The sequence below is a fragment of the Dendrobates tinctorius genome, unplaced genomic scaffold (assembly GCF_039654945.1).
Source record: "Dendrobates tinctorius isolate UK_male_01 unplaced genomic scaffold, ASM3965494v1 ptg000037l, whole genome shotgun sequence".
NCBI lineage: Eukaryota > Metazoa > Chordata > Amphibia > Anura > Dendrobatidae > Dendrobates > Dendrobates tinctorius.
The window spans coordinates 30,624,240-30,768,418 of record NW_027361705.1 but is presented as its reverse complement, the minus strand read 5'-3'; the positions used below and the strand labels follow the sequence as shown (position 1 = coordinate 30,768,418).

General features: G+C 46.5%; 4 protein-coding genes and 1 long non-coding RNA gene across 6 annotated transcripts in view; 4 read left to right on the top strand and 1 right to left on the bottom strand.

Annotated features, from left to right (window-relative positions):
• The window catches only part of LOC141088098 (cathepsin D-like), a 17,552-nt gene extending 12,650 nt beyond the window's left edge, over nucleotides 1-4,902 (top strand). The window contains exons 8-9 of the mRNA XM_073574031.1: nucleotides 723-821; nucleotides 2,895-4,902. Coding sequence (XP_073430132.1) covers nucleotides 723-821; nucleotides 2,895-3,056 — 261 coding nt within the window. The 3' untranslated portion in view covers nucleotides 3,057-4,902. The remainder of the gene's footprint in view (nucleotides 1-722; nucleotides 822-2,894) is intronic.
• Nucleotides 4,903-16,482: 11,580 nt separating this feature from the next.
• On the top strand, nucleotides 16,483-40,971 carry LOC141088096 (cathepsin D-like). The gene is made up of 9 exons (XM_073574030.1): nucleotides 16,483-16,641; nucleotides 19,405-19,555; nucleotides 22,988-23,111; nucleotides 24,823-24,941; nucleotides 25,144-25,343; nucleotides 26,311-26,433; nucleotides 37,353-37,497; nucleotides 37,605-37,703; nucleotides 37,775-40,971. The coding sequence occupies exons 1-9, from the start codon at nucleotides 16,571-16,573 to the stop codon at nucleotides 37,934-37,936; spliced, it is 1,194 nt and encodes a 397-aa protein (XP_073430131.1). The 5' UTR covers nucleotides 16,483-16,570; the 3' UTR covers nucleotides 37,937-40,971.
• An 18,263-nt stretch (nucleotides 40,972-59,234) lies between these two features.
• Nucleotides 59,235-65,066, top strand: IFITM10 (interferon induced transmembrane protein 10). Its single transcript, XM_073574029.1, has 3 exons — nucleotides 59,235-59,398; nucleotides 61,410-61,757; nucleotides 64,509-65,066. The coding sequence occupies exons 2-3, from the start codon at nucleotides 61,497-61,499 to the stop codon at nucleotides 64,656-64,658; spliced, it is 411 nt and encodes a 136-aa protein (XP_073430130.1). The 5' UTR covers nucleotides 59,235-59,398; nucleotides 61,410-61,496; the 3' UTR covers nucleotides 64,659-65,066.
• A 19,231-nt stretch (nucleotides 65,067-84,297) lies between these two features.
• Nucleotides 84,298-143,948, top strand: MOB2 (MOB kinase activator 2). 2 transcript variants are annotated; one of them, XM_073574028.1, is made up of 5 exons: nucleotides 84,298-84,462; nucleotides 132,977-133,137; nucleotides 134,180-134,273; nucleotides 141,838-141,962; nucleotides 142,935-143,948. In XM_073574028.1, the coding sequence occupies exons 1-5, from the start codon at nucleotides 84,446-84,448 to the stop codon at nucleotides 143,225-143,227; spliced, it is 690 nt and encodes a 229-aa protein (XP_073430129.1). In that variant the 5' UTR covers nucleotides 84,298-84,445; the 3' UTR covers nucleotides 143,228-143,948. The 2 variants fall into 2 exon arrangements, with proteins under 2 accessions (XP_073430129.1, XP_073430128.1); XM_073574027.1 differs by lacking the exon at nucleotides 84,298-84,462 and adding an exon at nucleotides 115,528-115,684.
• On the bottom strand, nucleotides 124,337-130,935 carry LOC141088094 (uncharacterized). Its single transcript, XR_012231839.1, has 2 exons — nucleotides 130,755-130,935; nucleotides 124,337-124,915 (listed from the first exon to the last, which is right to left on the bottom strand). It is a non-coding gene; the product is annotated as an uncharacterized lncRNA (long non-coding RNA).
• Nucleotides 143,949-144,179: the final 231 nt, after the last annotated feature.

The following is a 144,179-nucleotide window of genomic DNA, read 5'->3' as shown; positions in this document are numbered from 1 at the left end:
CTCGCGGTCATTCGTGCAAAGGATCACTGGGACCGGAGCGTGGAGAGAGCCAGGATGGCTGAACGGGACGTCGGAAGGTGAGAATAACTATATTTTTTATTTTTTTTATTATTTTTTACACCTGATCGCTGGTCTCCCGCCTGTCACACGCAGCGATGCGTGCTGGCCAGCGGGAGACCAGCAACCAAAAAATGTCCAGAGGTTTCTTCCAGCGATCAGCGATACCGGCAGGGGGGCCGCTCGCTGATCGCTGTCACACAGAGCGATCTCGCTGGTGAGATCGCTGTTGTGTCACAAAAGTTATGACTCAGCAGCGATCTCACTACTGAGATCGCTTAGTGAGACGGGGCCTTTAAAGTAACACACAATAAAGATATCACAAAGCAGAAAGTTAACACTTGACATTTAACACAACAAAAGCCATTGAACTTGTATGGTTAGGTGTCAGGTTACACTTTTCTACATCGAGATATTTTATTGCATTGTGGTATGTTTGTCATTTTAATGAATTATACATCTATTATACATCTATATTTCAGAATGGATGACAAGTTCAGGAAGCATAGGGGAGGGGAATAAGTGGCTCATAAGTGGAGATGAGATATATTACAAAGTTTCTTACATGCATTTGTACTATTGATTTATGCCAATTTTGTTGAAACCACCAGTGACTATTCAAGAATATATTGCAAGATCATGAAAAAAAAAGCTTTATTTTACAGTACATGGTGCAGTGTGAAAAGGTCTCTTCATTACCTGTCATCTCTTTGAGGCTTGGAGGGCAAGAGTACACCCTAACAGGAGAACAGTACACTCTGAAGGTAAGTGAATGCAGCTGCTGGAAACTACTAGAATAGCTCCTATATAGGGGGAAGAGGTCACAGTTGCACTTGGATCCTGGTACCTCAAAAGGTCCCTCTGCTCCATAAGCGATATTAGGGTGGGGTGATGTCACATATTTTGCACTGAGACTCAGACTTGTCAAGTGACCCATTAAAGGGGTATTCTCAAATTGCCTCTTGAGCAGCTTGGACCAGTGCAATTTGCTTGCTTCCTGGTATCTAGCAGGGCGGGCTTTCCTTCTTGAGTGACAGATATCGTGAAGAGTAAAACTATAGTGTCATGGTCACTGTGTGTCTGGGCGCAGGTGTTACCGCAAGGCGAACCCATAACACACGTGACCCTGGATACAGCGCCTCCAGTGGGGCGAATTTAAATAATAAAACGTGCAGATGGATACACCGCCTCCACCTGGCGAATTTAGGTATTACACGTTAATAAACATTCTGGAAACCCCGCCTCCAGTACGGAGAATTTAAATAATAAGGGGGACCTGGGAAACATTAACAGTGGTGGGCCCTGCGATAGGGAATGGGGAGATGGAGACCACCTAAGCTCCCCTGAGCCAGTGTCCCTGCACTCCTAACATTCCCTATACAGGCTCCGCGCCTGTCGCTGCACGCGAACCTAAACCCCTTGCTCGCCCTGACCCTAAACCCTCACTAGGGAATGGGTCGGTGCGGAGACTAATCCCACCACTGCACTAATAACACACATGAGGAAAGAGACAATACAGGGGGAACACCACTTAGCTTTGCTCTGTTGCGTGCGCTCCTAGCAACAGAGCCCACCACCTGCGTGCATCTTCTCCTACACCTGGATCCATCACCATAACAGGATCCTTTACCTTAGTGCAGCCTTGGAGCAGAGTCCACCACCAGTTGCTGCTGCTTAGAACCAGAGTCCCAAAGATGAGCTCAGCTTCTGCCACGAAGGCAAGCATGCTTGAGTCCAGCTCAGCAGCCAAGTCCCACATGGTGAGTGCCACTCTCCATAGTCGCCACTCCACCAGTCCATGCAGACACTTCCCGCCGACACCATCACTGCGACCCCACCACGCCATGCCAGCCCTTCGTCCAGACACCATAGCTGAAACACGTCCCCCCTGGCTAAGCAGCGCAGGACTCCTCTCCAGCTCCATCCTTCCACCAGGCTCTCAAACTCAGAATGAAACCAATCTCACAATATCACAGGCAGTGATTGCACACCCCTAGCACACCTTTATAGGGTGTCAAACCTGATACATAATTACGTGCACAAAACCTAAAGTGCGATACCACTAACCACCACCGGGGACAGTCAAGACACCTTGGAACTTTCCAAAGTAAAAAAAGTTCACCCAGTGCAATTTAAAACTGTCAGATCATGACATATAGAATTAGTAGAACTATACTGTAAAGCTCAGCAGAACTTCTGCTGTAACACATTCAGTTATCAGTGGTTTGTTCTAAGTCTACACAGTTATCACTATGTTTATACATAGGGCATCGAAACAAGCTCCCGGCTCCAAAAAGCGAGAGCAGAGAGACGAGATTAGACCTGCTCTGAAAGCTGCCGGGCTGGTGATGTTACAAAAGAGGGAGACAGAGGGGGAGGTAGGGAGGTGAGCAGAAACTGCTGTATAGAAATCAATGGGCAGGAAAAAGGTGGCTGGTATGTTAAGAGTTGACCTTGCTCCTCGAATGTAGCTACTGTGCGCGCTCGGCCAGGGTCTACAGGCCAAACTATGAAAACCAGTTGTTCGCTATAAAATACAAAAGCTTTAATTGCAGGAGAATGGCAACAGATAGAAAAAGAAAGTCATTTGCAAACTTATTTTCATGCTGTCCAATTAATGAAAGTCATTTAACAACTTGAGAAAACCCCTTTAAGCAAGATGCTATGTGTTCTGCAAAAAATAAGGACTAATGACTAGCCAGAATCCTACTATAACAACTATAACAGATACTATTTTTCACTCATTGATCCCTTAGAGTTGTATGTGCGTTGATCGTTATCTACTATCTGTTGAAGTTCTGGATATAGCTAGTCTGACACTTGTTATATTCCAACAGGTGACTCAGGGAAGCCATAAAATCTGTCTGAGTGGCTTCATGGGTCTTGATATCCCTCCTCCGGCTGGACCCCTCTGGATACTTGGAGACGTCTTCATTGGCCAATATTATACTGTATTTGATCGCGCTAATGACCGGGTTGGATTTGCTAAAGCTAAGTGATGGACATACCATACAGAGTCCCAGGAATTTCAGATCTTCCCATGAACTCAATGCAACGTCTACCCACTATCTGCCTAATAATAATGCACTTTGGGAATATTTTAGTGGATTCAATTGACTTGTTTTAGTTGCACCAAGTTAGTCTTTACCATTCATCCTCCACAAACAAATTGCCTCTATCTTAGTGACTAGTCACTCAATGCCTTTAGACTGCATATAGAAATGGTACAAGGAACACCTATCAATAAATGATAAACTCCAATCCGGGGTACCACGTAGTTATATTGTACTTGTTTTGTGGTTGTATCTCGTATCAACACTGCCAGTTGTGTACAAAGTAGCAAGGTTTCATACGTTTTCTATTATTTGTTTGCGTTTTTCATGCACAAAAGGTCCATAAAAAACGAATCAGATATCTTTGTTTTCCTGTATGGGACAATGTATAGCTAGAAAGTGGTTTGTACTCTGAACCCATAATTTATCAGCCAGATGTCCAATATGGCTCCACTAGAATGTAACTGAGCTGAATTGCATCAACTATGTGTCTTCTACCGCTTTTACCCATGACAATCACCACTGGTCAAAAACACTTCCAGCCCTTAATGCCATGGAAAAATGTAATTAATATTAGGCAGGCTGCTATTCACAAGGGCTAACAATAGGTCTACGTATATGTGGCCAGTCTCCAAGAAAAGACTTCTACAACAGGTCAATCAGAATTGTAATGTAAGTCAAATAAGTTGGTGGCCTGGCAGTGAGATCTCCTCCAACTTCTGGGATGAGGGGTGGTCCTATATATGATACATACTGTATATGGTACAGTTCGGTCGTGGAAAATTTGACAAGGACTTTTGCAGACATCTGTGGATCTTGGTCCCATTACAGACCGCAATGCATGGAATAGCCAACCCAAGCATGACAGCCTCATCGAAATATATGAAGCTGTCATGCTCCGGTTTGGAGACCTGCGGCCAGTCCGTGCATTGCGGTCCGATCTTGGTCCGTTTTATACAGCATTCTGTAACCTAAGTGTGGAATAGGTGACTTGCCATCTTTGCTCTTGGTACATTGTTGTAAAAATTCAATTTTGCCAGACAATTGCTTAATGTGTTTAAAGCTATACTTATATATAATGATATTATTGAGGTATAGGTGATGCCAAAAACTTTCGTCACCTTAATGACTACTAGTAAATGACAAAAATATGTAAAAGCAAAGGTCCAGCTTCTTTTGTATCTCAAGTTACATGTTTAATTCTGTAGAGTCATGGCCTACATAATTTATTTTCTGTTTTCTAATTAAGTTGATAATGTTTTGGAGCATGATAGCTTTTATGCCATTGAGGGATATTTGTGAAAATGCATGGTTATGTGCCCAGTCGGTATCTATAAGGATTCCCTAATTGCCCAAAGTAAAGTGTGCTGCTAGTGTATAAATCTAGTGATAAAGCGAATGTGATTGGATAAGGTGTTATCGGAGCATGCTCGGGTGCAAACTGAGTGACTTTGGTGTGCTCAAAATATGTTTGAGTCCCCGCGGCTGCATGTCTCATGGCTGTTCGACAGCCGCAACACATGCTGGGATTTCCTGTTAGTTAGGCAATCCTTACATGTGTTGTGTCTGTCGAACAGTCGCGAGACATGCAGCATCCAACAAACATATACTTGATGAAATGGTCACTGCCCTATTTGAAGCTTCGAATACCTTTTCCAGTGTAGCTAATTACTCTGTTAGAGGTGCCTTGAGGTTTTGATACGTGCTGATGGTATAAGACCACCTACATGAAGGTTCTAGCCTGCTATATGGAAAGTAATGCCGCAATAATAAAGAACAAATCTTCCCATTGTCTCAGTTGTCTGTACTTTTTTACTGGTGTAAAGCAGGGGTCCCCAACCGCCGGTCCGCGGCCCAGCACCGGGCCGTTGCAGTGCCCTTGCCGGTCCGCGGACACAAGGGGAGCCGGGGGGCGGTGCAGCAGCTGATACTCACCCTGCATCCCGCGGCGGCTTCATCCAGCGGCGGCTTCATCCAGCGCTGAGCGGTCACGTGCTACCGCTCATTTAAGGTCATGAATATGGACGCCACTCATCTCCCATAGGCGTGGCGTCCATATTCATGGCCCTTAATGAGCGGTATCACGTGACCGCTCCGCACAGGAAGAAGCTGAAGCGCCGCGAGATGCAGGGACGTGCAGCGACGGGAAGGAAGTTCAGCGACGTGAGGGTAAGTATGATGGGGAGGATGGGGGAGCCGAGCGGAGCCATAAGGGAGGGAGAATGGGAGCGGAGCCATATACACAGGGGAGGGAGAATGGGAGCAGAGCCATATATACAGGGGAGGGAGAATGGGAGCGGAGCCATATATACAGGGGAGGGAGAGTGTGAGTGGAGCCATATATACTAGGGAGGGAGAATGGGAGCGGAGCCATATATACAGGGGAGGGAGAGTGGGAGTGGAGCCATATATACTAGGGAGGGAGAATGGGAGCGGAGCCATATATACAGGGGAGGGAGAATGGGAGCGGAGCCATATATACAGGGGAGGGAGAATGGGAGCGGAGCCATATATACAGGGGAGGGAGAGTGGGAGCGGAGCCATATATACAGGGGAGGGAGAGTGGGAGCGGAGCCATATATACAGGGGAGGGAGAGTGGGAGCGGAGCCATATATACAGGGGAGGGAGAGTGGGAGCGGAGCCATATATACAGGGGAGGGAGAGTGGGAGCGGAGCCATAAATATAAGGGAGAGAGAGTGGGAGCGGAGCCATATATACTAGGGAGGGAGAATGGGAGCGGAGCCATATATACAGGGGAGGGAGAATGGGAGCGGAGCCATATATACAGGGGAGGGAGAGTGGGAGCGGAGCCATATATACAGGGGAGGGAGAGTGGGAGCGGAGCCATAAATATAAGGGAGAGAGAGTGGGAGCGGAGCCATATATACAGGGGAGGGAGAGTGGGAGCGGAGCCATATATACAGGGGAGGGAGAGTGGGAGCGGAGCCATATATACAGGGGAGGGAGAGTGGGAGCGGAGCCATATATACAAGGGAGGGAGAGTGGGAGCGGAGCCATATATACAGGATGGGACAGGGGAGCCATGTATACAGGATAGAAGAGTGGGAGCAGAGCCATGCATACAGGATGGGAGGATGCGAGCGGAGCCATGTATACAGGATGGGAGAGTGGGAGCAGAGCCATGTATACAGGATGGGACAGGGGAGCCATGCATACAACAGGGGGAGCCACACAGAGCTGGACGGGGGGGACCACACATACATTTTCTGATGATTAGAAAATAATCAGCATGTACAGTACTCCAGTACAATTGTTCTTAAGTGCTCAATGCTCCATTTCCTTGTAGGTTCCAATCATCATTAGCAGTGACGGTCATCAGTAGAAGTAGCCCAGTGCTCCCACTGAAACAGAGAAACAAGCCAGGTGCTCCCACTCATTCAAAACCTATGGTGAGTTGAGTCACATTAAAAATGTTATAATTAAATGATAAATATGCACTGCTAAACTACAACCGCGTCCATAGCCCCGCCCCCTTATGACCAAAGCCCCGCCCCTGTCACACCTCCATCCCCGCCCTGCCGGGCCATGGAAGAATGGTCTTGGTTCAAGCCGGTCCCTGGTGCAAAAAAGGTTGGGGACCACTGGTGTAAAGGGCACAACTGAAGAAGTAACTCTGAGGATACTAATGGGTGCTGTAAAGGTAGACACCAAAGTGTACAGTGCCTAGCAGATGTGTGGCGCCCCTGAGGATTCAGTTGCCACAGAGGTACTGCACCTCCTCCTGAGGTGTGGTGCCCCACCATCCAGGTAGGTTGGAGGCTCCTGACCACGCTCCAACACCTGCATCCCACACAACACAGTAGTTCAGCAAAGCCACATTGCGGCTCCCTGCTTGGAGTGTAGCAGAGCACCTTTGGTGGCTCCCTGCTTGGAACACGAAACATGCTGGGAGGCGGGTGGAGTTAGAATACATAAAAGAGCGGGAAGGTTTAGGATTTCAGGTAAGTCAGTCAGTCAGTGAGTGGAGAGTGAGGAGAGAAGATCCCTGGGAGAGGGATGGAGGAAGGAGGTGCTGCAGCAGACCTCAGTGACCTGGGTCTGCTGGCATGGGAAAGGAAAGAAGGAGAAAGACATTGAACAGAAACCTGATCTTCCATGAGAAGGAGAGACTAGTACGGAACGAAGGAGTAAAAGGGAACTGAGGACGTGGGTTAGGAGAGAACCCTGCCTAGAAGTTCTAAGCGCAAGGCCGGGGCCCGGTCCCCGAGGTTGTATGGATACTAATGGTCCTACAGCAGACACCGGTGGAGTAGTGAGCTGTAAATGCACTACTCCCATCTAAGACTTGGGGGCACAACAGCAACTTGGATAGTGAGCCGGGACTCAGGAGTAAGGAGTCCCCGAAGCAGGCTACAGCTGTCTGCCGTACAAGTATGGTTCTTGGGAACATCTGTCAGGAGGAACTCTAGTGTAACTCAGTACTAGGAGTACTTCACACCAAAGGCGCTATAAGAGGAGACGTTCAGAAAGGCACATGTTGGCAGAGTGTTGGAAGGGAGCATTCCATCTGACCTGGAGGTTGACTGAGTCCCTGACCCGGAGGACACAGCACAGAGGCAGGCATCTGTGTGTACTACAGACTGTGAGTAAAGCTTTGGAACTACATGCCCTGGTGTCCTCCAATTATTCCTGCGCTAACACACCCTGTACCACTACATCGGGGTACCAGCTTCTACACCACCTGTGCCTCTCCTCTACCCCTACATCTACACTGCCCTGGGACAACAGCTCCACCTGTGGGAAGCTTCACCATCTTGGCTGCACCACACCACCAGTCCCAGAGGATCTGCATGCAGCGTCGGCTTAACATCTCACTTGCCGAACACCACAGGTGGCGTCACAAACTTTTCATTTAATCAACTACATTCCACCATTCAAACTTCCCTTATTAATTGGGCGCCCAGGGCCACGGACCGGGTCACCGCTGCTGTGACACATCCCGCCAACACCGGCCCGGTACCGAGTACCCCACAGCCCTGGGAGGGTGACCCAGATACACCAAAACTTATCATAGAGTTTATACCTATGTGGTAAGTTTGGGAAATAATCAGACTGCCTGATCTGTTTACACTGCCTCAATATTAGACAGAATTAGAGATGAGAGGATCAATTCGCAGGACTCCGGTCCAGCGTCTAGTTCAATGGTATATGGCGGCTAGACGGGGGGACCGCAGCTTTTGATTAGCCAGGACTTGCACGGTCATTTGTGTGTCATAAGGAACATCGGACAGTATATTTAGTCGACAGAACTTCTTTAAAGTGGTTGTCTCATCACTGATATTACCTTTCCTATGATCATTGTGGGTCCAGGTTCCAGATGATTTTGCCAGGGGAAGTTGCGATCAGTGGACACTGCAGCGGATGACATATTAAATAAACAACCTCAATAAGCTTCATTTTCACTTAAAAAATGTAGAATATTTTCAAAATCTAGTGATCATCCCAAAATGGATTAATAGTGTGTCACGCTGGTGGATGGTGGACCCACTGTGCCACAGGCCGGGCTTACCTTGGAGGTTCATGGCCTCATGGTGTTCACTAGAGCCCCTGATGGTGGAGTTAGGGTTGAGCTGCAGGTAGCCACCAGGTACTACTCCAGGAAGTCCCCGATACTTTGGCCATTGACCCAAAGGGTCAAGATCACAGACACTGACTCGGATCCTAGACAAGAAGGACACTGGTGCTGGTTCAGACAATGTGGATTCTGGATTACCAGACAGGACGTACACTGCTGCTGGTTCAGACTGGGCGGATTCTGAATTACCAGATAGGAAAGACACTGGTGCTGGTTCAGACAAGGCAGGTTCAGGGAGGCAGAACTGGTTCAGGTTTGGGGTAACATGACAGATTCAGGGACCTGACATTGGACTTAGCAGCTTGCAGACTAGCTAAACACTAATGCGGCACAGGCATCTCCCTGCAGGGGAGGGTGCCTTAGATACTTGATGCTTCCCAGCTATTAACTGGGGGCATTTCCAGGAGGGCACACACTGCCCATTTAAAAAGCGGGGAGCATGTTCGCACCCTAAGCTCGCTGCTGAGAGACATGTGCAACGTGCCGAAGCCCTGGGAACAGGAAGCTGCAGCAAGAGAAAGAGACACCGCTAAATGGCAGTGGCGGTGAGTATGTTGCTGCCTCTGCAGGGAAGAGGGAGAGGAACCATGCTGGCATTACATAATGTAAGTTTGGAGAGAACTAAATATAGATATATATTGCACACACAAGCTGCCAAAACCACAGTCTGCACGAAAGCAGCAAGGTAAGTGATCTGGTGTTTCAGGAAAAATATACTTTGAGGCTCCTATTGCGGCTAGAAGTGATTGACAGGTCTCAACCTATGTACACGCAAGGCAGAGACATGTCACCTGCAGAGGCACTGGGAAGAGCCGGCCAAGGATGGAGCCGGACTAGTCTAATTCCTGGCTATAGTTCCCGGCCTTCCTGGTACAGAGAGTAATATATCTGGCTGCAATTGAGTAGCTGGGCTCTGACTCATTCTGCTAGTGCCTTGGGAAGAATGGATTGTCTGACAAGTTACCTTAAATAAAAGGGCAAAGCAGCATTACAATAAATCCTGTGAAGTGACAATCTAACATTTCTGTGTTTAAAATGAAGTTCTTTTATTCTGCAGGTTGATATATGTAACTGAGTCCAGCAAGGCATTGCTTCCCCCAAACTGCCCTGCTTTGCATCCTTTATTCATGCCCCTCTGGTCATAATTGACATGCTTTACACAATCCACTTGATGGTAGAACCTCTGGAATGTGCAGAAAAATCCCCACCTTTTAAAATTAAACATTTATTAATAACAATTAAAAAGGAACACAGCGGGGTAGAGCCAGGTCACAGTCATGTAGAAATAGATGGCAATGACAAAATAGCAGATGGTCCCCAAGTCCACCTCATTTATCCCTTATTGAACTGCCTCATAGACCGTTACCTTCTTTGGCATTGTCATCTTTTATAGATTAGAGGGCACCTATTCCCTGGGTAGGGAAAGGGTACAGACTGAGGGTGGACTCAGAAGCTAAAGCAAGTTACATGGCTGTATTGTAAGGGTTCCAATGGATTGTAATGAATAAGAAAATGCTCACACAAGAAATGAATTTACTAAATGGATTTACTTAATAAGTGATAAGATCAAATAATAAACAGTATAAAACTATAAATACATATGCATCAATCAGAAAACAAGCATTATTCATACGTTACATTATTCAGATAGACGTCGACCAGTCATCCTCCAGGAGCCAAAAGAGAGCGAGCACATGTCCTAGTTCTTTTAAATGTCCAGCTAAAAGGTGTGTCCAGCCCCACCATGTGGGGAATGATGTCACAAGTCTATTGTCCATTGGCTATAAACACATCCCCTCAATACCTGTTTTAACCAGTATATAATACAGGAAGCTAGAGGAGGGGGCCTCATGTGTGCCACATGGCAGAAATACAGCAAGCTGGAGGAGGGGCTTCAGAGCACAAGATAACATCCTTGGGAACGTTTACACAACCAATCTAATTAGGGTAGTTGCCTTGAAATATCAATGGTCCTTTGTTGATGGATAAATAAATGACCAGTAATTTACATTCCTTTATCTTAAGTAAGTTTTAGTGACCTTTTGCTTACCTCCCTGGAGGTAAGGATACAGTATATATTATATTAAACTGATTGAAACCATATAAAAATAACTCATTGTTTACAATGGCCTTGGCTTCTTCACCATCAGAAGTAATCCAGGGAACAGGGCAAGATAGGGTGCCCCTAGCATTAGGATCAGGGAAGGAGCCCATGGTCCTGGGACACCCGACAACTGAGTCGTGACACATATCATAAGAACGCTTCTTCAACGATTATCTTTCAGTGTAAATGCAGCTTGATTGGAGTAATACTTTTGTTTTCAAAAGAAACTCCCTTATTATCTAAAGCGCCATTCCTTAGTATATAGGGTCTTCCCTTGTTATGTTTAGTGCTGTATGTGGCGCCCCTGAGGCTTCAGTCGCCACAGAGGTACTGCACCTTCTCCTAAGGTGTAGTGCCCCACCATCCAGGTAGGCTGGAACTCCTTTCCGCATTCCAACACCTGCACACAGGATAGTTCAGCAGTGACCCATCCATGCTTTATGCTGGAAAGGTCATAGGGTGCCTTTTGTGGTCCCTGGCTTTGTAACACGAGAGGTGCTGGGGAGGTGGAGTTAGATATAAAAGAGAGGGAAGGTGTAGGATTGGTGGTTAGTTGGTTAGAGGGGAGAGAAGAGAGAAGATGGGTGTCTGAGGGACGTGCTGCAGCAGGTCCCAGTGATCTGGGCTGCTGGCACGAGAAAGACCAGAGAAAGAGATTGATAAGATTGATAACCTAACCTTCCATAAGAGAGATAGAACAGATCGAAACGAAGGAGAATAGAAGGACGGTGGGAAGCTGGTTGAAGAAAGATAGAGAACCCTTCCAGTCCAGAGAGCGCAAAGGCCGGGGCCCGGTCCCCGAGGTTGATTGGATCTTTATGTCCGGCAACAGACACCGGAGGAGTAGTGAGCCGCTAACGCCTTGCTCCCATCATAGACTTGGGACACAACAGCAACTGAATAGAGAGCCGGGACGCAGTGAGGAGTCCCCGAAGCAGGCTACAGCTGTCTGTCATACAAGTAAAGACTAGGAACACCTAGAGAGAGGCATTCCAGGGTAACTAAGTACTGGAGTGCTTCGCACCTAAAGGCGCATTGGAGAAGTCGTTCAGTAAGGTACATGTTGGCAGAGTGTGGAAGGGAGAATCCTATCCTGCCTGGAGGTTGGCTGGAGCCCTGATCTGGAGAACACGGTACGGAGGCAGGCAGTTGTATGAACTGCAAACAGTGAGTAAAGCTTTGGAACCGCACACCCTGGTGTCCTCCAGTTATTACAGCACCGCTACACCTGAGTAGCCACATCTATACCATTCTGTGCCTCTCCTCATCCATTGCACCTACACTGCCCTGGGACTACAGCTCCACCTGTGGGGAGCTATACCATCTCTGCTGCACCACACCATCAGACCCAGCGGATCTGCATGCAGCGTTGGCTCAACATCTTACTTGCCAAACACCACGGGTGGCGTCACGAACTACCTAATAAACTTTAACACCATTAACATCACCGCCATTGATATTGGGCGCCCAGGGCCACGGACCGGGTCACCGCTGCTGTGACACATTCTCGCCTTGACACCGGCCCGGTACCGAGTACCCCGCTGCCCTGGGTGTGCGAGGGGGGCCCACTGTACATAAGGGAAAAATAATTCCCTTTTTCCATAGCATCCCGTCTTGTAATGTATAGCCCCATCCCTTATTACACAGCAACCCCTCTTGTTATGTATAGCCCCATCCTTATTACATAGCATCCTCTCTTGTTATGTATAGCCCCATACTGTATTACATAGCATCTTCTCTTGTTATGTATAGCCCCATCCCGTATTACATAGCATCCCCTTTTGTTATGTATAGCCCTATCCCGTATTACATAGCAAGCCCTTCTAGTTAGGTATAGACCCATGCTTATTACATAGCATCCCCTCTTGTTATGTATATCCCTATCCCTTATTACATAGCATCCCCTCTTGTTATGTATAGTCCCATCCGTTATTACATAGTATCCCCTCTTGTTATGTATAGTCCCATCCCTTATTACATAGCATCCCCCATTTGTTATGTATAACCCCATCCATTAATACACAGTATCCTGTATTGTTATGTTTTGCCCCATCCCTTATTACATAGCATCCCCTCTTGTTTTATATATCCACATCCCTTATTACATAGCATCCTGTCTTGCTATGTATATGTGGCGCCCCTGAGGCTCGGTCGCCACAGAGGTACTGCACCTTCTCCTAAGGTGTAGTGCCCCACCATCCAGGTAAGGTGGGAACTCCTTTCCACGCTTCAACACTCGCACCCCACACAACAGGGTAGTTCTGCATAACCACATTGCGGCTCAGTGCTTAGAGAGTAGCAGAGCACCTCTGGTGGTTCCCTGCTTAGAACACTGGATGTGCTGGGAGGTGGGTGGAGTTAAGATACATAAAAGAGTGGGACAGTGTAGGATGTGAGGTTCAGTCTGGCAGAAGGTCAGGCGGGTAAGAAGTCACTCAGACAGGAGTGAGGATCCCTGGAAGAAGGGATGGAGGAAGGAGTGCTGCAGCTGCCTCCGTGATCTGAGCCAGCTGGCACGGGAAAGGGAAAGGAGAAAGACGTAGAACTGAAACCTAAGAGAGAAAGACCGGTACGGAACGAAGGAGAAAGGAGAACAGAGAGGACGTGGATTGGAAGAGGAACCCTGCCTAAAGGTTCTGAGCGCAAGGCCAGGGCCCGGTCCCCGAGGTTGTATGGACACTTATGGTTCTGCAGCAGACACCGGTGGAGTAGTTGGCTGTAAATGCACTACTCCCATCTAAGACTTGGGTCACAACAGCAACTGATTAGAGAGCCGGGACTCAGGAGAAGGGAGTCCCCGAAGCAGGCTACAGCTGTCTGCCATACGAGTAGAGTTCTTGGGAACATCTGACAAGAGGAACTCCAGAGTACCACGGTACTGGAGCTCTTCACACTTTAAGGCGCAATAGAGGAGTCGTTCAGGATAGGTACATGTTGGCGGAGTGTTGGAGCGGAGCTTTCCATCTTGCCTGGAGGTTGGCTGAGTCTCTGACCCGGAGGACACGGCCCAGAGGCAGGCACCCTTGTGTAATGCAGACTGTGAGTAAAGCTTTGGAACTGCAAGCCTTGGTGTCCTCCATTCATTCTTGCGCCAACCCGCTCTGGGTACCATCCTTTACACTGCCTGCGCCTTTCCACAACCATTACAACTACCCTGCCCTGGGACATCAGCCCTGCCTGTGGAGGGCTATACCATCACTGCTGTATCATACCATCTGTCCCAGAGGATCCGCATGCAGCGTTGGCCTAACATCTCACTTGCCGAACACCACAGGTGGCGTCACGAACTATTCCACTGAAACTACATTACAAACTGCCTTTGATTACTTGGGCGCCCAGGGACACGGACCGGGTCACCGCTGCTGTGACACATCCCCCTGACACCGGCCCGGTACCGAGTACCCCACAGCCCTGGGAGGGCGACCCATATAGCCCTGTCCTTTATTACATAGCATGCCCTCTTGTTATGTATAGCCCCGTCACTTATTACATGACAGGTCAGATTATGCAGATATTTATAAGGTGCAGGTGACATGAGAGTGTGAGTGATCGGATATAGGGAATGAAAGTTCTGTGTCAAATATGACAAGACAGCGAGCGTGCCACTTGGGAGTTATGGTTGAACCCTCCAAGGTAATTTCATTATCAGGTACAGTTAGGTTAGTAGAGGGAGGAAACACAAGAAGTTCAGTTTTGGATCTATGAAACGTTTGTAATTTATATGTCAGTCCTCACCAGCTAAGTCAACTTTTTGAAAAGTGAGTGCATGGAGTGTGGTCAAGTACACCCGAAAAATTAGTCACAAGTTACTCAACAAAAGTCTGGGCTGGCGCACATTTCTGGATCTGGTGAGTTGAATAATGTGCCAAATTTATTAAATGGCAAAACACCATTCTGAATGAATTGGGGCCATTAGATCAAGATAATCTCTGTCTCTAGATATCTATATACTGTACCTGTACAGACTACATGGATGACCTGTTTGTTGTAAATTGGTCATTAGGCAGTCGGCATTTCGCAAGATGGCCCTTATCTGATGTGAAGCTGTACTTAGTCATCCATGCACACATCAAATACTGCACACCCTTACATTTGCACAATGTAAAGGGAACCTGTCACCAGGTTTGTCCCATATCAGATAACACCACCACCTTTCAGCCCTCATACACAGCATTCTGATATTTCTCCACATCTGAGAAAAAACAGTCGGATTATGCTGATCAAAGTGTCATCAGTTTTTGTTTGAGGTGGAGGCTAAAAAAAAAAGTTTCTCCCGCTCCTTTATTCTATCAGTCTGTAAACATCGGACCGCGCTCCTATGTCATCTGCGTGCGGTCCCATTTTTTTTTCACGGACCCATAGACCTGGATCCAATACTCGGGTCAAAATTGGGCATGTCTCCATTTTTTTCCGCAGAGGAAAAGATCTGACACGTGCAGAGCCCCATAATGTCTGTGAAAACCAAGGATAGCTCAACCCGAGAAAATCAGTCGTGTGCACGAGCCCGTAGACTTCCACAGGCTTGCACCCATGTTTGTTTTCTTTTGCATTTTAGCAACGCCTTTATGGGTGCTCCCATAATAATGATAAGCTATAGTCATTGATCTGTGCCTTACAGCTTACTCACCCACCAGGATCAGGTGAGAATACCAGAAAGGTATTTCCCACGGTCAGTATTGGGTGCGTTTTCTCTACTGCGCCTCTTTTGTTTTGGCTACCGACCACAGTCTGGCAGCGGTGGCTGAATATGCCCCGTGCCTACGATGTCACACTTTCACGGTGAGCCTGTAAGAGCCGCTCTGGAGCTGGCGGATTGCTGGAGCGCTCTGTTAGGTTCTGATCCCCGCCTGCGTCAGGGCCCCTGCACTAATCAGATGCTGCACAGGCAATGCCCCCCATATATCAGCACCAGGGAGCACGTATGGACCGAAGAAGTCGCTGGGCCGAACCGTTAATAAATCAGGAGCGCACTACTCTCTGGCAAGCCAAGGGGGCAGCGTCCTGAAAACTGATGATGACGGAAGACCCCTTTAAGTGACGCTTCCAATGGCCGTTCCAGACAAGTCGTGATATCTGGACCGGCTGCAGGTCTCTACCTAAACTCATGGGCAGATACGAGGCAGTGCAGGCGGGAGACATTGTCCTCCGGGAGTAGTGGGCGCCTGTATCAGCCTGTGGGGGGCGCTCACAGGTGGGGATCTCTGTGGCTGAGGCATACAGGGCTTGTGCAGGTGGGACCCTCTTATAAGCCCTGTTCCCGGGGTTAGTCTAAGGCCATGTTCACATGCTCAGTATTTGGTCAGTATTTTACCTCAGCATTTGTAAAAAAAAAAAAAAAAAAAAACACGAGAGGAACAATCAGAGTAAAGTATAATGGAGACACGTCACCACAATATTTATCACCAGCTCCTGGTTTCGGCTTATAACCACTGATGTCAAATGCTGACAGTGTGAACCTGGCCTTTTCCCCCACGGGAAGTGACAAGTGAACCTGACCACAGAGCGCTCCTCCATCCCTGTCAGTCAGGAAGGGAACAACATGGCTGCGGGTGCGAGGAGTTTACTGCACTATCGAAAGAACATTGCGGGCGGCCACCAGAGGGCGCTGGTGAGAACGAGTCATGCAGTAAACAAAGAAGCCGGTCAGGTGATGGGCCGGTCAGGTGACAGGTCACGTGGTATAAGAGGGCCGGGCGTGATCTCCGGCAGCTGACATCCCCTGGTCGGTGCGCAGTAGTGGAGGGGAAGCTCTGCTGTCATGGAGTCGCTGCTCGTATGGACGCTGCTGCTGTGTGCTCTGGTGGTACAGCCCGGGTCTGCGCTCGTCAGGTGAGAGGGGTAATCAGTGTGTGCCGCCGCCGAGCGACTACGGCTCCTAGCAGGCGTCAGCTGGGTCTTGTGGTGGCCTGTAGCTGCTCATGCACGTGACGTGTGCCGTGCTCCCCTCTGCAGGTCACTCTCGTTTCTGAGGGCTCTGTGACTACCTTGTTCCCGTCCATGAGGCAGAGGGGGGTTTGGTGGTCACTGGTGGGTGTGTGAGCTGGAGGAGGTGCCCTGTAAGCCAGTGCCCTGTAGCGCCCCCTGCCTGTCACTGCAGGTCATCAACACGCTTGTTTCCCATGGTCCTTACAAGCCTGTGTAACTCTCCATCGCCGCGCAGAGACGAGGCTGTGAGCTCAGCCCTTCTCCTGATGGCGGAAGAACTCACCTATGGTGGCAAACTGCGTGTGGTGAATCCTGACTGTGCGCCATCCACACGGCACCCAGGACGTCTGACGGCGGGCAACGTGAGGGTGGCGCCGTCCACATGGCACCCAGGACGTCTGACGGCGGGCAACGTGAGGGTGGCGCCGTCCACACGGCACGCAGGACGTCTGACGGCGGGCAACGTGAGGGTGGCGCCGTCCACACGGCACCCAGGACGTCTGACGGCGGGCAGCGTGAGGGTGGCGCCGTCCACACGGCACCCAGGACGTCTGACGGCGGGCAGCGTGAGGGTGGCGCCGTCCACACGGCACCCAGGACGTCTGACGGCGGGCAGCGTGAGGGTGGCGCCGTCCACACGGCACCCAGGACGTCTGACGGCGGGCAGCGTGAGGGTGGCGCCGTCCACACGGCACCCAGGACGTCTGACGGCGGGCAGCGTGAGGGTGGCGCCGTCCACACGGCACCCAGGACGTCTGACGGCGGGCAGTGTGAGGGTGGTGCAGTCTGTGGGTGTGAACATTGAGAGAAGCGTCATGGCTGCGCCTGCTGGCACTAGGGAGGAATCCTGACAGTGTGTACAGTCACAGAGAACGACTGCAGAGATGGATCTCGCGCCTGGAAACCCCTCTATCTGAGCCTCTCCTGGCACACAAGGCATTAACGAGGGGTTTTTTTTTTTTTTTTTTTTTTTAATTCCGGAGAACCTTTTTAAAGGGATCTTGTCATCAGAGATTTGGACCCCTAAGTAAAAGCATGATTTTTAAAGCCCCCTTAATGCTTAGTAACTGTACTTAGTTTGGAGATTGCAGAACACAAGTGCAGGGGCGGCCAGTGCGCTTCCAGCTCTCGTGTCTGACTGACGAATCGCTCAGCCCCGCCTGTGATTCTGCTCAGGTACAGAGTCCTCTCACCGGATGGGGCAGTGCACACGCAGATTGCAACAAGACCTGGCCTGTGTCCCCCTCTGATAAGAGGACTGCAGGCAGTGATTCTGTGCCGATGCCAAATCATCAGATGGGGGGCCGTGCATGCGCAGATCGTTAGGTGGGCTCTCGCTAGAAATCTGTGCGCACTGCCCCTTCTGATGAGACGCCTTTGGGCAAGGAGTCCATGCCTCAGACAGAGGAAAATGATCTGTCAGTCAAAGATTGATGGCCAAAAGCAGGCGGTGAAATCAAGAAACGAGCATCGAGCTGGAAGCGCACTGTCCGCCCTCCACTTGATTAAAACTTAAGATATGGATTGTCTTCAGCAATTTACAAACTAAATATTGCAATAAAAATCTGCATTAAAGGGAATCTGTCACCAGGTTTTTGCTACCAGAGAGCAGCATAATGTAGAGGCAGAGATCCTGATTCCAGTGACATATCACTTACTGGGCTGCTTGCTGCATTTTTGATCTGTCCCTATTATATCTGCTGCAGTTCTCTGAATTCTGAGCCCTGTATAGCCCTACCGACACCACTGATTGGCAACTCTCTGCCTTCGCTTTTAGTTATGAAATTCTATTCTCTTACGGCTGGGAAAATGGGATAACATACAGAATGTCTGTGGCATAAGCGATGCAGAGCCCCATGATTCTCAGTGCGCGTCGGGGTTTTGTGTTAAGAGTTAGAATGGAAGGATAAGTTGTGCGTGCTGCGTTTCTTCCTTTCTAAGACCTGATCCAGAATAATCAGTGCAGACTCTCCCCTGTCTGCATCATGTATGTAGCGGACACCAACAGATAAGTGTGAACGCCGCCTTACCTGTGGAGGGCCATGTTCTCCTATAGGAGGAATGTCAAGTACAGGAACACCGCAGATAAGGAATGTCTGGTATGTCCTTACAGTACTGAACAAACATTACACTGTGCAGCTGTCAGTATGCTGAGACTTCTAGTTCTTCAGGACCTGGTGCTCTGCAGCCTGTCTGGGTGTTTTTTTTTTTTTTTTTTCCTCCACCCCCTCTTCTTTGATTTGACAGCTCTGGCTTCATAAGGCCATAGAAGGGTTAGGGCAGATGGAAACCAAGAAGGTGGGCAGGTGTCTATAGATTGGCCCTGCCGTGAAGCACAGAGCGCCTGGACTTGGTTTGAACAGTCATCTTGTGCCCACAGTCCCTTAAAGTGAAGTGCTGGGCTCGACTTTGTATTTTGGGCTCCCCTTGGTTGGTTTTTATGTACACATCTATTTTTTTTTTTTTTTTTGGTCTTTTTCTAATCTGCAATAAACAGTTAGACCATTTTTGTCTTTGCACATAATACATCGGCTGCGCCATTTAGAGGAATTTGTCAGAAAAAGGCAATTGACACCACAAGACAGTAGAAAAGTAATGTAATAGAAAATGCAAATGATGATTCCAAGATATTGTTCCTAATCCGTGTGTCTGAACCTTTCACTGCAGGATCCCTCTGAAGAAAATGCCGACAATCCGCCACACCATGGCGAGTGCTTACCCCGACCTGCAGCAATTGGTTGGAACAAACGGCAAATATTATAGCGGCTTTCCTGCTGCTAATGAGCCGACCCCAGAGAAACTGCTGAACTACTTAGATGTAAGTGTGGGGGTATCTGCGCCTTTTTGCAGCACTTGCTAAGCAGTCTACTACCTCTGATGTTACAAGGTCTAAGACCAGAGGTGGCGCTAAAAGCGGGACAGGAGTGCACTGGTGTTATTGGGAATGGATAAATCGCCACCTGTACATAATACATCTTGCCACTTAGGCCAGATATATATACAGTATAATCACCAACCAATCACAAAGCATCTTTCATTTCACCGGAGCTGGTTAAAAGAAGCTGAGCTGTGATTGGTTGCTATGAGCAACAGTTTTTTCACTCGACAACACCTCAGCAGACCCTGACATGGTGGGAGAAATCTAGCATCCCCGGGAACATGAGCTGCCAGCCATTGTCTGCCCCCCAGAAAGGAGCAGAGCACATGACAGAAATGAATTCCCCCCCCCCCCCCCCCCTCCTCTGCCCATATCCCCATCACACATCGTCCATCCTGTAGGCACATCTTCCCTCTTAAAGGGATCATTGGTATGGAAGTTAGGGCAAATACACTCTGTGCTTTGGTTCTGACCCCAGGCCCTTCTTAAAGGGATCCCCCGGTATGGAATTCAGGGCAATTGCCTTCAAATGCTCTGGTACTGACCCCAGGCTCTCTTAAAGGGATCTCCGGTATGGAAGTTAGGGCAAATCCCTCAGCGCTCTGCTCCTTACCCCAGGGTTCTATTAAAGGCATCTCCTGTACAGAAGTTAGGGTAAATCCCTCAGTGCTCTGATTCTGACCCCAGGGTTCTATTAAAGGGATCATTGGTATGCAAGTCAGGGCAAATCCACTCAGCGCTCTGGTTCTGACCCAAGGCCCCTCTTAAAGGGTTCTCCGGTATGGAAATTAAGACAAATCCACTCTGCGCTTTGGTACTGACCCCAGGCCTCTCTTAAAGGGATCTCTGGTATGGAAGTTAGGGTAAATCCCTCAGCGCTCTGATTCTCTCCCCAGGCTTCTATTAAAGGGATCATTGGTGGCTCTGGCTGACGGGATGATGTGGGATATTATAGTGAATGTGGCTATGTGGAATGGGTGGGGCGCTCTCTCTCTCTATATATATATATATATATATATATATATATATATATATATAGATATATTATTTTCATATGGACAAAATGATGTGAAAAGGCGTATGCCCAAAACAGAGCACATGTACATAAAAAAAAAAAAAAAAAAAACTTTAGACACATATTGGTATGTAGAATGCCAGCCATCAGTGAAAGGTAGGATTAAGAAAAAACAAAATTGGTGTTTTTCAGAAAAATGTGATTAAAAAAATATTATTTTTTTTTTTTTTTTTGCCTGTAGTATTGCTGCAATGTTCAGGTGTATACTACTTTTTTTTTTTTTTTTTTTCCCCCCTTGATGGCTGACGTTCCCTGCCCGCATTGTTGCTCACCTGACTCTTATGATCCAATGTGCTTTGTCCCTTTAGATTACATTAGGACCTATGACCAGATCTTCCCAGAAACACTCCTACCGAGGCGCGTTTATCGTATAGTTTTTATGGGAAAGCTCCTCATGCACAGTCCATGTAAAAAAAACAAACAAACACATGAACATCTGTATTTAAACATATCCAATTGTGGAAATGATTTTTCCCAAGATCTGTTGATTTTAAAAAGGACTTTGTTTAGGGGAAAACCACTTTAAGTCTCTAATGTGGAAAGGGAAGGAGAGATCTATAGAAGTTTCTTCTGACTCTGATAATTCCCCACATGTTTTTAGGCACAGGACAGCTGATCTGTGCCCCAGGTGGAATCCACCCGCCGCTGTTAATCTAACAGCGGCATTTATCTCGCACGTACTGGAAGCGCATCACTAACTCCGTGGCTGACGTTCATAGGATATGATCATTTCTGCTACTCATAAGGCTGAAGCCCTGCTATGTGTGGCATAAGCAATCAAACAATCACAGCTTCACGTCTAAGGACACTATTAAAGTGTAAAGTTTCCCCATTCAAAATAAAACTATAACATTTGCTATCGCCATGTTCAGAATCACCTGATCTATCAAAAAATATTAAAATAATTAATCCAATTGGCAAGCCGTGTAACCAGAAAAATCAGAATTACGTTTTTGTGTGTGTTTGTTTTCCTCAACATTGCAATAAAATGCACTAACGGGCAATCAAAAATTGAATCTACCCCAAAATGGTATCAATAAAAATTTTATCTCGGCACCCAGCCCCCAGATCCGGAAAAATTGAGCAGGTCGTGGAAAATGTGTTTTTTTTTTTTTTTTTTTTTTTTTTTTTTTTCTGCAGTTTTGTCAAGGAACACTTGTCTCTTGTGCATGCTGATAGTTTACTGGACAAAAAAAAATCTGATTTAACTTACGGTAATCAGGTTTTGGCAGAGTTTAGAGTTTATTGCACTACCCACTGCTGTCAATGGGTGAAAAAAATCCAAACAAGTGACATGTTGCATTTTGCAAAAATTCAGGGGGTGGGAAAAGTGCATGCATGAGATTTCTGAAGTCTCAGACTTGGCTGGCACGGTGAAACACAGCTGAAAATTTGCATAAAAAATGAAAGCTGCAAAAACACGTGTGAACATGGCCTTAAAGCCAGCAATTGCAGGGACCTGCACTGCTCTCACTAACAATCTGGTTGCAGCAGCTGGAAGAACTGTTAAAGATAAGCAGCTAGTTCCCTGTGATGTGGCCATTTCCTCTGTCAGGGCTGTCACGTTGCTTCATTTGGCACTCATGGCCATAAATGTTTCTTCACCCTCTGGTTTTCACTACAACTGTCCTCCCGTCTTATCTTTACCTCTTGCAAACATATAAAAATTTTACCCCCGATGAGTGTAACCATCTCCTAAATTCTGTTTCCTCCACCCTTACCACACATGGTACCCAGACTGATTCTCCCATCATATAATACCAGCTATGACGGCCTGACAACACTGAACTAGCTGACACTTCATGGACTGCAAAATGTAAGTGCTACAATCCCAAAAATAGAGGTTAGAAATGGGACGGTGCGTCCTGCTATTTGCATCATCCGGCACCTTTTTTTTTTTTTTTTTTTTTTTTTTTTTCCCTTGTCTTATTTATGCTACGTTTTACCGGTGCACTTCTTGATATGTTTTCCCCTCAAACTGTCCATCTAATACCAAACTCTAGTCCTCATGGCCCCAACACATCATGTGTTAATCTAATCTAGAAGTGACCAGGTATAAATCAAATGGGTGCAGCAGAAACTACTGATGAAGTGAGCAACAGCACAGGGTAGGACATCAACTGCCAAAATTCAAATGTACCCTTGACTGTTGGAACTAAAATACATAATTTCAAAACTTTAATTTCCTACTTGTTTTTTTTACTTTGCAATGATGGTTGACATCCACTTTTGTTTTTGTTTTTCTTTTTTTTTCTTTAAACACTGCATTTATTTGTCTTCTCTCACTTTCTTGCCAGGCCCAGTATTATGGTGAGATTGGCATCGGAACCCCTCCACAATCCTTCATGGTGGTCTTCGACACTGGATCCTCCAACCTCTGGGTGCCATCAGTCCACTGCGCTTTTACAGACATTGCCTGCTGTGAGTTTGCTATTGTTCTGGGTTTAGACTATCTCCTTTAATAGGATCTTTATTCTATAATCTGGTTTGCCACCAGCTCCCGACTTGTTCAAAATCTCCTCCATCTTCCTACAAAGTAAAATGGAAGCGAAAAACATATAATATATATTTTGCATATCTCCCACAAAAAAAGTTGCGGTTCGGTTTACGCTTGCAATGCTTCGTTTTGTCTGTGAAGCTTTCACGTAGCATCTCGGGCTCAAAACTATTCTTGTAATCGAGTTTACCAAAACCTGGCACTGTCCATTAGAGGCCCACCAGTCACCAGATGGGCATCAGTAACGCATGTTCCCTGTGTGTATTAAATTACAGTCAGATCCCTCACTGTGATCTTGTGACTACCGCTTTAACTGTCTCAAAGCCGGCGCTACCGGTCCCAATCTCTCAATGTATGTCTGTCTGAGAGCCTTGTTCTGGCTCTCATAGACTTGCACTGAGAAGTGGCTTTTGGACCAACGAGCAAATACTGGAGCGATCCGGCAGGTCACAAACTGCCAGAGACCAACAAAAGCGGTGCCGAAAACAGAAGACTGACCCAGTATGTGGAAAACTACACACAGTGAACATACACTAGGAATACCTATCCAGTGGTTAACTAGACCACCACACCTTCCCGTCCCAGATCCATGCCATTGGTCAGGTCACAGGTCTCAAGAGAAGGCAAAAAAAAACCAGGGATGTCTAAAGGGGGTTTTACACATGGCGATATCGCTAAAATGTCACTGATTTTGTGACATTATAGCAGTATTGCTAGCGATATCGCTATGTGTGATACTTGCCTCCGACCGGCTCCCCCGCTGTCTGTCGCTGATCGCGCGGCTCCATTTCTCGTCGTCTGCTTCCTGCTGTGTGAGACGAGCGACGCGTGGAGGTGGGCGGGAGGACGTCTGGATCACTGCGTGTGAAAGGTGAGTATCGTCCGCTGCGTCGCTGCTGCATCGCTGTGAGATCTTCCTGTGTGGAAGCTCACTAGCGATCATTTAGCGATGCACCAGCGATCCTGACCGGGTCGTATCGCTGGTGCATCGCTAAATGTAAAAGGGCCTTAACTTCTTGCTATTTGCAAATAGGACACCGTTATACAAAAGAAATAGGGCCTTGTTTCAATAAACATCAATTCCTGTCGGCACTCAGTCCGTGGTGCTCGTGTCTAGGGTTGGCGTCGAGTTGAGAAGACCGGCATTCGCTTGTAGGTTTCTATAATTTATTTGATGCTCTTTAAAAGGCAAACATGTTGTGCCTTGAACACAAGCCTTTTTCAAACCGTCCATTTAAAAGCCTTGTGTTCAAGCGAAAAGCGTAACATGTTTGTCTATTGAAGAGCATGGAATAAGTTCTGCAAACTTACAAGTGAGTGCCGGTCTTATGTTAAAGGCCTTGTTTCAATTTACAAAGGCAAGGGGGATTGTAGATGGTTAAAAAATAAAAATAAATTCCTAGCTGCACTCTTCTGGACACGGCTTCACGTTTTAAGTTGTATCTGGCATTGCAGCTCATCTGTATTAAAGTGAGGCTTATTTTCAATACTGCACAAAGCTTCCGGACAAGGTGTTGTGGGTTATTTGTGTGAAGGTGGTCGCCTTTTCATGATCCTGTACAAGGACTCGTTGTATTAGTACTATTAAGAGGCTTGCTCATTCATTGTCTGCTTTTTCCCTTCCCTTTTGCTTAGGGGTGCACCATAAGTATGATTCCTCCAAATCCACAACTTACGTTAAGAATGGTACAGAGTTCGCCATCCAGTATGGCAGCGGCAGCCTGTCTGGATACATCAGCCAGGATACTGTGTCGGTAGGTTGTCTTGGCTGGGGATATATGTGGGCAATGTTGAGAAGTAGACTCTGTCCTGTTCAGCTAAGTCGCTTTGGACCTTGTCCTATTTCCCTACATCCTGGGACATTTCATGCCACAAAGCTTCCATGATAAGTGTGTTGGCTCTTTTTTTATGACTAGTACAGACCAGAGGTAATAAGACATTTGCGTTTTCTTTCAGATCGGAAGCCTTGCAATAAAAGGCCAGCTCTTTGCAGAAGCCATAAAGCAACCTGGTATTGTATTTGTGGCAGCAAAGTTTGATGGCATTTTGGGCATGGCCTATCCCCGAATCTCTGTGGACGGAGCACCTACTGTTTTTGATGACATCATGAATCAGAAGCTTGTAGATGATAAAGTCTTCTCCTTCTATTTGAACAGGTACAAATCTTCAGTGGCTAACTCCTCTCATGACAAGACTGGCCCAAAACCTCACCTGAAATGCATCTTGTACCCTTTTTTTGTCACCTTTAAATTACAATTCCCAGTCCCATTTGATAAGGAACCTTAATTTTATAGTGTAATAAAGTTCTGAAGTCTATTTTCAACCCCCCCCCCCCCAGGGTAACAGCACTCTAAAGCCAAGTGGCCTCTGCACTGAAAGCCCAACAGCTGGAAGGAAACTAACTTTATTCCTCACAGCCGCTTGCAGTTTCCAGTCATGGCGCTGTGGCTTCAGTCACCTCTTGGTACTCGGTGAGTAATGGCTGTATCCACGCCCCGGCACTAAGTGACAGCCAGTTCTGTACTGATTCGCTGCTGAGTCGGCTGTCAGTCAGGGCTGGATCATGAGTACAGCCACTGCTTACTATGTACTGAGCTGTGACTGAAGCTCTGGCTCCATGACTGAAAGCCAGAGACAGCTGGGAGGAATAAAGTGCGTTTCCTCCTGGCAGTGGGACTTTAAGTGTGGTGGCTACATGGCTTTGGAGCGCTGCTAACCTGCAAATTAACCCCCATATCTGCAGGTTAATAGTGTTTTGATACATGATTGATTCCCTTTAAGTTAGCACTCTAGCACACTGCTAATGGACTTTAGCTAATCACCAATACAAAATTTAGCACATCAGAAATGGTTAAATATGTGAGCAAAATATAAACCATTTCGTTTTCAAACACATGCTTCTATCTGAATCTCGCACACATCAAGACGTCTGGTTTCCACAGTACTTCTTGTCTACAGAACATTCCAAGATGATTATAAATTGAAAAAAAAAAAAAGTGGCATACAATAGCTTGGATAAGTTGATTTTCCTTCTCACAGATACCACCTTACAATTCATATTACCAGCATGTGTTTATTTTTATACTATTTACCTAATGGATTTTTCTGCAACCCTTTCCTTAGGAACCCAGACTCTGAGCCTGGAGGAGAACTATTACTTGGAGGCACAGACCCAAAATATTACTCTGGAGACTTCAACTACTTGAACGTGACTCGCAAAGCTTATTGGCAGATCCGAATGGACCAGTAAGTAAAGTGGGAATACTGTATATACTCGTGTATAAGCTGAGATTATCTTTTTTTTTTTTTTTGGGGCTGAAAGTCCCACTCTTGGCTTATGCACGATTCATATACGGGGGGGGTGGGGGGGGTGTCAGATCATGCTCGTCTCTACAGCCCCCCTACTTGTTCCATGTTCTCTGCATCCCTGCTCTTCCTGCTTCAGCGGTCACGTAGTACTGCTCATTAAAGTCATGAATATGAGCATATACATGGCTTTAATGAGAGCCCCTCTGCCTTTGGATCGGAGACCCTGTGGCATGATGCGTGGATCCGATCGCTGCCACGGAGACCCGATGTCATGACGACATCCGGATCTCCAGACCTGAGACTTCCTGTCATACGCAGTGATGACCAGGAAGTCTCTCAGGTTAGTGTTATAGAAGCTGCAGCGCTGACAGCTTATATGGCATGCAGATCTGCATGCTATAGAAGAGATCAGCCTGCACAAAATGAGTGTCCCATAGTGGGACACAGTGTAAAAGTAAGAATAAAAAATAATACAAAATATTTTATGTAAAATCAATATTTGCATAAAAAAATCTTAACAATAAAAGTACACTTAGTATCTCTGCGTCTGTAACAACCCAACCTATAAAACTGTCCCACTAGTTAACCACTTAAGTGAACACCATTAAAAAAGACAAAGAAAATGCTTTATCATAACGCACGATCAAAAAGACAGATATAAATAAACGTGGTACCGCTGAAAATGTCATCTTGTCCCACAAAAAAGAGCGCTGTGTGTGTGTGTGTGTGTGTGTGTGTGTGTGTGTGTGTATATATATATATATATATATATATATTTATTTTACACACAATATGGCCGGGAAAGGGAAGACACACTTTTCTCTATGCTGCATGCACTTCTTGTAGGGCTCCGTTTCCACGAGCGCAGAGCGCCAAATTGTGCGAGGCCTGCGACTCCGAACACGCCCAGGAGCCTCCCCGGCGACTGAATCCAGAGAGCCGAATCCTACAGAATGGGTGCTATCATTGTCCCAGTCTATGGCTTCGCTTACAAAGGCGATCGAGTCCCTTCATGCCCCAAAGGGGGGCAAGGATAGTGACTCGCTTATCTGGGAGGGGTCCTCCACCTCACAGGAACCTTCGGCCTGCAGGGGCCGCTCCCATGCCAGACAGGGGCGAAGGAAACGAACCCGCACGAGGTCTCCCGGTCTATCTGGTGCCGCAGCATCGGGGAGTTCAGCATCACGCTCCCCTTCACCAGGGAGCGGGCAGAGTTTGGATCATGATTCAAACGAGCCACTTGATCTAGATATGCCGGGGGACAGTGGACAGCTGTTGAAGATAGTGCTACCTTGGCCGTGGGCCATAAGGTAGCCTTTAAGCGGGCCAGGCAACCACATAGTGTTTGGCACTCACCCAGAATTTGAGGACATAGTGCAGCGCCACAGAGAACGCCCAGATAGGCGCTTCTCGGGTCAGAAGACTATAGAGGCAAGATACCCATTTGCCCTGGAACTCTGTAAGAAATGGGCGGAATCTCCAGTGGTGGACCCGCCAGTGTCTCGCCTGGCCTCGAAGTCTTTGTTGGTGCCTAGCGGCTCGTCCATTAACCCCTTCACCCCCAAGGGTGGTTTGCATGTTCATGACGGGCCAATTTTTACAATTCTGACCACTGTACCTTTATGAGGTCATAACTCTGGAACGCTTCCATGGATCCCGGTGATTCTGACATTGTTTTCTCGTGACATATTGTACTTCATGATAGTGGTAAAATTCCATTCAAATAACTTGCGTTTATTTGTGGAAAAAAACTGAAATTTGGCAAAAATTTTGAAAATTTTCCAACTTTGAATTTTTATGCCCTTAAATCACAGAGATACGGCACTTGATAACTAACATTTCCCACATGTTTACTTTACATCAGCACAATTTTGGAACCAAAATTTTTTTTTTGTTAGGAAGTTATAAGGGTTAAAAGTTGACCAGCGATTTCTCATTTTTACACCATTTTATTTTTAGGACCACATCACATTTGAAGCCACTTTGAGGGGTCTATATGATAGAAAATACCCAAAAGTATCACCATTCTAAAAACTGAACCCCTTAAGGTGCTCAAAACCACATTCAAGAAGTTTATTAACCCATTAGGTGCGTCACAGGAATTTTTTTGAATATTTAAAAAGAAATGAACATCTAACTTTTTTTCACAAAAAAAATACTTCAGGTTCAATTTTTTTTTTTTTTTTTTTTTTTTTATTTTACCAAGGGTAACAGGAGAAATTGAACTGCAAAAGTTATTGTGCAATTTGTCCTGAGTATGCAGATACCTGATATGTGGGGGGGGAACGACTGTTTCGGCGCATGGCAGAGCTCAGAATGGAAGGAGCGCCGTTTGACTTTTTCAATGCAAAATTGGCTGGAATTCAGATCGGACGCCATGTCACGTTTGGAGAGTCCCTGATGTACCTAAACAGTGGAAACCCCCTACAAGTGACCCCATTTTGGACACTAGACCCCCCAAGGAACTTATCTAGATATGTGGTGAGAACTTTGAACCCACAAGGGCTTTACAGAAGTTTATAATGTACAGCGGTACAATTAAAAAATCATATTTTTTCCACAAAAATGATCTTTTCACCCCAATTTTTATTTTCCCAAGGGTAACAGGACCCTAAAAGTTATTGTGCAATTTGTCCTGAGTACACTGATACCCCACATGTGGGGGTAAACCACTATTTGGGCGCATGGCAGAGCTCAGAATGGAAGCAGCGCCATTTGACGTTTTTGGCTGGAATTGAGATCGGACATGTCGCGATTGGAAAACCCCTGATGTACCTAAACAGTGGAAACCCCCCACAAATGACCCCATTTTGAAAACTAGACCCCCTAAGGAACTTATCTAGATGTGAGGTGAGCACTTTGAACCCCACAGTGCTTCACAGAAGTTTATAATGCCAGGGCATGAAAATAAAAAAAATCGTATTTTTTTCCACAAACATGATCAATTAGTCCCCAATTTTTTTTATTTTCCCAAGGGTAACAGGAGAAATTGAACCCCAAAAGTTGTTGTCCAATTTGTCATGAGTACGCTGACACCCCATATGTGGGAGAAAACTACTGTATGGACACACGTCGGGGCTCGGAAGGGAAGCAGTGACGTTTTGGAATGCAGACTTTGATGGAATGGTCTGCGGGTGTCATGTGCGTTTGGAGAGCCCCTGATGTACCTAAACTATTGAAACTCCCCACAAGTGACCCCATTTTGGACACTAGACCCCCCCCCCCCCTACGGAACTTATCTAGATGTGTGGTGAGCACTTTGAACCCCCAAGTGCTTCACAGAAGTTTATAACGCTCGGACGTGAAAATAAAAAAATCATTTTTTTCCACAAATATGATATTTTTGCCCCCAATTTTTTCTTTTCCTAAGGGTAACAGGAGAAATTGGACACCAAAAATTGTTTTGCAATTTGTCCTGAGTAGGCTGATACCCTACATGTGGGGGTAAAACACTGTTTGGGCGCATGGCAGAGCTTGGAAGGGAAGGAGCACCATATGACTTTTTCAACTCAGAATTGGCTGAAATTGAGATCAGACGCAATGTTGCATTTGGAGAGCCCCTGATGTGCCCAAACAGTGGAAACCCCCAATTCTAACCCTAGCCCTAACCCTAATGGAAATAAATACATTTTTTTTTATTTTATTTTTTTTCCCTAACTAAGGGGGTGATAACGGGGGGGTTTGATTTACTATTTATGGCGGTTTTTATGTTTGGCAGCTGTCGCACGCTAAAAGACGCTTTTTATTGTAAAAATAGTTTTTGCATCACCACATATTGAGAGCTATAATTTTTCCGTATTTTGACCCACCGAGTCATGTGAGGTCTTATTTTTTGCGGGACGAGTTGACGTTTTTATCGGTACCATTTTCGGGCACGTGACATTTTTTTGATCGCTTTTTATTCCGATTTTTGGGACGCAGAATGAACAAAAAACAGCGTTTCATGAATTTCTTCTGGGGGGGTGCGTTTACACCGTTCCGCGTGCAGTAAAATTGATAAAGCGGTTTTATTCTTCGGGTCAGTACGGTTACAGCGATACCTCATTTAGGTCGTTTTTTTATGCTTTGTCAGTTTTATGCAATGAAAACAATTTTATATAAAAAATAATAATTTTTGCATCGCTTTATTCTGCGAGCTATAACTTTTTTTTATTTTTTCGCTGATGATGCTGTGTGGCGGCTCGTTTTTTGCGGGACAAGATGACGTTTTCAGCGGTACCATGGATATTTATATGCGTCTTTTTGATCGCGCGTTATTACACTTTTTGTTTGGAGGTATGATAATAAATTATTTTTTTGCTTCGTTTTTTATTTTTTAACGGGTTCGCTAAAGGGGTTAACTAATGGGACAGTTTTATAGGGAAGGTCGTTACGGACGCGGCGATACCTAATACGTTCACTTTTATTGTGGGTTTTTTTAAATTTTTACGCTTTTTTTTTTTTTTAAATTTTTTTTTTTACTTTATTACATAGTCCCAGGTGGGACATCACTGTCCTGTGACAGATTGCTGATCTGTCACATCACAGATCACTGTGACAGATCAGCGGTCTGTCACAGGCAGTGCCGAAGGCTTCCTCATGCCTGCGCTTTGCAGGCACTGAGGAAGCCAGCTTCCTGCAGGCCCCCGTTGCCATCTTGGATTCGGGGGGCCTGGAGGAAAGGAGCCCCCCGCAGCAGCGCTGCACATTGCGCTGCCGTGGGGGGCTCAGGGAAGCACGGAGGGAGCCCCCTCCCTGCCGATGCTTCCCTTTAACTCCCGGTACACCGCGATAATGTTTGATCGCGGTGTGCAAGGGGTTAACGTGTCGGGGCGGTCCGTGACCGCCCCTGACACATAGTGCTGGGTGTCAGCTGTGATGATCAGCTGACACCCGGCCGCGATCAGCGGCGCTCACCACGTGGGCGCCGCTGATCGCGGTAGACGTACTATCCCGTCCACGGTCATACGGGCCCGGGTACCGTGGATGGGATAGTACGTCGGATGTCAGGAAGGGGTTAAAGACCCCACGGATCGGCTCGTAGAGAGCTTGGCGCGATCAGTTTTTGAGGCATCAGGGTTGGCAGTCGCCCCCTCGTTCGCGGCGACGTGGGTAGCCAAAGCCATGATGTCAGAGTCTTTGAATAAGGCCTTACAGGATAGAGGCCTACCTGTGGAGGTGTCTGAGGTCGCAATTCAGATTGCTATGGCTGGAGACTACTTAATGCTTCTTTTGGATGCGGCTAATTGTGCGACATTTGCAGCCGCTAACGCGGTAGCCATTAGGAGAGCCCTCTCGTTGAGGACTTGGCGAGCCGATTCAATTTCCAAGAAGTCCTTGACGTCCTTGACTTCCTTGCCCTATCAGGGAGGCTGCCTGTTCAGGGACAAGTTGGATCAGCTCATCTCTGATGCGACAGGAAGAAAAAGCAGCTTCCTCCCGCAGCAAAAGGTGAACAGCCTTTTCGCCAGGTCCCGACACGTTTTCGAGCCTTTCGCAACACTGGATGGATGGTAGCAGCCAGTTTGGCCGGCCCACCTCGCTCCAAACAGGATAGGGAGCGACAGGTCTCATATAGACCCATTCCGGTGGGAAGGATGCGCGCTCGCCAGCCCAGGTCAAGAGGAGCCAGGGCCCAGAGACCCTCAGCCAAATGACTCGGAGCCCTTTGGTAGGAGACATCAGCAGGGTGGGGGGCCGCCTGCTCTTTGTTTTGTCGTATCTGGGCCGAGGTAGCACACGACTAATGGGTGGCGGAACTGGTGACTTCAGGGTACAAAATAGAGTTCATCAGGTACCCTCCAACACGTGTGTGGTTGTTTTTTTTTTTTTTTTTTTTCTCTTCCCGACTTCCCAAGGTGAAGCCCCGGGCAAAGGCGCTGCTAGGGGCCATCAATACACTCCAAAACAACGGAGTCATTGTTCCCGTACCAGAGCATGAGAAAGCTCAGGGTTTTTATTCCAATCTGTTCGCAGTCCCCAAAAAGAACGGGACAGTCAGGCCGGTTTTGGACCTGAAGCTCCTAAACAGGTTCATCAGGGTCAAACATTTCAGGATGGAATCTCTCCCCTCAGTTATATCAGCCATGGAGCAGGGAGAGTACTTGGCCTCGATCGACATCCAGGATGCCTACCTACACGTTCCCATTTTTTCCCTCGCACCAAAAGTTTCTTTGGTTTGCCATCAATGGTCACAAAGGTGATGGCAGTCGTAATGGCTGTCTTACACTCGCGGGGCATAGTCATCTTGCCATACTTAGATGACCTCTCGGTGAAGGGTCCCTCATTTCGGGCATGCAAGGAGAATGTCAGCATTATGCTGGATACACTCTCCCGCTTAGGGTGGTTGATCAACAGGAAGAAATCATCTCTGGTCTGAGCTCTGAGGATTGCTTTTCTGGGAATGATCTTCGATACCTCCCAAGGGTTGGTAATTCTCCCTCGAAACAAAGCCCTAGTGCTCCGGCAAGTAGTCCAGAAGCTCCAGCAGCCGGTCCCTCACACAATTCGGTTTGGGAAGATGGTGGCAGCAATGGAAGCAATTCCGTTTGCCCAATTTCATCTCCGACCCCCTACAGCACGCTCTCGTCAGCATGGGACAAGAACCCGTTCACCCTCGATCAGCGGTGCCGGCTGTCCTCTCAGGTCAGGCAATCACTAGAGTGGTGGACGATCAGATCCTCCCTTCAGGGGAAACCGTTTCCCCCAGACCACTGGCTAGTGGTCACGACCGACTCCAGTCTCCTCGGCTGGGGAGCAGTTTTTCGCCACCACACGGCCCAGGGCCAGTGGTCGCAACAGGAAGCTCGTCTCCCGATCAACTTGTTGGAAATACGAGCGATCTGGCAGGCGCTGCAGCATTTTCAGCATCTCCTAGTAGGACAGCCCATTCGGATACAGTCAGACAACGCCACAGCGGTGGCTTATGTAAATCATCGGGGGCACGTGCAGCAGGGCAACCATGCGCGAGATAGCACGTGTGCTTTATTGGGCCGATAAGAACCAGTCGGTAATATTGGCAGTCTACATCCCAGGCATAGAAAATTGGGCAGCGGACTTCCTCAGCCGACAAGAGGTCGTGGCTGGGGAATGGGCCCTGCACCCCGAGGTCTTCCAGCAAATTTGCCAACGGTGGGCAACACCGGATGTGGATCTGATGGCGTCCAGAAGGAACACCAAGATGCCTGTGTTCGTTGCGAGACCCACGAGCGTTCGGGGTGTTTGCATTTGTCCTACCATGGAACCAGTTTCGCTTTCCATACCTGTTTCCCCCGTTGCCATTGCTTCCGAAGGTCGTCAGGAAGATGAAAACAGAGGGGGTCCCAGCAATTCTGCTGGCACCGGACTGGCCCCGTCGGGCGTGGTACGCAGATCTTGTGCGGATGCTCACCGACGTCCCATGGCGACTGCGAGAGCGCCAAGATCTACTGCACCAGGGCCCGATCTTCCACCCGAACTCAGGGGCCCTGTGTTTGACGGCATGGCCGTCAAGTCTTGGATTCTAACTTGAGCAGGGTTTGAGAGTGAGGTGGTCGCTACAATGGTTAGCTCCAGGAAACCGACCTCGGTGAAAATCTACCACCACACCTGGAAAGTTTTCTTCACTTGGTGCAGAGAGCGGGGTTGTTCTCCCCTGATATTCTCTATTCCCAACATCTTGGCTTTTCTTCAATCAGGCCTAGACTCGGGGCTGGCCCTGAGCTCCCTTAGGAGACAGATATCGGCGTTGTCCGTCTTTTTTCCAGCGAAAGATTGCTACTAATATGCAGGTAAAGACTTTCATCCAGGGAGTCTCACATCTAGTACCTCCCTATAAGGCGCTGATGGACACCTGGGACATTAACCTGGTTCTCAGTGTTCTGCAGGAAGCGCCTTTTGAGCAGCTACAGGATATTTCCTTATCGTTCCTCTCTTGGAAGGTGGTATTTTTGGTAGCCATTACCTCCGTTAGGCGAGTTTCAGAGTTGGCGGTGCTGTCTTGCCGAGCTCCTTTTCTCATTTTCCACAAGGATAAAGTGGTGCATAGACCAGCTCCCCCCCCCTTCTGCCAAAAGTCGTGTCCTCATTCCACATTAATGCGGATATTGTCTTGCCCTCGTTCTGTTCGGCACCGGTGCATCGGGTAGAAAAGGCTCTTCACCTGCTGGACCTGGTGAGAGCACTCAGGAGGTACGTGTCGCGGACGGCACCTTTTCGCCAGACAGATACGCTGTTCGTGCTCCCTGAAGGGTGCAGAAGGGGACTCGCTGCCTCAAGATCGACCATAGCCAGATGGATCCGTTTAACAATTCATGAGGCCTATCGCATCAGAGGTGCGCCGGTTCCATCAGGGATCAAAGCACATTCTACTCGGGCAGTGGGCACCTCTTAGGCGCTTCGGCATCAGGCTTCGGCGGAACAGGTATGCAAAGCAGCAACCTGGTCCAGCCTGCACACGTTTACTAAACGTTAGAATGTCCATACTCAGGCTTCGGCAGATGCAAGCCTGGGTAGAAGGATTCTCCAAGCAGCGGTGGAGCACCTTTTAAACAAGAGGTTCATGTAGCTTGGATTGGTGAGTCAATCTCCTGCCCAGGGACTGCTTTAGGACGTCCCACAATACCTGTGTCCCCCAATGAGACGAAGGAGAAACATGGATTTTTGTGAGTAGTCACCGTAAAATCCTTTTCTCCAAGACGCTCATTGGGGGACAAAGCACATTAAGGCTGATTGTTATTGTTCTCCTACTGCTTTTGCACTAAACTGGCTTCCGCCCGCAATCAGGGTGAGGGTGTATACGGCGGGGGAGGAGCTAACCTTGTGTTTGCCTAGTGTCAGCCTCCAGATGGCAGTAGCATACACCCACAGTACCTGTGTCCCCCAATGAGCGTCTCAGAGAAAAGGATTTTACGGTGAGTACTCACAAAAATCCATGTTCCTCCTTCACCTCTTTGGGGGACACATGACCATGGGTGTATGCTGCTGCCACTAGGAGGCTGACACTAAGTGAATAAAAAAAAAACAAAACGTTAGCGCCTCTGCAGTATACACCTACCACTGGCTCCAGCTTGAACCAGTTCTTGCTTAGTGTCTGTAGGAGGCACATGGGTCTGGTCTTCAGAGAGATAATAAAAATATATATAATATAATATAATCTTTTTTTTTTTAAATTTTCAGTATCAAACACAATACAAAACAAATTGGTGATATAGCTTTCTCATGCATTAATGATAAAATACAAAAGAACTGCAAGCATATTAGATGCATGTCTTATATGTTCATGACAATTGCAAGAGTCACTGGACACTACTGAGCATGTACATAAAGCGCAGCACAGATTCATCTAATCTACGACTCCACAGCACTGGTCACTACTGAGCATGTACATAAAGTGCAACACAGATTCACCTCATCTACGACTCCACAGCACTGGTCACTACTGAGCATGTGCATAAAGTGCAGCACAGATTCATCTCATCTATGACCCACAGCACTGGTCACTACTGAGCATGTACATAAACTGCAGCAGAGATTCATCTCATCTATGACCCCACAGCACTGGTCACTACTGAGCATGTGCATAAAGTGCAGCACAGATTCATCTCATCTATGACTCCGCAGCACTGCTCACTACTGAGCATGTACATAAAGTGCAGCACAGGATCATCTCATCTATGAACCCACAGCACTGGTCACTACTGAGCATGTGCATAAAGTGCAGCACAGATTCATCTCATCTATGACTCCACAGCACTGGTCACTACTGAGCATGTACATAAAGGGCAGAACAGATTCATCTCATCTATGACCCCACAGCATTGGTCACTACTGAGCATGTACATAAAGGGCAGCACAGATTCATCTTAGCTAACAGCCAAGATCATTACATCAGGAACAGACATTTATAGGACACTTCATAACTTTCTCAAATTATTATGAAAACCTTTACATCACATCCTGTACTGAACCCAATCTACTGTATTATGTATTTTAGTAGTCTGTCCATTTTTATTCCAGCTCCACGCTCCTGCTTAAATCTGCAATCATGTGATAGTTAGTGTGTGCCATGTATAGCAGAATATCTCCTATTAACACTGGCCACTTGCAGGCTTTCACAGGAGGATTGTAATGACAGACCCACAGTGCACCATGATCATTTCCAAGGCATGCCAATGGACTGGTGGAATGATGCTTTCCCCCCCCCCCCCCCCCCCCCCCCTTGCTGTTTCGTGTTAGATTCTGCTGTCAGAGATTGAGAGCAGCAGTTACCGGCCAAGAGCTGCTGTTAACCTGTTAAATTGAGTCGGGAACACTACTTTTGACATGCATGTACCTCAAAGGTCATGAAGGGGTTAACATCTGTAATCAAGTCAGTCCATTGGCACCTAGGCTCATTAGATGTCCAAAACCATTAATTTTAGCTGGTCTGCCATATTGTAACAATTTGGTTGTTTCACAGGCTGTGCTGTAAATCTCTGCTGGGCATGGGTTTTAGAGGAAGGACGTCTATCAGACATTTATGGCACAGTAGTGATTTTAATATAAAGGGGTTGTCTGGACTTAAACTACAAGTCTGCAGTCAGTTTGCGGCTGCAAACGTGTGGATCCTCCCATCACACCGTACTGCATGCTGTGAGGATCCCGGGCAGTGTCAGCAGTGGTCATGTGCGATCTGCATACTCCCATCTGGAGGGGAGTGACTTCGCTCAATGCAAGTGAATTGAGCGAGGCTGGGGTATGCATATCGCATGTGACCGCTGACACTGGAGAATCCTCAGTGCTGCATGCACAAAATGAGGATTCACAGGTCTGCAGTTACGCCGTGACTGCTGCAGACATGTAGTTTAAGACTGGACAACCCTTTTGAGAAAACCAAGTAACGATCTCCTTCCCTGTAGACTGGGCGTTGGTGACCAGCTGGCCCTATGTAAAGGTGGCTGTGAAGCCATTGTGGATACGGGAACCTCGCTAATGATTGGTCCAGTGGAAGAAGTGACTGCGCTGCAGAAAGCTATTGGAGCCATTCCACTGATCCATGGAGAGGTACGGTCTGACCGGGGAGGAATGTACTGTAGGCAGAGCTCATGTTAGTCTGGTATGGGGGGCTTCTACACTGCAGCTCCTGCTAATAAGTATTTTGTCTCTTGTAGTATATGGTGCTGTGTGATAAAATCCCATCAATGCCTGTGGTTACTCTCAGACTGGGAGGAGTGGAGTACATCCTGACAGCAGAGCAGTATGTGCTTAAGGTGAGGTTATGATGGTGCATGCTTGCATGTATAATTCCAAGTCATTGGCATCATCATGCTTTCTTTTTCAGGTGACGCAGTTTGGCCGTACCGTTTGCCTAAGTGGTTTTATGGGCCTCGACATTCCTCCTCCAGCTGGACCTCTGTGGATCATCGGAGATGTGTTCATTGGCCAATATTACACAGTCTTTGACCGAGCAAATGATCGTGTTGGGTTTGCAAAAGCCAAGTGATTTCATCAGCTCCTCGGAGACCCCCTGGCCCACCTATGCTTGCTTTGGGATTCTTAGATAAAGCTATTCTTCAATGCCCTCTTGCAGCCTGCCTTGTCTTGCACTCCTCACCTCCTAACTCATTCGGTGGTATTGTACAAATCACAATCTGTTCCTATGGTCTGCCACACTACAAGCAGGGTGTTTTCTATGAAAGACTAGATAGAACAAGACTTTTTTTTGGTTATTACTGCATCAACTGGGGAAGAATAAAGATGCAATATTCCATTTATTCTTCTGCAGATATTTCTTTTGGGGTATGTGCACACCTTTATCACACAGGGCGTGGGTCTTTTCCCAAACGTTTGCCTCATCATCTGTTACCTGCATTCCTCTTTAAGGCCATATTATTCTTGGCACAAATGATATCGTTCCTGTGTAGTGCTGCATTAGGGCAGTCTGTGCTTCTCCAAGAAGAGATGGGCTCGTGTGTCTGTGCTGGGGGTCAGGAGGAGGGTTAATATTTCTAATCGTGGGATAGATGCTGCTTGTGGATTTTTGCATAAATTATCAGCTCGCTCTTCTCCCTATAGAATATTAATGGCCACTACACGGTATTTTGACTCTCAAAAAAAAAGCAACAACAAAAAATTCTCTATCCACTTTAAGGTGTGTGTGTGGTGTTTTTTTTTTTTTTTATATAGAAATTTCACACCCCCCCCCCCCCCCCATGTCTTTCTTAGAACTCTCGTTTTTCATTTTTCACATGCATAATTAAAAGTAATAATAGTTATTAAAATGAAACAAGCACTGAGTATCTTTAAGATGTAGCGCATTCAGAGAGAGTTGTATAAAATGCTGTCAGTTGTTGAGTGCTTTACTCCAATTAGTATTTGTCTCTTGTGCATCTCAGGAATAAAATATTTCTTTTGTGTAGACTTAATTTTTTTTTTTGTTTTAAATTCTTATTAGTGTTCTTACTACTTCATGACATTCGCCTCAATATTTTTTCACATGTGACTAGCCATGTAGCTCATAAAGAAAACTTGGCACTCAACTTTTAGAAAACTGTGAATTTTTTTTAATGCAGTCCAAAAACGACAACGTTTCGATCCCAAGATGGACCTTCATCAAGTGCTGAAACAGTCGCCATCCCCTAGCCGATAAAAAAAAATCCATCCCCCAGATCACAATTTAGGAAGATACAAAGAATTGTCACTAATCCGACTTAAAGCGAATTGAGGATCACCGAAATGCAGAACAAATTTGAGGAAAGTGGGTATCCCTCGAAGCTACTGACTGAAGCCAAAAAAACCTTCTGAAATGCCACGCCGTTCTGTTGAAAAATGGATCCCCTTAGTGCATACATACCACTCTTATGTGCAGATTCTACACCACATGATCAGGAAGCACTGGGGTCTCAAAGCAGCACATCCAAACGTCCGTGAGTTCCACAATCCTTCTCTGCCATGTTATAAACGTCCTCCCAATATCCGCGACTCACTTGTAAGGGCAGACATTGGGAATCAGAACACGATTGTCCGCACAGAGGTTTCTTCTTACTCCTAAGGTTGGCACATAACCTTGCCTGCACTGTAATCAGTGTAATAACGTACTTAAAGGGGATGTTTTTACCATTCTCCCTCAGGTAAAAAATAAAGATTACTCCACCTGTGACTCAACTTATTTCAGTTATGGCATGCCCCTGCGGTCTGTTGTGTGTATATAGGTGAAACAACGCAACCTATAAAAGACCGCATTTCAAAACATAAATCCATCATCTGCTGCAAGAATGTTATTACCGGTACCATTTTATCACTATGAGACAGATTTCACCATCCAGACGAGGGTGTGACCAGATCCAAACCTTGAAGAAGAGGGAATCCTTTTGGATCCACCAACTACAGACCTTATCCCTTAAAGGGCTTAATAGTACGATTTGCATTCCTTTATCTAATTGTGTGTGTCTACGGTATTTGATTTTGCGCCTTGAATGCATATTTTAAAATATGATTGGATTCCTTGAGTTGGACCATCTTATTTAATCAAGTTGTTTGAATAATGTAATTTTCCCAGCAGTAATGTCAAATTTCTGCTCTAAATTCTTTAATACTCACCTTTTGTTTTAAATTATCCATATAAGTGAGATTGTATTTGTAGTAACACCGTTATCTCTTCTTACAGAGTCGTCTTTATCGAATACATCTCGCAGCTTCTCTTCTTGCTTCATCCCTCTGGACCTTGCTATTTTACCCCCTGCTCAACTGCTTCATAGATATCGCTCTTTCTATGCACACAGTGCTGCACTTCTATTTGTTACACTGTTTCAGCGTAGGCTGGGTACAGATTGCGTTCGGGTGCTGCGTTTAATGCATTAACAAATTAGGATGATGCACATTGTGGGATGCTTGGCCATATAAAACAGGCGTTTGATATGAAAAACTAAGTGCTCTTGAACCATAGGTCCATCCAGGACTGTAGCATCATCCTAATTTGAATCCAAGGAGTTAGATACCGCACCAAAATCAATATATATTGAGTCTGGCTAGTTTACCAGCCCATACGCAAACAGTATCAAGTGAGTGCACACCAGCACCAACCTTGATAGCAGGAATCAATATATACGAAATTTTGGACTTGCATTTAGTCACCACACTGTGACATCAGTCGGACCGATGAAGGCCTGTTGTGGGCCGAAACGTTTCTCAAGACTGCACATAATAAAATTTTCTTTCAAAAAGGATCATTCAAGTTGAGTGCCAAGTTACTATTTGTTTTCCATAGTATCTCTGACATAGGAGGGCAGTGTCTTCACTATAGTTTTCAAATGATAATCAACAAATTTTCAAGCCATATCACAGCCCTCCTATTCCAGAGACAAACGGATGTTCTGGTGTGTTCAAGTTGTCTTTATGAACCTTCAAACAAGTTGTTTTACTAGCTGATCTACCTTTTGCTCTCCATTAGTTTTTCCGCCTTATGTTGACATATTTGTAATATTGGTGGTATTCATTATTTTTGTAATCTTTGTTTCAATAAAAAAATTTTTTAGCTTATTTGTGGTGTGTGGCTACTCCCTTTTTTGTTTGATCAGGACAAGTTTATGTAATAAGTCTAACCACAATTGGGATTGATTTTCTATCTTGGTAACCTAGTATACAGAATTCTCTTGACTCATTCCAGCTCTTCAGTATCTGCCCTTACAGTGATTTGGGCCCGGTGTCCTAGAAACCAATGGAAGTGACCAATTGCTATAGAGATTTATCGCATAACTAGAGAGAGACTAATATTTCAATTCAGTTAGCAGAAGAGTACCCCAGTACATATAATGGGGTCTCATACAAGGGTACATTCACAAGATGGATTCCTCATTTTGGAAAATTGGACGTTACTTTGCGGTGCAGAAATCTGAGGCTAGACCTTTAACTTCGGCAGCAGGTTAGTCCTACTCTGTTGCCCAAATTCACTGGTAGTTATGAGCCACATTTTCTACTTCAAAAAGTGACATGTTTTTAAGTCTGCATCCGTGTCAATGGCAATTTGTTTTTTTAAAGAATGGTTAAATTGTGGTGTAGAATACACTCTACAATGTACATGGTAATTCCATTGTTGCTAAATGTGTGCCTACATCCAGGCTATAGAATTGTAGCTACACGCAACACCAAATGCACCCAATCCTACAGATCCATAGAGCAAAAAAATGCAGTATAACAAGCTTCATAAAATATGTTCAGAACAGTAGGGAATCTAGACAATGTAGTCTCGATTCAGTAACTCCAAGAACCATATTCCTATATAATGTGATAAAACTATGGAGCACCAGAGCCAATAATACAGACCACAGATTATGTACATGGCAAGAATGCTTTTCATTACAGAATGTGCATCAATGTTAGAAGACCCCACAAGCAACATATAACCTGCAAATAATGGTTTGTATCAGCATCTACAACAGTGTTTCTCAACTCCAGTCCTCAAGACCCACCAACAGGTCATGTTTTCAGGATTTCCTTAGTATTGCACAGGTGATGCTGTTAATGCTTGAGCAGGTGATGAAATTATCACCTGTGCAATACTAAGGAAATCCTGAAAACTTGACCTGTTGGTGGGTCTTGAGGCCTGGAGTTGAGAAACACTGATCTACAACAATAGGATGTATGATGTGCTAATTAGTGACGAGTACCTACCTATATGTCTCAGGTTGTGAAGAGATTCAGAGTAGTTATGAGCGAACGTGTGTGGGTGAGGTGTTATCCGAGCATGCTCGAGTGCTGAGTGTCTTCGGCGTGCTTGAAAAATATGTTTGAGACCCCGCGGCTGCATATCTCACCACTGTTTGACAGCCACAACACGTAGGGATTGTCTAAGTTGAGCATATTATTTGAGCACGCCTATGACACTCGGTTAGCACACGAGTGTGGCGCCCCTGAGGCTCAGTCGCCACAGAGGTACCGCACCTTCTCATAAGATGTAGTGCCCCACCATCCAGGTAAGGTGGGAACTCCTTTCCACACTCCAACACTCGCACCCCACACAACAGGGTAGTTCTGCACAACCACATTGCGGCTCAGTGCTTAGAGTAGTAGAGCACCTTTGGTGGTTCCCTGCTTGGATCACTGGACGTGCTGGGAGGTGGGTGGAGTTAAGATACATAAAAGAGTGGGAAAGTGTAGGATGACAGGTCAGTCGGGTAGGAAGTCACTCAGACAGGAGTGAGGATCCCTGGAAGAAGGGATGGAGGAAGGAGTGCTGCAGCTGCCTCAGTGATCTGAGCCAGCTGGCACAGGAAAGGAAAAGAAGGAGAAAGACGTAGAACTGAAACCTAAGCTTCCATAAGAAAGAAAGACAAGTACGGAACGAAGGAGTAGAGAGAACAGAGAGGACGTGGGTTGGAAGAGGAACCCTGCCTATAGGTTCTCAGCGCAAGACCGGGGCCCGGTCCCCGAGGTTGTATGGACACTTATGGTTCTGCAGCAGACACCGGTGGAGTAGTTGGCTGTAAATGCACTACTGCCATCTAAGACTTGGGGCACAACAGCAATTGGATAGAGAGCCGGGACTCAGGAGAAGGGAGTCCCCGAAGCAGGCTACAGCTGTCTGCCGTACAAGTAGAGTTCTTGGGAACATCTGTCAGGAGGAACTCCAGCGTACCACGGTACTGGAGATCTTCACACTTAAAGGCGCTACAGAGCAGACGTTCAGGAAAGGCACATAAGTTGGAGTGTGGAGGGGAGCTTTCCATCTTGCCTGGGAGTTGGCTGGGTCCCTGACCCGGAGGACATGGCATAGAAGTGGGCACTACTGACTGTGAGTAAAGCTTTGGAACTACATGCCCCGGTGTCCTCCATTCCTTCCTGCGTCCGCCTGCCTGACACTGCTACATCCCCTGCGCCGGACACTACACCACCTAAGTGTCCCCACATCTACACTGCCCTGGGACAACAGCCCTACCTATGAAGGGCTATACCATCATTGCTGCACCACACCATCTGTCCCAGAGGATCTGCATGCAGCATCGGCTTAACACCTCCCTTGTCGAGCACCACAGGTGGCATCACGAATCATTCCATTAACTACATTCCCCCATTACTTGGGCGCCCAGAGCCACGGACCGGGTCACCGCTGCTGTGACACATTCCCCTGACACCGGCCCGATACCGAGTACCCCACGGCCCTGGGAGAGCGACCCAACTTGGCGTCACGAACAGGATGACGAGACCCGATGCCATCGGGTTCTGTGTGCCTGAGATTTGTTGGACTTTGAACTTTTGAGGATGTGCAGATGACCCAATTTAATAGACTGTGACATGAATATTAAAAAATGGCCGCTGGCGCGGAGAAGAAGGGCGTGAAGAGATAGGAGGTCCTAGGAAAAGACCGCGAAGAGTCTTGGGCCTCCCCTGCCTGAATTACTATGTAATAGCAACATGGCCCACCCCCGAGGGGTTCGTATACTGGCTTGGTATGGAGGCGCTGGAAGAAGACTCCGCCCCCGGAAGGAGGGGCAGAAGAAGCCAGTCGCGGGAAAGGGGCCGGGGCGGGAAGAAGAAAGCCATTTTGGAGAGCGAGGGAAGGAGGCCTGTAGAGCGCGCGGCGGTTAAGTCGGATCTCCCCGGCGCCATGGCTGAAGACTCCGACCTCGTCTCTGAGATGAACCACCAGCAGCTGGAGGATGACATCGCCCAGCTGATGTGCCGTCTGCGATTGAGGCAGAAGGCCTTATGGAGGCTGAGCAGGCCGCACGCCCAGGAGGGGCCTACACCACTGGCACCTCTGGACCTGGTACCTTCACCAACGGTACCTGCCGCTGCACCGGACTGTCTTCAGGCAGCGCCAGTGTACACCTCTATTCGCGGCCTTCCCGGAGGAGTCACCGGAGGCCCCGGGAGCCGAGGCAGTGCTCTCGCCTGGACCTGACGCGGCTGCGCAGGTCCCACCGGAGGCCACTGCGGACCAGGAGCCGCCACCATCCGCTCCACCACCGCTGGCACCCAGACCAGCACTAAAAATATGCAGTAACTCTCGTTGCCCAGGAGGGTTTGTTTGCACCGTTGTGCCTTCTTTTTGTTTATCATGTTTTTCTGTTTGCACTTGTGTTGCCTAGTTTTTGATTAGCAGCCTTCATATTGAACTAGTGATCATGAACTTGGAGTGATCCAAACATTTTTACTTGTAAATAGTTGCACCTCTTTAGGTGTCCTCTCTTGGTTTTACATATGGACACTTTGCGAAGATGATGTCTACCTCAAAGGACACTGCAAGAGATCCCGGCTGGGAGCGGTGTCCAGCACTTACAAGAATAATTGTTAAAAGTTTTAATGTGAAGTATTTGATAATGTGTTTTATGATAGCTTTTATATAGAATGAGAAATGTTTTGATACAGGGATGAGAGATTTGAATAAAGAGTTGAGAATGTAGATGGTGAACCAGGTATCACGGGTGTCACTTGAAAGAAAACAGAAAATGTGCACTAGAAAGAGAAGAAATGTGTACTAGAGAAAGAAAGATGAATACTGAAGTGGTTGTGAGTCACAGATAATAGCACTTAGAATTATGAAAAATTGCACTTTTGACTTGAAATTTAGATGGTTAATTAAGAATTGTTTGCAACGTTCAAGAAACAATGCCTCCTATATTAGGAAGTTTAGTATAAGAAATGTTTATGCAGCATTACAAAATTTTGTATGTTCCTGTACTGTCAACTTTGTTTATCTTGCAGCCCGTGGATGTGCTGTGTTTAACGGGGGGGTATGTGGTGCCCCTGAGGCTCAGTCGCCACAGAGGTACGCACCTTCTCATAAGGTGTAGTGCCCCACCATCCAGGTAAGGTGGGAACTCCTTTCCACACTCCAACACTCGCACCCCACACACAACAGGGTAGTTCTGCACAACCACATTGCGGCTCAGTGCTTAGAGAGTAGCAGAGCACCTTTGGTGGTTCCCTGCTTGGAACACTGGATGTGCTGGGAGGTGGGTGGAGTTAAGATACATAAAAGAGTGGGAAAGTGTAGGATGACAGGTCAGTCTCACAGAAGGTCAGTCGGGTAGGAAGTCACTCAAACAGGAGTGAGGATCCCTGGAAGAAGGGATGGAGGAAGGAGTGTTGCAGCTGCCTCAGTGATCTGAGCCAGCTGGCACAGGAAAGGAAAAGGAGAAAGACGTAGAACTGAAACCTAAGCTTCCATAAGAAAGCTAGACAAGTACGGAACGAAGGAGTAGAGAGAACAGAGAGGACGTGGGTTGGAAGAGGAACCCTGCCTATAGGTTCTCAGCGCAAGGCCGGGGCCCGGTCCCCGAGGTTGTATGGACACTCATGGTTCTGCAGCAGACACCGGTGGAGTAGTTGGCTGTAAATGCACTACTCCCATCTAAGACTTGGGGCACAACAGCAATTGGATAGAGAGCTGGGACTCAGGAGAAGGGAGTCCCCGAAGCAGGCTACAGCTGTCTGCCGTACAAGTAGAGTTCTTGGGAACATCTGTCAGGAGGAACTCCAGTGTACCACGGTACTGGAGATCTTCACATTTAAAGGCGCTATAGAGGAGACGTTCAGAAAAGGCACATGTTGGCGGAGTGTGGAGGGGAGCTTTCCATCTTGCCTGGGAGTTGGCTGGGTCCCTGACCCGGAGGACATGGCATAGAAGCGGGCACTACTGACTGTGAGTAAAGCTTTGGAACTACATGCCCCGGTGTCCTCCATTCCTTCCTGCGTCCGTCTGCCTGACACTGCTACATCCCCTGCGCCGGACACTACACCACCTAAGTGTCCCCACATCTACACTGCCCTGGGACAACAGCCCTGCCTATGAAGGGCTATACCATCATTGCTGCACCACACCATCTGTCCCGGAGGATCTGCATGCAGCGTCGGCTTAACACCTCCCTTGCCTAGCACCACAGGTGGCATCACGAATCATTCCATTAACTACATTCCCCCATTACTTGGGCGCCCAGGGCCACGGACCGGGTCACCGCTGCTGTGACACATTCCCCTGACACCGGCCCGGTACCGAGTACCCCACGCCCCTGGGAGGGTGACCCACGAGCATGATCAGATAACACCTTCACTCATCACTACTGCTGATCTTTCTGGGAAGTGATAGAACCCAAACTATTGGGTTCAGTTCACACCGAGGGTAAGGCCAAAGTAACACCAAACTGCAGTTTCAAATTCTCCAATGTTAATTTTTTTTTGTTACTTGTGACTTGCAGCCAGGACAGGTCCAGCAAGGTGTCTCTTCCCCCAAACTAATCCTGGCCTCAGGTGCTCTTACACACCCACAGTGTGATTGACATCTTCACTCTGCCCAGTCCTAGCTCCAGTGCAGGATGTTGTGCGCCTACAGTAGAGCGCCTGTGCTGAAGTTATGACTGAGCAGTGTGGGTGTGATTACAGCACCTGAGGCTGGGATTGGTCTGGGAGAATAGATGCTTCGCTGGACTAGTGCTGCCTGCATATCATGAGTGCTTGTTTTACCAGAGTTTTTTTCACATCGAACACAATTAGAATGCAGGGATAGGGCTTTGTGTGACATTGGTGGCAGTTCGGTGTCCCTAACGAATCTTACAGATTCGCTTTTAAAAGGGTTATCCAGGACCTACTTCTTAGGAACGTTGTTTAAAAAAAAAAAAACAGGCAGGTAGTTGTTACCTTCCTGCCTATTGTGATCGGCGCTGATCTCTGCTGCCACAGAGCGGTCATAGACCGCTCCTACCGGCGATTCAGTGTCTCATGCTGAAATCACATTGGCAGAGCATTGGTTTCTTTTCCTCCCTGCTCTGTTGATGGGGCAGGACTTCCGGCTCACCACTGCCTAACTGCGGTGAGCTGGCTGTCAACCATCATGACGTCAGTCATGCCCCGTCGGCAGCACAACTTGGAAGAAGAGCTGTTCTGTTGACGTGGAGCAGCTGAATGGCCGACAAGAGCGGCCCATGACCACTCTGCGCCAGCTCCGGGTACAACAGGCAGCTTACATGCATTCATTTACTATTGTATGTTGATCTGTTACTTCAGCCCTTCACCATCCAATAAACCTACAGATGGAAGATAAAGCACATTAAATAGGTGGACACATGACTAAAATCAGACTACACACAGTTTGTAACCATGGAGATATAATGAAAAAGCAAAAGGAAGGTTCAATCGTGGAATATATCATCCCAGGTAAGTACAGTGGCTTGTGAAAGTATTCACTCCCCTTGGATTTTTACCTATTTTGCTACATCACAACCTTTGTTTAAATATTTTTGTAACCTGATTTGTGTGTGATGCATCAGCACTAAATAGTCTAAGTGAGAAAATATAGGCTTAAATTACAGTTATGGGATCAAATAACTAAAAACTGCCATGTGCATATGTATTCAATCCTTTTGCTATGAAGTCTCTAATAATTTCTGGTAGAAGCAATTCCCTTCATAAGTCACATGCTTAGTGACAGGACGTCACCTGTGTGCAATCTAAGTGTCATATGTCGGTTAGTATAGTTAGTATATACACTTTACATTTTCTGAAAGGCCGCAGAGGCTGCAACACCATTAACCAAACACCATGAAGACCAAGGAGCTCTCCAAACAAGTCAGGGACAAAGTTGTTGAGAAATACAAGTCAGGGTTGGGTTATAAAAAAAATATCCCCATCTCTGATGATCCTCCAGAGCACCATCAAATCCATTATCAACAAATGGAAAGAACATGGTACCACAATAAACCTGCCAAAAGAGGGCAGCCCACCAAAACGCTCAGCCCGGGCAAGGAGGATATTAATCAGGCAGCACGGAGGCCAAAGGTAACCTTGACGGAGCAGCAAAGTTCCCAAGCAGAGACTGGAGAATCTGTCCATGCAACCACAATAAGCCATACACTCTATAGAGGTGGCCTCTTTGGAAATGTGGGCAAAAAAACCCTTTATTTCCAAAAATTGTAAGGCTCATTTTGAGTTTTCCAAAAGACATGTGGGAGACCCCCCAAATTTCTGGAGGAAGGTGCTGTGGTCAGATGAGACCAAAATTGAACTTTTTGGCCACCAATGTAAACGCTGTGTATTACGCCAAACCAACACAGCTCATCACCTCAAGAACAACATCCCCACAATGAAACATGGTGGCAGCATTATGCTCTGGGTGTTAGGAGTGGCGGAAGACACTAAATAAAAAAAAAAGTGCCTTCGCCACTCGGGGTCCACCGTGCGGTGGATGGAAAAACCGCTGCTAAAAGAGGCAGAGCACTATGGCGGTAATGTGCACAGGTTTTAACTGCACCCAGTGCACTGAAGCAAGCTCTGTTATGCTCACAGAGCTGCAGGAACAAAGCATAAACTAAACACTGAGTCTGTTCAGGTCACAGACTTTCAGCGACATAGACACGGTATTAAGGGTCACAGGAGTAGCCTTAGACAGCAGGACTACTCCGTCTAGACCTACCGTAAAATGAGGTGCGTAGCGTCGCAACTGCGGACGCAGAGATAAGCTGCAACTGCAGAGCGGCAAGAACTGAGCCGCTGGCAAGGCGCTGCAATAACGCTGGCGCAATGCAGACGCTAAGCTGCTGAGCAAGATGGAGCTAAGGCGCGCTAGCGCTGCTACTGGCTGAACCCAAACACTCACACAATCGTATTATCAGAGGGAAGAGGTTTCTTAATAAGTCAGTCACCAGTCCAAGCATCCATCACCATACATACAGCAGCAAGTATGAAAAATACTAGTGCATGGCGGAACAGCCATGCGCGCTTTTTATACCAAACGGGACCTTCCAGAAATCTCCAAGGCTCCAGGAGGAGCCAATAGGATTCGACACAGGACCTGAGCACCTGATTCACGAACTCCAATGGGAGTTCGTCCCATGAGCATGCTCAGTTGAGGGCACAAAGGACTTAGCCTCTGGAGAGAGTTGCCGCAAGGCACTCTCCTCTGCAATCTCCTCTGCAGCAGATGAAGCGCAGGAGACTGCAGAATGTGAGGATCTAGATTTCATCATAGGAGAGGAAGAAGTCTGACTCCTAACATTACCCCCCCTCCTAGGGCCCCCTCCTCCCTGAGCCTTCTGGACCAACAACCTGGACTCTACGGTGGCATAGGGCTCAAACTCGACCGAAGGCGAGCTTGGAGTCCTGGTAGGTGTTACAGTAAACCGGGACACCTGGAAGGCATCAGAGGAAGTAAAGTCACCAGGTTTCAGAAGAGACACCTGAGAGATGGCAGGAGCAGGCGAGATAACAGAACGCCGCCGCGAATCAGCGACCGTCACCACTCTCCGCCTAGGAAGGCTGTCCTGAGCACATGAGGTGCAAGCCTGGATAAATTTTTTGATGTCCCGAGCTCTATGGGACCACCAATACGCTCCGGCCAAAATGCTTCGAGATTTGCATGTAGCCCCGATGGTGAGGCGCATTGGACGCATGCGCCCATGCAAGAACCTGAGCCCTAAGATGAGGAGGGGCAAAGGTCTCGATGACTGGTTCAGATTCTGACCGTTGCGGGGAGCTGGCTTCCGGAGAAACAGCACATACATGGTGACAACCGCAAATGGATTCCTGATCTGAGGCTGTACTAAGATTGGTACGAGACACCTCCATGGGCTCAGGGGGTAGAACCTCTGGCTCAGACAGCTCAAGAGGTTCAAAAAATTTAGAAGCCGAAACAGCTCTTCGCTTGGAGTGAGCCCGTTCCATACCGCACTCCAAAAAATGGAGATCGATACGTGAGGAGACGGAAATTAACTCCTCCAAGCTGGTGGGGATCTCTCTAGTGGAGAGAGCATCCTTCACGTGCTCTGCTAGCCCTCGCCAAAAAACGGGGATGAGGGCTTTGTCGGACCATTCCAACTCGGACGCCAGTGTCCGAAAACGGACGGCATACTGGCTAACCGAGAGTGACCCCTGAGTAAGGGCGAGTAGTTGCAGAGACGTATCGTGCGTGACCCGAGGACCGAGAAATACTTGCTTGATGGCTGATAGCAATTTGGCAGCGGTCCGAATCTCGAGGTCACCACGTTCCCATAAAGGCGTAGCCCATTCCAAGTCTTTGCCCGACAGTAGGGAGATAATAAAGGCCACCTTAGCCCGCTCTGTAGGGAATTGCGCAGCCAGCAGCTCCAAGTGTATTGAGCACTGGCTGATGAAACCCCTGCAGGAGGCGCCATCCCCAGAGAATTTATCGGGCAACGGGAGGTGGGTAACTGTCGGCGCAAGGGAAGACATGGACATACGCCTTACCGCATCTGTGAGTGCCTGAACAGCAGCGTCTGTGGCTTGCGCAGCAGCGAGGGACCTCTCAAGGGTAACCAAGCGAGTCTCGAGCTGACGTACACACTGCAGAAGTTGCTGCTGTTCTGCCATCTCTAGCCAGACCCTGGCACTAGTATTATGTTAGGAGTGGCAGAAGACACTAAATAAAAAATAAATAAAGTGCCTTCGCCACTTGGGGCCGACCGTGCGGTGGATGGAAAAACCGCTGCTAAAAGAGGCAGAGCACTATGGCGGTAATGTGCACAGGGTTTAACTGCACCCAGTGCACTGAAGCAAGCTCTGTTGTGCTCACAGAGCTGCAGGAACAAAGCATAAACTAAACGTTGAGTCTGTTTAGAGTCACAGACTTTCAGCGACGCGGACATGGTATTAAGGGTCACAGGAGTAGCCTTAGACAGCAGGACTACTCTGTCTATACCTACCGTAAAATGAGGTGCGTAGAGTCGCAACTGCGGACGCAGAGATAAGCTGCAACTGCAGCGTGGCAAGAACTGAGCCGCTGATAAGGCGCTGCAATAACGCTGGCGCAATGCAGACGCTAAGCTGCTGAGCAAGATGGAGCTGAGGCGCGCTGGCGCTAGCGCTGCTACTGGCTGAACCCAAACACTCACACAATCGTATTATCAGAGGGAAGGGGTTTCTTAATAAGTCATTCACCAGTCCAAGCATCCATCACCATACATACAGCAGCAAGTATGAAAAATACTAGTGCATGGCGGAACAGCCATGCGTGTTTTTTATACCAAACAGGACCTTCCGGAAATCTCCAAGGCTCCAGGAAGAGCCAATAGGATTCGACACAGGACCTGAGCACCTGACTCCCGAACTCCAATGGGAGTTCGTCCCATGAGCATGCTCAGTTGAGGGCACAAAGGACTTAGCCTCTGGAGAGAGTTGCCACAAGGCACTCTCCTCTGCAATCCCCTCTGCAGCAGATGAAGCGCAGGAGACTGCAGAATGTGAGGATCTAGATTTCATCATAGGAGAGGAAGAAATCTGACTCCTAACGCTGGGGATGTTTTTCGGCAGGAGGGACAGGAAAAATGGTCCGAGCCAAGGGGAAGATGGACAGGGATATTCTTGAACAAACTCTGTTTCAGTCTGTCAGTGATTTGAGACTGGGACAGAGGTTTACCTTCCAACAAGACAATAATCCAAAACAAACCATACTGTCTTGAGGAATGGGAAAAAATCCCAGTGGCCAGATGTGGAAAGCTCACAGAGACTTATCCAAAGCGACTTGCAGCTGTAATTGTTGCAAAAGGAGGCTCTACAAAGTAATGACTTTAGGGGGGTGAATAATTCTGCACACTATAGTTTCAGTTATTTTGTCCTAACTTTCCATATTTTAAGTAAATTATTGCCCCTCTTGCTCTTACAAAGGGGATTCTTCAAATCCTAGAATTAGATTATAATTATTGTGACAATTGCTTGGCTTTTCTGCATTAAACGTCTGGTAATTCCACTATTCGGTCCTTGAAGACTTTCCTTGGAAGGGACACATTAAAGCTATCACTGCCCAGCAGCCCATGACAAGAATGAGGGCGCCATACTAAATGCACTGCCTTAATCTTGGGTTGGGGTGAAGCCAATCTCCTTTGTATTAATAGAAGCGGAGTTCTCCTACAGAGCCCCCTGATTAACAGTCAGCCGAGCACAGCAGGCGCAGACGACAATTTATGCTGCTAAACTAATTGCTGTAGTAACATTAGATTAAAATTGGATATCCTGTCGACAACAATCTACCATGGTAATAAAGCGTGTGGCCAGGGAATGGCTTTCTATCTTTGGCACACAGCCATGACGCTCCAGGTGCTATAGAAAGTCTGTTGGGACTTGTAGTTCCACTCCAGCTGCAGCGACAGAGCCGGACTCCTTTTAACACTGGAGATGAGCAGAGAGAATAGACACCGTACGGATCCTGAGCCTTCTGTAATTTGGGCAGCAATATGTAGCCTATACATCACACTGGAGCATAGCAATTATCCTGTTGGCAGCGCAGGCATATTTCATTTCTGATTACACTGAAGACGAGGACTATTTCCACCAGGTTGCACAGCAATGAATTAAAGCTCACTGCAATGCAGGGTCTCCAGTGTTTAATGGAGTGTTGTTCCAGGCTGTCATCGGGGCGCGTTCCGGCTGAGAACGTCAGCACAGTGGCATCAGCTCACGTGGCACGTCACAGCGTTAATAAAATGACCGGTCATTTTATACACATCTATATTGGAAATGATCCAGTTATATTCATTGATTGAAGTTGTGAAATGGGAGTTTGAGGCCTTAGTGCCAGAGAAAATGCACATCCCGATGTAGGATTGTTAGGCAAAACCATGGGCCAGCATTCCTGTTCGGGCAGGTGCAGGCTATCGTATATTCGGTCCGAGTGCGATCCATCGAATCACACTTACAGTTGTGGCAAAAAGTATTGACACCCCTCCAATTCTGTCAGGTAATACTCAGTTTCTTCCTGAAAATGATTGCAAACACAAATTCTTTGTTATTATTATCTTCATTTAATTTGTCTTAAATGAAAAAACACAAAAAGAATTGTTCTAAAGCCAAATTGGATATAATAACACCAAACATAAAAAAGAGGGTGGACAAAAGTATTGGCACTGTAAGGCTAGTTTCACACTAGCATTTTGGAGTGCAGCGATGGCCTGCGCACGGCCGCCGCTAAGCCCCGCCCCCTGCCGTGCCTCCACCGGTAGCTCCGCCTACCGGCGCATGACGCTGCATGCGTCCTGCGTCCCCTATCTTTATCACTGGGGGCGCAGGCCATGCGCAGTATGCGTTTGGCGGCGCATGCGCCCTTTTGACGGTGCGCCGACCTGCGCCAAACGCAACCTGCTGCAGTTTGGTTGCGCCGGCGCACCGTCAAAAGGACGCATGCGCCGCCAAACGCATACTGCGTACGGGATGCGCCCCCAGTGATAAAGATAGGGGACGCAGGACGCATGCAGCGTCATGCGCCGGTAGGCGGAGCTACCGGCGGAGGTGCAGCAGGGGCGGGGCTTAGCGGCGGCCGTGCGCAGGCCGTCGCTGCGCTCCAAAACGCTAGTGTGAAACTAGCCTTAGAAAAATCACGTGATGCTTCTCTAATTTGTGTAATTAACAGCACCTGTAACTTACCTGTGGCACCTAACAGGTGTTGGCAATAACTAAATCACACTTGCAGCCAGTTGACATGGATTAAAGTTGACTCAACCTCTGTCCTGTGTCCTTGTGTGTACCACATTGAGCATGGAGAAAAGAAAGAAGACCAAATAACTGTCTGAGGACTTGAGAAAGCAAATTGTGAGGAGGCATGAACAATCTCAAGGCTACAAGTCCATCTCCAAAGACCTGAATGTTCCTGTGTCTACCGTGCGCAGTGTCATCAAGAAGTTTAAAGCCCATGGCACTGTGGCTAACCTCCCTAGATGTGGACGGAAAAGAAAAATTGACAGATTTCAACGCAAGATTGTGCGGATGTTGGATAAAGAACCTTGACTAACATCCAAACAAGTTCAAGCTGCCCTGCAGTCCGAGTGTACAACAGTGTCAACCCGTACTATCCATCGGCGTCTGAATGAAAAGGGAGTGTATGGTAGGAGACCCAGGAAAACCCCACTTCTTACCCCGAGACATAAAAAAGCCAGGCTGGAGTTTGCCAAAACTTACCTGAAAAAGCCTAAAACGTTTTGGAAGAATGTTCTCTGGTCAGATGAGACAAAAGTAGAGCTTTTTGGGCAAAGGCATCAACATAGAGTTGACAGGAGAAAAAAAGAGGCATTCAAAGAAAAGAACACGGACCCTACAGTCAAACATGGCGGAGGTTCCCTGATGTTTTGGGGTTGCTTTGCTGACTTTGGCACTGGACTGCTTGACCGTGTGCATGATGTTATGAAGTCTGAAGACTACCAACAAATTTTGCAGCATAATGTAGGGCCCAGTGTGAGAAAGCTGGGTCTCCCTCAGAGGTCATGGGTCTTCCAGCAGGACAATGACCCAAAACACACTTCAAAAAGCACTAGAAAACGGTTTGAGAGAAAGCACTGGAGACTTCTAAGGTGGCCAGCAATGAGTCCAGACCTGAATCCCATAGAACACCTGTGGAGAGATCTAAAAATGGCAGTTTGGAGAAGGCACCCTTCAAATATCAGGGACCTGGAGCAGTTTGCCAAAGAAGAATGGTCTAAAATTCCAGCAGAGCATTGTAAGAAACTCATTGATGGTTACCGGAAGTGGTTGGTCGAAGTTATTTTGGCTAAAGGTTGTGCAACCAAGTATTAGGCTGAGGGTGCCAATACTTTTGTCTGGCCCATTTTTGGAGTTTTGTGTGAAATGATCAATGTTTTGCTTTTTGCTTCATTCTATTTTGTGTTTTTTCATTTAAGACAAATTAAATAAAGATAATAATACCAAAGAATTTGTGATTGCAATCATTTTCAGGAAGAAACTGAGTATTATCTGACAGAATTGCAGGGGTGTCAATACTTTTGGCCACAACTGTAGACCAATGTTATTCTATGGGCCCGTGCACATGTCCGAGTTTTTTTTTTCCTTGGACAGACTTTGCAAAAATTCTTAGCATCCGATATTTAGATCTCACTCTGCCATGCAAGTCAATGAGTCCATGGAAAAACTTGACCGCACTTCGGATGACATCTCAGAACAGAATGAAGAAGATTTTAGAACATTTTTTTTTTTCGAAAAATCGTATCACATTCTGATCAAACTCCAATCAGAGTGTGATTAGCATAATACGCTCGTCTGCACGAGCCCTTACTATAAGTGCGCATTCATTCACACTGCGGCCATTAACACACAGAACCTAGAATAAAAACAATGGGAAAATACCCTGCAGGAAGTAAGTCAGTAGGATTGCTAGAAGTAAAGCCCCAAATACACATACAAATAAAATATGTAATTTTGCAATTTTCACACTGACCACTGGAACTATTCAGATTCATACAGTACATACTGACCTTTCAGGAAGAGTTCACAGAGGCAGAATTACTACCACAGGTAACCCCTATATATGATACTTTTCCAGCTTGAGACAGGAGACCAGGGGCCTGTTCTACTCAAGGAAAACCAGGGATCTTTTGTTCCTGGGATTTTTAGGGAAGCACCAAAGCTTTGTAAAAATGTGGGCACTTGCCCATGTCACAGGTGAAAAAAAATATTTAAATCTGCATGTACAGAAGCTCTAATACTGGCAATTATTGGTACAGAAGCTGATATGTAAGGTGGCTCCAGCTTACACTTCTGTGGCATTCAAAAAGGGCTGTGTGTGTACAATGGGGCACATTTATTAATCTATATATATATAAAAATGAGTGTATGTGTGTGTCAAGCCCCGCCCACTCCACATAGCCCCGCCCACTCCACATAGCCACACGCACTCCACACGCAATGAGTGTATGTGTGTGTATCACGTCACGCCCACTCCACATAGCCACACTCACTCCACAGGGAAAGCCCCGTATAAGCACGGGACTATGAGATGGAGGATATGTATGATGGGTATATGGGCACGGGACTATGGAATGGAGGATGTGTGATGGGTATATGGGCACGGGACTATGGAATGGAGGATGTGTGATGGGTATATGGGCACTGGACTATGGAATGGCAGATATGTATGATGGGTATATGGGCACGGGACTATGGGATGGAGGATGTGTATGATGAGTATATGGGCACAGGACTATGGGATGGAGGATATGTATGATGGGTATATGGGCATGGGACTATGGGATGTAGGATGTGTGATGGGTATATGGGCACAGGACTAGGGAATGGAGGATATGTATGATGAGTATATGGGCACGGGACTATGGGATGGAGGATATGTGTGATGAGTATATGGGCACTGGACTATGGGATGGAGGATGTGTATGATGGGTATATGGGCATGGGACTATGGGATGGAAGATGTGTGATGGGTATATGGGCACGGGACTAGGGAATGGAGGATATGTATGATGAGTATATGGGCACGGGACTATGGGATGTAGGATGTGTGATGGGTATATGGGCACGGGACTATGGGATGGAGGATATGTATGATTGGTATATGGGCATGGGACTATGGGATGGAGGATGTATGATGAGTATATGGGCACGGGACTATGGGATGGAGGATGTGTATGATGGGTATATGGACACGGGACTATGGGATGGAGGATGTATAATGGGTATATGGGCACTGGACTATGGAATGGCGGATATGTATGATGGGTATATGGCCACGGGACTATAGGATGAAGGATGTGTATGATGGGTATATGGGCACGGGACTATGGGATGGAGGATGTGTGATGGGTATATGGGCACGGGACTATGGAATGGCGGATATGTATGATGCGTATATGGGCACGGGACTATGGGATGGAGGATGTGTATGATGGGTATATGGGCACAGGACTATGGGATGGAGGATATGTATGATGGGTATATGGGCACGGGACTATGGGATGGAGGATGTGTATGATGGGTACATGGGCACAGGACTATGGGATGGAGGATATGTATGATGGGTATATGGGCACGGGACTATGGGATGGAGGATGTGTATGATGGGTACATGGGCATGGGACTATGGGATTTTGGATATGTATGATGGGTATGTGGGCACGGGACTATAGGATGGAGGATAATCATTATTATTTGTTATAATGAACCACAGTTAGTTACTTTGCCTGGGCAATGCTGGGCTCTTCAGCTGGTATATAACGTTTGTTAAATGATGCAAAGAACTTGACTCTCCTTAAAGGGAGTCTGTCAGTAGTCTGAACCCTCCTAAGCTGACTATATGGGTATGTAGGTCATAAAAAACTAAATAAAATGACACCTTGATATCTATGATCCGATGTCTGTATTCCAGAGAAATGCACTTTTATCTTAATATGTAACTGAGCTGTTAAGATCTATTGGCCGGACATAGATCTTCCTGAGAATTTTCCTCCAGAAATTTTTATAAATAAAAGGGAGAGTTACCAGTGTGAGACATGTAATGACTGACAGTCTGCTCTCCTGATCTACATAGAAAGGGGGAGACAGGGCGCTTCCAATGAGTAGGTCTGTATGGAAAGTAGATCAGTGCATAGCAAGTGTTAGGCTCCCCTGATAGGGTTGTGAGAGTCACAACACCTATAATCGCATAAAACAGCTGCAACAGTCTGCACAAGGTCCAAAGACTTGGTACAAAGAGAAGGCTGGTAGTGCAATAAGAGACTGCGCTGCTGTGGTAGAATTCAAGGTATCTTTAATGCCAACGCATTTCCTGAGCCAGTCCCAGCTCACTTCATCAGGGCCACAGCATCGCAGTCTCTTATTGCACTACCAGCCTTCTCTTTTTGCTCCTGATCTACATGTCTCACACTGGTAACAACCCCCTTCATTTAAAATGATCTCAGATTCTCAGGGAGATCTATATCCCGCCCGTAGATCTTAACAGCTCATTTACATATTAAGAAAAGTGTGGATTTTTCTCTGGAATAAGACATCGGCTCGCAGATATTAAGGTGTCATTTTATTCAGCTTTTTATAACCTACATGCCCGTATAGACGACTTAGGAGGGTTGATTTTACTGATTCCCTTTAATGGGAATTTGTGTTTTACTGCATAGATAATCCAAAGAAAACCAAATGATATTTCAGGCTATATACAATCAGACTTTCTTCAGAAACCTGGAAATAAATATCAATAATAGTGAAATATATGAAGATTTTGTAAAGAAAGCATAGATACAATACTTACAATATTATGCCTAGGATAAATGTATGTTTTGTAACCAGTCCAGGGTCTCCCAAGATGATCCCAATTTATCATAGAGGGCCACATTAGAGGGGATCATTAATTCATTAATTATGCCAAAAATACAAAATTACAAACCCATTTTTAGCCACTTTTTTAAGCAAAAAGAGAAAACAAAACAATGGAATCTCCTTAGTCATGTGGGCGACGTGTTTTTGAAAATTTCATCCAAGTTTCTTATTATGAATTTGGCTTTAATACTGAACGTCAATGAGATATTACATTGGGTACGTCCGAGCTAAAAAAAAAAAAAAAAAATGACATTTCCGTTCAGGTTGGTGAGCGTCGGTTGATATTTGGCAGCTGACAACTATTTGTACAATTGTCGCGGTGACAATGATTTGTGATGGCTGCTTTCCCTGCGGCTATGCCTGCTTGGACAAGGAGCGGGCCTACTGGGGATTCTCATTGTTGCCTGCAGGAGACAGACGTTGCAGTATTGTCAAGGAGAGCCTGCGATTCTTGCACCGGCAGCAGTAATGTACACCTGCTGTCTGCTTGTCCATGCATGGCATCACTGAGAAGGGGCAGAAGCCATTAGGTGGTGCAGATCTTCTAACCGGCAGAACAGCTCCCTATGAGGTATATAGAGGTCAACTTACTTTATGTCCCTTTATACTCCCTCCATCCCCTATATTAATCATTCATGGATACAATGTTTCTTAAAGGGCTTGTTAAGTGTTTACATGTATCATGTGTGGATCTTTCTATGGACACCCCCTTCCTTACTGCTCCTCCTTCCTTTCTTTCGCTCTCTTTCCAGCTCCTTGGACACCCCCTTTATCCTCCTCCCTCCTCTATAGTCTGTCTGATACAGAAGGTCTCTTGTTTTAAGACATGCAGCTGTTCCTATCGGCTCTCTCTCCCTGGGGGTACCCACTAGTCACGGACAGGCGGTCAGAGTGGTCCTAACCAGAGCCCTGCGAGGTGAGTAGGGACCCAACTGATGCCCGCAACATCTTAGTGGAAGATGATACCAAAGGGCAAAGACGGCGTGATGTTCTGCAGGGATCATATTGATATCTGATGCAGAAAGGACTGGTGTCCTTGCCAAATTGCTGCAGTGCTTACAATAATCATCCGGTGTTGTAGTTATTGCATTGAGCAATTTTTGTTGGGTGGGGGGGGTAGAAGATGGCGAGTCTGGGTGAAATACTTTGGCCACAGCTCGATACTTCCAATGAAATGTTAGTGGCGGTGCCTATGTGATGCTCGGGGTATTTCGCATACGCTGATGTCTTTCTGGGATGGGAGATGCTGGGAAGCTCTGTTGAATGCAGCGGGAGGCTGCCAGCATTGGGATCTGGTGATAGATACGGATCAATGATCTCCATTCTGTTGGGCGCAGCGCAATGAGCTGCAGGTTATTGACAAGTTACGATTTCTCCTGCAGTGCCCAAAGCCAAACAAAGAATGGATGTGTGCTGCAGGATCATACCGCAGAACTGGGAGATGGGGGTATAGGCGATGGGGGGAGACGAGGACCGGAGAGGAGGGGGAAGGAATAGTTAAGGCAAGAGAGGAACAAACAGGTCTATTTTTCACTCTCCGGTAGAAGGCTCGGCTCTGCCAATTGCTTTGGCTACGCATCAGGTTGAAATGTGCCTTTAAGAGATTGTCGCTTCCTTCTGTTATCAGGATATTAGTCATTAATGACATCTTGCTATGTGACGCTCTCCCGGGTGACTCTGCTGTTCTCCCTGTCAGTGCACTTTTCCGTATTTTCCTTGACCTTGCACATGTCACTAGACGTCCAATCTTACATTGACTACAAAAATGCGACAAATATGTAATGGGGATGTTTCATCAGATAATGACCCACTGGGTTACGTGTATTTTTTTATTTCTTATCACAATCTTTAAGAAAAAAATAATTTAAACAGTCTTTCAATTTTTACATAAGCCACCGGGGTTTTTTTTTAGACTGTCTAATCAGGAAGAGTTTTCAGCGGTTTCCTTATCATCAGAGGCAGGATTACAATGACAGGTAACTCCTCTATACACAACTGATAACGCAGGATCCACCAATCATAATAGGAGATGTCACAGCTGCCCCTGCTCCTTCTCCCTTCACAATGACCTGTGCACACACACATTAGATGCTTCAATATAACAGATAGGGTTAAGGTCTGTTCATTGTGGATATGTACATGTGTTGTTTCCTGAAACAACAGGAAGTTAGAGTCTAAATAAAAGTCCCAATGGCCAAAGTGAACATTCCAATGTTTCTATTTGTTATTTTTAATAAAGATGGTGATATTGAAAAAATGCCTATACATTTTTGAAAATAGATTTATCCAAGAAACCTGATTTAAACAATGCATAATTCCCTTTAAATATGAAAAAGAATTAAAGGGGTTGTCCACTACTATGACATCCTCTTCTCGAATTTGGCCCCAATGAAATAAAAAAATTATAGTCACCTCCTGTGCCGGTGCCATTCCAGTGGTGTTGGCACTCGCGGTCCTGGAGTTCTGGTGCGTTGGACTGACACGTGATGCTCGGCGCCCAATTAGCTGTGACTTCACCTTCCCCGCGGCCTTTGTACGGATTGAACATGAAGATCAAGTCAGAGATCAGCTGCAGCCCAGGCTTCCAATTTATGTTCAATCCGTACGAAGGTGGAGACAGTGATGCCAGTGCTGATTGGGCGCTGGGAACCACGTGTCATTCTATCACACCAGAGCTCCGGGACTGTGAGTGCTGATAGCGCTGGATTGGCGCCAACACAGGAGGTGAATATAGTTTTTTTATTTTATCGGGGCCAAACATTTGTTTCAAGAAGGGGTTGTCCTAGTAGTGAATATCCCCTTTAAATGTCCTAAATGGCTTTAAGATCGCTGGTTGGGTAACTAGTAAACGTTACAGAATTGTCTATCTTGGTGAATCTTGCATTCATCTCAAAATTCTTTTCTTTGTGACTTTCTTTTGTCTCTAGCCGCTTTTGCTCCTCGTGGGCAGGCTTGGGCTCTGGGCCTCCTCAATAGAAATAGCACTCACATTGCTTGCCTTCCTTCTATGAGACATGGAAAATAAAGCTTATAAAGTTGAAGGTACGTGGCACCTACCACAATGTAAACACACCCTGGAGCGTGAGAAGAAGAAGACCAAGCCTCCTCCAGGGACAGTGTCTGTGGCCACCGGTAAAAGTGGACCTGCGGTTACCGTCATAGAGATTTCCCCTGAGACAACGGAGGTAAATGATTACTACCTGTGGTCTATCTTCAACTTTGTCTACCTGAACTTCTGCTGCCTGGGCTTCATCGCGCTGGCCTACTCTCTAAAGGTGAGCTTTTTTTTTTATAATTATTAGTCAAAACAAACTCAAGCCAAATCTGAAAATAAAAACACAACAACATTGACAAATTAGCCAAAACTTATAGACGATTATTTTTCTACATTAAAAAAGTAATAATCAAAAAGTATAAAAACTAAATTAAGTCTATAACTCCACACACTAATATTAACATTAGCACCACTTCAAAGGTGACCTTGATCTCATAAATTAATACAGTATATAATTCCCGAGCCATTACTCAGTGGGGATCTGGCCTCTGAAGTTCCTACTGATCCTGAAGGGTCCACAATGCTGATGTAGTACTGAGCCCTCTCTAATGTCCTTCTCTAGACAACTGGGGGCGAAACAAATACATTGAAGGAGCTGCTGCAATAAACCAGCTCTGCAGACCCTTTATGTTCAGGATTGGTGTGTGTGTGGGGGGGGGGTCTCAAAGGTCACGTTAATGTAAATTCTAAAATGGCAAGGCAATAGGTACGATCTTAATAAATTGCCAAGACAAGATGGTGGTTAGTACCCAAAAATCTCTCATTTTGACCCATCAGACCACAATACAGATTTCCACTGATCCAATGTCCAGTTCTTGTGTTGCTTGACTCAAACAAGTTTTTTCTTTTTGCAGTCCTCGGTACTAACTTTTTTTGTAGCAATTTCACCACAATGATCAGCTTTTCCCTGTCTCCTCTGGATAGTCGATGTTGATATGTATCTTCCCTGCATCTTAATGTTTGTGCATAATTTTTGAGAGCTGTTATCTGAGGTTCTATCAATTTCCAGTTTCTGAAATTGATAATTGATACCTGATGAACTTATCCTCTGCAGCAGAAGTAATTCTTGGTCTTTCTTTCCTGGTGTGGTCCTCATGAGAGCCAGTTTCATCATAGCGATTGACAGTTTTCATTGCTGCACATGAGGGTGACTTCAAGGTTTTAGCAATTTTCCCAAATTACTGACCGTCATGCCTAAAAATAATAATGGATTGTCACTTCTCTTTATTTAGTTGAGTGATTCTTGCCATATTCTGGCGTAGAATAGTTGTGTAATAGGGCTCAGCACTGTATGGATGTGGACCAACACTGTCTCTGCAAAGCACACCTGATGGTCACAAACACTTTGTTAAGGCTGCTGATTCCATAAATGAACTCTTGACGAGGCAGACCTAGTCATTAGAAGCCATTCCAGGTGATTCCTGATGAAGCTGCTTGAGAGAATGCCAAGGTGGTGTAAACCTGTCATAAGAGTAAAAGGGAGGTTCTTTGAGGACTTTAAGATTTATCACATATTACTGGTTTCCTTCACTTGTTTCTTTACTCCTTGTTTCCATATTTGTTCCTTCCTGCTATTTCTACCTTCAGTCCGAATCTACAATATGCACATTCCAATAATATCATGGAAATACATTGTATGATCAAGTGTCTACAAGCTTTTGACTGGTACTGTAAAACAACGCACTGGCCAGCTTCTGCGGGGAAAACATAGTCCTATAGAAAACTAGTCTAATATGTTTGAATCATCCAAAAAGCGAAACATACCTTTTATGCATGGATATACACAGAAGTTGGCCCTAGAGCTATAGAAATTCTGAGCTTCTATTATGAGGTTCTTGATTACCAAAACCCTTGCCTACCAAGTTCAGGAATCAAAGAGATGGTTCAATAATGTTCTGGAATGCAAAATCCACATCCATACTGGCTGATATGTCTTCTCCAGGGATGATCCTTGACTCTAGAGATTGGCGTAGGAAGGTATGGCTTCATTATGTGGCTGCTGGCATGTATAGAGGACAAAGCAGTGCAGGACCAGTGAGTTAGAGAATCGTGACTGGGACATTTGTATGGGCAACTGTTGGGTTGATGTCTCTATGGCAATCTCTACACATTGGGAGCTGCTTTGCGAGTTCAGGGGTGGTCTTCTCAAAGAGGTTCTCTTGGGTGGGAACAGTCTTCTGTGAGCAGTACTATTTGGAACAATGGATGGGTATCATTATCTTGAAGCAATCAGGCTGAGAAAACAGAATTACCGTGATGTTTTTGCTGAGCATGATTTTGGTGCTGTGGCCAAATAATACAGGTAAGAATAGAGCATACACAGGAGAGTTGGTGTGGTGCGTGCATGTAAAAATCATGACCTCTAAAATTGACTTCCAGGGACATCACTATGCATATTAATCTCAGCGCTTATAAGTATGCAGAGTCCATATTACTACGTCCTAAGAAGCAGACATGGACAACACATAGCTTAGGAATCGTATTTAAAGAGGTTGTCCACTACTTTATCATTGATGATCTTTCCTTAGGATGGGTCATCAATGTCTGATTGGTTGGGGTCCGACAGCGGCAGTGGCTGCCGGCTGGAAATGCTCAAATGCGGAACTGCTCCGTATTCTGATAGTGGCCACGGTGGGTTACTGCACATCTGCCTCTTATTGAAATCAATAGGGGGCAGATGTTCAGTACCCAGCCGCGACCACTAACACAAGAGGGACCAGCTCCGCAAACGACCATTTCCGGCCAGTGGCTGCCGCTGACACCGAGAACAGCTGATCGGCAGGGGTGCCGGGGGTCGGATTCTGTCCAATCAGACAATGATGACCCATCCTAACCTATGGACAACTATTTTAGATATTTATAGTCTAAATGTTCTTTGGTTAAAAATAAATTAGAACTTTCATTCTGAGGAGCCACATTCCCATCCATTTATTAAATTTGGTTTTGACTGTTGATTTTTTTTTTTTTTTAGGTCAGAGACAAAAAACTCTTGAACGACCTCACCGGCGCAGTGGAAGATGCAAAGACGGCGCGGCTGTTCAACATAACAAGCTCAGCGCTTGCGACTCTCACCATCATCATTGTGCTGTTGTACCTGCGCTCGCCGCCCGCTCACTATTAGGAATGTGCCCCTTTGTATACAAACTGGGAGTGAGATAGCTCTTCATCTTCTACTGAGACAGTGAGTTCTGTGCAGTATGATTAGATGTAGCCGGAAGCCACATTTATCTCCTTTTCCTCTAAAATTTCAACCACATCTATCTCCGGAACACACTGTGACGTCATCACGCCTTGCCGTATGGCAGCCTCCAATGGGCTGATGGCGGCTTATATGCAAAACCTCATCAGCGGGAGGGATTAACACCTCAGCACCGCAGGGGGAGACGGCTCGTTCTGTGAGATCGGACTGATACCCGGGCCCCTTCCCTACTGTGCCTCGTCAAAACTGACCAAGCCTGTGAATTTAGAGTGTCAGCTCTTTGGGCAAGTGATCACATCCTATCAAATAAAGGACTAATGTTTTCTTAAACCGTGTTTGTCAGTGTCGGAAGGCAGTAATATGTCTGTAGGACATGGGGTCTTTAAATTCTAGGGTTTTATTTGATAAGTACCCACTATAGGTCAAAATGCCTTCAATATTCCTGTGTATGAAGCAGCATGAATATAGTGGAAGGAGAATTTTCTAGTCTAATATAGCATCTGATATAAGGTAGATGGCTGTCCATGAGTCAGTAAGGGTGGAGATATAGGATAGCGCGTTATTTGTACTTCCCTCGTTGAATATATAGTACATTTGATTTAATTCGCTTTTGATTATTCAGAAAATATGATAACGTTCCAATGCAAAAATTGGGGAAAGATTTATTTTTGGTGGTTCTCTTACCTGTGACAGTCCAAAAATCTACAATAGTTGAATATTCAGCATCTATCAAGTTCCTTTAAGGCCGCATTGAAGAAAAAAAAAATATATATGTATATATATATATGTGTATATATATATATATATATATATATATATATGGTAAAACAGATAAGGATTGAAATTGCAAAGCAAGAGACTATGGTCTATGGAAACTTACTTGATTATTTTGTAAATCCTGGAAAAGAATAAAATACATGAAATGTGTCTTTATAACATGATTGCTAAATCATTAAGTTCGCCTTAAGTAGAATAGTTGTAAGGGTTCATTCACACCACCTTATTTTTGGTCCGAGTGCTGTCGAGGGGGTTAAAAAATTGGATAGCACTCGGACCAATTTTACTTAATGGGGCAGTGCAGGTGAGATTTTTTTTCACTGACTCATTCTGGGAGTAAAAAAAATCTCATGATGCGCGAGTTTCTTCCGTAAATTGCTCATTCAAGGCACAAAACAATTTGGATGCCATATGGAGCCATAGTATAAAATCAGATTTTAAAGCTGCTGAAAAAAACAGGTGAGGAACAGATCGTCCCACTTTTCTGGATGAAACTCTGAACGATTTTTTATACCTATCCTAACACTGACACTGACCGGTGTTGATATTTGCCTTACCGACTGCCCACCTACAAAACACTACATGGACCATGATTCTTCTTCGGAGATCCTTCCCCCACATCCTAGCATTATGCCATGATATGCTAACACGGGAACAGCTCTTTAATATCAATCTTATTTTATGGACTTAAAGGGTTTCTCCAGTTTAGAAAACACAATTTTATATTTTTTGGGGGGTAATAGAAAGGGTCTATTCTCTTGGCTGCAAAACGCGTTTCTCGCTCAGGATGATCTGTCCTGCCTTGCGTTACACCGACAGACTGTCGATTTGAATCGGCACACTGAAATTCTTCATTTGCCCTGTGGTGGCGCTGCAGGAAAAATAAACTTTGACTGCCCGAGTCCCTGAAGCTGGGGTACAGGTAGAGGGACATTCTGCGTTTAGCTTATTTTCTCTGGACCCTATTGAGAAAATTATTAACTTTTTATAACTGAACACTTTATTTTTGCAGTTTTCTGCTCATGCCTGGTAAACTTCACATCCCCCACCTCACTGCATCCATAGAGTACATATAATATTACACGCTGACCATTGAAATAAACATATGTAGGGAATAAGGGCGCACCACGAATATCGCATAAATAGTCAAGATGGTGCAAAAAGGAGGTGCCACATAGGTAGTAATTGTAATGAACACCAGGGGGAGTAAGGAGGGAGACAGCGATCTAGAATCAGTGCGTGCGGAAGGCAGCTAAGTGCAAACCGCACGAGAGCAGGACCTGAGACATGTGACCACCGGGGCAGTGGCCGGAGGTGGAGCTAACATACGGGAGAGAAAATGAAAGCAGGAACCGGCGGCACCCGGAGTGAGGTCAGACAAGCCGAGTTCAGTAGCCAGAGGGTAACGGAGTGTTCTACGGACGAGGCAGAAGAATGGTGCAATACAAGCCGAAGTCAGAAACCAGATAGGAACGAGAGAACCAGGGGCGTAGACAGGAGGGTAGTCAGATAACTTAGCCAAAGGACAGAACTGGAGATATCATAGAAGTACGGAATCACAAAGCAGACTCGAAACGTGGGACAAGCCAAATCATACACAGAACAAGCACTCAGAGAAACAAGCAGTATAGACTAGAGTCACTAGGTCAGCTGCTCAGCTGAGAACGGAAGTATCACTGACAATCGCCCAGCACCAGAGCGGGGTATAAATAGCCCTCCCAAAACTAAAGGGAGGCCATACAAAGTTAACCCCAACAAACCAAGGACAGAGAAGGAAATCCCGACCTAATATGAACCCATAAAGTATGCCAAGAGGAAGGATTGGTGGCAGTGACCAATAAGAAATGCCTATCTGGAGAGGTACATATCACCTGAAGGGATGTGCCTAAGGATCAGGGAAGTGCCAGTCAGAGTTGCACAAGCACAGGGTCTGGGATCCAATTTTAATCCTGTAGTCATTATCTCCCTAGACAAAACAAGTGTGATTTGCTAATTAAAAATATTTAGTAATATATTAAATTACATTTCCTTTAGCTATTTTTTTCATTAGGCTGGAGTCATACTGCTGAATTTCTCATGGGATAATTGCATCGCATAGCAGGGACTGGCCGGCACCTCTCCTGACCTGAGCAAGACAGCGTGATGGATTACTATGCAGCTGTCAAGCTCAGGTCAAGAGAGCAGACAGTGCGAGTTTTACGATGCGATTCTCGGACGAAAAATACGCCAGTGTGTCTCTGCCCTTACCCAGAGAATCCCTTTAAGGTCGGGGTCAACATGATAAATGGTTACAATCATAAAAACAATCACTTTTGCAATTTACTTGCTATGAAAAATCCTATCCGTTCTCAAGAACAGAGATTTCTAATTCCCTAGTGTACTGCTCGTTGCCAAGCTTAATGGCAACATCTGCAGTCTATCGAAGACGGCCAGGTTCCTACGCAATGAATGCAGTGTTGACGAGCTGCTTGCTATACGACTTGCATGCGCTGGATTGCTGGTTTTCGACAGGATTCAGTGCCCCTGTGATTCTCTGCATTTGCTAGCAGCATGGGAATCTGCCATGACCATGCCACCAGCCAAAATTGTCTATCTTCAAGAGTACCCTGCGGCAAGGTTGAAGGCGGTAGGCAGAGGAGCAGAAAGATCCCGAGAACAACCCTAAGGGTGTGTGCACACGTTGCGGTTTTTGCTGCGGATCCGCAGCGGATTTGGTCCTGCGGATCCGCAGCGGATTTGGTCCTGTGGATCCGCAGCAGTTTCCATGCGGTGTACAGTACCATGTAATCCTATGGAAAACCAAATCCGCCGTGCACATGCTGCGGAAAATTCCGCGTAGATTCGCTGCGGTTTATTTTCCGCAGCATGTCACTTCTTTTTTGCTGTACCCCAGCTGCATTCTACGTTCCGGGACACTCTCTCTCTCTCTCTCTCACTCTCTCTCTCTGCCTAAGCTTTTGCATTGGCCTATTTGCCTTTTTGTAACTTTAAAATCTGAAAATATTTTTTTTTCCTAAAATACAAAGAAAATGTGTCATCTTTAACTTTAGGCCTCTTAGAGATCATTCCAATTTCAACTTGCTTAACAGTAATAATGTCCAGGGGTGTCCAAACTTTTACATGCCACTGAACTGATTTAGTATATTTGTGCACTTGTACATTATTTTAACACTAAACGTGTGATAGCCCTATATTTCTTTCTTTTTTTTTTTTACGGCGGGTGGGGGGGGATTGTTTCCTTTTAAACATGCAGCCTCCTCTCTTTATAGGGGAGATAGAATCGCTTATGAATGTTCAGATATGTGAATGCTGCAGTGCAATGTGTGAGCTAATTTATAAAATATATTTTTTATTATTCTATATTTTATTTTTTTTTGTCTTCCAAAATATTGTGTAAAAGATAAGTTTCCTCCAGTAAGGGCCAAAAGATGGTATTAAACAGTAAGATTGTGAGTAGTCCAAGTTTCCACTAGATGGCAGTACAGAGCAGGCCCACGACTTTCCGCCAAGGTGGCCCTCTCCACATGGCACAGTAATAATCGGGGCACTGCTCATTAGCTCCTGAGCACCACAAATGTCCAATAAAACTATTTTAGACCATTGACTGACTGTCTCTTCTGCTAATTATATTACGCCCAAACCAATTTTCCACCCCAAACCCGTTCTCGCTCCAGCCTCACAGCTCACCAATCACTTACCCTGTTGGTCCTACTCCTTACACATTGCCCCCTGCGGAATATGATGGCGCTATATAAGCATAATAAATAATATAAGTAAAGCATAATAATATTTCAATAGAACTTCCAAGTATTCTGATGAAACAGTACCCTGCGCTAGATCTTAGGAGAAATGATAGTTTTCACCTTCACGTCACCGTACAAATGTCTCCTACATAGTAATTAGGTAAATATCTGCTGGGGATCATGAAAGGTCATGTAAGTGCAGAAGTGTCGGATTATCACCTATAGAATCACAAGTCCTTCAGGTCTAACCACTTCTCTCCCCAGAAAGAAGATTTTTTTACTCTACTGACTTTATTGACTTTTCAGATAAAAAAAAAGCTGATCATCAATTCATACATTTCCTGCTAACGATACTGCCCTGGTGCCAGGGTTTATGATCCCAGGGGACCCGAAAGTACCTAGACCAAGGGGGAACTAAAAGTATCCAGACTCAGGAGCCAAGGGAGACCTAAACATACCCAGATCCAGGGGCACCCAAATATACCCATACCCAGGAGAATAGGCGGACCCAAACATATCCAGACCCAGGAGCCCAGGGGGACCCAATAGAACTCAGACCCAGAAGTCCTAAGAGTATCCAGACCCAGGAGACTAGGGGGAAAGAAACATACCCAAGCCCAGGAGCTTAAGAGGACCCAAACCTACCCAGACTGAGGAGCCTAGGATGACCCAAGAGTACCCAGATCCAGGAGTCTAGGAGGACCAAAATGTACCCAGAACTAGGAGCCTAGGGGGACTCAAAAGTACTCAGACCCAGGGGGAGCCAAAAGTACCCAGACCCATGAGCCTATAAGGACCCAAAAGTACCCAGACCCAGAGGGACCCAAAAGTACCCAGGCCAAGAAGCCTAGGTGAACCCAAAAGTATTCACACCGAGGAGCCTAGGGGGACCCAAAAGTATCCAGCCCAAGGAGCCTAGGGGAACTCAAAAGAATCCAGACCCAGAAGCCTGGGAGACCCAAAAGTACCCAGATTCAGGAGCCTAGGAGGACACACAAGTGCCCAGACCCAAGAACCTAGTGGCTACGCTGCAGTGGTGGTTATCCCCCTTTCACTACCTTCTCTGAGACCAGGAGTCCTCAGTTTCTCTCTCTTCACTGTGTCACATTTCAAGGCCGGACCCTGGTAAGGGGATGCCACTCAGGGACAAGGTGTGCACCCAACTAAGTCTTGGTGGCAACTAACTCTACCAATATGTCATGTTGTTCCTTTTGACGAGAATACCGGGACCAATGTTCCTTCATTACCCGCAAAATATGATGCAATGTTCCCACATGAAGAAAAGCTTGAGAATGGCTAGTCTCCCGGAAAACCTCCCCAGAGTCATTCTGGTGAAAGAGAACCCGAGGTTAGATAGTGAAACCAGCAGCCAACACTAACCCCTATCACAGGAGAACCAGCAATGACCTAAAAGAGTGGAAACTAAGCAGCATTACATCTACAATGCCAGCACATTGCTTCCATAACCCTTTCCCGACATCCACTGTAGCTGTATGACAAATGTCAGCTGCATGAGTATGGAGCGGGCTCAGGAACTGAGCCAGCACTATATATGGAGGAGTCAGCTGTTATACAGCAAGCACCTCTCTAAGTAGTTGTCCGGGGAAGACAAGTTATCATCTATCCACAGGATATGTGATATCTCATTGATCGTGGGGGTCCGACTGCTGGGACTCGCACCAATCGGCAGAACAGGGCACTTTCATTCCTGTTAGGCCACGTTCACATGCTCAGTATTTTACATCAGGATCTGTAAGCCAAAACCAGGAGTTGGTGATAAATACAGAAGTGGTGACGTGTCTGTATTATACTTTTCCTCTGATTGTTCCACTCCTGATTTTGTCTTAAAGATACTGATGTAAAATACTGAGCAAATACTGAACGTGTCAACATGGCCTTAGACTGGAGTCTCAGTGCGCATGCTCGACTGCCTCTCCATTCATTCTCTATGAGTCTGCAGAGAGCTGCACTCGGCGTTTCCAACAGTCCCATAGCGAATTAAGAGAATGGCGTTTGGGCATCCAACCTGCCGCTCCATTTTGTAAAAGGGATAAAAATTCCCCGTTCTGCAGATCGGTGCAGGTCCCAGAGGTCAGACACCTACAGGTCAGTAAGTTAAGTGATACAGTGGCCCCCTTGACTTTTCACTTATTTTTTTTAACATTACAACCTTTGTTTAAATATTTTCATAATCTGATTTGTGTGTGATGCATCAGCCATAAATAGTCTAAGGTGATAAAGTGAGAAAATATATGCATAAATTACATTTATGGGATCACATACCTACAAATTGTCATGTGCATATGTATTCACCTCTTTTGCTATGAAGTCTCTAATAATTTCTGGTGGAAGCAATTACCTTCATAAGTCCCATGCTTAGTGACAGGACGTCACCTGTGTGCAATCTAAGGGTCACATGTCTGTCAGTATACATTATACACGTTACCTTATCTATCGGTCAAAAATAAGGAACAAGAATTTATGGCTTTCCAGAATGTCAATGACAGCAACATTCACATCACGTACCAATGTGATCGTCACACTGAGGAGGGACAGGAATGACGAGGTGCAGACCAACATATTCCGTAAATCTACATCCACTACCATGTTGTTGCACGCCTCCTCCTCACACCCTATGCACACGATCCAGTCCGTCCCCACGGGACAATTTTTGGTCCTTCGTAGATTATGTTCTACTGAAGTCGACTTTATGAAACGAGCCTGGGATCTCAAATTACGACTACAAGAGCGTGGCTATAGTAATAAAAAAAGCATACAATAGGCCAATGGGATATGTTTTATAACCCAACCCTGACGTGTGCTTCTCAACAACTTTGTCTCTGACTTGTTTGGAGATCTCCTTGGTCTTCATGGTGTCTGGTTAGTGGTGTCTCTTGCTTTATGGTGCTGCAGCCTCTGTGGCCTTTCAGAAAAGGTAAAGTGAATAAAGCTCAACTAAAACACATGGATAAACAATAATCACTAGGAAAAAACCTATATAAAAAATATTGGCTATGTAAATATACTAAAGGACTGGCATGGACCTATCTTCATGGTCATCAAATGGAAATAACATGGTGCCATAACAAACCTGCCAAGAGAGGGCCGCCCACCAAAACTCTCAGCCCGGGCAAAGAGAGCATTAATCAGAGAGGTAGCACACAGACCAAAGGATCTGCACTGTTCCCATACAGAAACTGGAGTATCTGTCCATACGACCACAATAAGCCGTAGACTCCATAGAGGAGGCCTTTATGGACGAGTGGGCAGAAAAAAGTCTGTAAGGCTCAGTTTGAGTTTTCCAAAAGAGGTGGGAGAATCCCCAAATGTATAAAGCAAGGTGCTGTGGTCAGAAGAGAATAAAAGTTAACTTTTTGGCCACCAAGGTAAATGCTACATCTGGCGCCAAATCTACACAGCTCATCGCCCCAAGAACACCATCTCCCCACAGTGAAACATGGTGGTGGCATCATCATGCTAGGGGATGTTTTTCAGCAGCAGGGACAGGAAAAATGGACTGAGTTCAGGGGAAGATGGATGGTGCGAAATAAAGAGATATTCTTGAGCAAAACCTGTTTCAGTCTGTCAGTGATTTGAGACTAGGACGGAGGTTCACCTTCCAACAAGACAATGACCCAAAGCAGTCTGCTAACGTAACACTCGAGTGGTGTAAGGGGAAACTTGTAAATATTTTGGTGTGGCCTACTCAAAGTCCAAATCTTAATCCAATGTAGAATCTGTGGTCAGACTTGAAGATTGCTGTTCGCCAAAGGAAACCTCTAACTTGAAGGAACTGAAGCAGTTTTGACTTGAGGAATGAAAAAAAAAATCTCAGTGGCAAGATGTGTAAAATTCATAGAGACTTATCCAAAGCAACTTGCATCTGTAATTGCCTCAAAAGGAGGCTCTACAAAGCACTGACTTTAGGGGGTGAATATTTATGCACACTGAAGTTTTCAGTTATTTTGTCTTATTTGTTGTTTGCTTCACAATAAAAACAAAAAAAAATGGTCACAGTTGTAGCCATGTTCTTTAAATGAACTGATGAAAACCCTTAAAAGAAAAAAACATGAAATTCCAGGTTGTGAGGTAGCAAAACACGAAAAATGCCAATGAGAGGGGGTGAATACTTTTACAAGAAATGGTAACATTGTATGTAGCCTAAAATGTGATCGATGAAGACATCAGTTCACCAGCAAAACATGTCCCTTCACAGAAAAATAAGGAAATTAATAGCAACAAAAACACAACTTTTAACAAAGTTTTTCATTTTTTTAATCATTAAAGCTTCACAAGAATGGTGTTGCCGCAATCGTATGGACCAGAGCAATCAGGACGGCAAGGGATTTTTACGCACAAGAAAATGCAACAAAAAAAACAATGGAGGAATTGCTGCTTTTTCACATGGAATTTTTATGTTTTTCAGCACATTATACAAAGAATATAAAAGAAGGGGAAGAAAAACATAAATGCAGGACTGTCAGGAGTTCTCTGACTCCTGAATTGCTCTGGGAAGCCGCACTGTGTATCCAGGTATATGTGAGGCTCTGGGAAGCCGCACTGTGTAACCAAGCAGATGTGAGTCTCTTGGAAGCCGCACTGAGTAACCAGGAAGATGTGAGGCTCTGGGAAGCCGCACTGTGTAACCAGGCAGATGTGAGGCTCTGAGAAGCCGCACTGTGTAACCAGGCAGCTGTGAGGCTCTGGGAAGCCGCACTGTGTAACCAGGCAGCTGTGAGGCTCTGGGAAGCCACACTGTGTAACCAGGCAGCTGTGAGGCTCTGGGAAGCCGCACTGTGTAACCAGGCAGATGTGAGGCTCTGGGAAGCCGCACTGTGTAACCAGGCAGCTGTGAGGCTCTTGGAAGCCGCACTGTGTAACCAGGCAGATGTGAGGCTCTGGGAAGCCGCACTGTGTAACCAGGAAGATGTGAGGCTCTGGGAAGCCGCACTGTGTAACCAGGCAGATGTGAGGCTCTTGGAAGCCGCACTGTGTAACCAGGTAGATGTGAGGCTCTTGGAAGCCGCACTGTGTAACCAGGCAGATGTGAGGCTCTGGGAAGCCGCACTGTGTAACCAGGCAGCTGTGAGGCTCTGGGAAGCCACACTGTGTAACCAGGCAGCTGTGAGGCTCTGGGAAGCCGCACTGTGTAACCAGGCATATGTGAGGCTCTGGGAAGCCGCACTGTGTTACCAGGAAGATGTGAGGCTCTGGGAAGCCGCACTGTGTAACCAGGCAGATGTGAGGCTCTGGGAAGCCGCACTGTGTAACCAGGCAGATGTGAGGCTCTGGGAAGCCGCACTGTGTAACCAGGCAGATGTGAGGCTCTGGGAAGCCGCACTGTGTAACCAGGCAGCTGTGAGGCTCTGGGAAGCCGCACTGTGTAACCAGGCAGATGTGAGGCTCTTGGAAGCCGCACTGTGTAACCAGGCAGATGTGAGGCTCTGGGAATCCGCACTGTGTAACCAGGCAGCTGTGAGGCTCTGGGAAGCCACACTGTGTAACCAGGCAGATGTGAGGCTCTGGGAAGCCGCACTGTGTAACCAGGCAGATGTAAGGCTCTGGGAAGCCGCACTGTGTAACCAGGCAGATGTGAGGCTCTGGAAAGCCGCACTGTGTAACCAGGCAGATGTGAGTCTCTGGGAAGCCGCACTGTGTAACCAGGCAGATGTGATGCTCTGGGAAGCCGCACTGTGTAACCAGGCAGATGTGACGCTCTGAGAAGCCGCACTGTGTAACCAGGCAGATGTGTCTCTGGGAAGATGCACTGTGTAACCAGGCAGATGTGAGTCTCTGGGAAGCCGCACTGTGTAGCCAGGCAGCTGTGAGGCTCTGGGAAGCCGCACTGTGTAACCAGGCAGCTGTGAGGCTCTGGGAAGCCGCACTGTGTAACCAGGCAGATGTGAGTCTCTGGGAAGCCGCACTGTGTAACTAGGCAGATGTGAGTCTCTGGGAAGCCACACTGTGTAATCAGGCAGATGTGAGTCTCTGGGAAGCCGCACTGTGTATCCAGGCATATGTGAGGCTCTGGGAAGCCGCACTGTGTGACCAAGCAGATGTGAGTCTCTTGGAAGCCGCACTGTGTAACCAGGAAGATGTGAGGCTCTGGGAAGCCGCACTGTGTAACCAGGCAGCTGTGAGGCTCTGGGAAGCCGCACTGTGTAACCAGGCAGATGTGAGTCTCTGGGAAGCCGCACTGTGTAACCAGGCAGATGTGTCTCTGGGAAGCCAGACTGTGTAACCATGCAAAACACAAGCCGCGGAGACACCATCACGTGTTTCTCAACGCAAGCAATGACTAGCCAGGTCTTTCCCCGGGAAGGAACAACCACGGGAAGGGCAGTCTCCAATGAAGGAAACCACCTATGCCAAAACATGGTATCCATCCACAGACAGCTGTTTCGGGGTATTGCCCCTCATCAGTGTGGAGTAGGAAACTGGCTAGTAGGAGCAATGCCTAGTAAAAGACTGTGAAAATGAGGATGAGTGACCTCATGGATGTTGATCTCCATGAGGTCACTCATCCTCATTTTCACAGTCTTTTACTAGGCATTGCTCCTACTAGCCAATTTCCTACTCCACACTGATGAGGGGCAATACCCCGAAACAGCTGTCTGTGGATGGATACCATGTTTTGGCATAGGTGGTTTCCTTCATTGGAGACTGCCCTTCCCGTGGTTGTTCCTTCCCGGGGAAAGACCTGGCTAGTCATTGCTTGCGTTGAGAAACACGTGATGGTGTCTCCGCGGCTTGTGTTTTGCATGTTTTTGCATATTTCCCATTAGGGATGGGGGCATTGCTCTAGAATCACTGCGTTGAGAAACATGTGATGGTGTCTCTGCAGTGTTGGATGTTGATCTCCATAAGGTCACTCATCCTCATTTTCACAGACTGTGTAACCAGGCAGATGTGAGTCTCTGGGAAGCCGCACTGTGTAACCAGGCAGATGTGACGCTCTGAGAAGCCGCACTGTGTAACCAGGCAGATGAGTCTCTGGGAAGCTGCACTATGTAACCAGGCAGATGTGAGTCTCTGGGAAGCCGCACTGTGTAACCAGGCAGCTGTGAGGCTCTGGGAAGCCGCACTGTGTAACCAGGCAGCTGTGAGGCTCTGGGAAGCCGCACTGTGTAACCAGGCAGATGTGACGCTCTGGGAAGCCGCACTGTGTAACCAGGCAGATGTGACGCTCTGGAAAGCCGCACTGTGTAACCAGGCAGATGTGACGCTCTGAGAAGCCGCACTGTGTAACCAGGAAGATGTGAGGCTCTGGGAAGCCGCACTGTGTAACCAGGCAGATGTGAGGCTCTGGGAAGCCGCACTGTGTAACCAGGCAGATGTTAGTCTCTGGGAAGCCGCACTGTGTAACTAGGCAGATGTGTCTCTGGGAAGCCACACTGTGTAACCAGGCAGATGTGAGTCTCTGGGAAGCCGCACTGTGTATCCAGGCATATGTGAGGCTCTGGGAAGCCGCACTGTGTGACCAAGCAGATGTGAGTCTCTTGGAAGCCGCACTGTGTAACCAGGAAGATGTGAGGCTCTGGGAAGCCGCACTGTGTAACCAGGCAGATGTGAGGCTCTGGGAAGCCGCACTGTGTAACCAGGCAGCTGTGAGGCTCTGGGAAGCCGCACTGTGTAACCAGGCAGATGTGAGGCTCTGGGAAGCCGCACTGTGTAACCAGGCAGATGTGAGGCTCTGGGAAGCCGCACTGTGTAACCAGGCAGATGTGAGGCTCTGGGAAGCCGCACTGTGTAACCAGGCAGATGTGAGGCTCTGGGAAGCCGCACTGTGTAACCAGGCAGATGTGAGTCTCTGGGAAGCCACACTGTGTAACCAGGCAGATGTGAGTCTCTGGGAAGCCGCACTGTGTATCCAGGCATATGTGAGGCTCTGGGAAGCCGCACTGTGTGACCAAGCAGATGTGAGTCTCTTGGAAGCCGCACTGTGTAACCAGGAAGATGTGAGGCTCTGGGAAGCTGCACTGTGTAACCAGGCAGATGTGAGGCTCTGGGAAGCCGCACTGTGTAACCAGGCAGCTGTGAGGCTCTGGGAAGCCGCACTGTGTAACCAGGCAGATGTGAGGCTCTGGGAAGCCGCACTGTGTAACCAGGCAGATGTGAGGCTCTTGGAAGCCGCACTGTGTAACCAGGCAGATGTGAGGCTCTGGGAAGCCGCACTGTGTAACCAGGCAGATGTGAGGCTCTTGGAAGCCGCACTGTGTAACCAGGCAGATGTGAGACTCTGGGAAGCCGCACTGTGTAACTAGGCAGATGTGAGTCTCTGGGAAGCCGCACTGTGTAACCAGGCAGATGTGACGCTCTGGGAAGCCGCACTGTGTAACCAGGCAGATGTGACGCTCTGGGAAGCCGCACTGTGTAACCAGGCAGATGTGAGTCTCTGGGAAGCCACACTGTGTAACCAGGCAGCTGTGAGGCTCTGGGAAGCCGCATTGTGTAACCAGGCAGATGTGAGTCTCTGGGAAGCCGCACTGTGTAACCAGGCAGATGTGAGTCTCTGGGAAGCCGCACTGTGTAACTAGGCAGATGTGAGTCTCTGGGAAGCCACACTGTGTAACCAGGCAGATGTGAGTCTCTGGGAAGCCGCACTGTGTATCCAGGCATATGTGAGGCTCTGGGAAGCCGCACTGTGTGACCAAGCAGATGTGAGTCTCTTGGAAGCCGCACTGTGTAACCAGGAAGATGTGAGGCTCTGGGAAGCCGCACTGTGTAACCAGGCAGATCTGAGGCTCTGGGAAGCCGCACTGTGTAACCAGGCAGATGTGAGGCTCTGGGAAGCCGCACTGTGTAACCAGGCAGATGTGAGGCTCTGGGAAGCCGCACTGTGTAACCAGGCAGATGTGAGGCTCTGGGAAGCCGCACTGTGTAACCAGGCAGCTGTGAGACTCTGGGAAGCCGCACTGTGTAACCAGGCAGATGTGAGTCTCTGGGAAGCCGCACTGTGTAACCAGGCAGATGTGACGCTCTGGGAAGCCGCACTGTGTAACCAGGCAGATGTGACGCTCTGGGAAGCCGCACTGTGTAACCAGGCAGATGTGAGGCTCTTGGAAGCCGCACTGTGTAACCAGGCAGATGTGAGGCTCTGGGAAGCCGCACTGTGTAACCAGGCAGCTGTGAGGCTCTTGGAAGCCGCACTGTGTAACCAGGCAGATGTGAGGCTCTGGGAAGCCGCACTGTGTAACCAGGAAGATGTGAGGCTCTGGGAAGCCGCACTGTGTAACCAGGCAGATGTGAGGCTCTTGGAAGCCGCACTGTGTAACCAGGCAGATGTGAGGCTCTTGGAAGCCGCACTGTGTAACCAGGCAGATGTGAGGCTCTGGGAAGCCGCACTGTGTAACCAGGCAGCTGTGAGGCTCTGGGAAGCCGCACTGTGTAACCAGGCAGCTGTGAGGCTCTGGGAAGCCGCACTGTGTAACCAGGCAGATGTGACGCTCTGGGAAGCCGCACTGTGTAACCAGGCAGATGTGACGCTCTGGGAAGCCGCACTGTGTAACCAGGCAGCTGTGAGGCTCTTGGAAGCCGCACTGTGTAACCAGGCAGATGTGAGTCTCTGGGAAGCCGCACTGTGTAACCAGGCAGATGTGTCTCTGGGAAGCCAGACAGTGTAACCAGGCAGATGTGAGTCTCTGGGAAGCCGCACTGTGTAACCAGGCAGATGTGTCTCTGGGAAGCCGCAATGTGTAACCAGGCAGATGTGTCTCTGGGAAGCCAGACAGTGTAACCAGGCAGATGTGACGCTCTGAGAAGCCGCACTGTGTAACCAGGCAGATGTGTCTCTGGGAAGCTGCACTGTGTAACCAGGCAGATGTGAGTCTCTGGGAAGCCGCACTGTGTAACCAGGCAGATGTGAGGCTCTGGGAAGCCGCACTGTGTAACCAGGCAGCTGTGATGCTCTGGGAAGCCGCACTGTGTAACCAGGCAGATGTGACGCTCTGAGAAGCCGCACTGTGTAACCAGGCAGATGTGAGTCTCTGGGAAGCCGCACTGTGTAACCAGGCAGCTGTGAGGCTCTTGGAAGCCGCACTGTGTAACCAGGCAGCTGTGAGGCTCTGGGAAGCCGCACTGTGTAACCAGGCAGATGTGAGTCTCTGGGAAGCCGCACTGTGTAACCAGGCAGATGTGACGCTCTGGGAAGCCGCACTGTGTAACCAGGCAGCTGTGAGGCTCTGGGAAGCCGCACTGTGTAATCAGGCAGATGTGAGTCTCAGGGAAGCCGCACTGTGTAACCAGGCAGATGTGTCTCTGGGAAGCCAGACTGTGTAACCAGGCAGATGTGAGTCTCTGGGAAGCCGCACTGTGTAACCAGGCAGATGTGACACTCTGAGAAGCCGCACTGTGTAACCAGGCAGATGTGTCTCTGGGAAGCTGCACTGTGTAACCAGGCAGATGTGAGTCTCTGGGAAGCCGCACTGTGTAACCAGGCAGATGTGAGGCTCTGGGAAGCCGCACTGTGTAACCAGGCAGCTGTCAGGCTCTGGGAAGCCGCACTGTGTAACCAGGCAGATGTGAGTCTCTGGGAAGCCACACTGTGTAACCAGGCAGATGTGACGCTCTGGGAAGCCGCACTGTGTAACCAGGCAGCTGTGAGGCTCTGGGAAGCCGCACTGTGTAACCAGGCAGATGTGAGTCTCTGGGAAGCCGCACTGTGTAGCCAGGCAGATGTGAGTCTCTGGGAAGCCGCACTGTGTAACCAGGCAGATGTGAGGCTCTGGGAAGCCGCACTGTGTAACCAGGCAGATGTGAGGCTCTGGGAAGCCGCACTGTGTAACCAGGCAGATGTGAGGCTCTGGGAAGCCGCACTGTGTAACCAGGCAGATGTGAGTCTCTGGGAAGCCGCACTGTGTATCCAGGCATATGTGAGTCTCTGGGAAGCCACACTGTGTAACCAGGCAGATGTGAGTCTCTGGGAAGCCGCACTGTGTATCCAGGCATATGTGAGGCTCTGGGAAGCCGCACTGTGTGACCAAGCAGATGTGAGTCTCTTGGAAGCCGCACTGTGTAACCAGGCAGCTGTGAGGCTCTGGGAAGCCGCACTGTGTAACCAGGCAGATGTGAGGCTCTGGGAAGCCGCACTGTGTAACCAGGCAGATGTGAGTCTCTGGGAAGCCGCACTGTGTAACTAGGCAGATGTGAGTCTCTGGGAAGCCACACTGTGTAACCAGGCAGATGTGAGTCTCTGGGAAGCCGCACTGTGTATCCAGGCATATGTGAGGCTCTGGGAAGCCGCACTGTGTGACCAAGCAGATGTGAGTCTCTTGGAAGCCGCACTGTGTAACCAGGAAGATGTGAGGCTCTGGGAAGCCGCACTGTGTAACCAGGCAGATCTGAGGCTCTGGGAAGCCGCACTGTGTAACCAGGCAGATGTGAGTCTCTGGGAAGCCGCACTGTGTAACCAGGCAGATGTGAGTCTCTGGGAAGCCGCACTGTGTAACCAGGCAGATGTGACGCTCTGAGAAGCCGCACTGTGTAACCAGGCAGATGTGAGTCTCTGGGAAGCCGCACTGTGTAACCAGGCAGATGTGACGCTCTGAGAAGCCGCACTGTGTAACCAGGCAGATGTGAGGCTCTGGGAAGCCGCACTGTGTAACCAGGCAGATGTGAGGCTCTGGGAAGCCGCACTGTGTAACCAGGCAGATGTGAGGCTCTGGGAAGCCGCACTGTGTAACCAGGCAGATGTGAGGCTCTGGGAAGCCGCACTGTGTAACCAGGCAGATGTGAGTCTCTGGGAAGCCGCACTGTGTATCCAGGCATATGTGAGTCTCTGGGAAGCCACACTGTGTAACCAGGCAGATGTGAGTCTCTGGGAAGCCGCACTGTGTATCCAGGCATATGTGAGGCTCTGGGAAGCCGCACTGTGTGACCAAGCAGATGTGAGTCTCTTGGAAGCCGCACTGTGTAACCAGGCAGCTGTGAGGCTCTGGGAAGCCGCACTGTGTAACCAGGCAGATGTGAGGCTCTGGGAAGCCGCACTGTGTAACCAGGCAGATGTGAGTCTCTGGGAAGCCGCACTGTGTAACTAGGCAGATGTGAGTCTCTGCGAAGCCACACTGTGTAACCAGGCAGATGTGAGTCTCTGGGAAGCCGCACTGTGTATCCAGGCATATGTGAGGCTCTGGGAAGCCGCACTGTGTGACCAAGCAGATGTGAGTCTCTTGGAAGCCGCACTGTGTAACCAGGAAGATGTGAGGCTCTGGGAAGCCGCACTGTGTAACCAGGCAGATCTGAGGCTCTGGGAAGCCGCACTGTGTAACCAGGCAGATGTGAGGCTCTGGGAAGCCGCACTGTGTAACCAGGCAGATGTGAGGCTCTGGGAAGCCGCACTGTGTAACCAGGCAGATGTGAGGCTCTGGGAAGCCGCACTGTGTAACCAGGCAGCTGTGAGACTCTGGGAAGCCGCACTGTGTAACCAGGCAGATGTGAGTCTCTGGGAAGCCGCACTGTGTAACCAGGCAGATGTGACGCTCTGGGAAGCCGCACTGTGTAACCAGGCAGATGTGACGCTCTGGGAAGCCGCACTGTGTAACCAGGCAGATGTGAGGCTCTTGGAAGCCGCACTGTGTAACCAGGCAGATGTGAGGCTCTGGGAAGCCGCACTGTGTAACCAGGCAGCTGTGAGGCTCTTGGAAGCCGCACTGTGTAACCAGGCAGATGTGAGGCTCTGGGAAGCCGCACTGTGTAACCAGGAAGATGTGAGGCTCTGGGAAGCCGCACTGTGTAACCAGGCAGATGTGAGGCTCTTGGAAGCCGCACTATGTAACCAGGCAGATGTGAGGCTCTTGGAAGCCGCACTGTGTAACCAGGCAGATGTGAGGCTCTGGGAAGCCGCACTGTGTAACCAGGCATCTGTGAGGCTCTGGGAAGCCGCACTGTGTAACCAGGCAGCTGTGAGGCTCTGGGAAGCCGCACTGTGTAACCAGGCAGATGTGACGCTCTGGGAAGCCGCACTGTGTAACCAGGCAGATGTGACGCTCTGGGAAGCCGCACTGTGTAACCAGGCAGCTGTGAGGCTCTTGGAAGCCGCACTGTGTAACCAGGCAGATGTGAGTCTCTGGGAAGCCGCACTGTGTAACCAGGCAGATGTGTCTCTGGGAAGCCAGACAGTGTAACCAGGCAGATGTGAGTCTCTGGGAAGCCGCACTGTGTAACCAGGCAGATGTGTCTCTGGGAAGCCGCACTGTGTAACCAGGCAGATGTGTCTCTGGGAAGCCAGACAGTGTAACCAGGCAGATGTGACGCTCTGAGAAGCCGCACTGTGTAACCAGGCAGATGTGTCTCTGGGAAGGTGCACTGTGTAACCAGGCAGATGTGAGTCTCTGGGAAGCCGCACTGTGTAACCAGGCAGCTGTGAGGCTCTGGGAAGCCGCACTGTGTAACCAGGCAGCTGTGATGCTCTGGGAAGCCGCACTGTGTAACCAGGCAGATGTGACGCTCTGAGAAGCCGCACTGTGTAACCAGGCAGATGTGAGTCTCTGGGAAGCTGCACTGTGTAACCAGGCAGCTGTGAGGCTCTTGGAAGCCGCACTGTGTAACCAGGCAGCTGTGAGGCTCTGGGAAGCCGCACTGTGTAACCAGGCAGATGTGAGTCTCTGGGAAGCCGCACTGTGTAACCAGGCAGATGTGACGCTCTGGGAAGCCGCACTGTGTAACCAGGCAGCTGTGAGGCTCTGGGAAGCCGCACTGTGTAACCAGGCAGATGTGAGTCTCTGGGAAGCCGCACTGTGTAACCAGGCAGATGTGTCTCTGGGAAGCCAGACTGTGTAACCAGGCAGATGTGAGTCTCTGGGAAGCCGCACTGTGTAACCAGGCAGATGTGACACTCTGAGAAGCCGCACTGTGTAACCAGGCAGATGTGTCTCTGGGAAGCTGCACTGTGTAACCAGGCAGATGTGAGTCTCTGGGAAGCCGCACTGTGTAACCAGGCAGATGTGAGGCTCTGGGAAGCCGCACTGTGTAACCAGGCAGCTGTCAGGCTCTGGGAAGCCGCACTGTGTAACCAGGCAGATGTGAGTCTCTGGGAAGCCACACTGTGTAACCAGGCAGATGTGACGCTCTGGGAAGCCGCACTGTGTAACCAGGCAGCTGTGAGGCTCTGGGAAGCCGCACTGTGTAACCAGGCAGATGTGAGTCTCTGGGAAGCCGCACTGTGTAACCAGGCAGATGTGAGTCTCTGGGAAGCCGCACTGTGTAACCAGGCAGATGTGACGCTCTGAGAAGCCGCACTGTGTAACCAGGCAGATGTGAGTCTCTGGGAAGCCGCACTGTGTAACCAGGCAGATGTGACGCTCTGAGAAGCCGCACTGTGTAACCAGGCAGATGTGAGGCTCTGGGAAGCCGCACTGTGTAACCAGGCAGATGTGAGTCTCTGGGAAGCCGCACTGTGTAACCAGGCAGCTGTGAGGCTCTGGGAAGCCGCACTGTGTAACCAGGCAGCTGTGAGTCTCTGGGAAGCCGCACTGTGTAACCAGGCAGATGTGACGCTCTGAGAAGCCTCACTGTGTAACCAGGCAGATGTGAGGCTCTGGGAAGCCGCACTGTGTAACCAGGCAGATGTGAGTCTCTGGGAAGCCGCACTGTGTAACCAGGCAGCTGTGAGGCTCTGGGAAGCCGCACTGTGTAACCAGGCAGCTGTGAGGCTCTGGGAAGCCGCACTGTGTAACCAGGCAGATGTGACGCTCTGAGAAGCCGCACTGTGTAACCAGGCAGATGTGAGGCTCTGGGAAGCCGCACTGTGTAACCAGGCAGATGTGAGTCTCTGGGAAGCCGCACTGTGTAACCAGGCAGCTGTGAGGCTCTGGGAAGCCGCACTGTGTAACCAGGCAGCTGTGAGGCTCTGGGAAGCCGCACTGTGTAACCAGGCAGCTGTGAGGCTCTGGGAAGCCGCACTGTGTAACCAGGCAGCTGTGAGGCTCTGGGAAGCCGCACTGTGTAACCAGGCAGATGTGAGTCTGTGACAGGCAGCGCACGAGGCTCCGCCCACTACCCGCCGCCGTCACTGCTCTTCCCACAATGCTCCGCGCCCATGTCTCTCCACCTCCCATGCTGCCCCGCTCAGTGACGTCAGACCCGGAAGTGTGCGTACTGCGGGCGGTGCTGTGTTTACTTCCGCCGGAGCCGGAGCCTGAGCCGGGGAGCGGGAGGCACCGAGGATGAGCTGAGCCGGAGGGTGCAGCAGACATGGAGTGGCTTATGGGGTAAGACTGGGGAAGCGGCTCCTGAGGGGCAGCAGGAGGATGGAGCAGGTGCAGGGGGTAATATGAAGGGCATGGGGTGAGAGGGGATCCTGGGACGAGCTGAAGAGAGCAAGTTATGGGAGGTGGAGGGGGACACAGGAAAGCCAAGGAGGACGAAGGGGTGACTGCCACCCTAAGTTCTATAGGGTATCATGGAGGGCAGTGAGGTGACAGCAGTTATTCGGGGTCTGACCTGGCAGGGATGGCAGTGAGGTGACAGTAGTTATTGGGGGGGGGGTCTGTCCTGGCAGGGATGGCATTGGGGTGACAGCAGTTAATGGGGGTCTGACCTGGCAGAGATGGCAGTGAGGTGACAGTAGTTATTGGGGGTCTGACCTGGCAGAGATGGCAGTGAGGTGACAGCAGTTATTGGGGGTCTGACCTGGTAAGGATGGCAATGAGGTGACAGCAGTTATTGGGGGTTTGATCTGGCAGAGATGGCAGTGAGGTGACAGTAGTTATTGGGGGTCTGACCTGACAGAGATGGCAGTGAGGTGACAGTAGTTATTAGGGCTCTGACCTGGCAGAGATGGCAGTGAGGTGACAGTAGTTATTGGGGCTCCGACCTGGCAGAGATGGCAGTGAGGTGACAGTAGTTATTGGGGCTCTGACCTGGCAGAGATGGCAGTGAGGTGACAGTAGTTATTGGGGGTCTGACCTGGCAGAGATGGCAGTGAGGTGACAGTAGTTATTGGGGGTCTGACCTGGCAGAGATGGCAGTGAGGTGACAGCAGTTATTGGGGGTCTGACCTGGCAGAGATGGCAGTGAGGTGACAGCAGTTATTGGGGGTCTGACCTGGCAGAGATGGCAGTGAGGTGACAGCAGTTATTGGGGGTCTGTCCTGGCAGGGATGTCAGTGAGGTGACAGCAGTTATTGGGGTCTGACCTGGCAGTGACGTGACAGCAGTTATTGGGGGTCTGACATGGCAGTGATGTGACAGCAGTTATTGGGGGTCTGACCTGGCAGAGATGGCAGTGGTACTGTGATAATGATAGGGCAGAATGGCTGACAGTAAATTATGGTATAAGTCCTGCGGCAGAGAGCTATAATGGGGGTGACATTTTGTTGTGCGATACTTTTTGGGGGTAATGGGCATCTGAAGGTACAGAAAATGCAAGCAAATGATGGTAATGTTGAAGACAGCAGAAAAAAAACATGGGGAGGTGTTTCTATGATATGTATGGACTTGGACTGTTCTCTATGTATGGACTGGTCATGTTGTTGGGAATGCTGTAACTTTAGGATTTTCAGTTATGGCATCATTGTTTATCCCAGAGAAAACTGGAGATCAGATAAGAATGAAAACGTGAAGCATGATATGTCTGATGCAAACATGAGCATTGCTCTGCAGCATCTTACCTGGCTTATGCAGGGCTCTGTAGCTGGACATCAGAGACTGCACAGACCTAACCCTTTCACTGCCAGACTTGAAGAAAACTGAAAGTTGATATCTTATTTTTAGATAAATCCTATTAATAATGCATATGGAGTTGAGAATGGCAAGACAGGACTGCTGCCAAGCTGCTTTTTGCTTCCTCTGCTGTCAGCACAGTGCGGGACAGCTGGGTCATTTGAGACAGACTGGTTGCTATAGATACCCCACCTAACAACCAAAAACTGCTGTCAGGTTGTATCTCGCTGGTGCCTGGTCAGTCTCAGATTACTCAGGTCTTCACCACATGATTTGGTGCCCAGCTGATGACATAAAAGGGAACAGGCTTGTTAGCATTACTGAGACCACTCTATTAAAAGAGAACTATGAGAACAGAAAAACAAGTAAATGTAAATCTCCAATAACGGGTTTCCTGTGAGAAGAGCTTTTACCCCTGATATTTTTCGTTTATAGCTTAATTTTATCATTGAGCATCTTGGATCACCATAAAATGGACTTCAGCTTTTAATTGTCAAGCAGAGGCAACAAAACTAAAAGGAATATTCGGCTGAGAAACTCATCACTCGGCAGCCCAACAGAGAATGAATGGACTGATGGTCAAACATATGCATATTTTAATGGGGGTGTAAGTGCTTTGCTCTGCCTATTGGTGAGTGGCCCAGCAGTCAGACCCCATCAATAAATAAGTTGTAGCTTGTCTTCTCTAGACAACCACTTTAATGGATGGCACTACCCCCTATTCAGGATCCTCATTTCTTGAACAGATTATAGAGTGGCTACAAAGAGTGTTTGTTTTTCCTCTATTGAATTGCTCCTGTTCTGCATTACACAGGCAACTCATTGATGTAAAGGGAGTCTACCAGCACAGAATCACTATTCAAACCATGTACAAGCCCTTGGTGCTTCACGGCGGGACCAAGTGCACCTTCCCACCTGCTTGTTTCCGTTCAATCTCTGCCATCTGTGGCTCAATAAAGCTGTCAATCAATGAAGAGGGGCATGGAGATAGAGGAAAAACAGGTGGGAAGGTGCACTTGGCCCCCCGCCATGATACACTGAGCGCCTGCGCTTGATTTGATCAGTCATTTTGTGCTGACAGAGGTCCTTTAAATGGACCTTAAGCAATGTGCTATTTCCTTTCTCATGGAGCTGCAGAGGAATTGAACACTTCCGTCATGCAGGGCCACTCTATGTGAATTGCTGATTGTCTAAGTACCTTTTTATATGATTAGGGATTGTCCCAAGCAGAGAGCTGCACTAAGTGTTGGTGAGAAGCACAGTGAATCAGTGGTAACACCTTCTTTAGGCACAGGTACAAGAAGTGTGTTCATAGAGAAACCTGCAATAAAGTTAATCTCTGGAAGGACTGTAGTATCTCCTGATCATTTTTCTGTGAAGTTTCCTTTTGCGATGCTCCTGGCATAGTGCTCTGCAATAGGTTCTGATTGGTAGGGCTAAGTCCTTGCTCTGAGTCCCCCACTGATCCTTATAATGAAGGCTACTTGTAAGCACCAGCTCCTGTTGTCCTTTAATGTCATTTTTGGTAGACAGGAATTGGCTAGAGATTCTAATACAATGTATTTTGACTACAACTGATTGGGACAGTAAGTTACTCAGCCCATTTGGTTTATAGATCATGAGGAGCTGCTAGTATTACGGCAGGTGACTTTCCTCCGTGGTGTTCCTGTCCCCTTGTGTAGTGCACAGTCTGTCAGGTTTTCAGTTCCACTTGGTTTTATTTATTGAAAATGCAGCAGATTTGCTGATGATGAAGAACGTACAGGTGCCGGCAGATTGCACTGGATAGTCTAAGGATATGTCACTCATGCAGTTTTTGGTTCACTTTATGCCGCGTTTAACTTGGGACGTTTATTCATGAGTGGTTTTGTCCTGTAATGAAATATTTCATTTCCATCACACGACTTGGCCATGTGTGACCTTGTGTGTCCTTAGCAGCCAGTCCAATCTAGACTGTACTGCTGAGAGGATAAACTGCCTCATCTTGTAGTTCTTAAAGGGATTCTCTGGTGAAATAAGAAGTTATCACTATCAGATATCCACTGAATAGGTGATAACTTATAGATTGTTAGGGGTCCAACTGTTGAGATCCACCCCGGTCGGCTGAACAGGGCACTTTCATCTCTGGTAGAATAGAGCTGCAGCATTTCCTTGATGACTAGTCTATTCATTCTCCGTAGAGACTTTCAGAAACAGCTGAGTACAGCGCTTGGCAATCCCTTAGAGAATGGAGTGGTGGTCAGACATGCACACTCCTGGTACGTTTTAGCCGGGATAGATGTATTCTGTTCCTCCAATTGGTGTGTCTCAGCGGTAGGACCCCCGCTGCTTTAGATGATACCAATCCTATGGATAGGTGATCACTTCTTTTCATTAGACAACTCCTTTCATTGGACATCGAGAGGTGAGCATCGCAGGTGACATAACATCTACTTGTTCAGGATATGTGCACGATCACCAGGTACTTTTCACCTGGACTATGTATTAGAATGAAACGGGTGCCCGATACCTGCAGATCCAATACCCTTTCGGGCAGGTATCCATAGATGTGACTTCTCCTGCCCCACTCAAGGTAGAAGTGAGAGGAGCATGACTAACCCTTTAAAATCTTCTCCTCTCTGAGCATGGAATGGACAATCTCTTGTGGAAGCTCAACAGGTTCACAGTCATTGTCGTTATCGTCTTTTAATCTATAGTAGTTTGGGGGGTTTCAACATAATCATTTTGCTCATATTCAGTGTTTCTGAAGCAGATGCCTGTCATTACTACTGACCATGGCACTGACATGCTCCTGAATCATCAGATTGGGAGGGGGTATGCTGCTTGTAAATGATTAGCACTGTCTGACATTTTGGTGCTTCCCTGCCCTGTGGAATTGATGAAATACTTTAAACTTGTCTGACTGTGTCATGAAGTGCATCAAATTGACATTAAGGACTCTGTATATGCGTTTTTGTGACCCGTAAATGACTCCTTAAATGGCTTGTCAACGTCTACATTTTAATTTTAAGCTTGCCTTGTTTTAAGAAAATAATAAATGAAACTTTACTGAGTTCCTGCTCTTCCAGCCCTGCCTATCCAACCCTTCCTTGACATCTACAGCACCAGTCATCGAGTCAGGAGTCTTGTGCCATCTTCCTCGGCATCACTGCTGGGCCTAGCGATTGGCGGCAGCGCTTAGTGCCATACATGCAGGCTGATCAACAAAGCCCTGGGGAGCAGCCCGGAGGCAGCGGCAGAGCAGGGGGGTCAATGAGTAATGCTAATTTTGTCATTCTTTAAACAGGGCATTCCTACACAGCATGTCAAATTAAAATACATGTTTAAGGTTCACTTTTTGGGCAAAAATACGCTAACTAGTTCCCCAACTGGCAGTCTCTGCGTGTGTCCTTATTGTTGCACACAGAAGGATCTTTTGGTAATTTCTCTTTATCCATGAATTCTGCTCGTCCTGCCTGGTGACATATGACTTACTCCACGTTTATGAGTCTCGCAACTGATAAGCTGAGAATATGCCATGTATGGCCCTTGCTCTTCAGACAGCCATTTTTCCCTTTGCCTCATGCACCTGCATGCTTATTTTGGTCAAATGTGCACGTGTTTTCAATAAGAATCAGGATGTAGGCTGTTGCCGACACTTGGCTTCGGCACATCTTCCTTGAGGATAAAATTATCGAGCACAATGTAACAGCACAATCTTCTTCCCAACATCCTCTATTTCTGAAGTGTCCAAAATGCACAATGTACTGAGCATAAGGCCTAAGGGTGCATTTAGGCTGCGTGATGCTGCCAACAAGTTTACCGGCCGTTGGCCATTTAAACACCCGTTTAGACGGGCCGCCTCACTTCAATGAGCATCTATCAATCAGTAATAGATTGTTCAGGCTGCCATTGTTCTCAACACCACAGGATTTGCTGCCCCAAATGATTATTTCACCAGACGAACAAGTGACTGGCTTCTTGATCAGGTGTCCGTCAGGCTGTTTAAACTGTACGATAAATCATGAAAGGAACGTTCCTAGGAAAGCTTGTTAATGATAGACATCACACTTTAAAGTGCTGGGTGCTACTTTTTACTTTCTCAGGCAGACTAGGGCTATTTGCAGCCATGTATACTACTGCTGAATTTGTCTGAAATTCAAGTATGGTTGCATGAAGTGGTATTACAATTTATTCCATTTGTATAGTTTACTGTTGTATTGAGGCTTCCAGGAACACACTTGCAGTACATTTTTTAGAAGGGGATATCATTCATTTAGTTTACGTCTTAATACTGAAATGACTGTAAAACTGCAAAATGCAGAGCTTCATGGTCATCTGTCCCTGCAACCAGAGCCACATCCTGGAGCCTGGGTGTGTGCTGCCTACATAATGAGCTGTGAAAATGACTCCAGGAGTGGTCAGTCGGAGTCCACATACAGCAGTCAGTGAATGTATCCTGTTTAGGGGCAGGCTGCTTAACTTATCCACTGGGGGGTGTCATATTAACAGTACTGGTGTCCTGGGGTATCTATAATGACCAACCGCTGTTAGTCCTGTGCACTTATATATTTATGGTGCCACAATAAAGCTCCTGCAATGTAGCAGAGATAGCTGGGGACACTGGGGATAAGACAAAAACAACTTATTATACCTGTGTCTTTTGTTTTGCTTGATACATAGAGTTCAATGAGAGTTATGTGCTGAGTAGAAGGATGAGGACTGCCTGGCGATCACGATTGCTGTGTATCTGTTGGTCTTTTTTCCCCTGTAACTGGGATCCGATAAATGTCCTAGTTACAGTGGGGGAAAATGAACATTAAAGGGAAAAACATGTTATGCAGATAACTTTTTTTTTTTTTTTTAATTATCTTTTTTGTAGAACAAGTGATCTATGGAATAAAAATATAAACATACAGACAGAACTGGCGCAAGAATTTAACTTGCATTTTCATGCAAGGATTTTCCTTGTACATATTGGAATGGGCACGCACATTGTAGATTCAGATGGAAGGCAGCAAAAGCAGAGACCTATAGAAACAAAGCGTAAAGAAACAAACGTTCCTTGAATTTGGAATAAATTGTCAGTAGCGTCACCAGCATTACACCTGCCACTCCGTGGTTCAAATTGGGCCCTACAGATTTCCACTTAAGGTATCTAATGTCCAGTGTTTGTGTGGGTAGATGGGATCCTGGTATGATTCAAACCGCCAGAGCCTGACGGGTGCAGTGGTCTGTCAGAGAGCCTATGCATACTGTACAAATAACAAAAGACTGACCGTCACTTCCCAACAGAAAACAGGTGTGTACAGGTGCAAACTAAACTAAGAGTAGCTGGCCATACATGACTTGGCCAATCTATGTGCTAAGTAGTGTAAATTTTTCCTATTTTCTAGAGCAGTAATGCAATTCATATTTCATATTTTCATGCTATTATGTCATTGTTGCTTATATATGGAGATGGCTACTCTTAGTTTGCACCTGTTTTCTGTTTGGAAGTGACGGTCAGTCTTTTGTTATTTGTATATGTGGGTTCTTTGACCGAGCACTCCACCTATCAGCTTCTGGTGGTTTTCATCAAAGCAGCATCTTATCTACCCATATAAATGCAGTCTTCAGCCTAGGAGAGGATTCACATTAGATAGATTCCCAGCAACGAGAATCTTCTTATTGCGGCTGCAGGGTACACATGAATTGGACAATTTATGCTCTAAGTATTCTCAATTTTTCCTATTTTCTAGAGCAGTAATGACATTTATATTTCATATTCTCATGCTACAGAGTACAGCTTTATTTCTTAATATGAAAAAGTTTCCTTGTTTGCGGTCCTCATTAGTGGCTTTTCTGCAGCAATTTGAGTATAAATCCTACTTCTTGCAAGTCTTTGAACAGATGATTTTGAAATGTGTCTGCTACTTGATGTTTGTGCATCATTTTTAGGGCTGGTATCTGAGGTTCTGTCAAATTGCAGTTTCTGAAGCTGATAACGCTGATGAACTTATCCTCTGCAGCAGAGGTAAGTTTTGGTCTTCCTTTCCTGGGACAGTACTAATGAAAGACAGTTTCATTATATCAATTGACGATTTTCATGACTGAACTTGAGGATATCTTCCAGATTCTGGCAATTATCTGGATTGACTGAACTTTGTCTTTAATGTAATGATGAACTATCATTTCTTATAGTTGAGTGCTTCTTGCCATATTCTGGCTTTCAACTGTATGGACCTATATGCCAAAACTGTCACTGCAGAACATTTTTGACGGTCACACTTTGTGAAGGCCAATGATTCCACAAATGAGTTCTTGATGAGGCATTCCTGTTTATTAGGTGCCATTGCAGGTGATACCTGATGAAACTGCTTGAGAGAAGCCAAGCTGTCATCAAAGTAAAAGGGGGGTACTTTGAGGAATCCAATATTTAAAACATATTGGGGTTTCTTTTCTCCTTGTTTCCATGTGTCCCTTCCTGTTTTTGCTGCCTTCAGTCTCAATGTATAGTGTGCACATTCCAATAAGGACAAGGAAAATCAATGCAAGAGTATGTGTGCCCAAACTTTTCAAGGGTACTGTAGGAATTGTCCGTGCTGGATTCAGCAGCTAATATGAGTAGTATAGGTCTGTACTCAGTAACCAAAATATTGGGGGGATAGATCAGAAAGATAAGACCTGTAATGACCTTATAGTGTCCTGTATAGACAGCCATAGACCCTGCCTGACTGCAGAGATTGGCACACTGGTTGATTTACGGAAGTGGCTACATCATCCCACCTTTACTGAACCTGGTATACCCTTGGCTATCAGTGGAGTGAGCAGTCCATATCCAACACATCCAGTTAGAGAAGAGAACTATTCAACTAAAAAATAAAAGATTGATAAAAAAATGCCGACTAATTACAATACAGTCTAAATTGTATATGTACGTATTTTTCATGTGATACACATTTTTGCCTCAATTTGGAGGCTGACAGGCTGCGCTTACACCCCGCGGCTGCTCCTTTTTTTTTTTTTTTTTCTCAGTGGCACTGATAAAGATATCAGTTTTTATTGATGTGGACTTAGTAGGGTGTATCAGGGCATATATGTGACTGGTAATAAATTCAGCTCTTTCTGGCCACAGTCTTTCAACTAATAGACAACTCTGAAAGAGCATGGGATGTAGGACTTCCCCCTGCCGTTCTTATGACCATGGTGGGGTCTAGCACACCAATCAAATAATTATCACCTGTCTAGTCCAGTGGGTACATGTGAATTAATGTAGACCGGAGTGGGTTTTCCCATTTTATCCGGCGGGCTACGGCGAAAAGTTGTCAAACCGGATCATCTGTTTAGGTCGGAGACGGTGCAGGAGAGGGAGAGTCAGTCTTCGGGCATGCACTGTGGGGAAAAAAGCGGTCCGGCGCTGTCAAAAAAGCGTTGCAAGGAACGTTTTTTGCAGATGCTGGACAGGCATTTTTTGCCGTATCCGGCAAAAGCCAGACACGCCGCATGGCCATCAGGCGCAATGCGGTGATAATGCTAATCTATGGGAAAAAAATCCGGATCCGGTGGCAACCGGCGCCGGATGCGGTTTTTACATTTTTCGCCGCATCACGCCTGATGCTTAAAAACGGAAATGTGAAAGTAGCCTTACACGTTGGTAGTCTGAGAATTTCTCTCATGCTCTTGGAAAGACTAGCTGAGAACATGGGGTAGGTCTGAAAATCTTAGAATAATCTCATCTAAATCAAGTGAGGACTGGGAGTCTCGAGAAACCCTGCCAGAATGATTGAAGAGGAGGACGCCAGGTATTTTAGCTAGGCGTTGTGTTTATTGTGATTATCCCTTTAAGTGGGAACTGTTCTTTCATTCAACAAACTTTGCATAAGTCAATATTATAGCAAATGTTAGAAAATTTGTAATCAGAGTGAACTGCTTAATTGCCCACATATGAGCCACCTCCCCCCCTTCATTCTGAATTTATCATCCATTCTGACAAAAAAAAAAATAGTTCAACTTGATGGACAGCCCACACATTGAGATATATGGTTACACATCCTATCCTACTGTATGAAGAGAGGAGGGGGGAGAAGGAGAAAAATTGTGCTGAGCTTTCCAACAAGTCTTGTACCTCATCTAAGTGTGCTTTCACATTGCGTTTTGTTACACTTTCATGAGTTCCGTAGGGGCTTGCGTCCTAACACCCCCCCATTCCTCAGAACAGGACTTTGACGTATGCGCTGACGAGGCTATAGACTATAATGGTGTCGACAGAGCGAACATGTGCTCTGCCGTGCGTCTTTCTCGGACTTCTGCGCCTGCTGGAGGCAGACACTCAAATGTACTAGATGTCCACCTCCAGTGATGGCGAAAAAATGATGCACAGCAGAGCTCACGCTTGGTCTGCCAGCACCATTAGGGTCTTTTGTCCTGTCAGTGCGTATGTCCGAACCCTGTCTTGATGGGGGTGTTCAGACATATGCCTTGATGGGGCCACCGATCGTGTAACTAAACACAATATGAAAGCACCCTTAGAGATTGATTCACATCTACACAGCTCAGTATTGCTGCGTGTTGTCCTCCATGCTATTGCTGCATGTTTCTATCTGCTAACTGAGGAATGATTAATAGAAATCTGTGTGTGCTGTGTATGGAAGACCTCGTGCTAGCTCGCTGCCACCCAACAGCTTAGAGTCAGTTGCAAATTAAGAGATGGATACTGCGGAAGGGAAAACTGGTGGAAATGTAGGCTACAAGTCATACAATCCCTGGCAAAAATTATGGAATCACCAACCTTGGAGGATGTTCATTCAGTTGTTTTAATTTTGTAGATAAAAAGCAGGTCACAGATATGGCACAAAACTAAAGTCAATTCAGATGGCAACTTTCTGGCTTTAAGAAACACTAAAAGAAATCAAGAACAAAAAAATGTTGTAGTCAGTAATGGTTATGTTTTTAAACCAAGCATAGGGAAAAAATTATGGAATCATTCAATTCTGAGGAAAATATTATGGAATCACACTGTAAATTTTCATTCCCAAAACTACCACCTGCATCTAATTAGATCTGCTTGTTAGTCTGCATCTAAAAAGGAGTGAGCACACCTTGGAGAGCTGTTGCGCCAATTGGACTGATATGAATTATGGATCCATCACGAGATATGTCAATTGAAAGAAAGGAGAGAATTATCAATCTCTTAAAAGAGGGTAAATCATTAGGCAATGTTGCAAAGGATGTTGGTTGTTCACAGTCAGCTGTGTCTAAAATCTAGACCAAATACAAACAACATGGGAATGTTGTTAAAGGCAAACATACTGATAGACCAAGGAAGACATCAAAGCGTCAAGAACGGAAACTTAAAGCAATAAGTCTCCAAAACAGAAAATGCACAACAAAACAAATGAGGAACAAACGGGAGGAAACTGGAATCGACGTCTGTGACCGAACTGTAAGAAAACGCCTAAAGGAAATGGGATTTACATGCAGAAAAGCTAAACGAAAGCCATCATTAACACCTAAACAGAAAAAAATAAGGTTACAATGGGCTAAGGAAAAGCAATCGTGGACTGTGGTTGACTGGATGAAAGTCATATTCAGTGATGAATTGCGAATCTGCATTGGGCAAGGTGATGATGCTGGAACTTTTGTTTGGTGCCGTTCCAATGAGATTTATAAAGATGACTGCCTGAAGAGAACATGCAAATTTCCACAGTCATTGATGATATGGGGCTGTATGTCAGGTAAAGGCACTGGGGAGATGGCTGTCATTACATCTTTAATAAATGCACAAGTTTATGTTGATATTTGGACACTTTTCTTATCCCATCAATTGAAAGGATGTTTGGGGATGATGAAATCATTTTTCAAGATGATAATGCATCCTGCCATAGAGCAAAAACTGTGCAAACATTCCTTGAAAAAAGACACATAAGGTCAATGTCATGGCCTGCAAATAGTCCGGATCTCAATCCAATTGAAAATCTTTGGTGGAAGTTGAAGAAAATGGTCCATGACCAGGCTCCAACCTGCAAAGCTGATCTGGCAACAGCAATCAGAGAAAGTTGGAGCCAGATTGATGAAGAGTACTGACACTCATTAAGTCCATGCCTCAGAGACTGCAAGCTGTTAGAAAAGCCAGAGGTGGTGCAACAAAATACTAGTGATGTGTTGGAGGGTTTTTTTGTTGGTTTGTTTTTCATGTTTCCATAATTTTTCCCACAGAATTGAGTGATTCCATATTTTTTTCCCTATGCTTGGTTTAATAAAGTAACCATTACTGACTACCACATTTTTTGTTCTTGATTTCTTTTAGTGTTTCTTAAAGCCAGAAAGTTGCCATTTGAATTGACTTTACTTTTGTGCCATGTCTGTGATCTGCTTTTTTTCCACAAAACTAAACAACTGAATGAACATCCTCCAAGGATGGTGATTCCCTAATTTTTGTCAGCGGTTGTATAATGACCAGATAGTGTTCTTATTAATCATGTACACACAGGACAGCTTAGGCCTGTTTCACACTTCCGTTTTTGACCATCAGTCAAAATCCGCTGTTTTTGCAAAAAAAACGGATCCGCCATTTTTTTTGGTGGATCCGTTTTTTTCCCATTGACTTGCATTACCGGCGGATCTTGACGGATGGCCATCCGTTGGATCCGTTTTTTTGCGGATCCGTCAAATTTTTTTGCGTCCGCCGAGATGCCTGGACGGACCATGTAACGTTTTTTTTACTGCAGGATCCGCATTTTTCTACAGCGCATGCCCGGAGGAATGAAGTCAGGAGGAAATTTAACCCTAAAATCATTTCTGGCGGACAGAGAAAAAATTCTCCCCCTCGGCGGATTTTCACTGACACAAAAAACTGAAGTGTGAAACAGGCCTTATTCTGAAGATACTTCAAAGTACAGTTACCCTTTAAGAACATTTTCCATCCAGGCACCAAGTTGTAAGAGCAGCAAATATAAGATGATTACGACATCTTCTGTTAGAGGAACAACTCGTGGAATCCCTGATGGATGTAACTGTGAAAGCAGAAGTAGCAGAACATGGGATTTAGTCTAGTGTTAGGTTACTGGTGTCACCATCACATGTAATGATGCCTCTGCTGCGCTGATCAATGACTGCTGTCATCGGTGTATTAGAAGAATCAATAGACACAAGGTTGGATGTTGCAGTAAATGGTGATAACGGACTGCAGACATTGATTGGCCCTGCAGTCTCCCTCCCTCACACCAAGAAATCGCTCCTTATTCATGGCCTTTTCTTAACGGGTTTTCCTAGGTTCCCGAATGAATATTAATAATGAACAGTAATATATTTTGCACCTGTTTGGCATCTCGCTCCCTCCATTGTGTTGTCAGGATGGGGACGTGTCGTCTATGCGTCCACACGTATGACTTCATATGGCTCAGTTGTCGGAGTAGATCCAGAACCATTGATTCGATGAGAGCCTTGTGCTTGTGTCTCGGAGATGCCATCTAGGATGGATGAAGGAGATTAATGGGAGGAGATGCTAATCTTTGGATGTTCTGCGGTCCTTCCATACATATTAGCAGACAAGGCATAAGACTTCAAGCACTCACAGTAGCAGATAAGTGTGGAACGTGTTGGGACAGCGCATCCTAGATTCCTCTCCATATAAATATTATTTCTCAATTGAATGCATCCCACAGCCAAAGACTCTATTTACCAAGGTACAAACATGATGGCATATGTGCCCAGGGCATCTGTAATTAATTTCTGAGTACATCATATAGCTGATGAGTGTAGACATGTAAAGACCCAAATCCCAAAAAAAAAAAAGTCGGGACACTGTGTAAAATGTAAAGAAAATCCGAATACAATGATGCAAAAAACCTGTTGCAGTCATATTTTATTTGCGACAGGACACAGATCAGAGGTTGAACGTTGGACATTTTACCATTTCTTTTGGAAAAATGAACTCCTTTAGAAATCAATGGCACCAGCACCTCTCCAAAAAGTTGTGCGTGGGCCGTGTCTACCTTTGTGTTAAGGTACTGTCACACTTAGCGATGCACCAGCAATCCCGACCAGCAATATGATGCGGTCAGGATCGCTGGTGCATCGCTAAGTGGTCGCTAGTGAGCTGCCACACAGGCAGATCTCACCAGCGACATCGCTGGGGACGAGGGTCGCCACTTACCTGTCAGACTAGGCGATCCTGATGTCCTCCCGCCCGGCTCTTCGCTCGTCTCTCCACAGGAAGCGCCGCAGGAAGCTGACGACGAGAAACGTCCCAGGACGTTCTCGCGCGATTAGCGATAATCAGCAGGGGAGCGGTCGGAGATAAGTATCACACACAGCGATAACGCTAGCAATATCGCTATAACGTCACAAGTTATAGCGATATTGCTAGCGATATCGTTTAGTGTGACAGGCCCTTAAGTGTTTAGGAAGTCAAACAATCACTGGAGTTTTGGAAAAGTTGTGTTCATCCTTTTTTAGTACTTTTTTTTTAGTACTTTTTCGGATGGGTTTCGGAGCAGACCTGCCTCAAACCCATCTGAAAAAGACGTTGTGCACACATACATTAACGGAGGGGACGTGTACAACGTTCAATTGTCAGGAATTGTGGAGAAAACCTGGATTTCACGGAATGTGGCAAAGGTGTATGTAAACGTGTGACTGTATTTCAGATTTCTCACCCTTCTGTTCCATAGTTCATGAGCGTTGTACAGTGCGCACCCCCTTCTCACCTCCAGATCTCCGGCAGCAGGCTCCGCCGTCTCGCGGGCTGGGAGGAAGCTTTCTATTGTTACTACACAATGCTTTGTTTTTCTTTATTTGCTTTTGTGTTTCATTGAAGCAGGAAGGGTGGCGGACATGTGAATGCTTGGTATGGCTTTGATTCTGGCCTTTGCAGAAGAACCATGCTGCTCAGTAAGATCACGTTCTTCACATTTTTTTACTTTTATCCTGCCAGATATATTTCCAACTGCATTCAAAAAAACAATTGCACTCTGTCATACAGCTTCATACATCTTGCCTTTGAATTTTTCTTTTTTTTTTATTTTACAATTATACACATATGTTTTAGTATATTTTCTTTTGCCATTGGCAGTAGATGTAAAATGTGGTGAAAATTTGCAGTATAGATTGACACTCTTCCGATTGAGCTTCTGCAGTACGGGGCAGCTTTATGCTGCAAGTTTCTTACACAGGGTGGAGTTTAGATTTTGACCAGTTCTATTCAGAGTGTCATTATTATAGAATGTGAAATATAGTGCATTCATTTAACGTATAGGTCCGCTGCGGTCATTTAATGTCGTGATGCAGCGAAAACGGTATAAGACACCAATAATGTGATGAGAACGGTCTCCTGAAAATCATGCCAGCTGGGGGACAGAGACCTATTAGGACAGGGTCAAATCCTACTGTGACGTATCAGTCAGGGCTGTTGAGTTGGTAAGCCAAACCTTCAACTCATCAATTTCCCTGATTCCCAACTCTCCAACCCCACAGCACAGATTCATGTCATCTGCTACTTCACAGCACTGGTCACTACTGAGCATGTACATAAAGTGCAGCACAGATTCATCTCATCTATGACCCCACAGCACTGGTCACTACTGAGCATGTACATAAAGTGCAGCACAGATTCATCTCATCTATGACCCCACAGCACTGCTCACTACTGAGCATGTACATAAAGTGAAGCACAGATTCATCTCCACAGCACTGGTCACTACTGAGCATGTCCATAAAGTGCAGCACAGATTCATCTCATCTATGACCCCACAGCACTGGTCACTACTGAACATGTGCATAAAGAGCAGCACAGATTCATCTCATCTATGACTCCACAGCACTGGTCACTACTGAGCATGTACATAAAGTGCAGCACAGATTCATCTCCACAGCACTGGTCACTACTGAGCATGTCCATAAAGTGCAGCACAGATTCATCTCATCTATGACCCCACAGCACTGGTCACTACTGAACATGTGCATAAAGAGCAGCACAGATTCATTTCATCTATGACTCCACAGCACTGGTCACTACTGAGCATGTACATAAAGTGCAGCACAGATTCATCTCATCTATGACCCCACAGCACTGGTCACTACTGAACATGTGCATAAAGAGCAGCACAGATTCATCTCATCTATGACTCCACAGCACTGGTCACTACTGAGCATGTACATAAAGTGCAGCACAGATTCATCTCCACAGCACTGGTCACTACTGAGCATGTGCATAAAGAGCAGCACAGATTCATCTCATCTATGACCCCACAGCACTGGTCACTACTGAGCATGGACGTAAAGGGCAGCACAGATTCATCTAATCTATGACCCCACAGTGCAGCACAGATTCATCTCATCTATGACTCCACAGCACTGGTCACTACTGAGCATGTCCATAAAGTGCAGCACAGATTCATCTCATCTATGACCCCACAGCACTGCTCACTACTGAGCATGGACGTAAAGGGCAGCACAGATTCATCTAATCTATGACCCCACAGTGCAGCACAGATTCATCTCATCTATGACTCCACAGCACTGGTCACTACTGAGCATGTACATAAAGGGCAGTACAGATTCATCTCATCTATGACTCCAGAGCACTGGTCACTACTGAGCATGTACATAAAGGGCAGCACAGATTCATCTCATCTATGACTCCACAGCACTGGTCACTACTGAGCATGTACATAAAGGGCAGTACAGATTAATCTCATCTATGACTCCACAGCACTGGTCACTACTGAGCATGTACATAAAGTGCAGCACAGATTCATCACATCTACGACTCCACAGCACTGGTCACTACTGAGCATGTACATAAAGGGCAGTACAGATTAATCTCATCTATGACTCCACAGCACTGGTCACTACTGAGCATGTACATAAAGGGCAGCACAGATTCATCTCATCTATGACCCCACAGCACTGGTCACTACTGAGCATGTACGTAACGTGCAGCACAGATTCATCTCATCTACGACCCCACAGCACTGGTCATTACTGAGCATGTACATAAAGTGCAGCACAGATTCATCTCATCTACGACCCCACAGCACTGGTCACTACTGAGCATGTACATAAAGTGCAGCACAGATTCATCTCCACAGCACTGGTCACTACTGAGCATGTGCATAAAGAGCAGCAGAGATTCATCTCATCTATGACCCCACAGCACTGGTCACTACTGAGCATGTACGTAACGTGCAGCACAGATTCATCTCATCTATGACCCCACAGCACTGGTCACTACTGAGCATGTACATAAAGTGCAGCACAGATTCATCTCATCTATGACCCCACAGCACTGGTCACTACTGAGCATGTACATAAAGTGCAGCACAGATTCATCTCATCTATGACTCCACAGCACTGGTCACTACTGAGCATGTACATAACATGCAGCACAGATTCATCTCATCTATGACCCCACAGCACTGGTCACTACTGAGCATGTACATAAAGTGCAGCACAGATTCATCTCATCTACGACCCCACAGCACTGGTCATTACTGAGCATGTACATAAAGTGCAGCACAGATTCATCTCATCTACGACCCCACAGCACTGGTCACTACTGAGCATGTACATAAAGTGCAGCACAGATTCATCTCCACAGCACTGGTCACTACTGAGCATGTGCATAAAGAGCAGCAGAGATTCATCTCATCTATGACCCCACAGCACTGGTCACTACTGAGCATGTACGTAACGTGCAGCACAGATTCATCTCATCTATGACCCCACAGCACTGGTCACTACTGAGCATGTACATAAAGTGCAGCACAGATTCATCTCATCTACGACCCCACAGCACTGGTCATTACTGAGCATGTACATAAAGTGCAGCACAGATTCATCTCATCTACGACCCCACAGCACTGGTCACTACTGAGCATGTACATAAAGTGCAGCACAGATTCATCTCCACAGCACTGGTCACTACTGAGCATGTGCATAAAGAGCAGCAGAGATTCATCTCATCTATGACCCCACAGCACTGGTCACTACTGAGCATGTACGTAACGTGCAGCACAGATTCATCTCATCTATGACCCCACAGCACTGGTCACTACTGAGCATGTACATAAAGTGCAGCACAGATTCATCTCATCTATGACCCCACAGCACTGGTCACTACTGAGCATGTACATAAAGTGCAGCACAGATTCATCTCATCTATGACTCCACAGCACTGGTCACTACTGAGCATGTACATAACATGCAGCACAGATTCATCTCATCTATGACCCCACAGCACTGGTCACTACTGAGCATGTACATAAAGTGCAGCACAGATTCATCTCATCTACGACCCCACAGCACTGGTCATTACTGAGCATGTACATAAAGTGCAGCACAGATTCATCTCATCTACGACCCCACAGCACTGGTCACTACTGAGCATGTACATAAAGTGCAGCACAGATTCATCTCCACAGCACTGGTCACTACTGAGCATGTGCATAAAGAGCAGCAGAGATTCATCTCATCTATGACCCCACAGCACTGGTCACTACTGAGCATGTACGTAACGTGCAGCACAGATTCATCTCATCTATGACCCCACAGCACTGGTCACTACTGAGCATGTACATAAAGTGCAGCACAGATTCATCTCATCTATGACCCCACAGCACTGGTCACTACTGAGCATGTACATAAAGTGCAGCACAGATTCATCTCATCTATGACTCCACAGCACTGGTCACTACTGAGCATGTACATAACGTGCAGCACAGATTCATCTCATCTATGACCCCACAGCACTGGTCACTACTGAGCATGTACATAAAGTGCAGCACAGATTCATCTCATCTACGACCCCACAGCACTGGTCACTACTGTGGAGTCATAAATATAAGCCCAGCACTCAACTTCAAGGTATTTGCAAGGAGTTATATTGTAGTACATGAAAAAAGACGTTTCGGTCAATGTGACCTTCAGTTACATGTGGTATATAGATTGTGTAGAGCTTATCGGCATCTATCAGAGAGGACGATGGTGCTTTAAGCATTGAGGAGAATAATCTCTCTAAGGTAATGAGCTTGTCAGAATATAGGAGAGGGGCAAACATGCCTCCAGATGCAGTGCTCATTACCTTAGAGAGATTATTCTCCTCAATGATTAAAGCACCCATCGTCCTCTCTGATAGATGCCGATAAGCTCTACACAATCTATATACCACACGTAACTGAAGAAGGTCACATTGACCGAAACGTCTTTTTTCGTGTACTACAATAAACCTCCTTGCAAATACCTTTACGTTGAGTTCTGGGTTTATATTTGTTGCTTTAACGGTTTGGGAACCTAACCTTAGCACCATCTTGAGCTGTGCTCACAGTGTTTCTATACTGTGGAGTCATAGACCAGAAACTGGACACGTTTCGAACAGAGGTTAAGAATGCAGCAGTTTTCGAAACGCGTTGGGTTTCACCTGTTTGCACCCTTATCCCCAATCATGCCTAGACACATTTTAGTCTCACCATTATCTATTTTAATCATGACATCAAGGATTTGATTTTATGGGTTGAATCTGGACTCGCTATTGAATTACTGTACCCAGTTTATTATATATTTTAGGAGTCTGTGTTGGTCCATTTTGTGCCAACTCTGATTGAAATCGGCTCCACAGCCCCTGGTATCAGCACGGGACTTACGTTCTCCTGTGGTGAGTCTAAAGAAAGTACAGAACATTGTTACTAGACAATTTTTATTCAGTGGAAAACAACTTTAAGACCTTATGCACACTATTGGGCTGCTTGGCGCCTGTTGCATGGGGTAAATACATTCATCACCTGTCTTGTAATAATGGTATGGCCAGATTCACACCTGTGCCTCGCAGCCTGAATGTGACCCGTGATGCACAGATCGGCCAGCCACATGCATGGCTATCCAGCCGAGACCCTCATGACCGCGAAATACAGAAATGTGAAAATAAAGAAAAATGCTTGGGAGCAGGAGGAAGAAAATGAGCAAAATGGGCCCATTGTAGACGTTTAAATGCTGCGCTGTACTGTGTAGATGGTGGGTTTATATGAAGGGATGCTCCTCTCCAGCACGGGCCGGTACCCCTCTCTATAGGACTGCGGGGGCTGCTTTGTACTATTTTCAGCTTTGCTCTGCTTTATAAAGTCCTAACAGTAGCTGATCTCATGGAAAATCCTCCCTCCTTGGCGACTGAATGGTGATTCAGAGCTGCTTCTGCTGAGTGAAGGTATTGAATAGAGCAGATTATGCTCCTGTCCCCTCCAGGTCTGTGTCTGCCCCTGGCTCTGCTATATTTTGCAGCCACTGTATTTATAGCGGGTGGGGTGTGCCGCTCCCTGCCTGGCACTGCCGCTCCCTCCCTCCTGCTTCCTGCTTCTCCCCTTTAACTCTCTCCCACTCTGCGGCTTGCGTTAGGTTGCCCCATGCCATGCTGTACCCAGTGACACACCAGTATTAATGTACCCACTCCCATTACCCTCCCTGATTTTATACGCTGCTAGTATCATTCATATATAACCGGGACGGACACAAAGAAGAGGGCCACTGTGTGAGAACACTATACGGGCTCTTTACAGTCCAATAGACCAGGTTTCCCCAACTCCAGTCCTCAATGCCCACCAACAGATCATATTTTCAGGATTTCCTTAGTATTGCCCAGAGTTGATAATTGCATCACCTGTGCTATACAAAGGAAATCCTGAAAACATGATCTGTTGGTGGGCCTTGAGGACTGGAGTTGGGGAACCCTGCAATAGATCCTCATAATGCACAACTCCATTTTCTTTGAAAGTGACCATAGGTCCCCTTACCGGTCTGTTCTTGGTGTATACATGCAGAGAGCAGATGTTTTTCTGGACTACCTGTCTCATCCCATTGATGGAAGTGGCTGATAAAGGAGAATAGACTGCCTTCATCTTCACAGAAAATAGAGACGGCTCAATGCTTTTTTTTGCAAATGAGAAAAAAACAGATTTTCGCACAGTTAAATTAGTATGTCCGTTTTTACCATCAGTTTGGTATGTTTTTCTTGAATGGAAAAATAAAAAAAAAGTTTCTCTTACCCATTAAAGGGAATCTGTCACCAAGTTTCTGCGAATTGATCAGCGAGCTGCATAATGTAGAGACAGAGACTCTGATTCCAGTGATGTGTCACTTCCTTGGCGTTGTAATGTAATTTTGATAAAATCACAGTTTTATCAGCAGGAGATTATCATTAGGACTAGTAAACCTGAAGCCAGGTAGTCCAACCACGCTCCCATCACTGATAGGGCTCATACTCACTGGAGAGAAATACGGACGAGTGTAATCTGATAAAAAATCGGACTACACTCGGACCTATGTTGTTCAATAGGTGACATCTCATTTGCGATTTTTTTTTTTCTCAGCTGAAATCGGACTGAGGAAAAAATTGCAGCATGCTGCGATTTTCAGATGAGACTCGCCAATGCAAGTCAATGGGTGCGATAAAAAAAATAGACAAAAAACGGACAATCTGTTTTCCATCCGTTTCTTACGGATACATTACTCTTCTGTGTCATAGAACACAGTACATGGTCCTGTAAATGACTGTAGAAAAATAGTTGCAGAGAAAAAAACCGCATTGCATACGGATGTCATGCGTGTGCTCTGTGAGAAAAATCGCATTGTATTCGCATGACACTTGTCCGTTTTTTCAGTCTGGAAATCGGACCGTTTTTTTTCTCGCACGTGGGTATGAGCTCATAGGCTGCCTTTTGTGTACACCGTCAATGCACAGAAAGCTGCCAATCTGGTGTGGGGGGGTTATACAGAGGTCAGCATTCAGAGAACTGCTAGATCTGCAGGAGAGAGAACAGGGATTTTATCAAAAAGACAGCAAGCAGCTCAGTGAGTGATACATCACCAGAATCAGGATCTCTGCCCCTACATCATGCTGCTCTCAGATGTGGGAGCAATAACCTGGTGACAGATTCTGTTTAAATAGTAAAAAAAAAAAGTTAAACGGCATGAGACAGATGCCATTCATGTTCCAACAGTTTTTCTCTTCACAGACCCAATGATTTGAATGGATGACTTTTATCCATAGCTCAGTCCAAAAGCAGATATGTCACCAAGCCCATAGACTATAACATGTACTTATCCTATCTGTCAAAAACTGGATAGAACACACACATGAAAAATGGACATCTGAATGAGGCCTTACAGGAGTTGGTGTATTATTATTTGTGTGGCGGTACTCTGAATGCTAAAGCGCATTGTATGGGCAAAATGTGGCTGCCACCTACTGGAACCAAGGGGAGACTTTTTTATTTTGCCTCTGTCAGGTAAATGCATATACTTGATATACACCTCAGATGCAGTGGGAGCATAATTGTTTCATAATGTGGTTTTTACAGGTGGAATCTGTTTATTTGACTTTCTAAACCTATAAAATATGTGCAGCCAGAAATTAAAAACAGTGCAAAACCACTGCAGCTTGTAGTAAAATTGCAACCATTCTTGATGCCGACTTTAAAGAGGATCCGTCAGCAGGTTTTTGCTATGTAATCTGAGGACCGCATGAGGTAGGAGTTAAAACACAGACTTCAATGATATATCACTTATCAGGCTGTGTGCTGTTGTTTACTTACAGTGCAGAAGTTTTTTAAAATCTGCAGCTTGTGGAGAATCGGCTGAAAATGAGAAATCTGCAGCAAATCTGCGTGTCCAGTTAGTATGGAAAAATCTGCATCAAATATGCAACTTGTGAACCCAAACTTAGGGGTTTTGTTTTTTAAATCCTTTTCCAGTACTGTAGGTTGGGTAATTAAGTACAATTACCTCTGATGGTCTCACCTGGTGAACGCTGGGCGGAGCGGACAGAGGAAGCATTCACCCTGGAGCGCAGAGGCTCCTGTAACGTCAGAAAGTACGAGCCGTCCGTAGCCCCCCTAGCGCCATCATTTAGTGGGTGTATGAAATATCTGAATGTCCGTTCTTGTGTGTGGAGTTGTAACAGGACTTCCATTGTGAAGTAGTTCTGCTCACGTCTCCGCCATGATTTTTGTTAGGACTGCAGGTAAACTAGAGCATTTATTTTATGACTGCACCTAAGCTTCGGATGGTACTTTGTGTAGTGAATTATCAGCATCCAGCTCTTATTCACTCCGTGATACTGAGATGTGGCCTCACATGTGGAGTTGCAAGCTCTGTGTCTTTGTGCAAAATGAATCCCTTTCCATGCAGCTATATAAAAATGCAAAGCGGAAATGCTGCCTTTATGTGGCCAGCTCAGCGCTGCTCCTGCGTCCTGATAGTGCTAGGAGGAATGTGACTGCTAAAGATATGTATTCATACCAGAATAGGAAGTGGAAGACACCAACAACATATCCAGTGCAAAGGAAGTGGTTTCTTTAGCTTTTTATGAGTTCATCTGTAATAATTTGTCGCTTTCTTTTTTCTTTCCTGTCAGGCAGTAGTTATGCAATTTTGATGCAGGTTTAATCGTGAAGACAAAAAAAAAAAATCTGTGTACCCAGCAGGGCTGTGGAGTCGGAGTCGGTGCTCATTTTGGTGGAGTCGGAGTTGGAGTCGGTATAAAATGGACCGACTCCGACTCCTAAAATATATAATAAATTGGGTACAGTAATTCAATGCAGGATGTGCTGAATATTTTTTCATAGGAGTTTGGGAAAGTTATGAAATGTCCTATAAATGGCTGTTATATTCCTGATCTAAGGCTACATTCACACACAACATTTTTCCTGTGTTTTTTGAGGATACGTTTTTCAGCTGCAAAAGCTGATAATCTTTTTAAAAAACTGCATCACCTGAAAGGTTTTTGAGCTCATAGATAATGTTTTCAATAGCAAAAGCAGATTAGAAATCTGCTCTATATATCCATTTATCCATATCTGTCTATCCATATCGTATCTGTACCAAAAAGAATGAAAACCGGGTAGTACACCAATATATATTCTGTTCTATCTAAACATCTTGATTATTGGATCATAAAAATGATTAAATGTCTGAGGTTCACATTGTACTACAATAAATTTTTCACTTAAATATAAGCAATATGTGTGGGAGTCGGAGTAAGGGAAATTGAGGAGTCGGAGTCGCAGGTTTGGCTTACCGACTCCACAGCCCTGGTACCCAGACTTCTGACCATAATCTTGTTGTTTAGGATTATGGTTGTACTCTACAATTTGTTAAAAAGATGTGCAAGACCCTAGTCCAGAATCTATGCTGGTAATCCGTGGCCTGCCAGTGAAGCCCTGTAAACCTACCCTTCTTTGTCTCCTCCGATTAGCAGGCCCAACAAAACAGTCATGCATGTGCGGCATCATACCTACATATCATAAGATCCGCTGGGGTTCCTGGCAGGTAGGAGGAGGTTGCTGCAACGGACCTACATATACAGTTGTGGCCTAAAGTATTGACACCCCTGCAATTTTGTCAGATAATATTTAGTTTCTTCCTGAAAATGATTGCAAACACAAATTCTTTGGTATTATTATCTTCATTTAATTTGTCTTAAATGAAAAAACACAAAAAGAATTGTCCTAAAGCCAAATTGGATATAATTCCACACCAAACATAAAAAAGAGGGTGGACAAAAGTATTGGCACTGTTCGAAAAATCATGTGATGCTTCTCTAATTTGTGTAATTAACAGCACCTGTAACTTAGGCCTCTTTCACACTTCAGTTTTTTGCATCAGTTCAAATCCGCCAAAAAGTTAGAAAAGCGGATCCGTTCTTAACTGATGTGAACGGATGGCACAGGATCCGTTTTTAGACGGATCCTGAAAATGAGGAAGTTTAAAGGAAACGCTGGCTGGGGAGAGAGAGAGAGAAAAGAGAGAGAAGAGAGAATTTTTTTTTTATTCGGACTCCCATGACAGCACCACGAGAGAGGGGATCCGCCCTTTAGGAACAGGAAACCTACAGATACAAAAAGGGCGGCACCTCTCCCACGCATCAGTTGGTTTCCTGTTCCTGAAGGGACGGGATCCTACAGAAGACCAGGATCCCAGACCGGCCGGCCGATACAGGTAGCGGGGGGGTCTCCTACCTCGGCCTGGTGCGGATCCCTGGAAGACGCCACGGTGGCCCAGGATGGGTAGCACGGCGGTGGCGTCAGCAGGGAGCGGCGTCCGGAGGATGTCCGACTCCAGAATAAAGGCCGCCGCCGGTGAGTATATTCCCCCCCGGGGGCCCCCGGATCCGGCGGCGCTAGTGCGGTGGCCGGCGCGCTGCGGGGGAGGCTGCGACCGGGGAGCGCAGTATTCCGAAGCTCCCGGGCGTCCCGCGTGACTTCCGGTCAGGCGGGGTCGCGGTGACGTCAGGGGGCGGCCGGAGGAGGTGCTTCCGGGTCGGCGGCGCCACTGCGCATGCGCGAGAAAAACAAGATGGCGGCGCCCATCGCAAACGCCGATGAGCGTCGGCTCTCCGACCGGGTGCGGCGCCAGCTGGGGAAGGGGGCCCGGTTAGGGGGGGAGGGGCGCGGCACGCATACTGCTGTCCGGAGGAGGGGTATAAAGGCAGGACCCTGGCAGGGTGCCTTGCCTTGGCCACATTATTGCGAGCAGTAATGGAGAGCGAGCAGCAGCAGCAGTAGCGGCGGCAACAGCAGCAACGACGGCAGCAGCGACAAACATCCCTGCCGCCCCTGGATGACCTTCAGTAAGGAAGATCAGGGAAGATCGGGCAAGAGTTATATTAATTTCCCCCTTTTGGCCCAGGAGGACCTGGTTCGCGTGGTTGAGGACCATGTCTGTATGCGATCCCTGGGTGCTGCCGAACCTTCCAGATCTCCTCTACCAGGGGCCAGTCAGCCACCCACAAGTAGCGAGACTCCATTTGACGGCGTGGTCTTTGAAAGGTCACTGTTAGAGGATAGAGGGTTCTCCAACAAGTTAATTGATACCCTCCTAAAAAGCAGGAAATTGACTACCACTAACATTTATGCTAGGACCTGGAAGCGATTCCTGTCCACCTTTCAGTTTGACGCCAGAGACGGAATTCCCACGAAACATATTCTGGAATTTCTCCAGAAGGGTCTCGAATTGGGTCTCTCCACAAGTACATTAAAAGTACAAGTTTCAGCCTTAGGGGCCTTGTTTGCATGTGATATTGCCAATAACTATTGGGTAGCAAGGTTCATCAAAGCAGCGGCTAGATCGAGACCCATACACAAAGACAGATGTGTACCTTGGGACTTAAATTTAGTCCTTACGGCCTTGACAGAAAGACCATTTGAACCTCTGGATTCGGCCTCATTAAAGATTATATCTCTTAAGGCAGCTTTTCTGGTGGCGATAACATCCGCACGTAGAGTGAGCGACATACAGGCACTTTCCAGATTGCCCCCTTACACAGAGTTCTTACAGGATAGTGTAATCCTAAGGCCAGATCCAGCATACCTTCCCAAGGTAGCATCACAATTTCACAGGACACAAGAGATAGTTCTGCCTTCCTTCCTCCCTAATCCGACCAACCCTAAGGAGCAAAAACTTCAGGCATTAGATATTAGGAGATGCTTACTTAAATATTTAGCAGCCACGGATCCTTGGAAGAAGGAGAATGCATTATTCCTATCCTTCCAAGGTCCCAGGAAAGGTTGTAGAGTATCAAAACGCACATTAGCGAGGTGGATTAGGGAGGCTATCTCTCTTGCCTACACAGCAGGTGGAGGTCCGGCTCCACAGAACCTGAGGGCGCATTCCACTCGTGCCATGGCATCGTCTTGGGCAGAAAGATCTGGAGTGTCAATTGATCAGATATGTAAGGCGGCCACCTGGTCATCTCCTTCCACCTTTTTTAACCACTATCGATTAGATATGGGTGCCTCTTCAGATCTCACCTTCGGGCTAAGGGTGCTGCAGGCTGTAGTCCCGCCCTAAGTTAGTTTACATCTCTGTAATTCTCTCGTGGTGCTGTCATGGGAGTCCGAATAAAGTATTAAGTTACGTACCGGTAACGGTATTTTTCGGAAGCCCATGACAGCACCCTTAGTTCCCTCCCTTGTTCACATATAGGGGTGCACTCCTTTAGAAGATTGTCCACAATTTACGGTATGTGGGAGATGGTGTAAAAAGAAAAAAAAAAAAAAAAAGAAAATGTTTCTGCTATATAGGGTAGATAGGTTGTATATATTATATGTTGTGTACTAACCATGGTAGCCTCTCAAGCTCTGTAAACCAACTGATGCGTGGGAGAGGTGCCGCCCTTTTTGTATCTGTAGGTTTCCTGTTCCTAAAGGGCGGATCCCCTCTCTCGTGGTGCTGTCATGGGCTTCCGAAAAATACCGTTACCGGTACGTAACTTAATACTTTTTTGGTCCGGCACCCAGACAGAATTTCGGGTTGAGTGTGTGGAGGATCCGCTGGGAAAAAAAACGTTACAAGCTCCGTTTCAAAATCTTTGAGGATGGAAACAGACAGCAACATCACGGCGGATCCTCACAAAAACGGATGCAACGGACAGCAATCCGTCAGGATCCGCCACTAATGAAATTCAATGGGGAAAAAAACGGATCCTCAAAAGAAAATTGCGGATCCGTTTTTTCCAAAACCTGGCGGATTGTGACTGATTGTAAAAAACGGAAGTGTGAAAGAGGCCTTAGCTGTGGCACCTAACAGGTGTTGGCAATAACTAAATCACACTTGCAGCCAGTTGACATGGATTAAAGTTGACTCAACCTCTGTCCTGTGTCCTTGTGTGTACCACATTGAGCATGGAGAAAAGAAAGAAGACCAAAGAGCTGTCTGAGGACTTGGGAAACCAAATTGTGAGGAAGCATGAGCAATCTCAAGGCTACAAGTCCATCTCCAAAGACCTGAATGTTCCTGTGTCTACCGTGCGCAGTGTCATCAAGAAGTTTAAAGCCTATGGCACTGTGGCTAACCTCCCTAGATGTGGACGGAAAAGAAAAATTGACAAGAGATTTCAACGCAAGATTGTGTGGATGTTGGATAAAGAACCTCGACTAACATCCAAACAAGTTCAAGCTGCCCTGCAGTCCGAGGGTACAACAGTGTCAACCCGTACTATCCGTCGGCGTCTGAATGAAAAGGGACTGTATGGTAGGAGACCCAGGAAGACCCCACTTCTTACCCCGAGACACAAAAAAGCCATGCTGGAGTTTGCCAAAACTTACCTGAAAAAGCCTAAAACGTTTTGGAAGAATGTTCTCTGGTCAGATGAGACAAAAGTAGAGCTTTTTGGGCAAAGGCATCAACATAGCGTTTACAGGAGAAAAAAAGAGGCATTCAAAGAAAAGAACACGGTCCCTACAGTCAAACATGGCGGAGGTTCCCTGATGTTTTGGGGTTGCTTTGCTGACTCTGGCACTGGACTGCTTGACCGTGTGCATGGCATTATGAAGTCCGAAGACTACCAACAAATTTTGCAGCATAATGTAGGGCCCAGTGTGAGAAAGCTGGGTCTCCCTCAGAGGTCATGGGTCTTCCAGCAGGACAATGACCCAAAACACACTTCAAAAAGCACTAGCAAATGGTTTGAGAGAAAGCACTGGAGACTTCTAAGGTGGCCAGCAATGGGTCCAGACCTGAATCCCATAGAACACCTGTGGAGAGATCTAAAAATGGCAGTTTGGAGAAGGCACCCTTCAAATATCAGGGACCTGGAGCAGTTTGCCAAAGAAGAATGGTCTAAAATTCCAGCAGAGCATTGTAAGAGACTCATTGATGGTTACCGGAAGCGGTTGGTCGCAGTTATTTTGGCTAAATGTTGTGCAACCATGTATTAGGCTGAGGGTGCCAATACTTTTGTCTGGCCCATTTTTGGAGTTTTGTGTGAAATGATCAATGTTTTGCCTTTTGCTTCAATCTCTTTTGTGTTTTTTCATTTAAGACAAATTAAATGAAGATAATAATACCAAAGAAGTTGTGATTGCAATCATTTTCAGGAAGAAACTGAGTATTATCTGACAGAATTGCAGGGGTGTCAATACTTTTGGCCACAACTGTAATAGCCACCGAGGATCCTGGCGGGTAAGGCAAGGTTTACCGAGCTCTGGGCAGCAGCCATAGACTACCGAGGTGGCTTCTGGACCAGATTGGCCATCCATAGTATATTCACACATGCATGTAAATTATTCTGCCGTTTTCCCATTCAGCTACGTAAGCTTTGCAGAAAATCCCATTCACTTGTGGATATTCCCTCAGGGTGTGTGCAGACACTGCGGATTCTGCTGCGGTTCCGCCGCAGTTTTTGGTGCGGTGTACCGTACCATTACTCCCTATGGGAATGCAAAACCGCAGTGTAGACGGTGCGGATTTTTCTGCGGTTTTGAAACCGCAGATGTCAATTCTTCGGATTCCGCTGCGGTTTGCCATCTCCTCCATTGAGGAGATGAAAAACCGCAGAGCAATCCGCAGGTAATACCGCAGGTCTTTTGACCTGCGATTTACCTGCGGATTTTACAAAATCCGCGCGGCCAAATCCGCACCCCATTCCGCAGCGTGTGCACGTAGCCTCACTGTCCTATCTATCTTCACGGCTGTGAATGAGCATTAATAGTGTAATAAAAAGCCAGTTTTCAGACTAACTTCTTACGGACACATGTCCCAGCCCAACTCCAGATTTAGTGGCCCGAACTGACAGTTTTATGGATCCCAATGAATCTGCCAGTTTGGGTAATTAGACTTGCAGTCGGGCCGGGACTTGCGTCCATAATATGCTCCTCTGACACAGGCCTAAGGCTTGTAACTAACAGCGCCATATAAAGGTGGAAGAAAGTTTGGATGTTGCTATTGAATATTTTTTTGCACTGTGGCTGCAACTTGTGCCTGTAAGTGAAGGCCTCATGTTAGCAGGGGAGCCATGTGCAATGATCCTTCGCAACCCCTGTACTGGTGTGTGCAGCTCTCGGAGCTATCCTCCCCTAGAAACCATATTCTAGGTACATACGGCATCAGATGGAACGTGCCTTGTCAGATTCCATACAAATCATCCCGTGCCTTTGTAGAAAGTCAGACGCACACAGAGCTGCGGTACTCCAATGGGAGACCTGTTACAGCTCCGTACTAAACTGTGCTGTGCCTTTTATGTAGGAGGCTTGTTACTTTTTTTTTTTTTGTCAAGATTTTGAAAAAGTGTGTTCTAAACTTCAGTATGATCGCGACATATGAGCGAACCGTACAGCTGTGTCTTATATATATAGTGTGCTCCACTGGGTCTCATTTATTAGTAATGGCATATTTTACGGCTATGAGATTGCATAGGGCATTTACAGAGAATTTCACCTATATACCGATGCACACATCTTAATAAATCTGGTGCATTAATAATTGTGAACTTGTGAGTTTATTTTTACAAATGTGGGGAGAAAAATTGGAAAGGACAAAAAGCGGAATAGGGTTTTATCTGGGTATAAATGATTAAAGGGCATGCACAATGGTGCTCACCTGGTTGGGTCATGTGCACCAGGACTGCTGCAGTCCCACGGGGAGAAATCAAGGAAACAAATGGGTTACCCTGCGCTGTCATTGAAGAGGAGAAAAACTGATCCCAGATGTATGCGGTTTATTAGTCAACGCATTCCCAAATTCACCAGGACAAACCATGGTGATGTTTGTGGTTTGTCCTGATGGAGAAGTTGTAAACTTGGACACGCGTTGACTAATAAACCGCATATATTTGGGATCCATTTTACATTTGGGATATCAAACCATGGTAAATGGCATAGCTGTGTGCATGGACATGGTAAGGTGACACTGTCATTACTAGTCCCTTGTTCCCGGCATGTAGGCGCCTAGATAGCCAGGTCATAGCGTCTCTTTATGGAGGGGGATCCATGTTTTTGGTTGGAAAAGGGCATAGCGGTGTGACCCTGGCCTTACGTGGATTTCCTTTGGGAATACTTCTGTTCTCCCGCCTGTAGAGGAGCTGTGACGATCAGCGTGATCACGCCCTCCGCGTTGCTTATGTGAGCAGCTGGTAGAACAATTGCGCTCCTCCGCATCACAGAGCGAGTGTCCGCAGGTCGGCAGCCAGCACTTTCCTTTACAGAACAGTCTTGTATAAGACTATGTGCACACGTATGCAGAAAATCTCTGCATAAAAACCGGACTCCTTCCTAGAAAACGCGAGTTTTTTTCCACGCGTTTTTGCTGCGATTTTTTTCTGTGCGTCCCCAGACACACAGAAAATAGCTACAAATGTGGAATTTTCTGTGAAATTAATGTGCATGCTGCGTTTTTTTCGCGGAAAAAAACGCATCAATATGCACAAAAAGTGCAAAATGCATTAAAATGAATGGGAAGCTTTTTGTAAGCGTTTTTTGAGCGGATTTTTTTGGTAAATCCGCGGGAAAAACGCGAAAAAAACGATGTGTGTGATCACAGCCTTAGGGAGACTTCATGTGCATCCTGGTGTTATACTCGTGTGCACACACTGTAGGGGAGCATCTGAGCCCCTTCACCTGAACACAGCAGCCCCCTCCAAAACAAATATTAAGTAAGTCTTCCCAAACTTCTTGCATTAGTGTTGGAACGGTTGGGAGGGGGTCTTGGATGTGAGCACTGTCCTCCGCTCTATGAATAAGACCTTTCAGACTATTTGTTTTTCTCCTCGCCTCCCTCTCTTTCTCCTCCTCACTCCACCATTGGAGGAGGCTCTATTAGGGCATGGTTTTTCCCACTTTTTTTTTTTTTTTTGGCTTTATGTGCTTGGAGGTTTAGGAGCAGGTCCTGTCACTGTGCTGTGTTCTCGAGTACTGGAGGGGGGACCCTCTTAGGTGAGAATGCTGGGGGACCCCGCACCACTACCTGCAGACAGGACCCTGCTTGTGGCTGGCACCAAGTCTGGATTTACTTGTAAGATGGTCCTGCAGGCGGTGGGCAGAGTGCTGAGGTACGGTGAGCTGAAGGCTTGTGGTTTTCGCTTGTTGATTCAGTTACATAGTGGTGTAAAGAATTCAGCATACTTTCAGACCTGTCGAGGGTTAACCAGTTACTTTCTGCTCTGCTGTACCTTGCATACCTACTGCCTTTCCCCAGATTGTGATATGCATTGTCCCCTTTTCCTCTTTTCCATTTCCATTAGGGAAGCAAATCGATTTCAGTCTGGACATGTTCCCATGTAACATGTTTTCTTTTGCAAAACTGTTTTAACAATTCCAAAAAATGCCCTATGTGCACTTTTTTGGTGTTTTTTTTCCCCCTATAGGCTTCTTTCAGGAGCCTGGAAAACACTTAATTGCGTTTTCTGTGTGGAGTCGCAGCGTTTCTTCACTTAAACAGTAGGAAAAAAGGCGATTTCAGATCTACACCAAAATCCACTAGAAAGTGCAAGAATAGTCAGATTGCTATCCTGCAAATAAATGCAGCGTTTCAGCACATGAGAACATGGTCCTAAATGTCACTGCCATAGGGGTAATTCGGGTATGATTTCCCCTGTGTTGTGCGCCCCTCTGACGACTAAAGCCTACGAGGACAAGTCCAATAATGTCTTATGTGTTTAGAGGTTTTTTATAAGTGTAAATTCTATTTGTACAGTGATCTGGCAACCATCCAGGACCCGGAGTAGACGGGTAACAATGTGATTAGTAGCGACCGCAATATTTCCTTTGTGAGTGACTTCTCTACAGACAGCCTGAAGCCGTGCAGACATAAGTCTGGTTTTCCAGCTCAAGTGAATATGGGAAGTTTGCAATACCAGACGCAGCCTGTGGATGAGAGCGGCGCTGATTCTGGAGGAAGTAGCCATTTTCCTAGTCTCATACAACCTCTTCAATTGCAGATTACAAAGCTCCAGAAGCAAATGTGAATTTTTGTCATGTATATACAGCTCTGAAAAAAATGAGGCGAGACCACTGCCCAGTTTTATAACAATCAGTTTCTCTCCATGTCTGACAGCCATTCCATTCCAGTGTCAGTTGAATTCCAACCAGAGTGCACCTCATTCTACTTAATGTGCTTCTGATTAGGTGATCACCTGAACCAAATCTTATTTAATGAAGGAAAGTACAAAAAACCCTGCTGTGGTCTTCACAATCCTCTTGCAATAGGACAAGCTGGATGGCAAAACAAGTGCTAGTAATATCCCAAAAGTAATAGGAATGAAAAAATAACTTTTAACCATGCCAAAGGAGTTGAAAAGAAAAGTCTTGAGTGAGGAAAAGAAGGACTCAATTCTGGCTTTACTAGCAGAGGGAAACAGTGAGCGTCATGATGCCTCCATCCTTAAAATTTCTAAGACTGCAGTCCATTACAACAAGGTCAAGCAGCAGACATTGGGGACAACAAAGCTACAGACTGGCAGAGGGCGAAAATGACTCTCCACTGACATCAAGTGACCTACAAAAGGAATGGAAAATGGCAGCTGGGGTGAAGTGCACGGCAAGAACAGTTCGTAACAGGCTCCTCGAGGCAGGCTCAAATCGCGTAAAGCTAGAAAAAAGCCTTTCATCAATGAGAAGCAAAGGAGAGCCAGGCTGAAGGTTGCCAAAGACCATAAGGATTGGAACATAGAAGGCAGGAGTAGGGTAATCTTCTCTGATGAGTCTAATTTTCAGCTTTGCCCAACACATGGTTGTCTAATAGTTAGATGGAGACCTGGAGAGGTGTACAAGCCCCAGTGTCTTGCACCCTGTGAAATTTGGTGAAGGATCGGTGGTGATCTGGGGATGCTTCAGCAAGGCTGGAATTGGGCAGGTTAATCTTTGCGAAAGACGTATGAATCAAGCTGCATACAAGGTTATCCTGGAAAAACAGCTGATTCCTTCTGCTCAGGCAATGTTCCCCAACTCTGAGGACTGTTTTTTCCAGCAGGACAATGCGCCATGCCACACAGCTAGGTCAATCATTGTGGGGATGAAGGACCACCACATCAAATCCCTGTCATGGCCAGCCCAATCTCCAGACCTGAACCCCATTGAAAACTTTTGTAATGTAATCAAGAGGAAGATGGATAGCCACAAGCCATCAAACAAAGAAGAACTGCTAAAATTTTTGTACCAGGAGTGGCATAAGGACACACAAAAGCAGTGTGAAAGACTGGTGGAAAGCAGCCAAGACGCATGAAAGCTGTGATTAACAATCATGGTTGTTCCACAAAATATTGATTTCTGAACTCTTCCTGAGTTAAAACATTAGTATTGTTGTTTCTAAATGATTATGAACTTGTTTTCTTATCATTATGAGGTCTGCAAGCCCTGCATTTTTTTGTTATTTTGACCATTTCTCATTTTCTGAAAATAAATACAATATTTAGAGCTTGGACTTACTTAGTTTATAGAATAAAAGACCAATTTACATTTTACTCAAAATATACCTATAAAGAGAAAATTCAGACTGAAAATTTTGCAGAGGTCTCTTAATTTTTGCCAAAGCTGTATATATAGGAATGAGTGTTTTAAGTCTCTTTTTGGGGGGCGGTTTTCAGAATGGGGATGGACCCACTTCAAAAGCCCAAACCTGTGTTCACATCCAGGAATACTCTTGGTAAGGTTATACACTGTGTTACGTGGCCTAATGTTGTTGCACACTGTAATACCTGATAACCGGTGAGTGCTCTCCTAGGGTTTGCTCCAGGCTCTTACCTTTCTAGTTGCTGCTGATCTGACATTGTTGAGGATTCCTTCCCCAGGGTCTTTACAAATGTCAGACATGGCTGTCTTTGTGCTACTTGCTCGTTCCTTCCTGAAGTTTCTTGGGATGCCGCGAGGTGTGGAGCAGATGTGCTGCGTACATCCACACACGTGGAGCTGAAATGCACCATATATCTTTTATGCTTGCTTCTATGCCGCCAATATATTCTGCAGCATCTTACAGGATTTTAATTACTGTTACAATGGGAGAATGATCGAAATTGTACTGGGGGAATAAAAATGCTTTCTTTTAAATGATTTTATATATTCCAGGTTTTTCCTGCATATAATTGTTGCTATAAGATGATAGTGTAATGACTTACTATAGTATAGAAGATCCCATAGGGTAGTAGAGATGGTCTTCCATGGTCCTGCTGTTTTATTCCTATTCTTGCTTTTATTTTTTAACAACTTAAAATCCCAGATTGATACTTTAAACAGTTGGCTTATCTACTAAACCAGGGAGAATTGAAAAGTAATTGTAGAACCAAGGAACTTTTCATTTTGCCTCTTATTAAAAATTCTCTTCATTCTTAGGAATGGAGGGATTTTTATTTTGTTTCCTTCTTGTTGCCTCGGTTAATGCCCACCCTGCGGTCTATCAGAGATGGCCAGCTTCCTAGGTGAGGTATGCAGCGCTTACAAGCTTGTGTAGGCCTTGGTGCACATATACAGCACACAGACCAAAAAGACAGCCAAGTGAGCCTTCAGAATAGTTATTGTTACACTTTATGCTCCAAAATTTTGCATAATTTTTGGCATAGTACAGTCTTACATGCTGTGTGTATTTTATGTTCTAATTATGCAAATTGTCTCTTCAGAGAGAGGACTGGAACTCAAGTGCCACCTATTGGAAGTAGCAATCCTAATAGTCAATGTCGACCCTTTAAAGAGCCTTGTCACATGACTTAGGATAAAAGCCCAGCCAGAATCTCCATTTGCAGACACTGTGTTTCGGGGTACTGCCCTTCGTCAGTGCAAAGTGTGAGATCTGGGTTGGCTGTGAGAGAAGCGTCTGACCGATATCCAAGAAGTATCATTTCTCCTTGCGGAGAATGACATGCTGAGCATGTCGAGATGAGGAGACTTAAAGCCACAATGCCCCTCTGGGAAATATGCAAATTATGCAAATTGTCTCTTCAGAGAGGAAGAGGACAAGAACTCAAGTGCCACCTATTGGAAGTAGCAATCCTAAAAGTCAATGTCGACCCTTTAACGAGCCTTGTTACTTTTAGGATTGTTACCTCATCTCGACATGCTTAGCATGTCATTCTCCACAAGGAGAAATGATACTACTTGTATGTTCTACACACGTTCACTGGTTTGTCCAACAAAGACCCATAAAAGGGATGTGGCTTCATGGGAAATGGCCATGGCCTAATATGTAATAACATATTCAAAAACTGTGGCAAAATTTTGGCAAAAAATTTATGGCATGGACAAAGCTACTAGGTAGTGTAAATGTATACTAAACTCGCAAAACTTGCGCCAAATTTATCAAGCACCAGATGTTACTGCACATTGTCAGACCATGTGCGCTAAACTTTACTCTATGTAAAAGTTCAGGTCCATTTAATCTGAAAGATTATCCTCATTTCACCATAAACCTGCAGTCTAAACAGCTTATCGATCACCCAACAAACGGGTGAAACGCTTGTTTCGTTCTTCGGGTGAAAAGATCTTTTGGTTTGCACAAAAGATCATTGATCTTGGCAACACATCGTCCAGTGTATGCAGGACTCGCGCTCTCACAAGCATTGGCAGCCTAAACATCGAGGATGACCAGTTACAGATGGCTCAGGGGCACGTCTGTTGGTGCAAAAGAGCCTTTAAATGACCACTGATTTGTAAATATTTACCGATTTGATGATTAACGTTGGTGTGAACGGACCTTTAGACATTTCTAGTAAATCAAGCTGACTGCATGAATAGCTAAATGGGAAGAGAACCTGAAACATAAAGTCTGCAGGCCAAAGAAGACCAGCTGGATGATGTGGAGTCTACATGGATGTGACATCATTGACTGGAGCTATCTGAGATCCTGTAAGAATAGTGTAAGTTAATAGGGGAGAGGATAACGTGTTCATGCTCGGGAGGACTGGACACGTCTATCACAGCACATGCAGTATGTGATCGGTCCATTGAGAAGAGTGCTTGCTAATACAGTCTTGACATGTCTAGAGCCGTATAATTTCTTCATAGCTGGCCCATGCATTTCTCTTTCCTGATAACATGCATGAGAACAGAATAGAGGATGTGATTTATATTTAGTATTGTTTCTCTTATTCAACCCCACCTTTTATTTTTAATCAGGCTTTTTTAATGTAGTTTCACCATTTGCAAAAACGGTTTTCAGTGCTCCACAAAAGAAAGGAGGCCAAATGGAGTCGAGAGTTTTCATATTATGGTCTCTTTGCTTCATCAATAGCTCCGACGGTTATACCTGTGGACATATCTATCTATATATATATATTATATATATATATATATATATTTATATTATATATATTTATATTATATATATATATATATATATGTGTGTGTATGTATATATGTATGTATATATGGTAAATTTTGATGGATGACGGACACAAACAGTACTGAACATAGACTGATGGTGCTTGAAGCCTAAATTTATTGCTTTTTAAGACTAAAGGTACTGTCACACTTAGCGATCTACCAGCGATCCCGACCAGCGATATGACGCGGTCAGGATCGCTGGTACATCGCTAAGTGGTCGCTAGTGAGCTGCCACACAGGCAGATCTCATCAGCGACATTGCTGGGGACGGGGGTCGCTACTTACCCGTCACACCAGGCGATCCTGCGTCCTCCCGCCCGGCTCCACACTCGTCTCTCCACAGGAAGCGCCGCAGGAAGCTAACGATGAGAAACAGTCCTGGACGTTCTCGCGCGATCAGCGATAACCAGCAGGGGAGCGGGTCGTAGGTAAGTATCAGACATAGCGATGTCGCTAGCAATAACGTCACAAGTTATAGCGATATTGCTAGCGATATCGCTTAGTGTGATAGGCCCTTTAGCCATATGGCTGCTATTTACATTTAATTTTGATCCAGATAGTTAACATCTGAAAACAGCTTCTCCAGTCATATGAATGATTAAAAATCGCACAAACGCAGTCTGAATTTGTTTTTAAAATAATCCCTGGATGGGATGGAAATTGACACAAAAAGTCAATTGAAACAAAATAAAGAAGAAAAAGAACCATTACACAGATCCAACAAAAGCTCCAATTTTTTTTTTTTTTTTTTAAATTAAATTTTGGGCCGTATTTTAAAATAGTCAGTGAGTTAAGACAGTAGAGAAGAGCGTGTTTTATATAAAGCAGATAACATACAGATCCTGGTGTAATAGGAAAAAAACTGACTTGATGAGAACATTCAGACCTAAAACGCCCAATTTTTCAGGATAATTATGAATTTCAAATTTGGATATGTGAATAAGCCCTTAGGCTGAAACAGGATGGTCTGCTTTCTTAAAATTCTGGTTTCTCAGTGACGTTTGCTCAAAAAAATAAAGGGAACACTAGAATACCCCATCCTAGCTATCTCTCCCCGGTCCCTCGCTTGTTACAGACGCATTGTCTGGAACCTCTTTTGAGCATTTATACTGAGATCTTTTCATCTATCTCATCTGCTGCACCTTTCTCATTCAAGCTGCCCTTTCATATAAATAGCCCTCCTTTTTGGGCCATTCTGGGCTGCATTGACTGGAGTTTCCTCATTTTGCCTGTGCCTCTTCTATCAGCACGGCGCCTTGTCAGCATACATTTTACAAAGTTGTAATCTTCTATAGTGTGATTGGTTTATCTGTGATCATTAATGCCATAATACAGGTGATCTTAGACCCATATTTTGAGTTATAGGGACTTCATAGGGGAGTTAGTCCACTAAATTGCTAACTCTTTATAAATTTGATAGATGCTTGTGAGTGTCGATTGGCTAATACTTATTGACCTATATGCATGGTTATTGTTGGTGGGCAGACACATGGATGTTAGTGGCCTGCTGGAGGTCATTTTGCAGGGCTTTCGCACTGCTCCTTCTTTTGTCCCTCCTTGCACAAAGGAAGACATAGCGGTCCTGCTGCTGGGTTGTTGCCCTCCTACGGCCCCCTCCACATCTCCTGGTGTACTGGCCTATCTCCTGGTATGTGCTCCATGCTCTAGACACTGTGCTGACAGACACAAGTACTCTTCTTGCCAAAGCTCGCATTGATGTGCCATCTTGTATATACCTCTAGGGGTAAGAGCAATGATAAAATGCAAAAGTGACCAAAACAGCAGCCAAAAAGAATGAGAACATAGAAATGGTCTCTGGACACCCCCTGCAGAACCACTCCTTTGTATGGGGTTTTCTTGCTAATTGTTTATAATTTCTACCTGTTGGCTGTTCCATTAGCACAACAGCAGGAGAAATTGATTCACAATTAGTGTGTCTTCATAACTGGACAGGTTGTTTTCACTGAAGTGTGATTCACTTGGGAGTTACATTGTGTTAAGTGTTCCTGTTATTTTTTTGAGCAGTGTGTGTATGAATCCCAGTTTACGCACCGTCACAATCCCAAGGTCCTGGTAGCACAGTCTCTGCCGCTACTCCTGGTTTCCATTATTGGCTGCCAATCGGTGAGCTCGGCAGCTCTGCCCAGGTAGAAGAAACGCTCCGCTCAGAGCATATGAGCTCACTGATTAGCTGCCATAATGTTGACATCTCTTTAGTGCCGAAGCCAATGTCAGACATCGGGAGCAGCGGCAGAGACTCAGTGATGGACGGGGGATTGTAAAGCGCAGTTTATTTTTTATTTTATAACATCGCGCCAAGGGACAACCACTTTAAGGGTCCTCTTGCTTGGGAAATAGGTGGCCCTTATTGAATGAGGTGGAAACTCTTGAGTTGGCAGGATGATTTGTAAAAATGAAGAAAAATCCAGACTTGTTGCGACTGCACCCCTCCCATGACTGCTATAAGCCCAATTCCTGTGAAAGTGCATGTTTATGCAGTGAATATTTTCTAGGTTTATGTCATTAGGTTGGCATCTCCTAATTAAACCACACATGAGATATTTGGCACGACCGATGCACCAGTCTGCACGTCGTTGTGTTTTTGCATTATGTCATGCACTCTTTTTCAGAACATGTAGGATATTTGTACCTGTGGGTGCCAGTGATCTGGTTGGTACAGGTGGGTGACAATGCCACCTTCCTTGGGCACAGGATGTCGCCAGCATGGCTCACATGGGTGATGAGTTTCTCATCCACGCATCGTGACTCCATTTAAAGTGGTTACTCCAGCAGACTCATATCCACCATACATAAACCTTCTCAGGTTATGTCCCCAAGATGAGGTTTTGACGCTGTGTATTTTCTATGCACAAAACAAGCAGCATCTTACAGGTCCAGGAAAGTGGATAGGATTTGTAGAAATCTCCTGCACAATTTTTTTTTTTATTATTTTTCTTTATTTTTCCACATGTCAATTTCTCTTGCAGGTTTTATGTGCAGATTTTCCACGTAGAATTCGGTTACGTCCAGAACATCCACACGTAAAGGCGCATATAATCCGCACATGACTCTATAAGTAAAGTTTTTTAGAAGCCAAATTTCTGGAAGTATAAAAAAGCAAAGCAGCTTTATTTATAACACGACATACTAAAAAGAGACAAAAACTGCAGCAATAAAAACACCAATATCCTGATCTAAACTCACCAAATACTTATCGTGGGAACATAGACATATGCAAAAAAAAAAAAAAATCACAAGTTGTAATACATGGTAATCATGGCCAAATGTTTTGAGAGTATCGCAAATGTTGGTTTGCACTGTTTGCTTCTCCATTGTTTTTCGATCTTTTAGTTGGATGTTTCTATGATTACTGAAGTACAATTACCAGCATCTCATACGTTTTTAAACTTTTATTGACAAATCCATCAAGTTTATGTAATGACTGAATATTCTCAGAGTTGACCCGATCTTTCAAGACTTCTGCAGTTCACCCTGGCAGTTGAATCCTTACTAATGATAACCCTTCCTTACCTAATCAGTTCTTGGGGTTTGTTTGTTTTTTGTCTACCCACTTTTTGAGGGTTGACCACAGGTTATCAATGGGATTGAGATCTGGGAAGGTTCTGGGCATAATATCAATGTTTTGTTCACCACACCATTTGGTTATCACTTTTGCCGTGTGCCATGGTCTCCACCATATTGAAGAAAGCATTGTTCATCTCCGAAGTGCTCCTGGATGGTTGGGCGAAGTTGCTCTTGGAAGATGCTCAGAGAAGAGCTACTAGGATGGTGATGGACTGAAAACTACATCCTACGAGGAACGGTTAAAGGATCTGGGAATATTTAGCTTGCAAAAAAGAAGGCCAAGAGGAGACTTAATAGCTGTCCATATTTTTCTGAAGGGCTGTCGCAGTGTAGAGGGATCATCTTTATTCTCATTTGCACATGGAAACACGAGAAGCAATGGAATGAAACTGAAAGGGAGAAGATACAGATTAGATATTAGAAAAAAAAACTCTCAACAGTGAGGGTGATCAGTTTTAAAGCAACCAGTTTGGTCTTACAATTCAATTAGCATGAGAGCTTATCAGCTGCCTTGTCCTTGTTACCACTTTCTCATGAACTAAAGGAGAAGATCAGCAGGTCATTTTGTAGCAGGGCTGAAAATATGGATTTTTTTTTTCTAGTGATTTAAAGGTACTGTCACACTTAGCGATGCACCAGAGATATGACGTGGTCAGGATCGCTGGTACATCGTTAAGTGGTCGCTAGTGACCTGCCACACAGACTGATCTCACCAGCGACATAGCAGGGGTCGGGGGTTGCAACTTACCAGTCAGACGAGGCGATCCTGACGTCCTCCCGACCGGCGTCGCTCGTCGTCACAGCAGGAAGCTGACGACAAGAAACAGTCCAGGTCGTTCTTGCGCAATCAGCGATAACCAGCGGGGGGAGCGGTAGGAGGTAAGTATCACACATAGCGATACCGCTAGCAATATCGCTATAACGTCACAAAAACCAGTGACGATGTAGCGATATTGCTTAGTGTGACAGGCCCTTAAGTTACTGTATTTTTCGGTAATCCTCATGGCAATGAATGGCTGCAGTTTTTGCAATCCATCTGATCACTTTTCATAACAATCTATATTTAATGCAAATTGTCACTATTAAAACTGAAACTGCAAACTTTATGAAAACTCAATTTTTTTTGTCAGTCTCAAAACATGGCTACAACTGTATGTGTTTGTATACACATACATAAAGGGGTGAAAAATACCATAACACCCAAGTGTTGACAATGTTGCCAGTATAGCTGGCCATTATCCAACATATAGAGATATATTTATACACCCCCCCCCCCTTCACACACACACACAACTTTGAAGTTGCAACACCAGTCAGGAAAAGTCATGGAATTATAGAAATCAACAAATGGACAGATATGTTACTGATATGCAAATGAAAAAAAAATGGAAACACAATTTTCACAGGATCTTGAGTTATTTAGTATCATCTACGAGTGTCACACGCAAAAATCCTGTCACTTGCACACCATGACTGTTAATAGTGAGGTTATTAATGGATGTCTGAGGATTGTTTTGCTTTGTTGAATTCACTTGGGCACAGAAATCATCAAGATCCTCTGCTGGCAGCTGCCTTTCTAATTGTAGATAAATGAACTGGATGTGCTCGATGGGAGACAAGTCTGGAGACGCTGCATGCCATGGTAGCTCATTTAGGCCGTGCAGGATGCTCACAGAAACATGAGCAACATATGGTCAGGTGTTATTGTGTTGAAATATGGCTCATGGGACATTTTAGGCAAATGTCCAGCAGAATGCTATTAGCAGACACAGATGGTAAGCATTCTGTCCAGGGTCCATTCCGGCTCTCTGCCTTTGATCGGGTGTATGGTAACTGGCTGCAGTGGTAACCCTGGCCAGCAATGTTAAGAGTAGCCGCATAAACTCCGCTTCATTGTCAGTTCGACAAATGTGCTGGAAAGATGCAAATGTTACCAATATCATTATGGCAGGGCCACATTGATCCTAGAAAGCAATTTCCAGATCCTGGTAAGAGCGCAATACCGTGAATTTCTAGTCTAGGGGATTTCAGTATCTCTTGCTCATCCACACTCCCTTTGATGGAAGGTAATGGAGCATTAACTGTATTGATCTTCTTAGGTAAATGGGGGCGGATGTGCAGCACTTTGTTTTCTCAGCGTTTAGTCAGCTTCCTGTCCTCTGTCCATGCTTGTCTCCCGGAGGAGGGAGCGGTGGTCCGGCTGCAGATATAACAACATGCATTGATGTATATATGTAATCAGAACAGAAATGCTGTAAACTCTTCCCACACAGTGTGTTGCCTGTTTGGCCTGTAGGTGGCACTCTTATGTCATAGTCTGATAACGCTGCATTTCAGCTTTAAAATATGTAATTCCTCTGCCTGTAAGCACGTCTGAGACAAGAAGGGCCACAGACTGCGTACCGCTGGGTAACCCCTAAGTAAAAGTTTTACTATAGACTGTAAAGAAATTAACAAATTAAATAAAACCTTAGCCTCCCAAAACGTGAACCTCAAACTGCTGTCCCTTTTTAAAATTCCATTAATCTAGTATCATCTGAAGGAAAAAAAAAACAGATTAGCAAATGCTCAGATTCCGAGATCTTTTGTTTTGTGCTTCAGTTTCCCATCAGTAACTGCTTTAGGAATGTAAAGTACAGTCTGGCTGATGGGAAAGCTCTGCCCGTAGGTCCGAGGTTGGTACGTCCTTTCCCTCACCCCTCGTAGCTTATACGTGACGCATTTGGTACAGATACATGAAGTCGGCTTTGTTAGTGTTTCCCACACTAGACGGAGTCAGATAACATCTGTAGACTGGCTGGTGTGTGGATCATGCCATTAGCAAACCCTGCAGACACGTCTGTACATGTCGCATGGAGGCGCATTTTGGGGGAAAGTTGCTTCAGTAAAGGTTAAGTTTGTAATACTAGCACTTTGAATGCGGTGTGTAAAATGTGGTGAGCCTTTAAGGTATTGTTAATGGGATATTATCGGTGTCGGGGCTCATGCAGACCAGCGTATAAATTGAAGGTCCGATTTTTTTTTTTTTTTTTTTTTTGATTCATGACCCATGTTTGTCCAGCTGTCTGTAAGATAAAAATCACAGCTTGTACTACATTCTCCCCGAGACTCACCCGTTCAAGTGTATGGGCGCGCAAAAAAGACGGATCACTAAACATCCAAGTAGCCGCTGATGTTCACAGATACATTTCTATTATAAACCGAGGAAACTGTATTTGATCGTGTTTTTTTAAGTGTAGATGTATGAAAAAGGATTGCACATGGATGTAAAAAAAAAAGGACACAGTGAAAATCTGATGAAGGATATAAAGAAATCGTCCCAAGATTTCTTGCTGAGACTCAAACGATTGTTCAGACGCTCGTCTGCAGCCGCCTAACACTCATTGTAAGGAGAAGAACTCATTCCAGCGCTGCTCCTCCATCATTTTAGCTTTGGTGGGGGTCTCTGCGCCCCGATTCCTCTCCACCTTCCACCGATCAAAACATCGGTCTCTGTAGGTGATTTACAAGCTTCCCCTCTGGGACCCTCACATATTGGTAGAACAAGGCTTGTGAGAGCTATGGAAAGAGCGACGTAAGCGGCACGCGGCTCATTCTACAACCCCAGTAGGCTTCCCAGGTGAGGGCGGCGAGGAGGATGTGGTGGCCGGATGGACCTCTGTTTCTCCAGTAGGTGAAGATCCCAGTGGCGTAGCCCACCAAAGATATCACATTCTGCTGTGAAGACAGTGATTTTCTTTGACTCCAAATACACCTAAGATTGCTGCTGGACCAGTAGTTTTACTGCTTTATTGATATCTTGGGTGATAATCTCTTGCTGTTGACTTCTGTAGACTTGTAAAATATAAGAAAGGCATTTCCTATAGTATTTTACCCAACCACCGTTTTTCTGCTGAAATGTCAATCAGACGTGTACAGGGTATATCCTCGGAGAGATTGTTGGCCAGTTGTGCTGCTTGAATCAAAATGACCAAACATACTATGCCTAAAAAAACAATTAAGGGAGGACTTAATGGGCACAACGGATCTCTATGAATGAAAGATTCCGGTTGATAATCCTTACTGATATATAATGTGTAATTATTTGAGGACAAAATGACATGTTAGAGACGAGTAAACTAAGTTCATCATCCAGATGAGAGCTAGTGTTCAAATCTCTCCGAAAATCAAAGTAAATATTTGGAATCACAGGAGGATCCAATTTGATGAGGACAACTCGTAATGTGACTCAATAGTATGTTTGGTCCCCACATGTTTGTGTGCACTTTGTACAACATCTGAGCATGCTCCTGATTAAAATGGTGAATGGTTTCCTGGGGGATCTTCTCTGACCCGGATTAGGACATCAGTTGGTTCTGGACAAGTCATGGCATTAGTTGGTAGCGTCAGGTGCACTTTGATCCAGGAACTGCCTTCACACAATGACCACACGAGGCCGGGCGTTGTCCTGTCCAAAGGGGGGGACTTTAACGCCATTGCACCAGCACAGTGGGTCTCGGGATAAAATCTGGTGTCTATTGTCAGGCTATTGTGTCGATTATCTGGAGGTTGTACAACCCACTAAGGGTTTGCCTCCCCAATCGCTGAACTACCACTAAGCTGGCCATGCTGGATGATGATGTTAGCAACAAGGTTCACCACGGCATCTCGCAGTCTTTCATGGCTTTCACATGCTCTCATCTGTGACGGGGCACAAAGGGAAGACCAGCCATTCTGATGTTCTATGATAAATGCTAATTGAGTTTCACGGCTCTGAGCTTTGAGTACTGGTCTTACTACGGAACGTTGGGCCTTCTTGACCCACCCCATCAAGTCTCCTTGACAGTTTGGACAGAATCATGCACTCCAGCATGGCGCTCTGGCAGTTCTCTTCATGTTCCTCTTTGCATAAAGGAGCAGATAGCAGTCCTGCTGCTATGGCCCTGTCCATCTCTCCTCGTGTTTCAGCCTGTGTCCTGTTTTTTCCTTCATGTTTTCAAAACTGCTGATGGACATGCCAACTTTCTTGTGATGGTACATATGGGTGTGTCATCCTGAAGGAGCTGGACTCTCTTAAACCTGAATAGGCTGCAATTACCTTGTTGTGCTACTAGTATTGACAAGGGCACTAGAAAAACACAAAACCAAAAAAGAATCTGTCAGAAAGGATAAGTCTTTTTTCTTTTTTTTTTTTTTTTTTTAAGTCAAAACCTATATGCCGTGCCGAGGTTGTCTCTTGCCGTTGCCTCTCCCTGTGCTCCTGTTACATAGGTTTAAAAAAAAGACCTAGGTCCATCGAGTTAAACAGTTCTCCACCAATTGTACATGACATTTTTATGTATGCACCAAAGAAGGTGAAATTAATTTGCAATCCCTTGCGCTTCCTTACTAGACAGATTGATGTTGCGGTGACTCGGGGTGATCCTGCAGTTTCTGCAGCCCTGTATTTGAGTTCTTTCTGTGTATATGGCTCTATTAAACCGCTCATTTCTGGACTACTCTGGAACTGGACAGCCTGTTCAATGAGTGACCAGGCAATTTACCATTTCTAGTGATAATTTAAACGAACGCGTGAGCATATTTTTACATATGGAAGTGGTGCTTGTCCCCCAATAAAAATTATACCTTTTTTGCAAAGACGCCAAGAGCCATGAGACATTTAGCCTCTCCACCCCTTGTCGCTGCATTGTTTTTGCAGCTCTTTGCTATTTTGGAGGGGAGAGACTCCCGTGGGTGTCCCTACTTTGATGTGTAACGTTTAACCCGTAACCCTTTTATTATCTGGATTACTGTTCCTAGTGGGACTGTATAATTGACTGAACAATCCACACTCATACATTCATGTGCGGGCATCAGATGTGGTCCTTCACATCCATAACCTGTCAAGTTGGGCATCACTCATCTACATGTCATTGAAGACTTAGCGTAACAGTTTACAAAATTTCCACCATTCCTCGATAGTAATGTTGGCATGGTTCTCATCACTGGTCATGCCGCTCACGTGTCATATACGGCCAGCATTGTTGCTATGCAGCGCTGGGGTCCTGGGTTCAAATCCCACCAAGGACAACATCTGCAAGGAGTTTGTATGTTCTCCCCGTGTTTGCGTGGGTTTCCTCCGGGTTCTCTGGTTTCCACCTACACTCCAAAGACATACTGACAGGGAATTTAGATAGTGTTTGTGACAGGATGGGGTGCAAAACAATAACGTAATAGTTTCACTTTCGTAGTTCTAGAAGCAACTCTTACCACATGTCCCTGCCTTTATTCTGCAGGATGGCTCCCGTCCTGCGCTGGTCCTTGTGTTGGCACCTGACCCTCACTGCTATATGTCCACTTTGTGTTCCTCCTGTGTGTGGCGCTAGTGATGTTTCCCTCCCTGCGCCAGGCTGTACCTTCCTCCCTGCTCTCCTGGTACTTGTCTGTGTTGTCAGGCCATGCCCACCTGTTTCCTAGGCATGTTTTTCTCTGGCTGCGGTATGTGTAACATGCCTGGGCACTGCCCCCGTCTCCTCGTCCTCCATCTCCTAGAGTCACTGGCAGCTCTGAGATTCCTTTTAAGGCAAAAGCCTTGTCTGTGAGAATAAGGGCATGGGGAGACCAGGCTGGCAAAGGGATTGCGCTTCTCTTAACCCTGTCGTTCCAAGGTACTACAATAATCCGACTCCTTACCTTCTGTAGGCAGGCCAAAATTGGTGAGACCAAATTTCTACCTGTTCTGCTGTTCACAGACAAGGAGTGATAATATTTTGCTCGGATATGCCATCACCTTATGATCTAAGCAGAAGCGGCTTCTGGGAGCTGGCACCAATGCTTTGCATGGAAAGGTGAATAAATGGGCACTTCAGCTACCTGTAAGTGGTGCAACAAGGAGCCATTACAATGAATGGACCTGATGCAGTTCCTGACACTGGTCTTCAGTTACCTTATGCTCAGGATCAGTGGGGGGGATGGACCGCCACCAATCCTAAAATGATGGCATATCCTAGCAGTGTGCCAAGACTTTATGAGAAGACAATCCCTCTATAATTATATTTGGGAAAAGCAGGGCAACAACCTATGAAGTTTAATAAAGCACCTATCGGCTTGTCATCCAGTTCTTCCAGACTTCTAAATAATCTACTATATAATCATCTAAATCTGTCTCTCTGTAACGGAAATCCTGCGTCGCTGATTGGTCATGGCCGGCCACGACCAATCAGCAACAGGCGCAGTCCGGCCGCGAATTGGTTCGGAATTCGAACAACGCACACCACCGCTACTTTCGGGAGATCTGCCGCTGTGAAATAAACTACATACATATTCTAGAATACCCGATGCGTTAGAATCGGGCCACCATCTAGTATACAATATAGAGACAGAAGAACGAAGAGCCCTCACATTACACCTACAGGAGCGTCTATGATATTCCATTCAAGCCATAGGCATTAATATGGCATTGTTCCCCTTCCTCCTCTTGCAGCTACATCTCCACCCTTCTAGGAAGGATTTTTTCAAGATTTTGGAGATGTCTGTGGAAATTTTTGCCCATTTATCCGGAAGAGCATTTGTGAGGACAGACCCTGATATTGGTCGTGAGGGCTGGGCTTACAATTCCCATTCTAGTTGCGTTCTTCTGCACCAGTTCCCCCAACCATGTGTTTGGGGATCTTGCTTTATGCACTTGGCAAATTCATGGGGAACAGAAAGTATCTTCCCCTAAGGGTATGTACCCACGATCCGGAGGTAGCAGCGACCAAAGCGCTGCCGTCTATTGATCACATGTGAATCCGCATGTGATCACTGAACCGTGCAGATTCACTGCGTCCAATACATGGTACAGATGAAATTTCTTTTGACTCGCGTCTCCGCAAGAGAAATTGACATTTTGCGGTCTGGAGAGACATGCCGCATGTCGGTCTAAGCAGGTGAGCCGCGGGCGTCTCTGGGCGCTTAGTGGGCATGGGATTTTTTAAAATCCCATCCACTGTGCTGTAACATCTGGATGCGTCCAAATGACAGTGATTACTGATCAGTAGAAAACACCGTGTGCACTACTGTAGTGGTGCCAAGTTAGGTTCCCAAACCATATATGATAAAATGAAAACCTGGCACTCAACTTAATGCTTGGTGAGGCAGTTTATTGTAGTACCAGAAAACGTTTCGGTCGATATAGACCTTCATCAGTTACGTGCTAGTATGTTTGAAAGTAGCTTGAAGGAGGGCGCTTTTTATGTTATTCACTGCTAACGCCAGTAATCAAATGGTCAGAAAGCTGCTGTAACGCAGGATAATCTTAATAGTTGAAAATATCAGCGCAGCCTGGTCCTCCTGGACGTGGTAAACACCACTTGTCTGACAAACCTGCCATGTTTGTGGAGGGGTCCATTATCCCCCTCTGATCTCTTCCAGAAACTTTTCCTGGATTTGTGTGGGGTCCCCTTTATTGCAGTTCATACTGTGATCAACATTTCCTACTTTGTTTCTTGCAGAAAATCAAAGACTAAGCCCAACGGTAAGAAGCCAGTTTCAGAAGAGAAGAAATTGTACCTGGAACCAGAATATACACGTGTCCGAGTCACAGACTTTGAATTCAAGCAACTAGTGACATTACCGCAGGAAATAGACCTTAACGAGTGGCTGGCAAGCAATAGTAAGTAGCCACTCGTAATGTGTGTGTATGGAAGACATAGGGGCAAGTGTCTCTAATAGCCCAGCCATGAACTTCTGGCCCGAAACTGCTTCTCTCTGCTGTAGATTTGGCAATCCCGGTGAGGAGGCACTTAGCCGTTTCCCTCAATAATATATAGTGCCACATCTCATCGATATGACAGAGTCTTCTGATTATGGGGTCTAATGGTAGGGTCCTTCATGTGAAAGGAGAGGAAATTAAGGAACCTCTGACCCTTTATTCTCACCTCTGAGGTCGCAATGTAACAACCCATACTAGTGATATGTCACATTATAGTTAGAACATGGAAATACTGGAGGTGATGCGCATCAATTTGCAGGACCCGGTCCATCAGCCACGTCGGTGATCTATGGATCTCTGAGATTCTTGAGAACCGCCTGCAACCTTCCAGCATCCGTGGCTCTTCTATTAATTAGCTGGTCTGACTCTACATCACATGTGTGTCTGGTCAGAACAATGAAGTAGCGCCAGGCCGGCTACTCAAAAGAAGAGCCAGCAAGTTAGGGGCAATTCTCATGGCTTCCGGCCAGCAGCCACAGATTAGTGACATGACCGATGGCCCGAGTCCGGTGAATATGTTTACACCAACTCGAGTAATTTCCCCATTACATTTCATGCATGTTGTGATTGCCTTTTAGTGGACTTTTAGGACATATATCAGAGATCGCCTTCTCTGAGGCAAAAGCAGGACATGGATGTTGAAATTCTGAAGTCTATTTATGTCGATACACTTTGCCTCATCGAAAAGCATTTGGCCTGTTATTTACCCAAAAATAGTCTCAAAATGTCCAGCTCACAGTTCAGAAGCCGGAAACATTTGGAAAGTTTGGTGCTGTGAAATCACTACAACGTAAAGTGGGTTTGTGCTCCTAGAAATAACATTTTCATTAGTCTAAAATTTACTGCCCCCTTGGTCATTGTGTTGAATTAAGGAAATTGTGCGAGAAGTCTGTTGAGTGCCGAACGTCACTTTATTCTGAGTTTTCCTGTGCGCTTCTTGCAGTTACCACATTCTTCAACCACATCAACCTTCAGTACAGCACCATCTCAGAGTTCTGCACGGGGGAGACTTGCCAGACCATGGCTGCCTGCAACACGTGAGTTTTCCACCATTTAGGAAAGGCTTTTCCACTACGTTAAGAAAATTAACTATCAGGAGTTAAATGGTGTACAATATAGTGCCGTCTTATGATCCGTATTAGGCTATGTGCACACGTTGCGGAATTCCCACGGAGATTTCCGCAGGAATTCCTGAATTCCATTCCACGAGAAATATGCAAGAAAATCGCGAGAAAATCGCATTTTAATTTCTGCCTATTTCCCGCTGAAAAGTTAGCGATTTGCAAGCGTAATTAGCTTGCAGAATGCTAGCGTTTTCCAAGCGATCTGTAGCATCGTTTGGAGAACTGATTGACAGGTTGGTCACACTCGTCAAACATAGTGTTTGACAAGTGTGACCAACTTTTTACTATTGAGGCTGCCTATGCTTATGTTAAAAATAATTTAAAAAAAAATCGTGTTTTTCTTACCTTCCGGCGTCCCGCGGTGCGTTCCCGATCATTGCGATGCTGCCGGCAGGTCCCGTTCCCAGTGATGCATTGCAACAATGACCTTTGATGACGTCACGGTCTCGTGAGATCGCTATGTTATCGCGAGACCGCGACGTCATCAAAGGTCATTATCGCAATGCATCACTGGGAACAGGACCTGCCGGGAGCATCGCTGAGGCCTGGTGACGCTGCGAGGGACATCGGAAGGTGAGAATATGCCGATTTTTTTATTTTAATTCTATTTTTTACCGGGATATGGTACCCAGAGCCTGGAGGAGAATCTCCTCTACTCCAGACCGTGGATACCATCCGCAAACGTTCTGCTTACTTTTCGCATGGTGGGCACATGCGGAAAGTAAGCAGAACAATGCATTACTATGTGGGTGGAATCGCCGCGATGCCGCAAAATTAATGAGCATGCTGCGTATTGTTCCACGATGCGATTCCGCCGCGGAAAAATCCACAGCATTGCAGAATCCCGTAGGATTGCATGGGATGTTTTTTTTCTCCTTCGTCTCATTGGGGGACACAGAGACTGTGGGTGTGTGCTTCTGCCGTCTGGAGGCTGACACTAAGTATACAAAAAAAGAGTTAGCTCCTCCTCCGCCGCATACACCCTCGCCCCCAGACCGGGCGTAACTCAGTTTTTTGCTTAGTGTCTATGGAGGCACACGCAGTCTGGATCTCCAGACTAGATTTTTTTTTTTTTTTTTTGCTTTCTTTTCTATGAAGATATGACAGGGGCGACGGATCCTATAGAGAGGGTCCGATCTCCCCAAATCATCAACGGGCGACCACGTGTGAGTAACCCTCCACGTGTTTCTCTGCCGCACCGAGGGACACATCTGGGACTTTTCCCCAGACTACCATTTTTCTTTTTTATTTTGTAAAGAGGCGGCAACGCATCCTGATAAGAGGATTCGTTTTCCCCATAACCTCATCGGGCGAGCACGTGTGAGCGACCCTCACGTTGTTCCTCTCCTGCAACGCGATTCATTGAGGCCCCTTCCTCCCCTAGGTTGTGAGTCCAGGGGTTGAGTTGGAGGCGCAGGTGAGCTGAGGGATCGATGTTTCGTCCCCATTCCAGAAGCCTCCCCCTCCCTGCCGGGGATGGAGTTGAGAGCACCCCAAGAGAGCCCCCACGGCGTACCTATGGGTGAGTGGAAGGCCCTGCTCACCTTTGGATAAATGGTAAGGTCCGCCTCTCTCCTGACACCGCAGGTACCCGGTGCTGCCCCCGGCGAGTAGCGCCGCACGCAATTTGTGGCTCTGCCCTTAGAGGGGCTTGCCCGCTCAGTGCGGAGTGCAGCCGGAAGCCCCGCCGGCGGCCGCGGCCCCCGCGGCATGAGGAAGTCCGTGGGTATCGCGCGAGGCTCCGCCCGCCGACTTCCGGTGGTAGCCGGAAGACCCGCCCACTAACTTCCGGTACGGCGCAGCCCAGGGGGTGGAGAGCGGGGGCGCACACAGTACCGGAGCGGAAACTCCAAATCCCCCTCCACCCTCGCATTTCCGCGGTCGTTTCGACAGGAGTGGAACGTGGCCTGTGGGTGAGTGCAACCCCGTTTCGAGAGCCGCACTGGTACTCAGGGAAGGGGTTACCCTCCTCCTCCTTCTGCCCTACCTTCAAGCTTGGGCAGTATGTCTGGCAAAGGGAAAGCTCACTCTTTCCTATACGCTGTTTGCGTTTCCTGTGGGGTCAGACTGCCAAAGGCGCAGGCGGGTAAATTTTGTGAAGCCTGCGAGTCGGAGCGCGCCCAGGAGCCTCCCACTGTTTCAGAGCCCAGAGGTCAGGACCCCCCGGAATGGGCGATATCTTTATCAGATTCTATGTTGTCCCTTACAAGGGCAATTGAATCCCTTCGAGGCCCGGGCAGGGACAAGGATGGTGGTTTGCCAGCGGAAGACAGCTCGTCCACGTCTCAGGACCCTCCGATCGTTAGAGGCCGCTCCAGTTCCAGACAAGCTCATGGTAAAAGAGCTCGTTCCCCGTCGGCCAGGCCCTCCGGGGCTTCGGCGGCGATTATTAGGGCATCTCGTTCCCCGTCGCTGAGCTCAGGGAGCGATCAGGATGAGGGTGAGGAGGAGGAGGCCTGGAATCTAGAAAGTCTGGGGTACCAAGACTCAGTGGACAGCCTCATTGAGGCAGTCAATCAGACATTAGAGATCGAGGACGATGTGTCCACGGTCTCAGGTCACAAGGTCTCCTTCAAGAAAACCAGGCGACCACATAGAAGCTTTGCCACGCATCCGGAGTTTGAGGATTTAGTCCAAAAACATAGAGAACACCCGGATAAGCATTTTACAATGCAAAAAGCGCTGCAAGCAAAGTATCCGTTTCCCCCTGAGCTCCATAAAGGATGGGTGGAGTCGCCAGTAGTGGACCCACCGGTATCACGTTTAGCATCAAGGTCGCTATTGTCGATACCCAGTGTTTCTTCCATCAAGGACCCAACTGATCGCCTCCTAGAGGGGCTTGCCCGCTCAGTGTATGAGGCAGCAGGGTCGGCTCTGGCTCCCTCCTTTGCGGCAACTCGGGTGGCTAAGGCCATGGTTTCATGGGCGGACACTCTGCATAAGGCCCTCCAAGACAGGGATCTGCCCGCGGAAGTCTTGGAAGTTGCAAATCAGATATCAGGAGCGAGTGAGTATCTCATCAGCGCCTCACTGGACGCGGCCGAGTGTTCGGCTGTGGCAGCAGCAAATGCGATCGCCATTAGGCGAGCATTATGGCTGAGGTTGTGGAAAGCGGATTCTATCTCTAAAAAATCCTTAACCTCATTGCCTTTCCAGGGCAATCGGTTGTTCGGTGAGAAGCTTGATAAGCTTATCTCAGAAGCCACAGGGGGGAGAAGTAGTTTCCTCCCGCAGCAGAGGAGTTGTCCGGCATTCAGGCAAACGCAGAGGCGTTTTCGGCCTTTTCGTAGCCCCTGGGGGGGGGACTTCGGCCAGGGCATCCTCCTCCGCAAACAATGGCCAGAGTAGGGAAAGGCAAACCTCTTACAGAGCCAATCCGCTGGGTAGAGGCCGAGGCCGTTTGCCCAGGGCGAGGGGGACCAGATCCCAAAAGCCTCCGGCAAAATGACTCGAGGCGCTTCGTACCTACGGACGACAGAGTGGGCGGACGCCTACTAGGGTTCAGCCACGTTTGGGTCGCAGTGGCACGCGACGCTTGGGTGGCGGAATTGATATCGTCCAGGTACAAGATAGTTTGTCGGACTCCCGCCACAGCGATTCTTCCGTTCCCAACTTTCCGGGACAGAATCGCAGGCGGAAGGGTTGTTACAGGCCATAATGACGCTTCAGCGCAAAGGGGTCATTGTCCCAGTGCCGCAAGGCGAAGAGACGCAGGGTTTTTACTCCAACCTGTTTTCGGTCCCCAAAAAAGACGGGACTGTGAGGCCGGTACTGGATTTAAAGATCCTGAACAGATTCATCAGGGTCAGGCGGTTCCGGATGGAGTCCCTCCGCTCGGTCATTGCAGCCATGGATCCGGGAAAATTCCTGGCCTCGATCGATGTGCAGGATGCATATCTACACATTCTGATATTTCCTCCACACCAGAAGTTCCTGCGTTTCGCGATCGGAGGGCGACATTTTCAATTTGTGGCTCTGCCCTTCGGCTTGGCCACTGCCCCCAGAGTCTTTACGAAGATAATGGCGGTGGTTATGGCCATCCTGCATGCACGGGGCATAACGGTACTACCGTACCTGGACGACCTTTTGGTAAAGGGTCCGTCGTTTCTAGCGTGCCAGAGGAATGTCAGTATCACTCTGGATACCCTGGCCCGTTTAGGCTGGTTGATCAATCGAAACAAGTCGTCCTTGGTTCCAGTCCAGAGAATCGTATTCCTGGGCATGGTTTTCGACACCTCCCGGGGGCTGGTGATCCTCCCTCAGGACAAGGCGCGAAGGATCAAGCAGGGGGTACGGAACCTTCTACAGCCAGGCACCAGATCCATCAGGTACGGCATGAGTGTGTTGGGCAGAATGGTGGCGGCGATGGAGGCAATCCCGTTTGCCCAGTTCCATCTCCGTCCCCTTCAGCATGTGCTCTTGTCAGCATGGGACCGGGGGCTGCTGTCTCTCAATCATCAGTGCAAGTTGCTTCCGCCGGTCCGGCGATCACTCCGATGGTGGACTCGCGACTCGTCTCTGCTCCAGGGGAAACCTTTTCCCCCGGAACAGTGGTTGGTGGTGTCGACCGATGCAAGCCTGCATGGTTGGGGAGCAGTTTTCCAGAGTCACACAGCCCAGGGGCGGTGGTCCATTCGGGAGGTAAATCTCCCGATCAACATTCTGGAGATACGGGCAATACGATTGGCCCTGCAACACTTTCAGCGGTTGCTGAGACACCGGCCGGTGCGCATTCAGTCGGACAATGCTACAGCAGTAGCATATGTCAACCATCAAGGGGGCACGCGCAGCCAGACAGCCATGCGCGAGGTTGGGCTGGTACTGCGTTGGGCAGAGAAGAACCACGTGGTAATTTCAGCGGTGCACATTCCGGGAGTCGAAAACTGGGCGGCAGATTTTCTCAGCCGACAGGGGGTCACGGCAGGGGAATGGTCCCTGCATCCCAAGGTCTTTCAACAGATCTGCCAACGATGGGGGACACCAGACGTGGACCTTATGGCATCCAGAGAGAACGCCAAAGTACAAAGGTTTGTCGCTCGATCCCTCGACCCGCAGGCAATCGCAGCAGACGCTCTGGTGCTTCCGTGGAGCCAGTTTCGTCTCCCGTACTTGTTTCCCCCGCTGCCGCTGCTTCCAAGAGTCATCAGAAAAATAAGGAGAGAGAAGGTTCCAGCAATTCTGGTGGCCCCAGACTGGCCCCGGCGGGCCTGGTATGCAGATCTGGTTCAACTAGTGGTGGACGTACCTTGGCGTCTCCCAGATCGGCCGGACTTACTGTCCCAGGGTCCGATCTGCCATCCGAACTTAGGGGCCCTGTGTTTGACGGTGTGGCCATTGAATCTTGGCTGTTAACACAGGCAGGATTCAGGCGCGATGTGGCGGCCACGATGGCGAGTGCCCGGAAGCCTTCCTCGGCGAGAGTATATCACCGGACTTGGGAAGTTTTTTTCCGTTGGTGTAGGGATCGCGGAGTGGCTCCTCTGGTTTTTTCGATCCCTAACGTACTGGCTTTTCTGCAGGCAGGGCTGGACGCAGGATTGGCTCCGAGTTCGCTCAGAACGCAAATCTCGGCCCTGTCGGTGCTTTTCCAACGAAAGGTCGCTTCCGTCTGGCAGGTTAGGACATTTATGCAGGGGGTCGCACATTTAGTACCCCCCTATAAGGCGCCGACGGAATCATGGGACATGAACTTGGTGCTCAGAGCCCTTCAGGAGGCTCCTTTCGAACCATTGCAAGAAGTCTCCTTACCTTACCTGTCCAGAAAGGTCGTTTTTCTGGTTGCGATAACGTCTATTAGGCGGGTTTCGGAATTGGCGGCCTTATCTTGTAAACCGCCGTTCCTAACCTTTTATAAAGATAAGGTAGTTTTAAGGCCAGCTCCTCCCTTCTTGCCGAAGGTTGTGTCTGCGTTCCATATCAACGAAGACATTGTTTTACCCTCGTTTTGCCCGGCACCGGTGCACAGGGTAGAAAAGGCATTGCACACCCTGGATCTGGTAAGAGCTCTTAGGAGGTATGTGACAAGGACAGCACCTTTCCGCCAGACAGACTCTCTATTCGTGATCCCAGAAGGGCGGCGGAAGGGGCTCGCTGCGTCCAAAGCGACTTTGGCCAGATGGGTTCGCCTGACGGTCCAAGAATCTTATGAAATCAGTGGCACGCCAGTTCCGGCAGGGATCAAGGCACACTCGGCTCGAGCAGTGGGTGCCTCATGGGCACTGCGACACCAAGCTTCAGCGGAACAGGTGTGCAAAGCAGCTACCTGGTCCAGCTTGCATACGTTTGTCAAACATTATAACGTACATACCCAGGCATCCTCGGATGCAAGCCTGGGAAGAAAGATTCTCCAGGCAGCAGTTGCGCACCTCTAATCAGGGGCGCAAATTAGCTTGGATTGGGTGAGCTAAGATCCCGCCCAGAGGACTGCTTTAGAACGTCCCACAGTCTCTGTGTCCCCCAATGAGACGAAGGAGAAACATGGATTTTTGTGAGTACTCACCGTAAAATCCTTTTCTCCGAGACGCTCATTGGGGGACACAGCACCCACCCTATTAGCCAGTTGGCATTTACTTATTTTTGAGTTATACAAATCCTTGTTTAGGGTGGCCCCTTTTTCAGACATATAATTTCTTGCCTGAGTTTAAGGCGCGTTCTCCTACTGCTTATGCACTAAACTGAGTTACGCCCGGTCTGGGGGCGAGGGTGTATGCGGCGGAGGAGGAGCTAACTCTTTTTTTGTATACTTAGTGTCAGCCTCCAGACGGCAGAAGCACACACCCACAGTCTCTGTGTCCCCCAATGAGCGTCTCGGAGAAAAGGATTTTACGGTGAGTACTCACAAAAATCCATGTTTTTTTTTTTTGAGTTTTCGTGGCAAAATCGCACGTTTAAAAACACCGCGAAAACGCAAAAAAGAAAACGCTACTTGTGAACACAACCTTATTCTCAGCGCTACTAATCTTTACTAACTAATTCCTGCATCAGTGATGTACTGTCCATATGCACGTGTGACCGCTGCAGCCAATCGCTCTCCTCAGCATTGCTGCCAACTTGTTTGACACTTGGCTGCGGTGGAAGGAAGTATAGGTAGTAAACAGTGTGGTGAAAACTTGTGCTCACAGGTTACTTTTTTTTTTTTATTTTACACCAATTCTTCTTAAGGGTCAATTTTCGTAAAATAGTCACTCCTTTTAGCACGCTTTGTTCTCATTCCCTTCTTATCCAGTTGTACGCCATTTGCATCCATCTCCTATACTGGGTCTGACGTATCCCAACATAGTGTCTTTTTTCTATATTTTTCACCTGGCTGTGTATTTTTACTTTAAATCTAATTCCCTTTGGTGTAGAAGAGGTCATGCAGCTGCGTATGAGCCTTGTGCGTGTATAGAGGGTCTCCCTGCCAGCTGTCCCACCTTTCTATAACCCCACCTGTGTGCTGATCATGCTAACCTGTGCATATTACGCTCTGCTTCTACAGACAGTACTACTGGTATGACGAGCGGGGAAAGAAGATAAAGTGCACAGCGCCTCAATATATTGATTTTGTCATGAGTTCTGTACAAAAATTGGTGACAGACGAGGACATCTTTCCCACCAAATACGGTGAGCGAAAACTTTCCAGCTTTTGTTATGAATGATGAAAGGTTCTATTTCTTTCTGCCTCTGCATAATGTGTGTGAACTACGCCACACTCATCCTAACCCCAATACAGAGGTATTCCTATCACAGACACTTATCTGCACACCACCTGGACCCACAACTCTGTCGACTTTAGGTGCTCCTCCTGGTGTGACATGGTCTGGTCATCACAGCCAGACACCAGACATTAATGGAGGGGTGACCGCACCTTCACGGAGTTACCGAGACACAAAAACATAGCCGTTTCCGTAATTTCTATAAAACCGCTTGTTCTATCTGACCCCTCTTTTCTGACTGTGAGGTGAGAAGTGCAAGTATCAAACTTATTTCTCATGTCCTTTAAAATATGGTGATACGGATAAACTCATGCGCATTATGTCGGAGCAAAGATCCCATCACAAGAGGCAATGGGAAGAAGAGGTTAATCCATTAAAAGGATTATTCAGTACTATGGAATTGATGATTAATCCATATGATAAGTCATCAGTATCATTGTTGGGGCCCAATATCTCCACCAATCAGATGTTAGCAAGTCTGACAGCTGTGGGGAGTACACAGTAGAACACCTTGACTCCATTCCCGGTGTAATTGACGTACTCCGGAGAGGAGGAATTCTAGTCCACTTATTGAAAGTAGCAATCTTAGAAGTCAAAAATGACTTCGGCTACATGGTCAAACCAGAACCTGCATTTGCAGACACATGTTTAAGGGGTTTTTCCCCTCATCATTGCAAAGCATGAGAACTAGTTGTCTAGGTGAGAGGCAATTGACAGGGGTTCTAAAGGGGTAAAGTTTCTGTTTGTGGAGGGACACCAAGGTTAACATGGGGAGATTTATCGGCAAATGTGGATATTGTACAATGTGATGTGTTTCTGCATTTCTTCTATATTCACTCTCTAATCCGCTGTTAATTTGTTTTTTTTATTCGTTGTACAGGCAGGGAATTCCCCAGCTCTTTCGATTCCTTGGTAAAAAAGATCTGCAGATATCTATTCCACGTTACTGCTCATATTTACTCAGCTCATTTCAAGGAGATTGTCGCTTTGGAACTACACGGACACTTAAACACTCTCTTTAGTCACTTCCTCCTCTTTATTCGGGAGTTTAACCTACTGGACACCAAGGAGACCGCCATTCTGGACGACCTGTCTGAGATGCTCTTCATGGAGGACAGCAGGGAGGCAGCAGGGGCTACAGGAGGGGCACAGAACCATGTAAAGGAGAGATGAGTTGTTCTCCACATCCCTTCCCCTAAATGTCCCTCTTTCTCTCCTACCACTGCCCCCCTCCCAGCGTGCCCTGACCCCCTATAAAGAGTTGGCTGACCTTCCGGCTCAAAGCACAGGGGAAATGGGGTTCTAGGAATTGCGCTGCCGGTTTTGGAGTAGGGGAGAATCATGCCTGTACCACCCCAGCCTGATGGGGAGCAGACCTCGCTCTTATCTTTAGTAGGATGTTGCACCAAGTATCACCTTATTTTTGTTTGTGTCTTGAAGGTTTTTTTTTTTCCTTTTTTGTTTTTTCCTCTTTTTTTTTTTTTCTATCTGTTATGATCTCCTTCTTTACGCTCTTCTTTACCTTCTTTTCTTCTGTTTCTTTTTATGGGTGGCACTACCGTTTCTGGCTAATGTCTATTATCCTATTGAGAGAAAATATTTGCATTTTTTTTTTTTTTGCCGTGGCTTTGGAAGAATGTTAGTGGCACCTAAGTGGGGTGAGACTAAAATGAGCTTTGCTGTCAGAGCATAGAAGAGGCCACCTGCAGTCCCTCGCTGTGGAATGAATCAAGGCTCCCACGTCACCGCCTGCCGTGGACATCTGCTCTTCCCCTCTCCCTCTTCAGGAGGAATGCTGGGTGCTCACCCACTGTTGGGGTGGAATGATATTGATGGCTTATTTTAGTTTATCTGTTAAATAATTATAATATTAATAATAAAACAGATTCTATCAGCCTGTTGGGTCAGTTTTTGTGTTGTCCAAGGTAGCACCGATAAATAGATGTCCAACCGCGGCCGATAACGCACATCTGCACCTACTTGAGAACACTGAAGTGACTATACGACCCTTCATTGTATCAAGGAGAGCATTATTAATGCTTTTACCATCCAGGTTCCTTGGAATTGTTCTAAACTCGATTATAGTCCTGTAATGACAGTGGCTATAGTATTCCCTGCATAGACA

Coding starts and splice junctions, on each gene's coding strand:
- LOC141088096 (XM_073574030.1), top strand. CDS start 16,571: ATGGAGTCGCTGCTCGTATGGACGCTGCTGCTGTGTGCTCTGGTGGTA. Junction 24,942..25,143: donor TCAGCCAGGATACTGTGTCG/GTAGGTTGTCTT, acceptor GTTTTCTTTCAG/ATCGGAAGCCTTGCAATAAA. Junction 37,498..37,604: donor TTCCACTGATCCATGGAGAG/GTACGGTCTGAC, acceptor TGTCTCTTGTAG/TATATGGTGCTGTGTGATAA.
- IFITM10 (XM_073574029.1), top strand. CDS start 61,497: ATGGAAAATAAAGCTTATAAAGTTGAAGGTACGTGGCACCTACCACAA. Junction 61,758..64,508: donor CGCTGGCCTACTCTCTAAAG/GTGAGCTTTTTT, acceptor TTTTTTTTTTAG/GTCAGAGACAAAAAACTCTT.
- MOB2 (XM_073574027.1), top strand. CDS start 115,575: ATGCTGGGGGACCCCGCACCACTACCTGCAGACAGGACCCTGCTTGTG. Junction 133,138..134,179: donor CGAGTGGCTGGCAAGCAATA/GTAAGTAGCCAC, acceptor CGCTTCTTGCAG/TTACCACATTCTTCAACCAC. Junction 141,963..142,934: donor CATCTTTCCCACCAAATACG/GTGAGCGAAAAC, acceptor TTCGTTGTACAG/GCAGGGAATTCCCCAGCTCT.